Source organism: Camelina sativa, chromosome 13, assembly GCF_030686135.1.
Source record: "Camelina sativa cultivar CO46 ecotype springtype chromosome 13, ASM3068613v1".
In the NCBI taxonomy this organism is placed as follows: Eukaryota; Viridiplantae; Streptophyta; class Magnoliopsida; order Brassicales; family Brassicaceae; genus Camelina; species Camelina sativa.
In genome coordinates this window covers 10174991-10314822 of record NC_141892.1, presented here as the reverse complement: position 1 = coordinate 10314822, position 139832 = coordinate 10174991, and the positions used below count along the sequence as shown (strand labels likewise).

Below are 139832 nucleotides of genomic sequence, written 5' to 3'. Positions count from 1 at the left end.
AATAACCTCTAAAGACTCAAAAACAATCCTAGAAACAAATGAAAAGACTCAAAAAACACACTTATATCATGGTTAAAAACCGTAAAAACCATGATATATCATGTATTCTTATTTTTCTCTCTAAATTTTTCTTTCAAAGTGTATGACCCAAAAGTCATAACCATGTAAACCTTGGCATTTTAATTTGATTAGCCTTTGACAAAAAAGAAGGAAAGAATGCAATAGTAAACCCCCCCCCCCCCCCCCCCCCCCCCCCCGGTTTCCACGACCAAGACTTCCGCGTCCCCCAAATGTCATTTCATGGTCCTTTATTGAAGGTTTATCTAAGGCTATAGGAGCGCTCTTTTCTGTCAGACCTCTATTCCTCCTATTCAACCCTACTGTGAGCTACTCTTTCGATTTCAGAACTTTCAGTTCGTCACAAAGAAATCTCAGGATTGATGAGAGTCATCATATTCATCATGATAGACTCCAATTCTGAATCAGTGGAGGATGCATCCATTCTCATGCATTTGAATGCAACAATACAACGTAACTATTACCAATACCATTCCAACCAAATTTCATTAATTTACCTAACTCATGCATTTGCAAATTTGCTAGTGTCCTCATCGATACCATCAGCTACAACTTATAAGGCTTTTTGCTCAAGTTAAAAGGTTCTCTGTAAAAACACACTATTTTTTTTTTCAATGTTGACAAAAATGACAAGCGAAACGTCATCTTTGTAGAGATAAAAAAAAAAAGGAAAAGCATAGTCAGTTAATGAAAATTTGATTTGTGTCGCATTATTAATATATATATATATATATTTATTTGTAGAGATAAATATTGGTTTTTTTTTACTGGTCACCTTTAACTGGTTGAATATATTGTGTACAAGTAATATAAAATATAAGTAGATTACATCGGTTACTGATTTGGATAATGGATGTAATCTATACTTATGTTACTTTTACATCGGTTACTGATTTACTCCATTATCCAAATCAGTGGCCAGCATAGCTTAACGCCTTGACTAACTTAACTCATCATTTAACAACTAAGAGTGTTAAAAATGTTCCAGATCTGATTTGCCTTCCAGATTCACGAACCCTCCTTGAATGCTTTCGACTAATCTACCAATGGTCTTTATCTGTCCGCCGTGAGTTCCCTAACCAGTATTGGAAGTCTATCTATCACCAATCGCCAAGAGAAGCTCGGGTATATTTTCTTTTTCAGTGTCAAACCGACTATACGCTTTGTGTGAAATTTCTTAACCTCTATAGCCAATAATTTCATGTGAGGGAGGATACACCTGCTCTGTTACGGTTTTACATTCATCTTCTAGGATTCCCGGTAATAGCTTGTTCTAGAGTCTTGAGATATGTTTCTAGAAGATTGAAAAACTTTGTTCCAATGCTTTTGAACCTTCTCATGTTGGCGAAAAACCCAACCTATGTCTCCATCGTGGGACATGTACTCTTTCAAAAGCTACCATGCATTATTTGATCGAGCTATGACCACTTGTTTGGTTGAGGATATCGCCGTCTTTATGATCGTATCCGCTATGGTACCAAAAGACTTTTCAAATATTGCAAATTTGTTAAAGTGGATCATCTCTTTAGAAAACTCATGGAACTTTTATCTTTATCCCTATTGTACTATCTTAGCTTTATGTTATATGAACCTTGCTCTTTTGAGGGCTTAATGATCGAAAATCCTTGTTTGTCAAAAAAAAAAAAAAAGTGATAAAACATGTCAATAATTTGAATGGTACCTTTTCTTCTCTTGTTCTAAATAGAAACATATTCACAATCACATTAACAAGGGTGGACAATAGCTTCTGTCTGTATCTAATATAAAATATCGTGTGTTTATGATAACGAAATATGTGGACAACATAAAAAGATCAATTTATTGCTTCGTACATTACTATAAATAAATTAACATGTGGGTGATACCATACCACGTCGAAACTAACACATCTTTGCACTACATATATGTGTTCTCTTCTTTTCTCAATTTTCTCATAAATTACATCGAGAACTAAAAGATATGGATACGGCTTTTGCATACGTTTCTGTATGGACGCTACTCGCCTTCGTGCTGACATGGACAGTATTCTACTTCACAAACATGAAAAGTAAGGCGACGAAGTTGGCCGAGACGCTGGCGGAAGAACGTAAAGACGGTGCTACTGACGTTATCATCGTTGGGGCTGGAGTTGGCGGCTCGGCCCTCGCATATGCTCTTGCTAAGGTACGTAAACTGGCGTCACAGATCTGCGTCCAAGTATCAACTTGATTGTTGTTGTTTTTATAAAAATTTTGTTTTACCCCAAAAAAAGAAAGCAAAAAAAAATGTGCATTAAGGATAGGGTAACAACCGGTAGACACAAATTCATGCTCCACAAGTTATCTCCAATATGTTGTTGTTGCATAATGATATAGCAATATTTTGGGTTGTGACGAACAACCCTATGCTAACTAAATCTTGATTATATATAATAGGACGGGCGTAGAGTACATGTGATAGAGAGGGACATGAGAGCACCAGAGAGAATGATGGGTGAGTTTATGCAGCCTGGTGGACGTCTCATGCTTTCTAAGCTTGGCCTTGAAGGTCAGTCTCTATTTTTCACATTCATTTATTTAATTGATTTTTTTAAGTTATATTAATTATATTGTGTTTTAGTTTTATGATCAAATTTGTGGGTTTATATGACGAAAAAAAAAAAGACTGTTTAGAGGGAATAGATGCACAGATTGCTACGGGCATGGCAGTTTATAAGGATGGAAAAGAAGCAGACACACTTTTTCCGGTGGAGAACAACAACAACTTTCCTTATGAACCGTTTGGACGATCTTTTCACAATGGCCGATTCGTCCAACGTCTGCGCCAAAAAGCTTCTTCTCTTTCCAAGTACGTTTATCTTTATTTACTAATTTTTAATTACCACGTATATATATGTTAAGAAATTTACATCAAAGAGTGTAAAAAGATTTTATATATTGAACATATATAACATGAACCACTCTATATTCAGTGTTAACTATTAATTTGTTTGAGATGGGAGCTCGTAAATTTGATATAGGTATAGAGACTAGATTCAGATTGCTAAGGTATTATACAAAAGATAGTAACTTCTTGCTAATTAACTTCAAATGGAAGATTCAGGATAAAATCTATATCTTTAAATAAATTTTATGAAATCCAACTGAGTTATTTAGGATTTTTAAAAATATATATAGAATTTATCAAATATTTGCAAAGAAACGTTAACATTTGTGTCTAGCCCATCAATATCTTATAAAAAACAAATAAAATGGGAAATTTATTATTTAAACATATATTTACATCATAATTTATATATGAAGCAATAATAAGAAGAGTATAAATATCCTTCAATCAACACCTAATAAATTCTTGAACATTGGACAATATATACTACTCTTTCTGTTTTTTACTTGTCATTCTAAAGTTTTTCACACATATTAAAAAAAAGAGATAAATGTATTATATCCTTATTTGACTATTAGAATACTAAATGATTTAGTTTTTTTTTTTTTTAGTAAGGGATAATAAGATAATTTTCTGCAAAAAAAACATTGGGAAGGGACAACTAAACTGAAACAAAAAATTAGATCTAGAATGAAAACTATTTGAAAAGGGAGGAAGTACTTACAAAGCTTTGCAATAGCAATTAATGGGTTAATATACACCATATATTAAATGGTAGCGTGCGGCTCGAAGAAGGAACGGTGAGGTCTTTAATAGAAGAAAAAGGAGTGATCAAAGGAGTAACATACAAAAATAGCGCAGGCGAAGAAACAACAGCCCTTGCACCTCTCACTGTGGTATGCGACGGTTGCTACTCAAACCTTCGTCGGTCTCTTAGCGACAACAATGTGAGTATGCTCTTTCAGATGGAAAAGTCATCAATCTTTTCCTATACACATAGAAGTGACGTCACTCACTTGGATGTATGTCTAAATAAACACCAATGTACTAACTTGATATAGGCGGAGGTTTTATCGTACCAAGTAGGTTATATCTCGAAGAACTGTCAGCTTGAAGAACCTGAAAAGTTAAAATTGATAATGGGTAAACCCTCCTATATCATGTTGTATCAAATCAGCAGCACCGACGTTCGTTGTGTTTATGAGATTTTCCCCAACAATATTCCTTCTATTTCAAACGGGGAAATGGCAAATTTTCTGAAGAACACTATTGCTCCTCAGGTAAACATTAGGCTGATTAATCTTTGATTAATAAAAATAAAAACTCAATATATAAAATATATAACTAAGTTGTGAAAATAGATAAGCCAAACATACACCCTTTCTAACATTTGTAAGAAGTCCAAGCAGATATGCATCTAAAACCTTTTAACATTTATTTTCTAGGTACCTTTAAAACTCCGCAAAATATTTTTGAAAGGGATCGATGAAGGAGCACACATAAAAACGATGCCAGTGAAGAGCATGTCCGCTTCTTTGAGTGAGAGGAAAGGAGTGATTTTATTGGGAGATGCATTCAACATGCGTCATCCAGCAATCGCATCTGGAATGATGGTTGTACTCTCTGATATTCTCATTCTACGAGGTCTTCTCCGGCCATTAAGCAACCTCGGCGATGCTCACAGAGTCTCAGAAGTTATCAAGTCATTTTATGATATCCGCAAGGTGAGCATATGCCACATATATATATACTAGTCTAAAACATGAACATTTGATCAAAACATATATACAACCACAAACGTTTTTTAAAATACATGATTTTTTTAATGGTGAAGCCAATGTCAGCGACGGTTAACACACTAGGAAATGCATTTTCTCAAGTGCTTATTGCATCCACGGACGAAGCAAAAGAGGCAATGAGACAGGGTTGCTATGATTACCTTTGTAGTGGCGGGTTTCGCACGTCAGGAATGATGGCTCTGCTCGGCGGCATGAATCCTCGTCCGCTCTCTCTCATCTGTCATCTTTGTGGTATAACCTTATCCTCCATTGGCCATCTTCTTTCTCCATTTCCCTCTCCCGTTCGCATTTGGCATAGTCTCCGACTTTTTGGTGTAAGTCATTTGTCTACATAACTGTTTTACATGTTTGTTAATCCTGATTTTGGTTTACCACTACTATTAGATTATTATTGACATTGATATTTTTTTTTTTGTTTATGGCTTTTCATGTGAATCTCTAGTTGGCTATGAAAATGTTGGTTCCTCATTTCAAGACCGAAGGAGTTGGCCAAATGTTGTTTCCTGTTAACGCAGCCGCGTATCGCAAAAGCTATATGGCCGCAACCGCTCTCTAAAAGCACATATGTCTTAAACCGCAAAATATTAAACACATATATGTCTTTGTGCTTGTGCATTTATTGTCTTCTTACAATTATTAATATATATATATATATATATATATATACATATGACTGGGAGTCATGCTACGCCTAAAAAAAATGTAATAATATAACGCGTTTTCGTATTGCTGAATGTTTGTGTACAATTAGTGACTTTAAGATGTTTTAATAAATTTAATATAGTGTTGTATATCATCTATTACTTGCAATAAAACATATTAGGATAAATAAATATGATATAAGTTTATAAATTTATCATATTTTTAGCTTGTCTAGAAACTTTTATCTAACTTGTATATATCTCGTAATTTGAAATTCAAATTTAATATTGGCTCTAGAATTTATATTTATTTCTAAACTTTTGGCTAAGATATTATTTGTACTGTTGTACATATAAGACTTATATTTGGCTAGATCTATATGTTAAAGTACGAGACGACACAAACTTTGTTAGCAGGGTTCGGATAACCTACATCCCCAGGAGCAAGTTCAGAATTCATTAACGAGAAAAGTTGCATCATACAATTGTATCTGATGGGCGACGCCACACACCTTGTGTGAACCCTAAGGCGTGCACCTCTTCATGAAACCCTCTCTTGGTATTTATAACAATTGCTCAACCCTTAGAGTTGACAACTTTCCTATTATAAACCGGTAAACTAACATATTTAGATAAGTCTTAAATAAAATTAATCCTAATTTCATAACTCAGGAGGATTAGTATAGCTTGCACCTCAAGCTATCTTCAAGCTAATACCAACATTCTCCCTCTTAAGCTTGAACTCATTTTCTTCCAAATATCTCATGCCAATGAGATCCCTCATTTTTTAAACTCGTTTCATCCAAGCTCTTTAGTCAAGATATCTACCTTTTCCTCACTTCCGGGAACATGCTCGACTTCCACTTACCCATTCTCCCCACAATCTCTTATATCTCTGCAAAATCTCATTTTATTTCATGTTTGATTGATCCCCCTTTTGATGTCGTCAACCACTATCTTCATCACCTTCATTCTCCCATGCTTATATCAAACAACTTCTGAACCATCTTTAATACCCACAAGTATCATGTTCATTCCACAGAGGCATAAACGAGAGAGACTTCACCTTAGTCTTTCTAGTCTTTGTGCCTACAGCAGACACATCTTAGATTGATCCCAATCAGCTTCTCATAGGATTTTCTTTTCAAGTGAGCTTAATATCTCCTTGCAAATTTCCTTTGAAAACTTATGACTGAACTTATGATAATCACTAAGAAGAACCTCTTCTCCTTTTTTCATCAAAAGAAATCTTCAAATACTTCAACCATGATGATGCAGATCATATCTCCTTGTCCCTTTCTTTTTTTTTCCAAACAACTCTACTTTTCCTTTGTGATCTCTTTTAATCTCATCAACCACATAATCTTCTTTATGAACTTTGTTAATCACACATACCTGTTTAAAAGCTGACAAGATGATCATCTCTTCTGAAGTTATGCTGTCCAATCTAACCTTCAATATATTTCTTCACAACTTTTTGTTTTGAGACAACTAAAATTCTGCATTTTTTTCATCAGTTTTGATGCAGGGCACAATGGAGTAGCAAACCAACCCAGAAAATTATGAAATTTTGTGGGAATATAAACAACAGTCATATGAAGACACAGGTAAAAACAGATCACGATTTCCATTTACAGTTTGAAAGTTATGGCCACTTTCCTAGAACAGATCCGGAATGATGCAACCTGCAAGCAGTCCAACTTTGAAAGCAAGTTCCCACTAAACCACAAGGAATCAGATGATAATATTTATATCATTGGAAAGATATCGCTCTCAAGTATTCAGAACACCTTTCGTAGCTTAAATCCGAGGTCTGTAGCAACAGTTACCGCAGAAGAAAGTACCGACCCTAGAAAGAAAACTGTTCTTGAATCCCCAGAAACTTCTTCTTTTCATCATTCTTATGATTCCTCTTCTTCTTCTTGCATTTGTTCACTCTTCTTTTTTTGTTTCTCTTTTGTATGATTAAGCAATGAATCAACTTCCAACACTCCCTCTTGATTCATTAGCTGAATCCCCAAAGTCCAAAAAATTAGGAGAAATGATCCCACACGCTACTTCTTCTCGGTTGGTTCGTGAATCTCTTTTACGACATTGGCAGAAGTCATTGGTGAGTTCCCTTACTCCCTCATTGCTTCAATCTTCACAAGATTTTAATTTGCTTTATCACTCTCTCTCTCTCTCTCAGATCTCCCTCTTTCTCTTATTCTTCATTAATATTTTTTGTTTCCTCTTTCTTCTTCTGCAGGTGCTTAGAGTGGAATAACTCTTTTCCTCTTCAATGGAGCTGATGCTTCATGTCAGTCTCTTCCGGTTAATCAAACCCTCACCATCTCGATTGTTCTTCATGGAGACTATGCTCTCCACAGTCCACACACAGGTAATTCACTTCTCCCTCTTATTGATTATGTGTCTCAATAAGGCAAACATCCGAGCCACGAGACACATACAACAAATCAAACAAAACATTAGCTGACTTCACCTGAGGAAACGAACAATCAACAATAATCCCAAAAGTCACATATGAAACCTCTAAACCTCCAAATCATGCCCCACACAAGCTTGTAACACATTGATCGGCTTCTTCCTTGAGAATTCACAAAACTGATTAACCAGCAATTCACAAACTGATCAACCACCAATTCACAAAAAACTTTTTTTTCTTTCCCGACATTGAAAACACCAAAGAGAAAAAAGAAAAACTTCTTTGCGATGTGATTCCGATCAATACCATTGCACTGTCCAGTGACCCTTTCGACACCGTTGAACTAACCACTTCGTCTTCTTCTTTGAACTCTCTAATGCCTTTCATCCTTACTACTAAATATCTTACTCCCAAACCTTCTCAACCACAGTTGTAAGATTTTTCAGCTGAAGATTCCATGAACACTATCATCGGTTATGCAACTTAGCTGTTACCGCTAATATCCGGTCGCCTTGTTTCATTCCAAAATCAGAAAATTTAATCGAATTCCAGAACAGAGCTTCTTTCCCGATTCAAATTTAATTAACGATTCCAAAGAGATATTTTGCTAGCAATATCTTAGTCTTCGTCTCTCTCTAATGATTTCATGACCCTGTGCCAATCTTGTTATAAACCTTAATTCCTCTTTTCTTAGTCAAAGACAACTACATCCTTATCTTTCAAACCTTTAAACCTCTGATGTCTTCTCAGGTAGCCACAAGATCTTTCGTCGAGCCAATCACGAACTCTAAATCCTGTCAAAATGAAAAGAAGAAGACCCTTGACAACTCTGTCTATGTTCTCAAGCAAATCCACAACGTATCCATCATCTCCAAAAGCTCATTTGAAACACTCTATATCTCTTAGAAGCTGCAATACATTTTTCAATCACCTTCTCACAATAGGCCTTTCGTGGGCTCAATTAAACATTGGCCCAATGAAATACTCTTCTAACCAAACCTAAGTCGATAATATAACACGATTCTCCTATTTTCCGGTAACAATTTCGACGATGACTCTATAAACTCCGGACGAGTTCAACACAATTTCATCTTTTTCTCCATCTTTTGAAACATTCATGCCCACGGTTGCACCTTTTGGCAAGTCTCCATAATTTGAGTGTCTCGACTTGATCTTCACAACCCCGCGAAGTCAAGCCTTCAATTCCCATCCTCAATCAGCCACAGTAAACAAAATCTTTCCTCCAATTCTTCTACTCATAATCTCACATGAAGCCTTTAAACCTTCAAACCAAATATATCTCCAAAAACCATCGGCTTCTTTTTTTTTTTCCTTCACAAACTCTCTTCTATGTTGTGTTAATTCAGTTCTCCATCATCTTATTCATCATTGATCATCCAAGCATTATATGTCTTTGTTCTTCTCTTCACCCTCAACGGACAAAGAACCGGATGCGATGCAATATGTTTCTTCATTAATTTGTAAGTTTTTTTGTTTTTAGACAACGAAGCTTTATATGAACCTTGCTTTGTCTTTACTTGGATTCTGAAATTTCACACAAATCAGAATTCTCGATCTCTTCCTTACATCATCATGAGCACTTTTCTTCTCTTTCGCTTCAGTTGTCTCCTCCTAGCCACAAATCCAGGACCATACCCGAAACAAGAACATAGCTCTGATACCAAATATAAAACTTATATGTGGCTAGATCTATATATATATAACCAACAAAAAAAAATGCAAACAGTTAGATATATATATATATATAGCTAACCAACAAAAAAAAATGCAACAGTTAGATATATATATATATATATATATCATTGACCTTTAAATCATCTTTAGGGTTATGCAAAGATAGAGCATTCTAACCTTCACCATTTAGGCATTGTTCACTAAGCTACAAATCTACAAAAATAAAAATAATAAATAACATATAACAAATTTGGTTAAGAAAATGGGAAACAAAAATTATTTTACAAAATGTACCTTGTCAATGCATCTATGTAACTATTCTACCAAAAATAAAATGCGTCTACGTAACTCTAAAAGTTGGAAAATACTTGGCCATGTTTTTCACTCTTCTTCTCATCTATGAAACACAGAACACATGAAATATATCTTGATTATGGAGAAAAAGGGTATATATATTTTGGTTAATTATAAGGACCCCTTGCTCGACATCAAACCTCTGTTTTGATCATCAAAGATTGGAGAAGGGTACCATCATAATCAAGAAACATGAAGATCTTTTTTCCTCTTGCAGCGTTGATGATATATGTTAATTATAACAGATCTAGAATTTGAGAGTAAATTTGAGTCTAATTATTTAAGTAAATGTCTACCTAATATATATATACGCTATTTGAATGTTAGATAGATGTTACTCTTAGGTTCTTAATATTTTATTAACAGTTACAAATTTGGGAATTATGGAATTTGGTGTCATAACTTTTGTAACATAAATATTTGCAAACGAAAATCTTCTCATTAGACTAAATACATTTCAATGCATGGTTATTGAAATTATAATTCTCTTTAATGCATGGTAAAAGCAATTTGTAACCCACTACATGATATTAAATATAAAATTTTAATATATTTTCCATATAAGAAATAATCAAACGTAATGATTTAATTAATACTATTTTAAATATGTCACTTACAATTTTCTAATGAAATAAATAGATAGAAAATCAAGAAATTTAACATATATGAAAATCTTCTTATATATAAATATATATGATTTGAACATGACAACAAGTCTTAAATTCTCTTGACAATATCGATTTTATGTTGATATGTGTATTGATATAAAAGGAAAAGTTATTATTGTGTAATTTATCATAATTTAATAGGATTTTAGTGGAAGTGTGGATCTGACTAACTTTATTGCCTACTCCATTAATGAAAGAAAATATTATATGATTCTAAAACGTGTAAAATTAAGGTTATAAAATTAATGGTTTTTACTTTTTATTAGGATATTTTCTTTTATTATAAATAATGTGTGTTTTTCACTTTAAAGGATGAAAGAAAAATTAAATAAAATGTAAGAAAAATATGTAAAGTAGATGCATCAAATATCAGTTATTTATTAGTAAATGATAGAATATTATATTTTGTATCATATATATAATATGATATTTTGCTATAAAATAATCTGATTTTGTTTGACAAAAGAACTTAAGATATAAAAGTGGATTTAAAAATATATGTCAATTATACCAACATTAAGAAGAGAAATATGATTATTTGGAATTAGAAATGATATAAATTTGTTTTAAGAGAATAAAATAAAAATAAAGGATGACATGTGTCACTAAATGAAAATGCCAAATGTCGCAATGAGAATAAAAGTTAGAAGAAATCTTTTCATATTATATAAAATATTATATAAGATATAATCAGTCAGATTGTCAATTAGGAAGAAGATTCTTTATGAAAACTAGTATTAACCCGAAAGCACCAAAATATGAAAATTAATGGACTTAAAGATAGGTATCCATGGTGAATGAGGTCAAAAAAAAAAAAAAAAAAGTATGCATGGTGAAAAGAAAAAAGATATATATACGGATGCAGAAATGTTATTTTGCAATTTCCATCGTAATTGTTAATTAATAATTTATTAATTTATGTTATTTGGTATTTTGTCCCTAGTTATTAGCTACTCAGTATGTGTATTTAATTATTTGAATGCGAACTCGGGATGGACGAAGAGTACATGTGATAGAGAGGGACTTGAAAGAGCCACAAAGATTCATGGGAGAGCTGATGCAAGCGGGAGGCGGCCTCATGTTAGCCCAGCTTGGCCTGGAAGGTCTCTCTATCTCTTCACTTCATCCTTACATTCATTGCTGCACATCGCTTGATCTAGTTGCCAAAAACGCATTATATGCATATAAACATATGTTATGTGTGACATATGTTATGTGTGTCGTTTAATATGTGATTTTGGGGTTTTATATGTATTAGATTGTTGGAGGAGATAGACGCTCAAGAAGCCAAGTCTTTGGCAATTTACAAGGATGGAGACCACGCGACATTGCCTTTCCCGAATGACAAGACGTTTCCTCTTGAACCAGTCGGTAGACTTTTACGTAATGGTCGTTTCGTGCAACGTCTACGCCAAAAAGCAGCTTCTCTTACCAAGTACGTACTTCCATATTTTGTATCTAGGAGATTTCAAACCGAATCAAGACTACTTTTTGTAACTTGTAGTCAATTCATCGCATGGAAATTGATCCCTAGTCTAGTGAACCACCATCATTTTCATTTATGTACTATATCATTTTCATCATACCAACGACTTCGTATAGTTTTTAATTAGTATTATTTTTTGTTTTTTAAAGGAAAAAAAAGAAACTTCTTATCAGTACGTTACGTACGTAATATTTTGTAGGTCTAGCACATGTGGCAATATATAGATATATGTTTGTTGAACTTTGTTATATATATGATTGCAGTTTATTAATTAGCCATGGATGATGCAGACCATTAGTAGGAAAATATGTATATGCAAAAAATGTATAGTAGCAAAAAAAAAAAAATTGTATATGCTGGTTGTTACCCAGATATAAAAAAAGTTTTCATGAGCTCTCATGTTATTAAACTAATCTTGCAACTCTTATATATATATATATATATATATACAAGATATCAGTGTCATCTTTTTAATGAAATGAAATTAATGAACTATGACAGTGTACAATTAGAAGAAGGAACGGTGAAGTCTTTGATAGAAGAAAAAGGAGTAGTAAAAGGAGTGAGATACAAGAATAGCGCAGGCGAGGAAACAACGGCCTACGCACCTCTCACTGTGGTATGCGATGGTTGCTACTCAAACCTTCGTCGGTCACTCGTGGATAATAGTGTGAGTACATACTTTTTTTCAAGCATTGTACACTCTTATTTCCGCAATAAACTACAATAAAAGATTGGTCTCGTCGTTAACTAGAATTTGAGGAATCACGATCATATATTTATGTATAGGAGGAAGTGCTCTCGTACATGGTGGGTTATGTCACGAAGAATAGCCGACTTGAAGATCCACAAAGTCTACATTTGATATTTTCCAAACCTTTGGTCTGTGTTATATATCAAATAACCAGTGATGAAGTTCGTTGTGTTGCCGAAGTTCCCGCTGATAGTATTCCTTCTATTGCGAATGGCGAAATGTCTACCTTCCTCAAGAAAACTATGGCTCCTCAGGTATGAAACAAATTGAAGTATTGATAATAAAAGTAAAAATTTTAGAATATATAGCTAGGGATGTTTTAGTATTTGCAAGGTGTTCGTAAGGAATGTATTTGATTTCAAGTATTGTAATTGAGTTTGTGTAATTTATCACTTTCCTGTTGTAGATACCAGAACGTCGAAATCTCCAGGATATATTTTTGAAAGGGATAGAGGAGGGACTACCAGAGATTAAAACAACAGCGACTAAGAGTATGTCATCAAAATTGTGTGATAAGAGAGGAGTGATTGTGTTGGGAGATGCATTCAATATGCGTCATCCTATCATTGCGTCAGGGATGATGGTTGCACTCTCGGACATTTGCATTCTACGCAATCTTCTTAGACCATTGCCTAACCTCGGCAATACTAAGAAGGTCTCAGATCTTGTCAAGTCCTTCTACATCATCCGTAAGGTGAGTTATGACCGACATACTTTGTGTTTTTACTAGGGAAGTTCGTATAAGTACATAACTTTAATTTTGGTTTAATTAGTGAAAAGGTCAAAGATTTGTCTTTAAAAACAAATTGACTCGAATACTTGTGTTAAGACTATGATCGTATGTTACTTTTTATTTGTGTTGATTTTTGATGGCAAAAGCCAATGTCAGCGACCGTGAACACGCTAGCGAGTATCTTTTCACAAGTGCTTGTTGCTACAACGGACGAAGCAAGAGAGGGAATGCGACAAGGCTGCTACAATTACCTATCTCGTGGTGATTTTAAAACAACTGGACTGATGACTATTCTCGGAGGCATGAACCCTCATCCTCTTACTCTAGTAATTCATCTTGTGGCCATCACCCTCACCTCCATGGGCCACTTGCTCTATCATATCCCTTTCCTTCGCCTCGTCGCTTTTGGCATAGCCTCAGAATTTTGGCCGTATGACTCTATGTTTTTGTTTATTTTAACACACATCACACATGTATATGTGTCTAAACTTTTACTGGATAAAAACTTTTTCTTATAACTAATGACTTTTTAATGCGAGTCAACAGTGGGCGTTGCAAATGTTGGGTGCTCATTTGGTGGATGAAGGCTTCAAGGAGATGTTGATTCCAACAAACGCAGCTGCATATCGAAGAACCTATATCGCCACAGCCACTGTTTGACCGTTGATTGATCGATCCATAACAAAAAGACTATTTACTCCAAGAAAAAAAAAACTTTAAAATTTTTTATTATTAAATAAGGGATTTGGTTTATATCAAGTTGAGCCTTTAATTCTATTAAATTATCTTGTAACCAAACATTGAAATGGTACATGCTGATTTGTTATATTCTATATATCTGTTAATTCTTGGATTATGCTATGAATTGTCTAATGCCTGAACTTGCTTCTCTGCTGATTTTTAGGCATTGCATGCTTTAAGTAGGGCCTTTTGTTAAACTAGTTTCAAACATGCATTTAAGGTTTCTCTGTTCCAGTTCAACGCATGGTATGTGCCTGTGTATCTCAACCTCTAGATTTAAAAGGCTTTATGTATTGTTAACCCATTCCAATATTCATAAAGGCGGGACCAAAAAAGGAAACTAATCGTAGCATTCGTTAAACGGTAAAATCTGTGGTCTCCGCAGATAAAAACGAATATGGAGTACAAAAACAACATTTAAAACATGACTAATATTCCTCAGCTGTGTCGGACGAGAACATCCTTGTATGGTGTCGGAGAAGATGTCACTACGGTCTCAGCAGCTCCAGTTCCCTCTCCGGCCTTGGAAATTAAATGGGTCCGTGGTTTAGCTCTACTAGCTTCGTCAGCTTCCATTTTCCTTATTCTTTCTTCTTCAGCAACAAGAGGGAGATATCCTTCTCTCTCTTCGAGAAGCCGGTCTTGTGCTCCGCCTCGTAGTTTCTCGAGGCGAAGGCCAGTGATCTGAACGAAGTTAAAAACCTTAACAACGTTCATCAATCCTCCCACAAAAAAACATATTGCCCCGGAAATCCCAAGCCAGATCCATCTTTCCCCCTGAGAATTTATTATTTACGGTAAGAAGCGGTTTTTCTAAATCCCATTTTAATGCGGTAAATTTTTTTTTTTATGTGCTTACAAGAAGCTTCAAGCCACTATGTGATGAGCCGGATAGGTCGAGGCTATTCAGAACTGCGGAAACCAAGAATAGAAGGGATCCAACCAAGAAAGGGATGTGAACACATTGCTGAAGAATTTGGACATGACTGTCTGCTCTCTCGTAGATCTGGCATGAGTTGTGAAGCGATCCTATCACCCAAAGTAGCGGACCCGCAATAAGCAAGTTTAATGTGTGCTTCTCTTTTCCACTGTATCCAAGTTTTTTCTCAGCCTAAATACTCCAGAGAAAAGAAAAAAATCACAGGGGAACGTGACAATACATGCAATGAGCCAGACACATACCAAAGTTCACAACTATATATTTTACTCTATTACTTGTGTTTACGGAAATGAACCACACAATAAACATAACGGACAATGTCAGATTAATAAGCTTGTTCATGCCTTAATTTTTATTATGACAATGAAAGCGTTACCTGATGGAAAACGAAAAAGATTCCCAAGAAGAAGACTATCGAACCCGTTATCTGAACCAGAGGGACTGCAAATTCCACTAGACCCAGTTGCAAATCATACTCCATTAAGTTTAATCTGTTACGAAAAAAAAAATTCACTCATAACTAAATGCTGTTCTTAATTCCATTTCCTTACCATTGTGAATACAAAAGGTTGTATGAATCATAGATACACATTGAGGTTACAAATTCTGGTAGTGGTAAATATAAACTTCTAGGCGAGTTCATACAAATAATGACAGTACGTATTTACCGGAAGCTATAATAGTCAAAAATAACTAAATAAAGCAAGCTTCTTTCTCAAAAAAAAAAAAAAAAAAAACTAAATAATGCAAGCTTCCTGCATTCAAATGGCAAAAACATACGTACCGGTAATCAATTCCAGCTAGATGAGCCACAAGATCATGAACATTAACGGCGGCTATAAGAACGAGAGCCAAGAGAATAAGGACGAGGCCAGATCTTGGTTCCCACGAGAATCCTGTCGCCGTGAAACCACCAATGAGAACCACGGTGGCGAACAAGTATAGACCTGCGTTGATGTACTCGGCTCTGCTCCTCCCGAGCCGAGGGCCGTACGTTCTAATCTCACGCGCCGTCGCGAGTTTCACCATCTGGTTGGGGAATTTTCGTCTAGAGAGACTTGAGAGATAGAGAGATCTGTGAGGGATGGAGAGAGAGAGAGCTTTACGTGGCTTTGTGCATGGAGTTCTATTCAGTGAAACGTGGCATATTATGGACAATCGTTGACTTTCGTAGATTTTATTCTACATTTGGGCTTATTATTGGGCCAAACTTGGGCTATCTTACAGCTAACAAATAGGGGTTATTCAATGTTTAAGATATTGTATTGGTTTTGATCCAAAGGAAAAAAAAAGGATATTATTCGGTAAAAACTAAAATATCTTGTGTTTATTAAGTTGATATATCTATAAACTATGTTTTAAAATATTTCAACTTTATTTACTATTCAATTAAAATTGTAAATATATTAAAACCAAAGAAAGCAATAATAATGAAAATTGTATTAATTTTAGTGGTATTTTGAAAAAAAAATAGAAATAATGTTTAAAAGAAAAATTATTAATGGAATTTATAGAATTGTCCTTAATTTGTTGATGTCATCCTACTATATTAATTGGAAAGTACAAATATTAAAATCACCTTAAAATGTGTAAAAAATACATCAATTGCCATTATAAAAACTTAATTAAGATTAGTTAATTAATTAAATAAATATAATTAATTAAAATATAAAAAAACGCTCACAAATCAAATATAAAAAAATCTTGAAAAATAAAAACAAAATATATTTTCTCTTTCAAATAAATTATGGACGAAAATTACTAAATATTCCTTTTTTAAATATAAACCAATCAGAATTTTGAAAACTAAGATTTTATATCCAAGTACACAATATAATTATTTTTAATAACTAAATTTCGAATATTTTGTTAAGATTTCAAATTATGATTCTCCTATCATCTTTATTTTCTTTTATTTACAAAATGTTTGGAATTTTCATATAATATTTATGATTAATAAAATGCAGAATTTTTTCTGCATATGTTGTGATTTGAATTTTTTAAAACGAAGATATATTACTCAATCTATAAAAATGTGTGTTTTAATTTCCACATTGGGGCTGGTAAAATTGAATTTATATAGATGATAAATTAATAATTTTTATTTGTTCACAATTAAATATTAAAATTATTACTTCGTATTTCACAAAATAATGATGCAAATACAACAAACAAACAATATAAAACTGTAATATACGACAAAAATAAAATACTATAATATTCTAAAATAATTAGTATTCAAAAAAACTAATAGATTTACAGAACAATTAAAAATAAATATTATCTCAAATAAAATAACTTTAAAAAGATATAACAATAATTTTTATTATTATATTAGAAATTTTTTTAAAATTTTGACATGCACGAGATATCTAGCAGAATTGTTGTCTAGAATACCAATGCCATTAACATTTTTTTTTCAACAATACACAATTCCCGTAATTCCGACTCTTGCGTTAACCAAAAGCCCCAAAAACATTATTATAAGCACAACAACAAAATGTAGAAAGGGAAATGGTATGAAACTAGAACAAAAAAAGTCTTAAGTTGGAAAAAAACTAAATAATTGTCTAAACAATTGGAGCTTTTGGCGTAATATTTAGAATTAATATATTTGACTTATAAAAAACTCAAAAAAAAAAATACTACATATATTGTAATCGGTTTATAATAAGCTACGTAAATGCTTCTCGAGCCACCACTTTTTAGTATGGGTCATACTGTTGCTGAGAAGACCATCCACGTGTGTATAACTATAAATCTGATCCACAACCACAAGTCTTAACCCTTTCGGAAATATCTTCTCCTCCACTATAAATTAGCCACGTCGTCTCTCTCTCGCCATCTCCGCTTGTGCATTCTCGTAACCGTTGGTTTTTTTCTAAAGCCTTGGTGGCCGTTGGATCTTCCTGAGATGCCAAACTTGTAGTTTATTGGCATCTTGTACTTATATCTTCGAGTTATTTGCACATATTGCTATATAGTTCCACATTTACCTTTACGCAAACTATTTTAAAAACGAATTAAACCGCAGCTTCAATGGAAACTAACAAAGAGGCCAAATATTACAAAGATCAAACAGGAAAATGTGAAACAAACTAAAATTAAATGGTTACGAAGTATCTTTCTTTTTATCAAACAAGTTATTTTATATGAAATATACAAATACTTATGAGTGGAAAAATCTAAATTTGTGAGCATAGATTGAATAAAATTATGAATTTAATTAGTTTTGTAAGCAACATTATTGTTTGATTAGGGCGTTGAATTTTTTAGGCTTGAATGATTCGTAAGTTTGCATATAATCAAATTGGCCGGATTAGTAACATTTTATTCGAAAATATAGGGTCTTAATAGTGACTGCGGTCGGGGCGGCCAAATCTGTCAGCGGTTTGGTCCGCTCCAAAAATAGAGCGTACAACAGACCGTTGTGGACCAACTTTATTTGCACACAAAAATAGTTCGCAGTTGGTCTACGACGGTTTTCTTTTTGTATCTTTTGAACCGCAGCATTGCGGACCAAATTTATGAATAGTAAAAAAGATGGTCTAATCCATTGACGGATTTTTCCGCTCTAGCCGCTGTCACCATTCAAACCCATAATCTCTACAGCATAAGGGGGTTTAAATTGAATAAATATATTATGTCGGGCTTAATGAATAGATTCTAGAAATATGACATACCATATTTGTCATTAATTTGTGGACACCATAATTTACGTAGTTCATGTAGACGACACATACATTTCCGTCTACCACTCCATTTTTTTTTTCTTTTTCTTCTCTTTATATTTAAAATTCGTGAACCAGAATCTAAAATCGAAACGAAGAATCTCTCTCTGGGAAAAAAAAAAAAAAAAAAAAAAAAACAACAACAACATTTTTCTCCGCGATACTGCAAAGGTATGATCAAAACGATTTTGCTTCGTCGATATCGAACACAATTTTTTTTTTAACAGTCGAAGAAGAGCTGCTCGATCTTTCTTAGTACAATTTTGTCGATCAGTGTTTGTGCCCACGCCAGATTTTGTCTTTGCGTTTATTGAAAAAAACTGAATTTTGGATTTCCCGATCGCTCTTAAATTTTCCAGTTTTATGTAGAATTTGAGGTTTTTCCCGATCCTTGTTCATGGTAGAACAAGTTTATTACATTTTTTTCTTTGTCAAACAAGTTTATTACATATCTGCCCCAAATTAGATCAATAGTGTGTCCTGTCGTATAACTCTACTGTAGTAACTGTCAACATTTTGAGACATTATTTATAATTTATACGAGACATGTTTCTTCTAATGCAGAACAATTCAGCTTATCAGAAAATTTGAAAAGAAGTTTCAGCCTTTAGATAGTGATGGGAGTTGTGTTTATTTCAAGTTCAGCAGCAAGATCACCACTCGGTTTAAGCACCGATCTTTTGACAATACATCGGTCTTCCCTTAAAAAACCATCCATTGTCGCATTCAAAGCCGATGATTCAAGCAATTCAGCTTTGATCATTCCTCCTCGAGAACAAGTTTTGATCCCCTCGGAAAAGCTTAATGAGAAGAAGAGAGTAGTCACGAAGAGGAAGCCGTGTAAAAAAACCCCAAAAAAAACAAGTTCTTTGGATGATCACAATGCAGCTCCTTCGTGTTCCTTAGGTGTTGACTATTACAACGAAGCTGCTGCTAGACTTGAGAACATATACAAGCTTAGTCCTGCAGCAGTCGAGGATGATGTTGTTGATGGCGGATCCAAAGCTAAAGTTTCAAGGAGGAGAAAACGGAAACAGAGTGGTGAGGTCGAGAAGAAAGTAGTAGTGAGGAACAATGTGAAGAAAGATAAGCGTTTGAGTCTTGATAGACGGATAGCTTTGAAAAGGAACTGTGAAGAGAAACCATTTGTTGTTGCTTCTGCTGAGAATAAAGTAACTAAGAGGCAGCAAGAAGAGGAGAAGATCGAGAGGCTTGTGCGGGACTATTCAGCTTCTAATGATATATTGAGCTTGGACTGGAAAAAAATGAAGATACCTCCTGTTCTTTCTTCCACTGAACATGCTTGGTTGTTTAAGTTGATGCAGCCTATGAAGGTATTCTTCTATTTTCTTGAATATAGCATTGAACATGTGCTTGGTTATATATTACAACCTATGCTCAATAGTTTTGGGGGCTTATAACATTTCCAGGCTCTACTTGAAGTGAAAGATGAACTGCAAAAGAAATTGGGAAGAGAGCCGAGGGAAGCTGAAATAGCTAAAGAGATCAACATGACCACTGGTGAAGTTAAAAAGAAAATTGAAATGGGTAGAGCTGCAAGAAACAAACTTATTAAGGTGAGTGTATTGATACCGTTACCTTTCTTAGTAAGGCTATTGTTATTTATGGTTATTGAGTTTTGTTTCCACATTGCAGCACAATCTCCGCCTTGTCTTGTTTGTTATGAACAAATATTTTCAAGATTTCACCAATGGACCGAAATTTCAAGACCTTTGTCAAGCTGGTATGAAAGGGCTTATCACAGCAATTGACCGTTTTGAGCCGAAAAGGAAGTTTCGTCTATCGACTTATGGTTTGTTTTGGATAAGACATGCCATCATACGGTCTATGACAACCTCAAACTTTACTCGTGTTCCATTTGGACTTGAATCGGTATATATGTTACCCTCTTAAGCTCTTTCTCAGATACAGATTGTTCTGCAGGGACGACGTTACTTATATTTTTCTTTGTTGAAACCAATTCAGGTTAGAGTTGAGATCTATAAAGCGAAGATGGAGCTATTTTTTGAGCTGGGGAGACTCCCTACAGAGAACGAGGTAGTTGAGAAACTCAAGATAACACCTGAGAGATACCGTGAAGTATTGAGGGCTGCAAAACCTGTTTTCTCACTAAATTCAAAACATGCGGTTACTCAAGAAGAATTCATCAATGGAATCACAGATGTTGATGGTGTTGGAGCTGATAACAGGAGACAACCTGCTCTTCTTAGGCTTGCTCTCGATGATGTGGTAAGTTTCACTCTTTCATCTACTTACATAATCATCCGGGGACTTATGTTAGTTATTTGGCTCATGATTACATTTTCATATTCAGCTCGATTCATTGAAGCCGAAAGAGAGTCTGGTTATTCGACAGAGGTACGGTCTTGATGGGAAAGGAGACAGGACTCTAGGAGAGATAGCTGGAAATCTCAACATCTCTAGAGAAATGGTGAGGAAACATGAAGTCAAGGCCTTGATGAAGCTCAAACATCAGGCCCGAGTTGATTACCTTCGCCAATACATTCTCTGAAACCAAGCTGAACCACCCCGCTCAACCATTTGTGTATACTTGGTATGACTTCCCGAGCTACTTTAAATCAAACCATCTTATCACCGTTGTATAGTTGTGTATGTAATATCAGAGTTACTTATAGCTGCGTTAAGTGAATCACAGTCGTTGTATTATATCATTAGTATACATACCCATACTGAAAAGTTATACATGTAAAGTTTCAAGTTTGAGACATGGTATGCATTATTTTCACAAAACTTAACCGGTTGTTTCCTAAGAAAGCTGAATCAATGGAACCGGTTTTGTATAGTAATTTTACTCAAAAACGTATTGCAGGAACACTGAACCGGTGTGAAATAAAGATACAATTCTACTAGTTTTGACCCCGGTTTGATTGAACTTCGAATAGCTTAAACTTAAAGCCAGTTTAGAACGGTGCTAAAGAGTCTTACAAGAGTTGACAATAGTGTTACACCGTTGATTCTCGCCTTCTTGAAGTCTATTACACGGCAACGAACGAACCTTTTGGTCTTTAATTGCTCTTGTCTAGTCATAATATTCCTGCCGTATACGTATATAGACAATTCGAATTACAAAGTTAATTTTCCGAGTTATGGTGAATGTGAAGTGAAGCTTATATTAAATGTGAAATGTACCTAAAAAATAAATTATATGTCGGTTTGGATTTACAATGAGATGTTAGGGTTTAGATTTTACAATTAGAACAAAATTATATGTCGGTTTGGGTTTACAAATGAGATGGTTAGTGTTTAGATTTTACAATTAGAATGAAATTATACGTCGGTTTGGATTTATAAATAAGATGATTAGGGTTTCATTTTTATAATTAAAATGAAATTATATATCGGTTTCGATTTATAAAAGAATGGTTTAAATTTTTAATTTTTTAATAATGTATACAAATTTATTTTCTTATTTTAGAAGGGGGTGAATGAAGTATTGCTCATTTTTTAAACCCAAGGATTGCTCATTTTTTTTTTAGCATAAGAGGGAAGACAATTTGCCTCCCACTAATTTATTAAGAATTTTCAGTAGGTGACACCAGAGAATGGTCAAGCCATTATCATCACAAAATCTTAGTCACACTTCCAATTAGCATTCTAATAATGGTGATGTCATTGAATGGCTGTCATAACATGTAAATGTGACATATATCTTTTTTAAGGTTAGCGTTTGTATTTTGATGAACGGTTGTGTTTGTGTTTGAAGATTACTTTTTAAGTTAGTTTTTAGCGGTTGTGTCTAATGTTTTTTTGCTTAAAGTTAGCATTTTCATTTAGAGTAGAAACAGTTCAAAGAATAAGGTGTGTTCGGACCCAAGGCAAGGCCATATCTAAAATTATTTTCATACTCAAAACTTGTATACCTAATTCTTTTTTTTAAACTAAGATTTATGTGCTTTTGGGTCCGGTTTATAGTTTGTGTTTGTATCTAGCATTATTTTAAATTAACTCTCTCGGTTTTAAATTAATTGTCGTTTTAATGTTTCGTCAAACATATTAATAGAATATTTAATTTTCTGTTTATCTGTAATTAATGTATTGTTTTAGTTAATATCATCAATTAATAAACTAAGAAAAGAAAGATAAAATTGGAAAATTATATTATATTATACATAGAACGACAACTAATTTGGAAAACAAATTTTTTTCTAAAACGACAATTAATTGGAAATGGAGGGAGTAGAAAGAAATGATTTTTCTTATTTATAAATTATTATATTTCATATGTAAGACTATATTTCATATTATAAATTCTTAAACCATTCAAAGTTATCTAATTTTTTATTATGTGTTCTAGACACTAAGCTATGGATTATCATTCATATATAGTCTAGTGTTTTATTCTTCGGAAAATTGGATATAATGTTGCATCTGTCCCTTTTTATTAGATTTTCTAGATAAAAACACAATGTTTAAGAAATCATAAAATATATTACTAAACATTTATTCAAAAAAAATAACCAATAGAAAAAAATATTGTAGAATACAAATGGTCATAACATACTAAATAAATATAACTGATGTAAAGAAATCAGAAAAAAAAAAGATCTTGTAAAATGAAACAAGAAAAAAAAAGCTAAAAATCCTATAATTTAGAACAGAGGATTAAATTTAATTATATCATTGTCATATTATTAATTCGGAAGTACATTTGGTAAGATAACAAGATTTACATAATTATCTCTTGCCATTTGAATAAATTATCAAAAATTGAAGTTATTATTTGTAATATTTAAAAATCATACTTTAGATAATTCTAAAAGAAATTAGTATCAATAATTTAAATATTCTAGATACTTTTAACTAGCTAAAAAAAAATATGAAAGATAAATTATCGTACTTGTGAGTAATCAAAACAAGAGTTTACAAATCCTCTTTGGAGAAAGGCATTATACAAATCTCTAAACTTTCTGACAGAAGCTGATATAAGTGTAAAACAGAACAAAAATCTCCCTTGTAAAACAAAATTTCAACATCTCCGGCATTAACATAAGAGACATGTATAGAAAACAATACATGATTTAGTTTACCTTTGAAATACATCTTTGATAAACTGCTTCTTTGCTCCTATCTTTCACCCTGAGAATTCATATAGTAGATAGATTCAACAAAAAATGGAGCTCGTAGTCATAAGACTACAACAACAACACAACACATATAAAGACAAAAGTGTTATGCTTGGGCTAATAGTACTGGGTTTGGTTACCTTAAGAAAGCTTTCTCATGCTAAGAAATGTTTATGAGTCTCAATCTTATTTCCCTAAAAACCAAATCCCAATAGAGAGATTTAAGTGACACAAGCTTAAGATATGTAGCAACAACATTTCCAATTTCTTACACATAGTTAGAATAATTCCAATTCCAATTTCAATGATAACCTAATTTATTTAATCAATCAAAGATTCATAAACCCTAAATCGAAGCAAGTGTGAACGAATCAAGATTTATAAAAAATCCTAAATTGATAAAAACCTTTGAATAGGCAAGCGACTTTATCAACAAGAGAGTCTTCTTCCTCTTCCTCATCCTCATCTTCTTCTTCATAGTCGACAACAGAATCCAAAATTGGAATCAGTAGAATCATCTTCGCTCAATTCGCTATCATCTCCACTGAATCACAAATCAAATCTGAGAAATTAGATCACGACCAAAAGAAGCAAATACCTCAAACTTCGACCATCTTCTTCTTCTTCATCGTCGTCTTCTTTGCTGCTACTCTCGCCATCGATATCATCATCATCATCATCATCATCTTTGTCTTCCTCATCTGAGCTATAGTCATCAATGATCTCCTTCTCATCTGTCATTGAACTTTCAGAAAAAGCAAACGGGCTTTCAAAAATTGTCTACATGTTTAGCGATTTGGGTTTCGCAGAAAGAGAGGCGAGGATCTCTTGTGAACAACAAATCTCATTATCTGGCGAGAGCGTCAAGCGGGACTTCGTGGTGCCAGATTTGGGAGTGAGAATCGAGAAATTTGATTCCAGATTGTTTTTAGATTTTATTCTCTAGATTTTTAAAATAATTGGAACATTGACAAATAAGCAAAATTAGAGCTGATTTGATTCATGTTTTAATTTTATAACTGATGTGTCAACACCAGCTTCAATGTTGAGGCTGATGTGTCAACACAAGGTGAGAAACGTTCTACTTTTATTGTTTTGATGTCCTCACATGTCTTGCGCTTCTTCTTCTTTTCACTCTTTGTAGGAGTTGTGTTGCTCAGGAGTAGCTATGGAAAAAACGGTTCACCTCATTGTCCTCCAGCTACACCTAATGGTCAATATTGGGGTGAGCTATTCTATATAGTACTGTTTTCCTTTTTATTCTTTTCTTTCTTCATTCCTATAACTCTTCTAACTTTTTTCAACATTTGTGGGATGTCCTATAGGTGCTGAACTGGCTCTGGCCATCGAGAAAGAAAGGACTTTGGCCATCGAGAAAGAAAGGGGTCAAGGACGGGCAATGGCGAGGAGTGTTTGTGATATGTTTATATTTTACATTCTTTCATCATGCATTTCTCATTCATTTTGTTCTCTTAACTTATTGTTTTGCATTGTTTTTAGTCTCTTTTTCAAAATATGCATATTTAGGTAGTCTTTGCATTGGTCTTACATATTGGAATATTTCACGTGTTTAGAAGATGTTCAGACTGTTGGAACCAAATGGACTCGAGCGACGCAACCCCAGGATTCAAGTCATGCGACTCCAGACATACGACTCCAAGACTCACATCATGCGACTCCAGACATGCGACTCGATCGACGCTCCCGAGAGAGAAGCAATGCGACTCGACCGACATGCGACTGAAACGCGTTCCCAGGAAGAAGCACCAGCATCCCTCTCGATCCACCACGCATGAAAGAGATGTCATTCTTCTACAAAGTTGTTCATCTCATTTTTATCTATCTCATGATGCTTGATTCTGGATCCGAGTAGTGTTAGGGTTCTTGAGGATACAATAGATTAGGTGGAAGATCTTAGTATGTAGGATGTTTAAGTTTAGATTCGTATGATTCCTTTCTGGACTAGAGTTAGAAATACTAGTTTCTCTCTGATCAATTGGAACTAGGTCTTAGACACTTCCACACCCAAAATGTGTTTGATGAAATGTCTAACCAACTAGTGATAGATACCTACATTTTCTAGCCTAAGAGATTAGTTGTCTAGGGTATTTGTTGACGTGAATGAATTGGTTCGTCATGCCTGTTTGACCATGTTTCTCTAGCGAGAGCTAGGCTTGGAAGTGTTTGAGTTTGAGTAACTTCTGCCAAAAGATTAGATTAGCTAAGTTATGATGTTCATTGTCTAGGGATAATTTGCTTGTGGCATGTTAAACACTATGTAAATTACTCATATTCATAGCTAAATATGTTTCTATAATTTTTATGGGTTGGTCTATTAAAATAAATAAAATATATTAGTCGATATCAGATAAATTAATGAAAATTATTACGCTAATCCTAACCGGTACCAAAAAAAAAATACTATCCATCTAAAATTATAAAATCTAAATATTACTGGAAACATATGTTTTTTTTAATTAAAAAATTATCTCGCCATTTACAGCAAATCAAAATCTAATAGATCTATATTACTAATCCCAATCTAATTAAATTTAATAATCCAAGAAAATTAACCAACATATTCTCATTCTGATTATTTAAATTTCTAAACTCAATACTAATTTATAGCAAAACGTAAATCTACAATAGAAAACAATAGTATTTCCTAATTATAATGACAGCTATTAACAAAATAATTTTACAAATATTGAATAAATGATTATGACTCTAATCTTAAAAAAAAAAACAAAAATCAGATCGTGTAAGTAAAACAGATTCCAAAAATATGAAATTTAAAAACAGAGGATCGAGAAGCAGGAAGCCAGGAACTGGTCAACATGTTGGACTTTCCAAATTCATTGACTAAAGACCGGCCGTCTCACTTCCTCCACATCAGCTTTCTTCGTTTTTCAGTCAAAAAGTCAAACTCTCGCTCTCACACATCCTCTTTATATTCTCTTTCTTTCGCAGTTTCCAGAAGCCATGCAAAAAAAAAAAAACATAGTAACAACCAACAATACCTTAAAATACTTTAATAATCCATATTATTTTTTTCAGTCTTTTTAGATCGTAATGGAGAAGAAGAGTAGTAATGGAGATTGGGAGAAGATGAAGAGAGAGATCAACGAGCTAATGACAGAAGGAAGAGACTATGCACACCAGTTCAGATCGGCTTCATCTCAAGAAACACGTGAACATTTAGCCAAGAAGATTCTTGAATCTTACCACAAGTCTCTCACCATTATGAACTACTCCGGCGAGCAAGATTCGTCGCATGCTCACGATGGTGGAGGAAGCCCCAAGAGTGATGATTCGGATCAAGAACCACTTGTCATTACCAAGAGGTACACACAACACACTGTTCCGTATCTATAAACTGTAACGTTATAAAGTTTTTGTTTTGCATATAGACTCATATAATATTTAAAAATGTAAAATATAGTTCGAAGAAGTCAATGCCAAAGTGGACTCGGAAAGTCATAATTACCCCTGGAGCTGGTATTGACAGAACACTTGAGGATGGTTTCAGTTGGAGAAAGTATGGCCAGAAGGATATCCTCGGAGCCAAATTTCCAAGGTTATTATCGTAATGTAAATTAATTAGGAAAATTAAATTACAATGTTCTCATTTCAGCCCTTCATTATGTATTTTTACTAAAATATGTGACAGGGACATAGTCCCTGTTTTATTACTCATTTTTTATTTTATTTTGTCTATTATATATATACATATTACATTTACCAATTTTATTTGCTTAACAAAACGAAAAAATTATATGGAGATGTAATACAGATCTTCTATGTAGCTTTATATATATATATATATATATATATGTGTGTGTGTGTGTGTGTGTGTATGTATGACAAATCATAAAATATACAAGAAAAGAAAGTTTAACTAATGTTTTTTTTTTTTTTTGTGTGGTATAGAGGATACTTTAGATGCACGTATAGAAAATCTCAAGGATGTGAAGCTACAAAACATGTCCAAAGATCTGATGAAAATCAGATGCTCTTTGAGATCAGTTACCGAGGAAAACATTCTTGCTCTCAAGCTGCAAATGTCGGTTCAACCATCCCGGCACAAAACCTCGAACCGAACCAGACCCAAGAACACGAAAATCTTGACATTGTGAAGGAAAGTCTAGACAACTATAATCATGAGGCACATTTGCATCACAATCTTCACTATCCTATGTCCTCTACCCCAAATCTTGAGAGTAATAACCCGTATATGCTTCAAATGAGAGATCACAACATGGACTTTTTCGGATCTACTAGTTTCTCTAGTGATCTAGGAACTAATATCAACTACAATTTTCCTGCGTCTGGCTCGGCTTCTCACTCTACATCAAACTCTCCATCCACCATCCCTTTGGAATCCCCGTTTGATAGCTATGATCCTAATCATCCATATGGAGGAGGGTTTGGAGGATTCTATTAATTCTTAGTCATCCACTTAAAGGAGTGACTGGAGTTTTCATAATAGCTAATCAATTTCCAATTCAAGTATCCTAATTACTTGTCTATTCACGTTTTTTTGGTTTTGCTTATTCAAGCCTTCTTTTCAGGGTCTATGTTGAAATAAATGGATTTATACTCCATATGATCCTTGTTATTTAGCTTATAATCCATGGTTTTTTTTACCATATGTTGTTGTACCACATTTTAATATTTTTATAGCAAATTTGAGTCTTCTTTTGGCTATTATATTTACCAGCCTATATTTGAGATTGAATTTCACCAAGTGGTGTTTTCACAGGCGTTGCAAAATTTACAATGGCATTGATAATACTTGGAGATATTATAGTTAAAAAAATTAAACGTGGAAGAATATCATTTGATTATTAGTAGCATAGTGGTTTGTACTTTGTACTATTGTTATTGATATATCACAATCTGAATTTAAACTTGTATAATACATATGCTATTGATAAAAAAAAAATTATTTACGATGTTGAATCTGTGAATAAGAAAGATGTAAATCGATGAAATTTATTTCCAACAATTGAACGCACATCGACTTTATACAAAAGAACTTCTTAACTGTATCCTCAAAAAATTAGAAAACCTCTTTGATGATCTCTACCACACATAAAAACTTTTCTGGTCTCTCTATTTAGTTATAATCAAAATGCAAAAATAAATAAATAATTAAACTAAATAGAGACCAAGATTAAATTGAAAAAGGATCATTAATGGATGAGATATGTGAGGACCAAAGCCACCAACATAAGGACATATGCTATGCCTTGGTCTATCGCTGTTCCTGCAATATTTTGTTCGAAATTAAAATTAATCATCCGAAAGAAATATTATAGTCACACATCTAACAAATTTTCAGAAACCTTATTTAAATGTTAGTTTCACATTAGTCATTGGTTTGCATTTAACAATTGATTACGAAAGAATATGTATAAACTACTCACCGTCGCTTGTTGGAGCCGGAGCAGGAGCCGCGGATTGAGCATGTGTCATTGGCAACAAAATGGTGAAAACTATCCATACGATTGTCGAAACGACGAAGAAAAGCCTCGAGAAGGACATTTCAGTTTTTTTTTTGTTTCCTCCCTCAATATATATCTTCAGTTCTTAACTTCTTTTGTTAAGGTTCTTCCCTCTCATTAACTCCCTAATTTGTGGGAGAAGGATTTTAGAGAGGGCAGAACAAGGGAGAGAGGAAAATGCAAGAAAAAAAATACTAGGCAGAGCGATAGAAGAGGTAATGAGAATTATGAGAGTTTCTTTTGGGATTTTATTGAACAATTATTCTTTCCTTTGTCGACGACCCGCATCTCTAGGAACAACTCATTTTTGCCTCACAATTATTGATGCTTTTAGAAACGGGAAATGCAACTAGTGAATGTGATTGAATTCATCTCGTACTCACAAATTGTGGTTGGTCCACAAGAAAAGATTAAGCTGTTTTCCAGCTTCTTATGTCCAGCTTGGTCACATGCAATAATTTTCTCGCTATTATTGCCGTTAATCTATAATTTGTCGTTTCATATTTGTTTTTGTGGTAGTGTATACTGATTATATCATTTATTACTGCCATTTAAAGCGGTAATTCTGAAGTATGACTATTAACTATTCACTATGTCCCTAATAGATTGATGTTCTAGGATTTATTTTTGTCTCTAAAAGATTGATGTTGTATATTAAAAAATTAAAATAGTTTTTCTACTTTATGCTTTTTCATATGTGTCATTTATCTAATGGTTTATTTTTTCTCTCTCATTCAAAAAAATAATTAGAAATTAATATGACTAAACATCAATCTATCAGGAACAACAGAGTGAGTATTATATTTGGTTGTTTTGATAAATGAATCATCTCAAAGTATTTCTTTTGTCAACATTAATAAATAAGGATAAAAATCCAAATTATAACAAAAAGCATTTTAAAATCCAAACATAACTTCATTTCTATATGTTGAAGTTTAAATCATCAAGATTATTATGGAACTAAATATTTGATGGAGCAAGTCCTCCTAATTTCCATCTAAATGTTAAACACCGATAAAATTTAAAATTATCTAAATGTAGAGAAGTGGAGCTAAAATTTTATATATCTGCCAGTTATGATATATTATTATAAATCATAAATGCCAAAACCCCGTAAAATAAAAAATTCTACAATTTCCTCTCAATTTCCTCCAAAGTCTCAACCACTTTCACCATCTCCGGTCTCTTTGCTGGAACCCTAGCGGTACAACTTGTCCCTAACTGCAACATCTGAAGCAACTTTTCTTCAACGTTAGGAGTCTTCACAAGCTCTAAATCAAACACTTCACCTGTCCATTGTTTTGCAATAACTTCATTAACCCATACCACCAGGTCTATCCCTTCCTTTGCATCATCCATACTTGATCTTCCGGTTAGTGTTTCCAGCATCAAGATTCCAAAACCGTAAACGTCTGATTCAGGCGTCGACCTCCTCGTGTTGGTTGCTTCTGGGGCACGGTACCGTCTGGCTGATGCATTAGCCCTCGTAACCGGATTGGTTAACACAGCTAAACCGGTTTCTGATATACATCCATAATCTTCCGAATTCATGAAGACGTTAGAAGATTTGATGTTGCCATGTGCGAGCTTGTATGTGTGTATGTGAGCTAGGCCTTTTGCTACTCCAATCATGAATCTTAATCGTGTTTCCCAGTTCAAGGGAACATGTCCCTCCTCGCCGTTCTTGCCTGCCGGACAAGAAAAAGAAAAATAACTTTCTTCAGATGCAAGAAACTAACATTGTCAAATAAGTTTTAAATTTGTTTGCGTTTATATTTACAAAACTACTTTGTATACTATTTGCGGTTGAGTATTTCATAACAAACTGAAAAAGTTAGAACTTACCATGAAGAAGATGAGAGAGACTGCCTTTAGAGTAATAATCATAGACCATAAGCTTCTCTTCCTTGGAACACACGTAAGCTCTCAAAGGAGCAACGTTCTCATGCCTAATGTTTCCAACGATCTCCATTTGATGTTTGAAATCTTTCCGCGACACCACTACGTCCTTCAATCGCTTAACCGCGATGACCTTAGAATCTTCTAAAACCGCTTTATACGTCATACCAAAAGTGCCTTTCCCTAGAAACTCTGCCGACGCTATCAACAAGTCTTCCAAGTTAAAAGCTAGATTGCTTCCTTCAAAGAACATAACTCTGTTGATTTCGCTCTTATCCTCCATGTCTTCAATATTCTTTTCCTTTCCTAATTTAGAAACTTCCTTCTCACTTGGCATCTTCTGCGCTGGTTTCAACTTCTCTGGTGTTGTTTCTGTCACTTGCCTCCTCTGCCTTTTCACATAGCAAACGATTATCACAACCGCGATTAGGAAGAATATGACGAAGCAAAGGCTTATCGCTATCGCGAGAATCGCAGGTTTCGAGATATAGATCCCCTTTTTCTCTTTCTCTTTTTCTATAGGAGGGATCACCGGAGGAGGAGAGGCAATTTCGTAAACCAAGTTGTTGCCGGAAAAAGCCGAATTCCCAAATCTTCTCATAGACTTTGGTATTGATCCGGTGAGATTGTTGTTGGAAAAGTTGAGTCTGCGTAGACCGGAGAGATTAAGATCCGGAATCTCACCGGAAAACGAGTTTTCAGCAAGGTCAAGCGAGTCGAGTCCGGTCAGGTTAGCAAATCCCGCGGGAATACTACCGTTAAACCGGTTACCGTACAGATCAAGAACGGTGAGATTGGTCCACGTGGCGTAATCCGACGGTAATGGGCCGGAGAATCTGTTGTTGCTGAGACTAATTGCTTTGAGTTTCGTAAGCTGCAAGAAATCAACTGGGAACGGACCTCGTAGGCCGTTGGATCGGAGACTGAGGATCTGAAGCTCCGATAGACGGCTGATAGTTCCCGGAGGGATCACTCCTAGAAGACTCGCTCCGGGCAAGTGAAGGGCAGTGACACGTGTGCCGTCTCTGTCGCACGTGACGCCTGGCCATGTGGCACATACAGGGGTGCTTGCGTTCCACGTTAGAGACCGTGGGTGAGTGATGTTGTTGAGGAAGTAGAGAAGGGCTTGTCTGTCGTCGGCAAGGTCACCGGCGACCGGAGAAAACAGAGCCGATGATGCAAAGAAGAGCAATAAAATAAAGTAAAAGATGGATAATCTTGTACTCATCTTCTTAATAATTTTCCTTAGTTATTGATTTCAACCCTTGTGAAGAAAATTTTCTCTGGATATATCTGCATTAAATAACTTATAGAAGTTAAAGATGAATTTTTTTTTAATCAATGATAATATTTGATGATAAATGGAGATTTTAAAGATTTTGCAAAAGAAACAAATAAAGAAAAACATTCCTTTAGTTTTCCCAATATTTTGTTTTCCCATCATTATGCTTATAACTACTTTCATGGCTACAATGACATTTGAATAGAAACATTCTAAAAGTTTAACTTATCAAATATATGACCCAAGCAGACTTCAGACGTACGTAAAAAAAAAAGCTTACCGTTCAAATGTGGAATCTCATTGACTAACTGAAATTTCCGGTTGTATATAGTCTGAATTGAGAAAAGAGAATGTAAAAGATATATATGACTTATGAAAATTTAGAAAGCAGAGAAGAGAGTAGAGAAGAAAAAGGAAGTTTGTTCTGCAAAACTATAGGCAATGGAAGCTATTGATTATTGAAGAAAGCCATAAAAGAGAACTATGGTTTAGGAAAGTCAAACCGGTTATCGAGACACAATAATTGGTTAATAGACGTTTGCTTTGAGAACATTTCTGGTTCAAGGAGCTTCGGTGTTTCAGATTAAAAGATTCGGAAGTTGGTTTATTGAAAACACAATTAGTTGGGGCGTGATGGTGACAAAATATTGGTAATGATAGAGGATTGTTACAACTTATAAATCATTAAAGGCAATATGAGCTGTTAATTCAGTTTCTTTAATTCACATAAAACCCCTCATATTTTGAAGTTTCTCAACCTTTTCCCCAAATCTAATATGAAGCCTAAACAATATTGTACATACTTGCGTAGTTTGAGTTTTGCATGCATATTGCAATGCTTCACATTATATAAATTTATAAAGGTTTTAGAAGATAGAATTTTCGATTTGCATATATCAAATTTTCTAAAATTGCAAAAAAAAAAAAAAAGATAAAAAAATCACCGTAACAACATATATTTAGTGAGTTTGAAATTCATTGTTCATCTTTTCAACTCAATATCAATTTTTTAATAAACCACTACGCTATGTCTTATTTAGTTTTAACCCTAGAACTGCAATGTTTTCCAAATTTAAATTAAGGGGAAACCAAAGTAGAAAACTTTCTAAGGTAAAGGACCTTTTCGCTATATGAGCCTATATAGATGAGTGTATTTAAAAAGTCTATACATGTACCGTACGCACATGCACCTGCATGAAACATTTGTATATCTAGTGATTAATATAACATATTGATAAATTAAACCATATCTTTCGCAATGTAACTTCACATGATCTGCGAGCATCTTATAATCATTGACGTAAAGTTTTTGCTTGATTAATAGTTGTTTATTAAGATATGTTGTTTGTTTGTGCTTGTTTGTTGTGCATATATTATTATTAGTTACATGTGCGGCCAAGTAACGATGACGAACAATGATAAACGGAGAATTGTTTTTGCAGCTTATTATTTGTCTTTATAGTTTTTTTTTCGGTCCCCAGTTGCTTAATACAGTCGTCGCACTATTTAAATAAGCAAAAACTTATCTCAAAATACAACATTAAAATTTCAAACGTCGATGAGAAAGTGACAAGAGTACTAATGTACGCGATTGTGAAGGTGGCGATTGTAATAATCTTAGAGAAACTTCAACAACATTATTCATACAGGTAAAGTATATATATTTAGTAAGTTGTTTTACTCAATACAGTAAATTCACAACACAACACTTGGGTATTTACGGATGCATTACATAATCTTGATTCCCGACTTGGAGTAAAATTTCGATGCAAACAAAATGTTTTTATTTTATTTTATTTTTGCTGAGTAAAAATTAAGTATAAATCCTTGTTTAGCAACTAATTAATTATAACAACATTCGTAACTGATCAGAAACGCTCAGATATATTTCTAATGCGAAAAATTATAAGTATTAAAATTTTAATTAATCAGTTCTTTTTTGCAATTTGTCACCAATGTATTGCTAAAAACAAAAAAAAAGAAATTGATGGAAAAATGATTAACATGTTCAAACATCAAAGTTACTTAGCAAAAAGAAAACATCAAAGCTGATTAATTAAAAATTTAAAACTTATAATTTTCGAAAGAGCATCTTCGAGGCTTACTCGGGGATACTACAAGGGCTTAAAGATGCAAAGGTCGAGCTCATGATGCCATACGCTCAACTTCTCATACAATTCATTGAGCACGTATCAAAAGATGCCCAAAGGGCCTAGAGCGTGGTGAAAGCGGCGGTGGAAGACGCATGGGACAAAATACAAAGCAATTGTTCAAGAACTTCACATTATGTGGCGAATGGCTTAATGTATGTTTTCAATCAGAAGACGAACACCTCAAGGAAATTGCAGTTTGGACTCATGGAATGATCGGACAGCTCGTGATGTGAGCTCTTCATCCTCAAAATGTCTTGAATTTGGTTTCTTGAGTCTATGAGTGTGATGTGGATAGCGGTTATATATACATTTTTGTTAGCTCATTAATTAAAAAGGATACATGAGTGCGATTTTTATTTAATAGTGCATCTTTCTGTTTCTCCTTTTTTTCTTGTTCATAATCATAACCAAACTATCGTTTTTTCTTTCTCATCTCATATATATATAGCTTCTTTGTTAATTGTTATCATCTCTGGAAATATAATATCCAGAATGATCCAGAGATTGATGATAAAAAAAATTACATATCCTGCAGACTACAATGCTGTGATTTGTTAGTGCAAGTGAAACAGAGCTGCAAGCAATCGAATATAGCAAAGTCTTTTTGTTTGAATCAAAAGTCAAAGCAGAGAATAAAACAAGAAATCATAAAGTTTGAATTGTTCTTTCAGTTGAAAAAAAAAAAAGAACCACAAGCAACTTGCAACAAACACAAAACCTCTCTCTCTCTCTCTCTCTCTTTTAAATAAACAGAACACTCTCTACGTTATGCAAGAAAGTAAACACTTGATTAAAATCTCTAAACTTATGCTTGGGGTTTCCTTCAAGGACAACTCTTCTAATCCGGTTGGTTTTGTGATCCAGAAAATAAACAACCAACTCTTCAAACCTGATGGGTGCAAATACAATCTCTCCCATATCAGAAACGCCCAAGATTTCAAGGCGGCGATGGAGATTCCCAGTAACACCTGTATGAAAAGATAGGTGCTCTTTGGACCACTCTTGTTTCTTGGCGTCCTGTAAAACCCACAAATAGAAACGGTAGACGTCTCCATTAGATTGAGTGACAAGAGCTACTTTCCCACGGTAGTTTATCAAATTTGTTTCGTTCAATGATGATCCAAGGCCCTCAGGAATAAGGGAAGCAACTTCCAAAATTTCAGACCTCAAATCAAACCCCACCAAGAATGGCTCCTTCATGGTATAACTAGGGGAAGCACTGTAATATAAGATGCCATCTATGCACACAGAATCATATCCAGGATAGTGAGGAGGAATGCAACAGTACTTGACCATTCTCCAGTTTTGAGCTCCTCCCAATGTTAGGACTTGATGTTCACAATACCGAGTAACATTGGTCAAGCACAACACTTTGTATTGGGCATCGATTGGATCATAACCTAAAAAAGATCTGACGATCATTTCAGTGGATTTGACAGCGGGTAAGGTTATGGACTTGCCTGTGACGGGGTTAATTACGAATTGTTCTTCACCATATAAAAAACAGATCAACCCATGGACATTACTAGGCTTGTTAGTTGTACCGTAGTTTCTTCAAGTGACACACCGTACTTGATAGAAACTCAGGTGGTTCCTCCACAACAACAACAACAACTTTGTTTAGTAGGTCAGCAACACCAGGCCCTTGTCTAAACCGGCCATTCCAGGCAGCCCTACGCAAAACCGGGCTCACAGGCTCACGCTCAAACGAGCAAAGTGAAGTAGAAACATGAGTTGATTTGGAGAAGAAGTACCAGTTTTCTTGATAACCCTTTATTTCGTTATTGAACGCGAAGAGGAGGCGAGGAGGCTGTTGGGAAGTCTGAAGCGAGTAGGATCTGATGAATTCTCGACCACCGATGATTGTTGCCCAAAACTTTGATACGCAAAGGAACCTAGCTACATCTTTCGCAGGCAACCTCAAGAGGATCTCGAACAACACGTCCACGGGAATTGGATCCAGAGATTGCTCATTCTTCTCCGACATGCCAGCCAACTCCGCTTTGTTTTTTTTTCCATTAACGAATTTTGAAGTAAAAAAAACTATTTAATCATATCTTATTACAGTAAAACCTCTATAAATTAATAATGTTGGGATCAAGATATTTTATTAATTTATAGTGATATTAATTTATTTATAAATTAATAATTATTATTTTATAGTGTAAATTAATAATTATTAATTTTTAGGTATATTTTTAATTGTTTAGTTTAATAAAAATAATGAATTGAGACAATTTTTGCAAAATAAGATAAGAATTTTGGATGTTGTAAATTTTATGGTATTGGAATTGAATGTGAAATAATTAAAAAATATTATTGACAATGAATTACAAATATTATAGACAAATTCACTTATACATATGACATAAATATTCAAATTTATGAATAAGAATATCTATTCTCGTATTTTAATAGTCTATCAAACTATGAAAATGTAAATGATGCATATTTAGAAATTGAAAATTTTTAAAAATTTTAGCTGTTTTATGAAATGTTATAGAATATTTTATATCATTATAGTTTGAAGATACAACATAACAATTGTTTTATATATATGAGGTTTAAGAGAAACATACTTTACTATATCAGCATCTAAATATATATATATATATATATATATATGTAAATTTACATGATTATTAATTTATGATATTATCGGAACCTTATTTTACATGGGGATTTCAAAAAAAATATTATCTTATTATCTTATCGAAATTTGTTAATTTTTACACTGTCCCGACTTGGGACTAGCAAAATTTATTAATTTATAGTGTTTATTAATTTATAGAGTATTAATTTATAGAGGTTTTACTGTATAAAGTATAGTTTCAAAAGTTATTAACTCACCGGATCGTGACACGTGTCAATTTTAAAAATTACTAACTTATAAGATTGTGATAAGTGTCAATTTTACACAAATTTCTATTAAAAAAATCTTTAAAAAAATTAAGAAATAAAAAATTAGCTATTAACATGATCATGACATTTGTCACGTATACTGATGAGATGATGACACGCGTCAAAAAATAACATTAAATCTAAATCTACATAAAATTTACATGTTTATATCTTTAAAAATTCCTAAATCAAAAAGGAAAATTAACAAAACTAATCTATTTTCTACTGTACGCTAATTATATTATACATTTTTTCAATTAGATTTTGATATGTATAAACAAAAAAAATAATTCATTAGGCATTAAACATGTATATTATTATTAATCAACAAAAGTGAATAACAAATTTAAAAAGAATAGCATAAGTTATGTCAAAAGAATTCTTATTTTTGAAACGTAATAGGACAGCTAATTAAGAAAATAACATTATATCTACATAAAAATTATGTTTGTGAAGTAATCTTAGTGCAGTGGTCATTGGTAACTCCAATTGTATAAGGCACCATAACACGAGGGATCGAGTCCCGCTATATATGAATGTAGGGATTTGATTAATGAACCGGCATGTTGTGGCTCAAATGTTGACCAAAAAACATATTATTTGTTTATATCAAAAGCTTTGATCTTTGATTTTTATTTCCGATACAATTTTGCCGATCTATTTTGTGGTCTTTGATTTGTGAGGGTTTTTCAATGGAAGCTATCAGATGCAATGAAATGGAATCGAAGTATATAAATCCCGCTAATTTAATCGAAGATAGAGACACTGATGGAGGTTCCAAAAGTGATTTTACAGTTAGTAGCATTATAAGTTTGGAAGATTAGTCGGTGATTGTTCTGGTCAAAATCTAGAGTTTTCTCTTCTGAATAATGTTGATGATTCTGGTACTGAAACAAGAGCTGTTTGATCGAATAAATGAGAAGCGATTTTCAAATTTGGGAAGTTGGAATGGTAAACTGTTTTAAAATTGGTTTCAAACCGGATTTATGTGGTTTTCTATCGGATTTGGTTCGTAAACCGTTTAAACCCAAGTATATGGAGAAATATATGAGAACTTTTGATTCAGGTAGAAATAAGTTTAAAATTTACGATTCGAGAATATTCGAGACGAGGTCATAGTTTTAAGTAGTTTTGGTATAATGTAATACATTTCTGAGGAGTAAATAGGTCGCTGATCCTTAACTTGATTATGACATATGTCATGTTTTGGATTGTTTATAAAGTGTCTATTTTTTTTTTATTTGAATTATCTAAGACTTATATATACTATCGTGATTATAATTTTCAAATTTTTATTTTTATTATGTTATATTAACTTTTTTCTCAGTTTCTCAACTTTTATTAGGTTGGTCATAAATTCATTATAGTAAAGTAGATAACTTTCAGCAGTTGTTCATACAAAATATCTTTAGAGTAAAAAAAATTCATGGTTAAAAAAATTATGTCACAAAACAAGTTTAGTAATTCAAAAAACTATAATTATGCCAAAATGAAAGTAAAGAAATATAAATTTGTTTAATTTGATCATAATATATTGTATAGGTGGTGATAAAGAGCATACTTTAACAATAAATAATTTTGTAAGATCATAATTTTAATGATAAAAGATAAAGTAAGATTGTACATGATTAGTAATTAGATGTTGCATTGATGAACTATTTTCATGTAACATATTTTGTGAATAAGTTGTGTAACGTTTTAAAAATTTGACAATAATAATACTCACAATGATGAGTATTTGGCAAAAGTTTTGGTGGGATATAATTTAGCTTTAAATTATTGTAATAATTGTTATAATATATTAAAAATATATAAATATAAGTGTATGAAGGTAAATACAAATATGATTTTTTTCTAACTAAAATTATTTATATATTTAATTCAGGAAATCATTTTTTCTATATTTTTAAAAAGTTGTTTAATGTTTAGGATTTATTTTTTCAATAAATTTTAAACCCGCACATCGTGCGGGCCTTATCTAGTATATATAAAAGTAAGGTTTTGGTTGGTTGTTTTTTATTTAATGCTGTCTAATTTTTTCAATTTTTAATTTGTTTTCTATTTATTTAATTGGTTTAAACAATATTTAAGACTCATTTAACACAATACATTTCATTCACACATTAAAATAAAATTATAACTGAAAATAAAATAAATTATGCATCACTTATATTCCACCACACAATTTTATTCAAACACAATAAATTATAATTGTAACTCTCATAATTCTAAATGTAACTTACATCAATTCTTATCATATAAATAAGCATTATCCCATTCTCTCATTTTAGCATTCTTTTACTTTCTCATTTTCACATTCTCTCATTCTCTCATTTTCTTCCACAATACTTTAAATCATTTTTTTCTTTTCGATTTCTTATTTTTGTTGTATGGGTTACAAAAAAAACAAATGAAATATCATCATTTAAATTTTAATTTTAGAGACTACATGATATATATTTTACATTTTTCTTATCTATGTTTTACATTGTTATTTTTGTTTTATTTTTAAAGATTCATCTCCATTATCTAATTTGGCTTATCCTCTTATAAGTAATCATTCTCTACTCCTCCCCCACCAATATCAAATGTTGTTATATCTTATATGTGTTGTAAGAGTTTGATTCTATATTTTAATTTAGAAAGTATTATATATATTTAACATTGTTTTCAATTTTTAAAATTAAATTAATCTTTGGGATATTTTTATTGCATTTCATATGATTTTATAAGGTTTCGCTCTCTCCTTACTGGTCCATTTAGCATTTAATTTCTAAAAAATAATATTTATTTTTAATTTAATAAAAATGTAGTAATGTACATTAATATATACTTTAAATCCACATTTTACTACTAAATTATAACTGAAATTACATAAATTATGAATTGACTTTTTCCATTCATTTTCACTCAAACACACTATAAATTATATTTGAAACTCCTCTAATTAAATTATTTTAGAAATGTAACTTCCATCCTTGAAATCCTATAAATAACCATTCTCACATCATCATCCACCATATCACAAATTCTAAATATTTCCTTTGTTTTGTTTATGTTCTTCCATGAATTCAAAACTCATGGTAAGAGTGTGATTATACATTTTTCTGGATTTATCTTATATTTTGTTCAATTTTTTTTAATGTATTTCTCTCCTTATTATTTTCAATTTTCAGTTACATATGTATAATAAAAATTTGGTGGCTGTAAAAAACAATTATCGATGCAGATTCAACAACACTAATTTCAATCAAAGACCAATGAGGGAATCAAACTAAAAAAATTATCTGCATACATGTATATATATTTTATTTTTAAAAGTATGCAATGTTTTAACAAAATTAACTATTATAATAGAATTATTAAATCAAAATTTTTAACTCTCTCTTACCTCCAATTTTTTCTTGAGAATTTGTATACTCATCATTATAATTTGTGATCCAAAATATAATTATATAGTGATCATTATAATGTTTCTTTAATTCAAATTTTTGTAATTTAATGATTTTCTATATAAAAAACAATTTGATATTCCATTTCCAAAATTTTACTACAAAGAGGAAATCATTAGAATTTAACCTAGTAATATAGCTTAAAGTAAGGTGAATATAAAAGAGATAAAAATTAGATTAATATTTGAGATTTTTAATTGCATTTCATATGATTTTATAGGAAATATATGTAATTGATACTTCAAAAATAATTTTGCAATTTAATTATTAAATATTTTAGGTAAATATTGAATATAATAGTAAAATTTTATTTTTATCATTAACAATATTTTTTTACATAACTGGTATATTTTTATAATTTGAATAAATAAAATGTATAATTGATATTTAGAAAATTTGTTTGTTATACATGTAATTTTAAGGAGAATTTCAAAAATACATCTTTTTCAATACCACTTTCAGAAATACCATTTTAAAAAACTTTATTTTCTTTTCAGAAAGTTCTCATAATTTAGTTTTTACATAAACTAAAATAAATTAACATAACTAATACAACAACTCGCGCATATGTGCAGGATATTACCTAGTATTTATTAGAAAACAACGTTTTTCCTATAAAAAAAAGGGTAAATTATGGGCAGTAGCCAAAGGTAATGTTTTTTAATTACTTTAGGACATAGTAGTGTTTAGGTTTCATCTTTTAGCCACAATCAAAATTTTGGACAATTATGCCCTGCAACTGAAGTCATGCAAAGTAAAGGGGAGTTACAGTTACTTCGTTCGGTTGAGTAACCATGCCACAAAAAATATAAATAAAAAATGAAATATTAAATATTATAAATTTATTATTATTTCTTCACTCTCTTTTATTTTCACATTTTTGTTCTGTTTCTAGTGTTATAACTATTTTTTATTTTTATACTTTTAATTACAATTTGTTTTTTTCTATCTTTTAAAACCCATTTTCTTAACTTTTTTTTTAAATTTAAATCGTACCGTTAAAAATGATTTGAGATTAACATTAACATATGCATATGTGTTATGTGTACCTACATGGTAATAAATTATATACTTTTATTTATGTAAATATTAAAATGATTTGTATATTTATGTGTACGTATATGGTAATAATTGTTACGTACATGGTAATAATTTGTATATATATATATATGAAAATACAAGGATGAAGTGTTTCTATCAAAAAAAGAAAAACATATATCAGGAGGAAGTGTATATAATAGTACACAAGGTTGTACATAGAGGTGTCAAACGGGCCGGCCCGCATCCATTTGGGCTGTCCGCGGGCAATTTCTATCTTCTGGACCACGACGGGCCAGTCCGCTAAGCCCGCAGACATAAAAATTATGTCCAAGCCCGCCCGCTAACCCGTTGGACTTAGGTTTATAAATTATAGAAATATCATATATATTCAAGCCAAGAGGAATGCCTTCTTCTTGTAGAAGATAATGGTCTAAAGAAGAATCCAACCGACAACCTTTAGATTGTACAACAACATTATCCTCTGATATTAGGTTTATATTTACCAATTTTGTAAGGTATATTACAACAACATTATCCACTGGTATCATGTTTATATTTACAAATTTTGTAAAGTATATTTTTGAAATTTTAGTCTAATCAACCAAATGTTTCTAATGTACAACTAAATATTGTGTACACCACTTCTACAATAGTACATAATCTAATAGACATATATATAATCAATATTACATACACCATAAATTGCATACACCTACATAGAATAAATTTAATGAAGGATGTTTTTGTAATTTTGCAATCATCTTCAACCTGAGTCTCCTTTTCTGCAATCCTAAAATTTTGCGGTCACCATTCACAGTTTTCTTATAATCTTTTGTGTTTGTACATTTATAATATTATATATATATATATATATAAATCTTGTAAATCTAACATATGTAAATATATTTTAAATTCAAAAAACTTAATATCATAAGTTTTTTTTAAAGATTGATTTAAGTTGATTACATTGAAAATTGTTGAACATGCATGAATTATAACCTTACTCGTCAGAAATAAGATGTGGTTATATTTTCTCGAAAAAAAAATAATAGTTTTCTCACCACAAATCATCTCTACTTCTTCTTTGTTTTTTCTCTTTTCAATTTTTTTTATTTTTCTTTATTTATATATTAAAATTAATTAGTTTAAATAAAAATCTGTTATATTTGGTGGAAAAGAAACCAAACTAAAAGAGAAGTTTGGTTACAGGGCATTATTGTGTAAAACACCATTTGGCTATTCTGGGAAAGGTGAATACGACTTTGTCAAACATGAAAGAAAAACAAAAATTGAAGTGGTCAATGAAAATTTCTTAAAAAACAAAACAGGAAAAAGGAAGATATTGGGCCATAGTTGGATTCAAAATATTAGAATGGGCTTTTTAGCATTAGGCTGAATATAAAAATGTAAACAGTTTCCAAGAAGCCACAGCTAAGAAAGATAGTCACATTGAAGCCATAAAAGATAACTATGGTTTAGGAAAGTTAAACCGGTTCTCCATACACATTGATTGGTTAACTACAAACCGGAAATACATGCACAAACGCTAATACTCGTTTGATTTGAGCACATTTCTGGTTCAAGGACAAGGAGATTCATTATTTCAGATGAAAGATTCGGAAGTTGGTTTATTATTGAAAACACAATTAGTTGGGGCGTGATGGTGACAAAATATTGGTAATGATAGAGCTAAACGTTTACCCTAAGTTTACCTAAGTTTAACCGACATTGGTAAAAAAAAAAAAAAAAAAAAAAAAGCTAAACGTTTTGTTTGTGTGCCATTTAAATTATAAGTAGTGGGTTTATGGGAAGACACTTACTTGTTTAATCATGATAGAACGACCATCTAAATTCTTATTTGAATTATTTTATTTTCTTTTCCAACTTAAGAACTTAAATTTGTTAATTTTTTTTTAAGAAAATAATTGATGTCTATAGTTACATACCATTCTTTCTTATAAATTATAAATCATACGAAAAACATACTCATAATTAAACTTTCATAAATAATACAAAACAATTAATACACAATGGGTACCTCAGATCACATTGACAATCATCTAGTTTCAATTGTACAATATTTGTATCCTAAGAATAATCATATAATACATATATTGGGAAGAAAAATCGATAGTTGAATATACACAATATCTAGACAGCATAATATATTCTTTATATAGTTTGTTCTGCTACTTTATATTTTTTTATATAAATAATAAATTATTTACAGAAGGATAAAAAAAATAGAAAACTCTCAAAATTTATTCAAATTTAAAAATATTATAATTTTGCATTATTTTCAAAATTGAGAGTATAATGAAATTTCTAAAATAATAAACTATATGTCATCGCCGTCATAGAAAGCATAAATGAACAAATCAATATATATTTACATATTTCTTTTCATTGTCATGCGTTTGTTCTAATTAAATAGTTGGGTTCAACATTACAAGTGTTTGAATCTAGATTTTGCCAACTTTTTTTATTTTTTTTTATTTTTATTTTGCTTATAACCCCGAAAACTTCGGACCAGACCAGTTGTACAAGAGGAGTCTATCTATATCCCTAGGTTATAGAGAAGTTTACATCTAACCCAAGATCAAAGAGAATGATAGGACCATGACTAACGGAGGTTACTTAACCACAGTTGCTACAAATAAAAAAAATATATATATAAATTGAAAAGCTAAGAGAGAAAATACAAAGGTGCTCAAGTTCTTCCTCCATAATCGTTTCTTTCTCTGTTGCAAATACATCAGCTTTGTTATAGGTACATCTTTATTAAAAAAATAAAAATCTGTTGACTAGTCATTTAAAACACCAAATATCGTTGACCAAGTCACAATAGACATATCGTTAAATAAGATAACTGAGCAATTAACAACCGTTATTTTGCCATTTAACAGCATATTGTTTTTGGTTTAATTAACTATATTTGATGTTTTAAACAGCTACGCAACAAAACTTGATGTATTAAATGGCTTTTCACAAAGTTCATGGTTTTTTTACTTAAATTTGAAAGTTCATGTATTAAATGACATTTTTCCTTAATATTAAATAATATAAGTAGATAAGATATATAAAAGAGAAAGTAAAAGCAAACAAAAGTCAAAAGCAATAACAAACAAACACATAACCATAAAGAAGACAAAACATCGTTAACGAAAAAAACATGACTAACATAAATCTTGTCAAGCATGTTATATATTTTCTCTTATTGCTAAGCTGCTTTTTCACCAAACCTTCCGATGCATCCAGAGGTGGCATAGCCATCTATTGGGGCCAAAACGGCAACGAAGGTAATCTCTCAGCCACGTGTGCGACCGGCCGGTATGCTTACGTCAACGTCGCCTTTCTTGTGAAATTCGGAAATGGCCAAACACCGGAGCTCAACCTCGCCGGCCACTGCAACCCTGCGGCCAACACTTGTACTCGTATTGGTTCTCAGGTCAAAGATTGTCAGTCTCGTGGCATCAAGGTTGGTTTAGATGACTTTTTCTGAAATAGAAAATAAATTGTTTATATTTACTTCCCCAAAATTTGATCCTACTATTAAGTTAATGAAATCACATTTATTTTTTCAATTGTTTTGTAAGGTTATGTTGTCTCTCGGCGGCGGAATCGGAAACTACTCCATTGGGTCTAGAGAGGACGCAAAAGTCGTCGCGAATTACCTGTGGAACAACTTCTTGGGAGGGAAATCATCGTCACGTCCGTTAGGTGATGCTGTTCTTGACGGTATCGATTTCAATATTGAACTTGGCTCTCCTCAACACTGGGATGATCTCGCCAGGTATAGTAATTACGGAAACATTATGAATAAATATTTTATGACAAGTAATAACGTGACTGGAAAAAAACTATTTATGAAAAGAAGATTATGGATATCTTCGAACTTCTTGGTTACAATATAAAAAAAGTTTGATAAAGATATAATATATAGGTGTTTAAATTCCTCATCTGTCTTGACTATTTTTTTTTTGTGTGAAAATAACAAATTAACTAGATTTTAATTATTATTGTTGTTTTTGTTTGGATAGGTCTCTCTCAAAGTTTAACCACAGAGGAAGAAAAGTATATCTAACAGGAGCTCCTCAATGTCCATTTCCAGACAGATTAATGGGAACTGCTCTCAACACTAAACTTTTTGACTATGTTTGGATCCAATTCTACAACAATCCACCATGTTCATACACTTCTGGTAATACTCAAAACCTCTTTGATTCGTGGAACAAGTGGACCACTTCAATTACAGCCCAAAAAATCTTCTTGGGTCTTCCGGCAGCTCCTGAAGCCGCGGGAAGTGGGTATATCCCACCAGATGTACTTACTTCGCAGATTCTTCCGTTGTTAAAGAAGTCTACAAAGTATGGAGGTGTAATGCTTTGGTCTAAATTCTGGGATGATAAAAATGGATACAGTTCATCTATATTGGCTAGTGTGTGAAAGGAATCATGGTGACTATTGTATATTGATTTCTCTCATGTTTACCTTATGAAGAATTGTTGTGTGTGTGTGGTGTTAGTATTCTAATATGGAATGATTGTATAATTAATATACTTCATCAACATTCAAATTAATGAAACTAAGGATTTGCTTTTAATATGCAAAGACATGTGTTACACATGTAGCTGCATCAAGGTTGGTTCACATGCTTTTTTTTCTTCTGCTGAGATAGAAAATAAATGGTTTTTTTATCTTTTCCTCCAAATTTGATCCTATTATTTTAGTTAATAAAATCATATTTATTTTGATGCTTTTGTCAAATTTGTATCAAGGTTGTGTTGTCTCTTGGCGACGGAATTGGAAACTGTATTCGATTGGGTCTAGGAAGGACGCAAAAGTGGTCACGGATTGCCTGTGGAACAGCTTCTTGGGAGGAAAATCATCCTCACGACTCTTAGGTGATGTTGTTCATTATGTATTGATTTCAGTATCGAGCTTGGTTTTCCTCAACACTAGAGGATGATTTCGCCATGTAGTAATTATTAAGAAAGAATTTTGTTTTATAACAAGTATTATCGTTATTGAAAAAGACTATTTATCAATGAAGAAGTCCAACAACATCAGCGAAGGAGGCTAATTTAACTTTTTGTCCAAAAAGATTATGGGATTCAAATTTCTTAAGTTTTAAAGAAGTCTAGAAAATATGGAGGTGTGATTTGGTTTAGATTCTGGGATAATAAAAATAGATACAGTTCAGCTATATTGGATAGTGTGTGAAAAGAATCGTAATGAATATCTTATTATATAAAGTATGGTTTCAAAAGTTACTAACTCACCAGATCGTGACACGTGTCAATTTCAAAAATTACTAACTCATAAGATCGTGACAAATGTCAATTTTACACAAATTTCTATTTTTTTTAAAAAAGGAATCTTTAAAAAAATCAAGAAATTTTAAAAATTACTAATCCTAAAATATATGATAAAAATAATCTTAAGATAAAGATACATGAAGTTCCTAAAGAAAATCCTTCTACAATAACTCTATTTATACAAAACAATCCTATGTTATATTGAATTCTTGGCCTAATCCTAAGAGAAAAAGAATCTTATTATATAAAAATATGTATTCTCTCATATCTTTGTCATATATCGAAGAGGTCATTCGAATGTATCGAACTCAATTAGAATTTTCAAACATGAGCACTAGAGATGGAAAACGAAACACTGAAAAGAATGAAAAGTCAGCCAACAAAAGAAACAGAACTGTTGGCTGACTTTTCATTCTTTTCAGTAACCTTGTTCAATGCATCATATGAACCTTGTTCGCTTGTGTGGTTACTGCTCGGAAGACTCACACCGGTAAGCTAAAAACATTAACCTTTTAACATTACAAATAAAATTTACACTGTTTCTTATGCAAAAAGATTTGAGAATCTGTTTTGGGGGACTCTACAGGCTTCTGGTTTATGAGTTCATGATAAATGGTTCGTTAGACAAATGGATATTCTCTTCAGAACAAACAGCAAGGCTACTTGATTGGCGTACACGTTTTGCGATAGCGGTTGCAACTGCGCAAGGGATCGCGTATTTTCATGAGCAATGTCGGAACAGGATTATCCATTGCGACATTAAACCTGAAAACATCTTGTTGGATGAGAATTTTTGTCCTAAGGTATCAGATTTTGGACTGGCCAAGATGATGGGGAGAGAGCATTCACATGTGGTTACGATGATTAGAGGGACGAGAGGGTATCTAGCACCCGAATGGGTGAGTAACCGCCCGATCACGGTGAAGGCAGATGTGTATAGCTACGGAATGCTTCTTCTTGAGATCGTAGGAGGTAGAAGAAATCTTGATATGTCCTTCGACGCTGAGGATTTCTTTTACCCCAGATGGGCCTACAAGGTAATTAATTACACAAAACACAATTTATAAAATAGAAAAATAGTTAGAAAAGGTCAAATAGTCTAGGCGCTAGGAGCACCTTTGATTAGAACCTAACGATCTTTTGAAAATATATGTATAGGAACTAACAAACGGGACAGCTTTGAAAGCCGTGGATAGAAGGCTACAAGGAGTAGCAGAGGAAGAAGAAGTAGTTAAAGCTCTTAACGTGGCTTTCTGGTACATACAAGACGACGTATCAGTGAGGCCATCGATGGGGGAGGTAGTGAAGCTTCTAGAAGGTACGTCGGACGATATTAATTTGCCTCCGATGCCGCAGACAGTTCTAGAACTTATAGAGGAAGGATTGGAGGATGTGTATAGAGCGATGAGGAGAGAGTTTAATAATCAGCTTAGTTCTTTGACTATCAACACCATCACAACTCAGAGTTATCGTTCCTCCTCTCGGTCTCATGCTACTTGTAGTTCATCACAAATTCTTCAATGTCTCCTAGGTAGATTTTTTTCTTCAACATTTTATAGTTTGAGATCATTTGCACAAAAAAAGAGATCATTTCTCTTTTCAAGGGTTAATAAAAATGTGATTTATGTTGGGAGATAACTTAAAAAGCAAGATATCCGATTGGAAGATTATTCGGTAGCTCCTTAATATTTGTCTTTTTAACTTTGTTTGTTAGATCGTTAGATTATAATTTTACATTATGTGTTAACACTTCAACTTAACATTATCTTAGTGGACTACTATTTTATTATATAAATCTTAGTTTTCAAAATTAGTAATTCGTATATTCGCGATGTGTGTCAAGTATATCAATTATATAATTTGGTTTTCAAAGTTAGTAACTTCGCAACGTGTCAAATTTAAAAATTAATGATTTGTCATGTGTTATACCAAAAATTTGTTTTAACATATTTGTAAATTATAAGAAATTAAAATTTAACCAATTTAACAAATATAAAAAAATAGTTCATATATGTATATATATACAAAAAAGTTCTAATGTTAAATTACTAATTCTATACGAAAAAGAATTAAGAAAATTATACAATTAATTACTATAATATCATAATTAATGTTGTAAACTAGAGAATTTAGGAAGTGAAATCTCTTAGTCTTATTGATTAATGTTGAGCATACATGTATATATAATAGGAGTACAAAGGCTAAAGCCCATAAAGCAATAGAGTACATAAGATAGGCCATGGGCCGTACAGCAATGGCCATGGGCCGTAAAGCTATGGCCGATGGGCCGTACATGTGCGGACAGTAAATGGCCGAATGGCCATGTCCTAACGGACTGTGAGCGGGCCGGTCTATGGAGTCCACAAGTGTTTTACAACACTCCCCCTTGGACGAGATGACCGTACCATGTTGGATGGGATCGCTGCAATGTGCTTAGGGGATGCTGCCTCATTAAAACCTTACCAGGAAAACCCAATGGGACAAAACCTTGGTGAAGGAAAAAGAGTACAGCACACATTGCTCCCCCTGATCCAAACATCACTCCAAGTCCTGAAGCCTCCGCATCCCAATCTTGTGCGTGAGCTTCCTGAACGTCGATGTCGGCAATGCTTTGGTGAAGAGATCGGCTGAGTTGTCGCAGGACTGTACTTGCACCACTTGAACTTCTCCGGCCTTTTGTAGTTCATGTGTGAAGAAGAACTTCGGCAGTATGTGCTTCGTCCGATCTCCCTTGATGTATCCTTCCTTGAGCTGGGCGATGCAAGCCGTATTGTCCTCGTAGATGACGGTTGCTCCCTTGCTGTCTTCTAAGCCGCTATCCGTCCGTATATGCTGAGTCATTGACCGCAACCAAACACACTCACGGCTGGCTTCATGGATGGCTAGGATCTCCGCGTGATTTGACGATGTGGCCACAAGAGTCTGCTTCATTGAACGCCAAGAGATCGCCGTACCGCCGTGCGTAAACACATAACCTGTTTGTGACTTACCGTTGTGTGGGTCGGATAGGTAACCTGCATCAGCAAAACCAACTAGACAGTCTCGGTTATGGTTAGTATAAAATAGACCAAAATCAACCGTCCCTCGCAGGTACCGTAGTACGTGTTTAATACCATTCCAGTGCCGTATAGTTGGACAAGAACTATATCTTGCTAGGAGGTTCACGGCAAAGCATATGTCCGGCCTAGTATGACTAGCCAGGAACATTAACGCTCCTATAGCACTGAGGTAAGGCACTTCAGGTCCAAGAATTTCTTCATTGGCCTTCTTAGGAGCAAATGGATCTTTATCCAAGTCTAAGCTTCTAACAACCATTGGGCTAGTCAATGGGTGAGCTTGCTCCATATTAAATCTCTTGAGTACTTTTTCTGTATATGCCTTTTGATGCACAAGGATCCCATTATTTACGTACTCAAGCTGCAATCCCAAACAGAATTTTGTTTTGCCTAGGTCTTTCATCTCAAATTCTTTCTTGAGGTATTCTACAGTTTGGGCGATTTCCCCAGAGGTACCGAGGATGTTTAAATCATCCACGTAAACTGCTATTATCACAAATCCTTTGTTTGCAAACTTCTTTATGAATATACATGGACTGATTGGGTCGTTCTTATAGCCTTTCTTGGCTAAATAATCACTTAGTCGGTTATACCACATTCGACCACTTTGTTTCAGTCCATAAAGCGATTTGTCTAGCCTTATGCAGTATTGGTCTCGAGTACCATTTGAACATTTATGTTCTATACCCTCTGGTAATCTCATATAAATCTCATTATCCAGTGGACCATATAAATAGGCGGTTACAACATCCATTAACCGTAAATCCAAATTTTCTCTTATGGCCAGACTTATTAGATATCTAAAAGTCGTTGCATCCATCACAGGGGAGTATGTCTCCTCATAATCTATGCCGGGTCTTTGAGAGAATCCTTGTGCTACAAGCCGTGCTTTGTATCTCACTATCTCATTTTTCTCATTTCTCTTTCTTACAAAGACCCATTTGTGTCCAACTGGTTTAATGGTAGGTGTCGTCCTTAAGATCGGACCAAACACACTTCTCTTCTTTAAAGAGTTTAACTCCACATCAATGGCTTCTTTCCATTTAGGCCAATCTTTACTTTGAGTGCACTCTAATATGGATGTGGGTTATAGATCCTCATTTATCTCAAGTGCTACCTTGTTTATAAATATTTCATCAATGTCGACATTTTTCCGGTTCCATTTTATTCCAGACATTATATAATTGATTGATACTTCATTGTTATCAATTCCTTCAGGTTCTTGAAGTTCAGCGTCCTGAACTTCACCTGGTACATTAATTATTTCCGCGGTCATGTCTGGTTTGTCTATAATTCCCTGAACCTCGGTCTGTTTTGCACCTTTAGACTTTCGAGGATTTTTATCTTTGGAACCTAACGGTCTACCTCGTTTCAAACGTGGTTTAGACTCTGTAGCAACTTGTTTATTGTGTTCCTTTTGAACATCAATACGTACTGGTGCATTGCAAGCTGGTATGTACGATTTTGTTACTCTTTTTGGGTCAGCAAAGGAATCTGGCAATTGATTAGCTAGCTATTGTAAATGTATAATCTTTTGAACCTCTGCATCACATGCTAGAGTTCGAGGATCTTGCCAATTTAAGGATGTTTGATTCCATTTTAATTCTTTGACCAGCTTGCCGGTCTCACCACCTATAGTAGGGAATTCGGACTCAACGAATTGACAGTCCGCGTATCTGGCCTTAAATAGATCTCCTGTCAATGGCTCAAGATACTTTATAATGGTGGGAGACTCATATCCCACATATATTCCCATCCTCCTTTGAGGTCCCATCTTAGTTCTCTGTGGTGGAGCAACGGGTGTATAAACGGCACAACCGAATGTTTTGAGATGGGATAAGTCTGGCTCTTGACCCGATAATAATTGGGATGGTGAATATATGTGTTCACTAGATGGCCTGATGCGTATGAGTTCTGCTGCATGTAAGACCGCGTGTCCCCAAGCCGACACAGGAAGCTTCGATCTCATTAACAATGGTCGAGCTATTAATTGTATACGTTTAATGAAGGATTCAGCTAATCCGTTTTGTGTATGGACATGTGCCACAGGATGTTCCACACTCACCCCCATGGACATACAATAATCATTAAACGCTTGGGATGTAAATTCACCAGCATTATCTAGACGTATAGTCTTTAGTGGAAAGTCTGGAAAGTGTGCTCTTAATCTTATGATTTGAGCCAACAGCCTAGCAAATGCTAGGTTCCTTGTGGATAACAAGCAAACGTGAGACCATCTGGTTGATGCATCGATCATAACCATAAAATATCTAAACGACCCACATGGTGGGTGTATTGGTCCACATATATCACCTTGTATCCTTTCCAGAAAATGCAAAGTCTCTTTTGTGACTTTTACTGGTGATGGTCTTGTAATGAGTTTCCCTTGTGCACATGCTACACAAGTGAGATTTTTAGGGAAAACTCTTTTCTCTTTAAGGTTGTGCCCTTTTGAACTCTTAATTACTTTACGCATCATGTTCGAACCCGGGTGGCCTAACCGGTCATGCCATAGAGTGAATTGTTCAGTGAACATTTTGTGCTTAGCCATGTTAGCTTCTATCATGTTTATTCTAGCATGGTATAAACCAGTGGCTAGTGCGGGTATAGTCTCTCGGACCTTCTTTTGGCCGTTTACATTTTCAGTAATGTATAGGAATTCTTTAGTTCCTTCACCCTTGGTTTCAACATGATAGCCATTTAATCTTATATCTTTAAAGCTCAATAAGTTTCTCTTAGAGCTGGGTGAGTATAGGGCATCACTTAGTTCAATGTGTCTGCCGTTAGGCAACAAAATGTGAGCCTGGCCGTAGCCTTCTATCATGTTGGCTATACCCGCAATTGTACTAACATTTGCACTTTTCATTTTGAGATCTATGAAATATCTTTTATCTCTTAGTATAGTGTGGCTGGATCCACTGTCCACCACTAGTTCACTCATGTCCTTGGCCATTTCTATAAATAGGACATAATTTTGTATTTTAATAGGACAATTATAAAATAAAAGAACCATTGCAATTAAATTAAATAATCATCCAATACAATAAAGGAAAATAAAGCATAGAAGCATTGAAATTAAACCGCTTTAAAACGAAAATCAATCATCATCTTGAAGGCAATCGGAAGTCTCTAGCAAGTCGTCATTCTCATGATCGAAGTCTCCTTCATCATCGATGTACGCATAGTTGGCTTCCGGATTTTTCTTTAGAACTTCTTGGTATGCATCAATGAGGTGTTTGGGAGTTCTACAAGTCTTGGACCAGTGGTTTGACATACCACATCTATCGCAGACCGATTTAACCTTGGTACGTGGTTTAAAGGACGTACGACCCTTACCACCACGTCCGCGGCCTCCTCGGCCGGCCTGTCCGCCACGGCCGCCACGGCCACTACGTCCTCTGCCACCACGGCCTTGGCCGTAGTGTCTTTCTCTGTGGACATAGTTGGTCTCATGGGGCGCTTTTGGCTCCTTAGACTCCATTGTAGTTTTCTTTCCCAAATCAACCTTATTTGCTTCCGGTAATGGGGCTGTACCGGGAGGTCTCATAGCAGAGTTCATCAGCAGCAACTCATCATTCTGCTCAGCTAGCAGTAAACATTCAATGAGTGCCCCATAATCGGCAAAGCCTTGGTGCCGATACTGTTGCTGAAGAACTCTATTGTTAGGGCTGAAAGTAGACAAAGTCTTTTCTATCAGCTCCCTTTCAGTCACCTCTTTTCCACATAGCCTAAGGAGTGAGACAATCCTAAAAAGCTCAGAGTTATACTCCTCCACGGATTTGTAATCCTGGATCCTTAGGTTCTTCCAATCAAACTCGGCCTTTGGAAAGAGCACCATCTTTTGGTGCCCGTAACGGCGTTTAAGCTGTGTCCAAAGGGCGAGTGGATTGTCTATAAAGAGGTACTGACTCTTGAGACTCTCTGCAATGTGATGGTGCATATGTTGGAGACACTTATTCTTTTTCTTATCAGTGCTCTCAACTTCCTCATCAATGCAACCAGCTAGGCCATTTGACCTTAGGTGGATTTCGGTGTCTTTGACCCATTCCAAGTAGTTCTTTCCAGAAGCTTGCAAGATGGGATAGTCTAGGCTTTTGAGATTCGCCATCTGCATATAATGTAGACAACCGATAGTTAGCATGCGGTATTTGAGACCGAATCATGCAACAAACATTTATTCAGGTCATGCGGTATTTGAGACCGAAACATGCCTTGGACCATGCGGTATTTGAGACCGAAACATGTCCTTGGGCCATGCGGTATTTGAGACCGAAACATGCCCTTGGGCCATGCGGTATTTGAGACCGAAAACATGCCCTTGCCTATAATGGATTTCGTATGGTTTAAAATCATGCATGCAAAGACAACAAAATCAAATATGTATGCATGCAACAATTTCCTTATTTTTTCTAGATAGGATTTCCTTTTTCTTAAATTTCCTTTTTTTTCTAGGATTTAGCAAATATTGTTTTAATGGGTTTTAGATAATTACTATAACCGATTAGGAACTTATCCTAATCATAGTTTTAATTTCCGATTTTATGTTTTAAAGTTTATAGGAACTTAACAAAAGTTTTAGTTCAATCGGAATTTTCAACCCTTAACTCAAGTTTATCAAATTCGGTTTTGAGTCTTAACAATCCTAGAACATGATTCATGCAGCCGAAATTTACATGAACAATTATGCTTGAATAGATCCTATCTTTATATATGATCCGTTTTTCAGTATGATGCATGGATGGTCCGGTTTTGATATCCTAGAACATGTTTAAACAACAAAATATTTCTAGGTTCTTATGCATCACAACAAGCAGCAAACAACCAAATTCCATTCATCATATAATTGGTTTTAATTCTCAAGGAATCCAACAACCTAAACGCCAACAGGTTTTAAGTTTTAGGTTTTAGAGATCTTAAACTTTGTTGGTTGTGTACTTGTTTGTCTTAGGGTTCTGTATGTTTAAGTCCAAATTCGGATCATAGGGTTTTAAGAGGGTTCGGCCATATTTTACCTTTCACCGATTTGGATCTGACTGGATATGAACCGGGAGCTAACAGACCTCGGTTTTAACTCTCTCTCGCTCACGGACCACGAACAGAATCACGGACCAAACCACGAACCGGATCACGGACAGAACCACGAACTGGATCACGAACAGAACCACGAACTGGATCACGAATAGCTTCCGCGGACAGAACGACGAACTGCTTCCGCGGATCACGAACAGCTTCCCACGTCCGCTTTGTACTTCTCTCGTCCGGAATCACGAACCGCGAACAGACGAACTCACCCCCGAACACGGACCACAAATCTCGATCAAGCTGCCGATAGAAGCTTGATCACGAGCTTAAGGTATGCTCGTGAACAAGGAGATCTTCGGACAGAAAGGGTTTGATCTCGGATGGGAGCAAGAACGAAGATGGTTTTAGGGTTCGTGGAAGAGAGAAGAAGATCGGCGGCTGCTTTAGGGTTTGGGAAGCGGCGGCTGTTTTTAGGTTTTAGGGTTAGAGGCTATCGTGCTGATAACGTGTTGTAAACTAGAGAATTTAGGAAGTGAAATCTCTTAGTCTTATTGATTAATGTTGAGCATACATGTATATATAATAGGAGTACAAAGGCTAAAGCCCATAAAGCAATAGAGTACATAAGATAGGCCATGGGCCGTACAGCAATGGCCATGGGCCGTAAAGCTATGGCCGATGGGCCGTACATGTGCGGACAGTAAATGGCCGAATGGCCATGTCCTAACGGACTGTGAGCGGGCCGGTCTATGGAGTCCACAAGTGTTTTACAACAATTAAATAAATTACTGTCAATTATTAATCATAAAAGAAAAAAGGATTGTTCTAATGCTCACAACCTGAAACCACTCTCCACTTGTTCTTTCACTGTCAATCGGCTCGTGACGTATGGACTTTAGCACCGTTCAAAGCCACCATCAACCCAGATCACATCAACAGTATACGTATTGGGATCGAGGCATCCAAATCGTGGACTACTCTTCCGCCTTCAGGGATTGGTAATGCACCTCTTCTACCTTGGATACTCTAGGCTATTTGGACAAGTCGTAACAAACGAATATTTGAAAAGAGACAACTCACAGCACCAGATATCCTGTCTCAAGCTATTTCTTAAGCACGGGAATGGCTTGCAGCTCAAACCACTAAGCCTTCTTATCACGAATCTCGCTCTTACCACCAATCAATACCTTTGCCTGAGTCACACCCTGGTACCATGAATTGCTTCTCAGACGCTGCGTGGAAGAAGGAATCAGGATTGGCGGTCTTTGGTTGGATCTTTATAGATCCAATCACAAAATCAGAAATCCATGGCAGATCTTCAGCATCCAATGTGAGCTCAGCTCTCCTGGCAGAGGCGATGGCTCTCCATCTAGCACAACACGCCATAGACCTTGGATTCAAAAACGTCTTTTTTGCTTCAGATTCGCATATGCTAATCAAAGCACTCAACTTGGAGCCCTCTTCAAAGGAGCTCTATGGAATTCAACACGACATCCTAAATCTATCTCTCACTTTTGATGAAATCGTTTTCTCTCATGTTTCACGGATCTTCAACCGTCGGGCAGATGAGATTGCTAAATCATCTTTATTATCTGTATTAATGAACCTATCTACCGAACCGATTGGACCGGTTTAAAGTTTAATGAAATCAGCTTTTCGACAAAGAAAAAAAAAAGATTGTAGATAATCACCTTTACATAAACAAATAATTTTGTCATGATAACGTCTTTGAATTTTTGATTAATTTATGATAATGTTAGTATAGTTTTATTTAAAATTAGTTGGACAAGTATTAAAAAAACTATTACATATGAGATTACAAATTATTAAACAAATATATTTAAGATATTGTTACTTTTTCAAATATGAGATAAAATTAGTTTTCAGTTTTTTTTTTTTTTTAAATGAATTTTTCTGTTACTTTAATTTACTATTAAATCCCCTATATTAATTGGAGAAGTGCAACTAACTCATTACTATTTACCGAAATAGTTGAAATCAGAGTCATTTTGCTACATTCTTTTTGACCCTTAGTTCATCGATCTTCAGCTATAAATAAATGTATGTTTTAGGGAGAAAAACCATCAATCAAAAATTTCTCTCTATAGTAGTGTCTTATTCCCAAATCAACACGAAAAGATGTTCAGATTCACCGAGACGAAGTTTCAAAAAAAACACAACTCTGATGGCTCAAGATCCACCGAAGGATCTTCTCTAACGCCTCTCGTCGCCAACAACGGGAACAAATAGTAATAGTGACTTGTAACTGGTTATAAAAATTCAAAAGTCCCATGCTTAGTTTTCAAAGTTAGTAATTCATATAATCGCGACACATGTCAAGTATATCAATAATATTTTGATAAGTGTGAAAAAATTATTTAATAATTATAAGAAAATTAAAAAATGCTAAAAATAAAAGTATCACAATTAATATTTTTGAAAAGTATATAAAACCAAAAGTGATATATTACATCACTAATTATAATAGGAAAGTTATCTATTAAATTACTAATTTCAATAGGAAAATATGTGAAATTAATCAGGAAAATATTTGCAATTAATAAGGAAAATATATATAATTAAATTGCAATTATTATTTATTATGATCATATAGTAAAAAGAAATTTATATAGAAAAGTGATTAAAGTATAAAAAAATTTAATGTGTTAAAATTAGTGATTAACATAATATAAGAAAAATAAGAAATTAATAAAATTTTTCTTAAGAATATAATGTAATTTTCTTAAGAAATTAATGTAACTTTCTTAAATTAATGTAATGTTCTTGGTTCTTAAAGTTAGTAACTTCTTGACACGTGTCAATTTTTAAAATGAATGATTTGTCATGTGTTATACCAAAAATTTGTTTTAAAATATTTGTAAATTATAAGAAATTAAAAATTTAAACAATTTAAGAAATATAAAAAGATAGTTCATATATGTATATATATATATATAAAAAGGTTCTAATGTTAAATTTCTAATTCTATAAGAAAAAGAATTAAGAAAATTATACAATTAACTACTATAATATCATAATTAAATAAATTATACTGTCAATTATTAATCATAAAATAAAAAGGATTGTAGATAATCACCTTTACATAAACAAATAATTTTCTCATGATAACGTCTTTGAATTTTTGATTAATTTATGATAATGTTAGTATAGTTTTATTTAAAATTAGTTGGACAATTAGTAAAACTATTACATATGAGATTACAAATTATGAAACAAATATATTTAAAATATTGTTACTTTTTCAAATATGAGATAAAATTAGTTTTCAGTTTTTTTTTTTTTTTGAAAATGACATTTTATGTTGCTTATTTACTATGAAATCTCCTATATTAATTGCAGAAGGGCAACTAACTCTTTACTATTTACCGAAATAGTTGAAATCAGAGTCATTTTGTTACATTCTTTTTGACCCTTAGTTCATCGATCTTCAACTATAAATAGATGTATGTTTTAGGGAGAAAAACAATCAATCATAATTTTCTCTCTATAGTAGCGTCTTATTCTCAAATCAACACGAAAAGATGTTCAGATTCATCAAGACGAAGTTTCAAAGAAAACACAACTCTAACGGCTCAAGATTCACCGGAGGATCTTCTCTAACGCCTCTCGCCAACAACGAGAACAAATAGTAATAGTGACTAACTGGTTATAAAAATTCAGAAGTCCCATGCTTAGCGAAGGCAAAAGATACCATTATCTTACTTAATAAACGGATCTTGCTCTAGCAAGTATCTAACCCGGTCAAAACGGACTTGGGACGGTCAAATCCTATTTCATTTTTAATTCAACGAGAACGTTTCTAACGTTGGACGTCTCGAAAGTCGAAAGATAGTACAATAGTCTATACACAAAATCAATTTACTATCCTGCTATGAGCTATCTATCTACTTTGAGTTTTACTATTAATTTACAAACACTAAATAATATGTTTGATATAAATAAATTAACCAATTTGATAAGTTTATAAAGTTATTATACTTTTAATTTATAATATTGATAGAACCATATTTTTTTTTTACATTCTAAGAAAAAAAATATATAATTATCATATTGAATTGTGTTAAATATATTACACACACGATGGGTACATTTTGATAGAGGTTTTATTATTATAAAAAAAAATTGATAGAGGTTTTATTACTATGGGTACATTTTGTTATCCTTTTCTCACACGATGGACAAATGTAATTTTTTTCTAAAAAAATGTCTATGGCCAAATTTCTTACATAATTTTAAATACGATTTTATACGATATATTCTAATAATGAGTTACTACGAGTGAATTTTAAAACATTTTCTTTAATAATTAACTTTGTTATAATTTCTCTTCTACTTTTTTATTAGACGTGTTTTTATATCAAGTGGGTGTAATTAACTAGCTAATACGGTAATACGGTATGCAAAAAAAAAAAAAAAAGGCAGCCTAGAACATAACTTGTTGTAAACAAAGTTGAGAAACATTTGAAAGGAAGAAAGAACAATTGTTATTTAAAAAGAAAGGTTCAAGAGGTGGATGTATTTTAGCGCACAAGTTAATGTTCGAATAATTTAAACCATGTTGTTATGAAAGTTGTAATAAATAGACCATGTTGATATAGTAAAATACCAAAAAAAACATAACGTACATGCATGGATTACATTGTAAAATTATCATTTACACATATCATTAGAAATCAAATATCAAAATTTTCGGTTATTTGACGCTTAATTAAGAAAGGACAAGTTTTCAGCAATGCGTTGGCGTATGCTGTTATTCAGTCCTTACTCTTACAGCTAGATTTTGGTATCAGGTTTGTGTTTTCTCGCATATATGTACACGTATAATCATGTAGATAGCTAATATATTGAAGCTTACTTATGCATGTATCCTTAAGTACAAAAGCAAGCGAAATGTTTTATTAAGAATATTCATCGCCGACCAATTTGGCTGACGAGACGATATTTGCAAGCTTTGAAACATAGGATAACCAATAGCTTAATCATTAAAGTAATTTATGCAAGACTTATGAATATTTTCGAAATACCTTTTGTTTTATAAGGTTGGTAATAGGTATGAGTATGACCTACGGACTATGATATGTATTGTCAATTAAAAGTTAATATTAGGTCTTACAGAAAAAGTGATTCCACTCGGACTTAGAAACGATTTGAGGTTCAAGAACTTGTTTCCCTTTGTATTGAGATAACGCAATGTATGAATGATGTATTTTTAGTTGTTTATATGATCATATTTGATTTGATTGTTTGATATGTATTTATGTAACATTTTATATATATTTTTAACAAAGAAATAAGTAAACTAACAAGACAATAAGCAAACCATATGTGAAATATAAACAAAACATAAATAAAATATTTTTACATATATGTTTTTATAACAAATAAAATAAATTCTCAGTTGTCATACCATCTCTTTTTTATTGTCACATTAGCATTTTGTTAGTTAATTAAAGATATATTTTGTATAAAATTTAATACAAATTCTCAAGTTTCATGTGTTATGCTTTAATTTAATCATTTGAACATCTTTACATATAAAAATATGAAATATTTGCAAACTAATTTTAATACGAATTCTCAAGTTACATATGCTATATCTTATTTGAATCATTTGAACCTCTCATTTTAATATGTATTTGTTTAGTTAAATTACATATTAGTATATTTAAATTTGAGGAAGAAGACACATGTATTAGTTTATTACTATATGGTTTTAATTAATGTTAGACAGCTGTCAAGTTCTCATGCCACATATGTGAATCTCTAGTTGAAAGTTTTTGGAAAACTCTCCACCTTATTATATAAGAAAGAACCAACTAGCTCGGGGTATACAAAATTTCCCAAAGGTGAAAAAATATTATTTAGTTTTACAATTTTACTACCAATGTTTTAGGGGTGGCAGCTAAACCTCCCTAGTCTACCTAATTAAGTCCTTCACTGACTGCAATACTTCTCTTTTTTTTTACAGCGGCTGCAATACTCCTTTAATATATCAAAACTACACGAAGTTTAGCTAATGAAATTTTTATCTTTAATTAATTAAATTTTGGTTTAAAATTTTGATTTACACACTATTTATTAAGTATATACGTTATAAATTATTGAAAATAGTAATATTATCATATACGTAACTAATTAAGACAAAAACAATATTAGTGGAAATTTTTAAATGCATACATTTATAAAGTGTGGTAACTTTGAAAACCTCCCTTAGTATTATTCAAATGATAAGAGAGGTATATGCGATTACAATATTTTAGATTTTTAAGTGTGAACACAAAGTTTTTGGTTAACCAATTAGGAAGCAACCCACATAATTAGCCGGAAAAGAAAACTAATCAATCATAATATCGAACGTGGAATGACATCATTTCATGTGAATCCGCCTTTGTCATACACGCGCTTCCTTGTTCTGTACACCAAACCGATCAAAGTCAGAATGTAATAATAGTTTTGTATATCGACATTACCGCTTCACTCACGTGGACTTGCCACCCTAGTCAAACCTTATTTATAACCCACCTGATCAAGTACTAATCCATATCTCTTAATTCATTACATTCATTTTTTCCTCTTTTCTATTTTCTTTCTACTTATACACGAGCAATAAGAATCTAGCTACTTTGATCTTTTAATCAAGAAACGAGAAAAAAAGAAAACTAGGGTTTTTTGTGGTGGAAGATTTTTTCGTTTTTTATATTAAAAATGATGCAGTTTGTGAAATTTTTCCCACTATTGGCCCTCGTAGTCATAAACTTAGCCGGAGCGGCGACAGTAGAGGCTGCGACGGGAATGAACCCTCCGGTGAAGCTGGTTTGGCATTATTACAAAGTTACTAACTCTTGTGATGATGCGGAGACTTATATTAGATACCAAGTGGAAAAGTTTTATAAGAGTGATAATACCATTGCCCCCAAGCTACTTCGTCTGCTCTACTCCGATTGTATGGTTAATGTAAGTAAACAACAACAACAACATCATCAACATTACTTTCATTTTCTTATTTCTTATAGCCTATATATGTTGTTAATCTATTTGAAAATGTGTGTGTAGGGATGTGATGCTTCGGTTCTTTTGCAAGGACCAAACTCAGAAAGGACAGCTCCGCAAAATCGAGGGCTTGGAGGTTTTGTAATAATCGATAAAATAAAACAAGTTCTGGAATCACGTTGTCCTGGTGTTGTTTCTTGCGCTGATATCCTCAACCTTGCCACTAGAGATGCTGTTCACATGGTACATATATAGGCATACGCGCATCTTCTTATTAAAGGAGAAGTACTATGGATTGATTATTGTTGGAATTTTTCTGATTGGTGTTTTTTTTTGGTTGATGATGGTTAGGCTGGAGCACCGTCTTACCCTGTGTTTACCGGGAGAAGGGACGGTGGGAGACTAAATGCAGACGCCGTGGATCTGCCGTCACCGTCCATCTCAGTCGACGAGTCATTGGCATACTTCAAATCTAAAGGTCTTGACGTTTTGGATATGACTACCCTTCTAGGTATTTCATCGTCTTCTTTTTCTATCTTTCCCTTAAAACACAAGCATCTTTTATCGTTTATTCTAGTTAGGAAAACGTACTCGCAAAGCACTACAAATTCACGTTTATATTTACATATAGTGTTTACTTTTTCCAAATGATTCCCCACAAGCATAAGCATTTTAATCAAAATCATTTTAATCACAAACGTATCAAATGAACTTGTTTTGGGTTTGACATTTTTCCCATTTGTAATTTGCAAAAAAACAATATCTGGAAAATTATTTGATAATTTAAAAATATGACATTTGAAACAATATAATGATTGTATTAACGTTGAAAAAACTAAGATTGTAATTCAATGCTCTAGCTATGTTTGGCAGAGAGGAAGATCTTAATTACCACTACTAGCTATAAAGATAACAAATATTTGAACTAATTCTCATTGTATACAACACTTAACTACTACAAAACAAAATTTACAAGACGGTTTCACATTCTGGAATTTTTAAGAATATCCAAATAGTAATCTAGCTAGTAATCAAGAAATAATTAAGATATAATATACAACCAAAGTGGATTTAACTAGCTTTCTCGTAGATGATTTGTATCAACCTCTAATATATTGTGTAATGGAACAGGAGCACACTCAATGGGGAAGACACACTGCAGTCACATAGTGAACAGACTATATAACTTCAAGAGCACAGGGAAACCAGATCCGAGCATGAACACTACATTGGTATCACAACTTCGATATCTTTGTCCTCCAAGAACACAAAAAGGCCAAACCGATCCACTCGTTTACCTAAATCCAGACTCAGGCTCAAGCAACAGTTTCAGCAACTCCTACTACTCCCGTGTTTTGTCTCATAACGCTGTTTTGGGAGTAGACCAAGAGCTGCTCAACAACGATGACTCGAAGGAGATCACGCAAGAGTTCGCTTCAGGTTTCGAAGATTTCAGAAAGTCATTTGCTTTGGCAATGTCGAGGATGGGATCTATCAATGTGTTGACCGGAACAGCTGGAGAGATTCGCCGAGACTGCAAAGTTACCAACGCTAACTACGGAGCTTAATTAAACTATATAATTATATCTTATTTAATTTATTATTATTATGTGTGTGTTTGTTATAAAATATAAATATAAATTATTCTAATAAATTTATCATCAATAAGGATGGAAGATAAATTGTTGAATCTTGCAAAAATGTAACAATGTTTTAATCAAACTGATTTGGAAGAGACATTAACAACTTGAAAACGCATGTTTCTTTTTTTCATTTGATATTAGCAACCTTCAAAGTTCTCTTTTAAGCTAGCTTTGCATTGGTGTATTTGTTCACATTTTGAAGAGGAAAAAAAAAAGAAAAGAAAAAATTGTTTTAAGGCAACATAACAAATGTGCAACGATATAAAAAACCAAAAACGCTGCGTTTCAAAGATAAACATTTTTAAATACGTCATCATCACATAGATAGGGATTTAATTCTCTGGTATCCCTATCCGAAGAATTCTTTTCTACACATCGACTTTAATTTTAAGTACCTCTCTTGATATCCTACATAGTGAAATTCGAACCGTGAGCGCGCGCATGTACGCATAGAACTTACAACAACTAAACAACTGCGTTTTTTGTCGAACACTTACTATTTTAATTATATTTAATCTTTAACAATCTTGTTTTAATTATATTTAATCTTTAACAAATAATATTGTCTTAATATTGTCTTTAACAACCTTTCAGGTATATTTAATTATGTTTTAATATTGTCTTTATACCATTGTTTTTGAGAAATGGTTTTGATGGATAGGGCGATATCAGATTTTGGTCGTGAGAGATAGTATTTGATAGCAGCAGTCTTCGTAGGCTTCGCTTCGGCCTTGGAGGCGCTCTCTCCTCAGCTTTTTCGACTCTCTCTCTCTCTGTCGCTCATGGCCGTACCAGGATTCTTCTCTTCCACGGCGCTACTCCGTAATCACTCTCTTACTGAAATTCACCATTTTTTTTCTTTAATTTTTACTAGCAATTATATCTATCTATGCATTTTTCGCGTTGTTATTGCTAATTGATATTCTCATGTACTTATTTTGATTTGGGAGCTTTCTTCTTTGCATTCCATTTTTACTTTTTCAGCAAAATTCTTTGATTCTCTCCTCAAAAAATTTCATGAATTGGGTTGAAAAAATACTACTTGGCAGGGCATTGTCCTGTATCGAAAACAGAGGAGGGAGGAGGAAGCTGCTTCCATGTCTCGCCTCGCCGAGTTTTTCATCCTCACCGCCTCAACACTTGTTCTGGGTACTATGAATTGCCCTTTCTTCTCCATTACCCATCAATTCTGTTAAGTAAAGTTGAGATTTTTTTTTGTTTTTTTGCTTTTTAAGTAAATACGTTAGAGTAAGTTTTGTTGCTTTTGTGTGAGTTTGATATAACTAAAAAAGATGTTAGATTCTAGTTTCTTTCTTGTTTTTGGAAAGCTTTATCTGTGTAACTCCTGCATGATTTAGTTCAGTTTTGGTTATATGTTTCTAGTCAGTGGTTTTCATGAACCTTGAGATACAGTAAAAGCTGAACAATCTTGTATTCACTATTTATTGTTCTCAATCTTGTATACAGTATTTATTGTTCTCATATGGGAGCTCCTGAACTATATAAAAGCTGTGTATTTGGTCCGAAGTTGTTCTCCTTTTTTTTTTTTTTAGTTTGTTAGTGTATTAGAAACTAGTAGTCGAGGTCATACTTTTCATTTGTTGCTTGAGCTAGGGAAGATAACTAAATGTGTTTCGATAGTACTTGATGCATTAGGTTATCTTAATCTGTAGTAAAAGGCTAAAAAGATGTCTGAGCATATGTGCCAATATTTTTGTGAGAGAGTACTCTTATTTGATGTGCCAGAACATATGTGCCATGAGTTTATCAGAACATATGTGCCATGAGTTTCAACTATCAGGGTTATCTTATTAGATGCCAAATATTTTGTGAGAGAGACATTGCATTTTTATTTTTTTCTTTTATGTTTGAATCCTCACTTATAATATACCAAACTTTTAATGCACATTACCAGGAGTGGATATCTCAAGTGTAACAGTGACTATTTTACAAGAAATTATTTGCGGAAGAATAGGACTCAGGCCATAGCAGAGTATTTGGGTTCAACTTCAGATCCTAAGAAGCCAACTGGGCAGCCAAGTTATCATCCTTCAGAAGATATCAGAGCATATGTGCCAGAGAATCCTGCAGATTCTAGGCTTTCACCTCCTGAAACTGCTAGAACCATCATTGAGGTATTATTATATGGCATCTTTCACTCAACATTTTATTTGATTAAGTTTTCTGGTAAATCAATCCTAGGACTGATGTCTTAACCTAAACTACAGTTATATGTTAGTGTGAAGAGTTCTGGTTGCTACCTTATTGTGGTTTCTTCAGTGTAACTTTGCCTGCTTGTTTGATTTTGCAAACCTAGTTTTGCGGATCTGACATTTCCCATAGTGTGTCTTGTTTAGGTGAACAAAAAAGGAACCCTGATGCTTTCAGGTTTACTTGGTATAGGAGTTCATGAGAATATTCTCTGGCCTGATATACCTTATGTAACAGATCAGCATGGAAGTAAGAAAAAAATAGTCTTGGTCTTTACTTCATATTTATTCGTTTGGCTTATAACTGTCAACCATTGAATTGAATCACCCTTATTTTTTGCAGATATATACTTTCAAGTAAAAGAAAATGAGGATATAATGCAGTCTGTTGTTTCTTCTGATAACAATTATGTGGTATGTTGTTTCTTCCAAGCATATTATTCATATCCCGTTATAGTCATCTAGGTTTGTGCCGCTGTTTTATATTCCTTTTAGGCATGTCAATGTGTTTTACTGTATTTAAATTTTTAAATGACTCTGCTGAATGGTGTAGTCTTTGCAGCTTGCACTATTGTTTTCTCTCTATTAATAGTTTACTTATGCGATGCAGCAAGTAATAGTAGGTTTTGATACGATGGAGATGATCAAGGATATGGAGCTGAGCAGTCCATCTGGTATTGGTTTCGAGATTGAAGAAATCGGTGATGGTGAAAGTGAATTAGAGGATGAAAACAAGGGGGATGAGGATGAAAGAGAAGACAAAGATGATGAGGTTTGAAAATTTTATTTCAACCTTTCGTGCTTAATTATTGAAGAACTTCATATGGAAAAAAAAACATGTGGGATGCGTAGCATACTTCAGTAGTCATAGTGTGATCTTTTACTTCAGGAATGGGTTGCTGTTCTAGAAGATGGAGATGAAGACGATGATTATGTTTCGGATTCTGATGAATCACTTGGAGACTGGGCAAACTTGGAAACAATGCGGTATTGTCATCCTACGTATTTTGCCAGGAGGATGGCCGAGGTTGCTTCAAATGATCCAGTAAATTGGATGGAGCAGCCGTCAGCTGGCCTTGCTATCCAGGGACTATTGAGTCGTGTTGTTGTGGAAGATCACTCGAATATCCAAAAACATATCTCTGATTGCAAGGCTACATGTACTGACAAAAACAAGGGTGTAGAAAACTCAGGAGAGAAATTTGAAGGCATTGGTAGGCCAAGTGGGGATGAGTCTGAGATATTGCAGGTTGAAAATTCGAAAAATGCCATATCGTACTACAAGCTGGAGATAATAAGAATCCAGCTCATTACGGCACAGGGGCATCAGGTTTACAATAAAGCTTCTCCCTCTTTCCCTTTGTTTTATTTTGGTAACTATGAGATCAAACAAAAGTAAACACCAAAGTTAGTCCATGTTCTCAAGCTAGTACTAATTGGTTCGTAAGTTGTAAACCTCGTGGCAATTATTATCTATGCTCAAGCTTTTGCTTAGTTATGCATTTTTGCTTTTGAACAGACTGAAGTGAAAGTGGAAGACGTCAGGAAAGCACAACCTGATGCTATTGCTCGTGCATCAGATGGTATCGTGACTCAGTTAGAAGAAAAAGGCGATAAACTAACTGAAGCTCTCAGATCTCTGTGTTGGAGGCATAAAGGGCTTCAAGCAGAGGTAAGGAAACAAGAACTTTAAATTACATACTGGAATTTCGAAAAGAATCTGTGTAGCTTGCACGACTAAAATGCTACGATCATATATAAATCCTTAAGATATCACAATGCAGGAAGTGAAGCTCACTGGGATAGATTCACTTGGTTTCGACCTCAGGATTTGCTTAGGAATGCAAATTGAGACATTACGGTTTGCATTCTCGGTAAGGGTATGTCGAATTTTTCCTTTTGTATCTTCTTAGACTCTGTTTAGTGATCAATGTTACATACGATTATCACAACAAACCTGTTTAACTGACATAACAATAGCAGTTAGATTAATGTGGCCTGAGAAGTGAGAACTCTCTATATTGCAGGCAACATCAGTACACAACGCTGAGGGACAGTTGAGAGATTTATTATTCGCGTCGACACCTTCCAAACCGCAGAAACCAAAACAAACGATGATGTAGCTACAAGAAACATATTCAACTGCAAGGTTCTGTGTATTAATGGGAAGTGTCCCTTCACTAGTCAGACATGAACTAAGAACTCATGTTAACGGCTTATTCTTGATGCTGTATCGTTGTGTTATGTTATGTTACATCCACTCAGTATTTATATACTATGCCGTTCACATTTTCTAACTAAACTGCATTTTCAGATTAAAAAAAAATATATACGAAGTAAAGGGAAAAGGTGGACTATCTATCATAAAGGATTTTACCGGAGAAGAACAAATTAAAAAGCCACAATTGATTAAATTCAAAATCTTTATTCACATAACTTTTGAGCAAATTGGAAGCAAAACAAAAGAAAAAAGTATGCAGACCCAAAACGCTGCGTTTCATGGATAACCTTTTTTTACGCATCATATCTAGGATTTATATATGAGAGATATTAAAATCTGTTGCGTTTCAGCTTTTCTATTGTGTGATTTTTGTATAACTAAGATGTTAGCTTTTATGTTTTCTAAATATTTGTTTGCATGGTACATCATTTTGGTAGTATGTAGTCAACGTTTTTCATGAATGTTGAGATTTAGCAACAAAATGAATAGATATTGTATTTTAAATTACTGAAAAAAATTAATCTATGTATTCAATTTAACTTAATATAGAGAAATCCCTCAAATGCAAGTTTTTGTAATAAGACAGGGACATAAGCTTTCGGAATGCAAGTACGTGCCTACGTTTATTTTTAATATAACACGAAGACAATATTTCTGGGACGCTATCGTGAAAACATGTAAAAACTGAGTTTCACACAATGAATTTGTTTGATAGAGGAAACAAATTCAATAAAGTTATTTCTTTAAGAAATCGGATCGAAGCTATCAAGCAAAAGGAAATTAAGATCTTTTAAAGAAAAAGTTAGGGTTTTTGTATTAATTGCTGGATGGATTACAAAGATGATATCTCTCTCCATTTATATATTTCTCTAGATTACAAAATATAGCTACTTTCCTAATTGGCTAAACCAAGATCAGGAAAGTTTCTCTTTTCCTATTAGGTCGGCTGCTGGGCGACCTGGAAAGTCGGCTGCTGGGCGACCTGGGAAGTCGACTTCCTGCTTTTGGACAGGGCCTTGTAAGATATTGTTGGACACTGTTTCGAAGACCGAATTCGACCCTCTTTCGAATTCCCTGGTTTAACTAACCGATTTCGATCTATAGTTTAGATCGGTATGTTGGGGGTGCTGAATCCCGCACCAACAATTAGTCCCCCCCCAGTTCGGAGTATTCTTAGAGATTAATCTGAATATTCGAACTATAGAAAGGAAATATCCGATCTAAACTATATGGAAATTAAATTAATTTACCCATATCTCTGCGCTTCTTCGAGATCTGATGCTGATACGACGCGTGTCTCATACGTCGCGTCGGTTAGGTCGGAAGCTGAAAAGTCGCATAGGTCATAATGACAACGCATAGGGTTGCCGACTCCAGTGCTCCTTTAAGTACTTCCTTTCCCTTCTTGTTTTCACTTTTCGCCAAATCGCAAAAAGGTATTTGCTCGGTTCCCTTTCACTGCTTTCTAATTTTTGTTAATTTATCTTTGTGAATTTCGTGACTCCTTCCACACTCTCCGGCGACCATCATGACCAGCATTACGACTCCCGTTTCATCATCCGATACCGAGAGTGACCAGTTAACCCGCCGCAACACTAGACGAAGATCGCCTAGATTGTCCGGAATCAACCGAAAGAGTTGTAAGATTGGAGTCCGAGCTACCTTCGAGTTCCAGATCTCATGGAGCTTTGTCCTCCCAGATCCATCCTCCGGTTAGCGGGAGGATTCGCAGTCGTCACAGTAACACTGCGAGAGAATAAGATCACCCATCAAACGATTTAACCGAAGAAGAGGCTCGCGCCGTTGACCGGGGAATCATGATCGAAGATATCCTTCCAATCTCAAAGCATAATGGCGAGGTCGGAGGCGAGAAAACACTTTCCAGTGTTAATAGCGTTCGCGAAACGCTGAATTCTTGCAGACTCCACAATTGCGGCGTGCACATCATTATACCTGGTGACCATCAACGCCCCTGGAATCCTCCGAAAGGGTTCATTTGCTTATACGAAGATTATTTCACCCAATGTTGCTTGTGGATCCCTCTTCCGAATTTGCTAACCCGATACACCCATCGTCGCAGAATTCTGATCTGCCAACTCACGCCCGGTAGCGTTTGTAACTTCGTTGCCTCTCTTACTATTGCGGTTGAGGCTGGGGTATACGTCAGCATTGAGGGCTTCGAAGAGATGAAGAATTTCAAAAGCCTAAAATACCAAGCCGGCTGGGTTGTGAACATGAAACCGGCTCAAAACTTTCTACCTGACCCAAATGTCAGCAATTTCAAGAAATGGGCAGCTCGGTATTTCTTCATCCGAGTGGATGAACGTTCCTTCGAGAGTCCTCAGTGTGGCAAATGGAGAGTGTGGAACAGTTTGCCCGGTATTAATTCACCCATCTTATTGTCAGGTCGTGAATACATGGTCTGACCTGATTTGGTTTTATCTTGATTTTACAGATCGCCCCAGCTCAGCGAAGAGACTCTCAAATGAATCCCAACTAATCAAGAATGCGCTTTTCGCCAGAGTCGACTGTCGGTGGGATTGTATCATTCGTATCCGTATTGAAAACGCAATGGGAAAGGCGAGAACTCATTTTGTCAGCTTCGCCAGCGAGCTGGGCTAGTCTTCTAACGCCCCCACAACGTTAATTACCAATGCTTGCGGGCTTTAATCCACCACTCCAAATCTTGAGCGGACGAGCATCGATCTCGACCCAAAGCGAACTGAGAATGAGCATCCGGGAGATTAATTTCTTGACATCGAGATGTTCGGAGACGACCAAGTAATTGATGACACCTGTCAGGACGATCCTCCCCTTTCTAATCAACTTCTGGGCGACGTGCCCGAGGTCGTTTCAACGGAAATTGATGCGACTGAATCGGAATCTCCAACTCAAAATGTTCCTGAAACGAGCAACGCTGGGAAAGAGAAAAAAAAGAAAGGGAATCGGAAACGCTCCGCGAAGGATGCCGAACTCGAATCGCATGACCGCTTCCGGGTCAAACGAGCAAGCAAGCAAACTGACAGGTTCACCTTTGACTATTTTGGAGATACCCCCTCTTGTTTGTAATAGAGCAGCCGCTGGTGAACTTTGCAGGAACTTGACCCTGTCTCCAGCCATGCTTTCGCCTGTAGGCGATCTCACATACCGAGAACAATTCCTAAATGCTGCTCAATCTGCACTCGAGGTAAAATCCCACTCTACCCAACAAATCCGTTCTCTTCAATTCTTGTCTGACCATGTACTCCTTGCATTGTACAGACCGTCGCTCACATCAGCTCACTTACCCTGGCTTATGACAGAAGGGTCAAATCTGCGACAGCCTCGGAGTTGGAGTTAGACAAAGTGAAGGAGTGTTTAGAACATCTTCGAGCTGCAGATAAGCTCAAGGAAGAAAAGATCCTCAGGCTGGAAAATTCACTTGCTGAGACGGGGGAGGCTTATCAAAGTCTCTAGTGGAGATTCGACGAGCTGGAATCCAAGGAGAAGACCCTCGAGGCAGAGAAGTCTGAACTGCTTCAAGAACTCGACGCTCAAAAAGGGAAACTCGTCTCGGAGACACCTTGACTTCGTCACGATCGGTGGTGCAAAGTCGAGGGAACTGCAAAGAAAGTCCTACGCCGCTTGGATAAGGTAAAATCCTACCTGACCGAGCATAACCAAATTGTTCGACCGAAGGAGAATATTCTTAACCAAGCAAACGGGGTCGCGAAAACCGTCGAATTCCTCCTGGAAAGAGGGGCAACGATTCCCAACGAACTAGTCTCCAAGATTAAGGAAAGGAGAACGAAAGCTCTTGAGGAAGTCTAAGCCCTGAATGTGTTGGAGCTGGAGGAGGGCGACCTGAACATGTCTCCAGATCAGTTTGGCTTTAGACTCCCGTACTCGGGGACTCATGCTCCTGACTCCGTTAGAGATCCTCATGGATCGAATGCGGAGACTTTCCAGGCTGACTTTTCTGATACTCTTCCAAACTGATCTGCCTTATATTGTTTTAGACATAAATATGTTATTGTTGAGGCTTACTGTTTTTGGCCTCCTTTGATTTCTACCTGTTTTAAGAATATCGCCCGTTTTGCGGCTAAATGATTTTCTTTCTTTCTGGCTTAATTTCCTTAATACTTTGAAGGAAAATTTCCTTTGTAGCAAAAAGGTAATCTCAGGGAGAAGAACGGCAAACTTCCCAAATCTAATACCTTAGATTCAATATAAATACCCCAAATTCATTCCAAGTTGTGCATAAACAGCAATTGAAACAGAATTTTGCAGAGATAATGGCAAGTTCTCCTAGCAGCATCAATTCTTGTGCTAAAGTTGGGAATGATGTCCCAACATTCTCTAACTCGGAAGCCATTAAAAGGGGAATGCCCTATTACCCAAACACTCGAATTCTGTGGATGTTAATGTTCCGTGTTAGTCTGGAGGCGAGGTCGGATCTTATACTCTCTTTCGTTGCATCGAAGAGCGCATTGCTGAATATCGCGAACGGCTGGATGTGGTGGAACAAACGCGGGATGACTTGCTGTTTAAACTAAAATTACTCGAATCTCATCCAAAATTCTGGATTGGAAACGGACTCGACAGGGTAGCAGATATGCCTCCTTGCTTAATCACGTACTATAATGATTGCTATAACTTGGGGAACTCGACCTTGAGCAATCCGAGTTTCTCCCTGGGTGGCGAGTTCACACCATCTGATGTAAAACCGTTCTATATGAACAAGAACGCCAATCACGTGGAAGCTGCTGCAGCTCATGTTTTTGTTCGCCAAGTAAACCTCTCAATTCGCTTTCCTCTTTAAACTTGATAGTCTGTTGCTGACGTTTTATTTGTCCTTACTTTGAAGATTGAAACAGCGCATCAGGAACAATGTCACAAACTTTACTATCATTGCCTGAGGAAAAATGAGATCGACGACCGCCTAGCTGTTTTGGAAAACGAGGTTGCTACTTTGAAGGCGAAGAAGAAAAGAACCATCAGTCGCCTTGACGAAGCTGAGCAGAAAATCAGGGCACTGGAATCCCGTCTTGACGAATGGGAGAAGACAGGACTCCAATCCTATGGCCCATGTCGAAACGTCTTAAAGCGGATACTCAAAAGATTGCAGCCTCGATTGCTCTAAGCTCCGAGTAACTGATGTACCTTCATTCGGCGATTTGAGCCATGTGTTTTTAGAATTTACGAAGTTGGTACGTTTTGACGAATCATATTGCAATAAAAAAATTATTTTATTCAGAAATTTACACGAGACGGGACGTCACCCGACTTACATCGAGTAATCCTTATTAGGTAATTTAACCTGAGCGTATATGCGCTTTAGCGGAGGGCGACAGACGGGACTTCGGCTTACCTCCTTTGTTCCTGTTCAGAAGTTGGATGGCGAAATTTAAAACTCTGGGTTCGACTTACATATCCGTCCGAACCGGAACTTGCGAGACAATTAAAAAAAATGAATTCTCTAGTCAGAGAGTTATCGAAACAATTCAAAAAAGAATTCTCTGGGTTCGAATTATCTTGCCACGATGTCTATCAGTTCGATTCCGAACTAGATGGACGTGGAAGTCCTCTTTTTTTTTTTTTTACTCATTCCCGAGGTATAACAGGAGCATTGAATGCGAACACGGTTTCACAATGCAATCTAATTGGTGAGGAAAACTTCGACACGCGGCGTGTATTTACCTATGATCTGATTGGTGCGAGATTTTCGGGACACAACATCTATCTCCCCCTTCCTCCTATAAATAGGTAGAAGGGAGGTATGCTGAGCGTCTCACAACCAAATTTTAGAAGAATAGATTAAAAAAATGCCTACAACGACTCCACCCGCATGGTTAAGGCGAGCTGGAGAGTTAACTGCTGTCGGGGTTAGTGGTTTCAACCCCGAAGCTTCAGATGCTGCCCTCCCCTTAGAAAGCGTGACTGCTTCTCATTCTCGCGAGCTTGCTATTGTCGGATCTGATTTAGCAGATCTAGAAGAGAGCCCGTTGCAAAGAGAAACCCGTAGGTATCAAGCTCGCTGCCAAAGTATGGGTTCGTATATCAAGGAACTCCGCCTGATATAAGATCTCATCTACTAACTCTGCCGCTTAGAGAGAACTATCGTGGTTCTCGATGAGCTCATTGCCGGCGGTTTCTATCTGGCGAACTGATGCATGACCCAATTGCTTGCTGATCGCACTCGCTGAGAAGAACATGTCACCAGGACCCTGATACCCGATCTGCCGGAAGGTGACTACGAACCGCTGGGTAAATCTGAACATCTACACATCGTGGAGATCCCTGCATACCGGAATTGCATAGAAAGACTGAGACGGTATATCCTCCATTTTGAATCCACAGATCACCACTTCTGAGAAAGCAACACCATAGAAGGTCCGTGCGCGTTCCTCGAAGAGATGGCAGCTAGAGGTGCAGAAGTGCCGACAGCTCGGCTCGAAGAACTAAGGCGAGAACGGTAGAGCTGGCGATGCTACCTCGAGGGTTTGATCGTGGAGGAGCCATAGGCGTCCGACCTCTCAAGCTTTGCGCCTGTAACTCACCGAGGAGGTTGCGATCACAGGAGGGGGATCACACTTCAGAGATCGAAGTCAATTCTTTAGGATTTTGTAATAATGCTCCTTCTTCTTCCTTTGTTTTTTACTAAAGGCATTCTGCCGTATCAGAAGATCACACTTACTAGCCGAAAATGCCAACTTTGTACCTCTCTTTTTTTTTTTTTTTTTTTGTGTTGAAAAGTGAATAAGATTTCCGTTTCGATGAAAAGAAATTTATTATTTTTCCTGCTGTGCTCACAAAATCTTAATAAATGATTAGGAGTTGCCTACGTACCCAAAGTTGTGATCAAGCTAGTCGTAGTTCTTAATACAAACAAATTTGAAAGCGACCTAGCGCTTAAGATGAGCCGCATTCCAAGGGTTTTTAACTTGTGTACCCTTCATGGTCAAAAGTTCATATACCCCGGGACAAACTACTCTTGAGATGAGGTACGGCCCCTCCCATCGAGCACCGAGTTTACTGGCGTTTATCTCATTTGTATTCTCGTAGACTTTTCGTAACACCAGGTCACCCTCGCAGAAACGCAGTTCACGAACGTTCTTATTTACTTGGCGGCTGCATTTTGGTAGTTCTGGATTCGAACCAAAGTCTGATCACGTAACTCCTCGGCAAAGTCGAGGTGATCGAGAATCATGCTATCATTAAGATCGGGGTTATCGACCAACATACTGCGGCAGAGTGTTGGCACTCCTACTACCACTGGTGCTAACGCCTCGATGCCGTAAGCCAACAAGAAATGAGATTGCCATGTAGCTCGCCTCGGAGTGGTCCGATAAGACCACAGTACGCCATCGAGTTGGTCCGCCCAACCTCCTTTTCGTCGTCCGAGACGTTTCTTCAGCCCGTCTATTATGGTCTTGTTTGTGGCCTCAGCTTCACCGTTTCCTTGAGGATAACAAGGAGTCGAGGTGTTAGGCGAATTCCCCATTTTTTCAGAAAGCGTCGGGTGATTAGCGAAGTGAACTGTGTTCCGTTGTGAGTGACGATCTCATACGGGAGTCCATGGCGACAAATGACATTTTTCTAAATGAAGTTGGTTACATCCAGCGACTGCACCTTGTAAAATGATTCAGCCTCCACTCACTTGGAGAAATAGTCGGTTAGGACTAAAAGGAAACGCTTTGATTTCGACGGACTCAATGGTCCGACAAGGTCCATTGCCCATCGCATGAATGGGTACACCGCAGTGACCGCTCTTAGCAGTAACCTTCCGTGATGTACTTTTTGATCTCGAGCTGCCAATAAAACGGGGGGTTGTGCTGCATCTGCTGAACCTGGAACTGGCTCGTCAATTTCCATAGGTTCCGCGTCGTCATGGATGGCGAAAGTCATACCTCCATTCGTTCGTTTATAGCGTCGTATTCTTCGCTGAACTGGCTGACAACAAGCTGCGAGTCGCAAAAGACCTGAATGGATGCTATCCTAAGTCCTTGTGCCAATCGTAGCCCAACCAACACGGCTTCATATTCGGTTTCGTTATTCGACGCACTAAAATTAAGTTTCAGCGCCTGCTCGATGACTTCGCCGGTCGGAGATCAGAGAATAATCCCAACGTCGGATCCTTGACTGGAAGATGATCCATCGACGAATAGCGTCCAAGGTTCTTCTTTAGGTAAGGCTTCCTCAAGTTCATGAGTTAGCTCCGTTATAAAATCTGCCAATACTTGGGATTTCAAGCTAGGGCTAGATCGATACTCGATCTCGTATTCTTTCAACTCAATTGCCCATTTCGCAAGTCGCTCGGATTGAAGAGGGCTATGGAGGACAGTTCGGAGCGGTTGATCGGTATAGACGACAATGGAATGCGATTGGAAATAAGGCCGTAGTTTCAGAGCAGCAACGATTAAAGCGAGGGAAAGCTTTTCCAGGGTTGGATGGCGCGTTTTCGCGTTGTTGAGGGCCTTGCTTATGTAGAATATTGGTCGCTGCTCGCCATGGTCGTCTCGGACTAGTACTCCACTAACCGCCGAGCTGGAAACCGAGACTTAGAGGTACAGTGTCTCTCCCTCCTCGGGCTTGACGAGCAATAGGTGGCTGGTCAAGTATTCTTTGAGTTGCCTGAAAGCGATCTCGCAGGAGTCGTCCCAGTGGAAATCCTTATTTCCTTTAAGGAGTTGGTAGGAAGAGAGACATCGATATGTGGATCAGGCGATGAACCCATTCAACGCGGCTATCCGACCAGTTAGGCGTTGAACTTCTCTTTTGTTACTTAGAGACGGGAGTCCTAGCACCGCTTCAATTTGCTTCGGATTAGCTTTGATACCTCGTTTGCTGACGATGTATCCCAAAAATTCTCCTGAAGTTACGCCGAACGTGCACTTGTTTGGGTTGAACTTCATCTGGAATCGATCCAGAATATCGAAGCATTCAGCGAGGTGTTGGATGTGTTGTTCCGCAATTAGGGACTTGACTAGCATGTATTCCATTGTCTGCCCAGCAGATCGACGAACATTGCATTCACCAGTCGTTGATAAATTGCCCCCGCGTTCTTCAGTCAAAACGACATTACTTTATAGCACTAAGTTCCCCTGTCCGTTATGAATGCCATTTTCTCACGATCTGAAGGGTACATCGCGATCTGATTGTATCCTGAGAAGGCATCCATGAACGAAGGCAATTGGTTTCCTGTGGTCGCTCCTACCAGTCGGTCGATATGCGGGAGAGGAAAACAATCTTTGGGACAAGCTTTATTGAGACAATCTTTGGGACAACCTACCAGACCCTCCACTTGCCGTTTTTCTTTTTGACGACTACTGGATTTGCTAGCTAGTCAGGATATTGTACCTCCATTATTTGATCAGCTTTGAAGAGTCGTTCGACCTCATCTTGTACTGCCTTTGCTCGATCTGGCCCTAAACGTCGGCGCTTTTGCCGGATTGGTTTGAACGTGGGATCAATGTTGAGCCTATGGCACGTGACCGAGAGATCGATATAGACCATGTATTTAGTGGACCATGCGAACGCTGAAGATCTGGATTTCAGGAAAACGACCAGCTCGGATCTGAGTCGATCTCCGAGTTTGGCTCCTATCTCGACTGTTCGCGAAGGATCCGTGTCGTCTATGTTGACCTGGATAATGTGGCATCCCGTAGATTTTAGCCAGTCCCGCTCCGGCCTGTAGGGATCAATGAAATGATCTCCGATCTGTAATTGCTATGCCTCCTCTCGCAACCTTTGTTTGCTTGCATTGAGTTGATCCAAGGCGATCCTAAAATGGGGTTGTAGATCGGTGGCGCGTCTATGACCACAAACTTCGTCTTGCGTATTACTCCGCTAGCACGGACTTGCAATTTCACGTCGCCCATTGATATCTTGGCTACTCCAGCATATCCGGTCAGCGTCTTGGGCTCCTATTTAAGCTGCTCGGGTGTCACACCTATTTTCTCGAATGTCTGCCAGAACAAAACGTTGACCGTGCTCTACGTCAAATTCACCCATTGCAACCTTGACGACCAAGGGGTCGTTATGAGGATATTGAATTCCCTTGGCGTCCTCGGTTGAAAATGTGATGGGGTCGGCACTGAGTGGTTCTTTCTCGGAGATCGCTTGAACACTACAGATCTGATATGCCCGTTTCTCTAACACACGAACGTAATCTTTGCTTTCATCGGTTTGGCCGATAATCATGGACATACGACCCCGAGGCGAGGGGTTTGTTTGCTCAGTTTTGTGTCCTTTTTGGCGCTTTGATGGTCCCAGGAGTTCTTCTCCAGGTGAAAGGTTGCTCTGTTGCGCGAAAGGAGGTGGCTGTTGCAATTCGCCATGCGCGTTGTTCGGAGGGTTATTGCCCTTTTGACCTTGCCTGACATTGGACCGTCCTGATCTGCCTCCGCGACCTCTTCCTCCACGGCCGCCGCGAAAGGCTTTGGGCTGGTAGGTAGCCTTGATCTCGCTGGACAAATATTTTTCGTACAGATAGTTGGACAAATGTCTGCATTCAGCCGTGGAATGCCTCCAAACATGTGAAATTCGCAGAAAAGCTCTTCTCCTGAGTCCGCGGGTGTGTTAGCCTGTGTTCCATCTGCGGAGATCGCACTCACTACTCCCCGCTTAGGGTCCCTTGGATCATGATGTTTTCGGGGCTCTTGGTAGCCTTCTCTGCTTTTTTCTTTTGTTGAGGTTGGGCGTGGTGGATTAGCCTTGATCGCCCGTCTCTCTTCGTCTTCTTCGACGTAAGCGAAGTGAGACCCCCAGTGGAGTGCGTCGTCCAGGTCCTTGACTTCCCGGATATTGAGATCTATTTGTAGAGGAGATAAGCCCCTTCTTGAACGCAGCGATTGCGATATTTTCAGAGACTGAAACGTTGGCATACTTCTCCTTAAACCTGGTTAAGTATTGCCGCAACGGCTCGCCGAGTTCTTTCGTCGTCTCCCATAATTCGGCGCTGGAAATTCCGCGCTCGATGAAGACTCGGTAATTCCGTAGGAAGGCCTTCGATAACTGAGTTAAGCTATCAATTGAGTTCGTCGGGAGTTGTAACGTCCGCGAACCAAAACTCTGCGTTTTGGAGGTGGGTGTCGATTGACACTCATGGTGGTGTCGGTCGACACCACTTATTTCTGGTTCGACCAGATTGATTTAATTATCGATTTGAACTGGTTTGGTTTAGGAAAAACCATTGGACCGAGATATATAAGTTAATTGTCGACCAGAAGGGTTTTGGGAGTTTTCTCTTGTCGTCGTTTATCGTTTTTGAGAGAGAAAGAGGTATGGGAATTATGAGTTTGTGGTGATGCCGTTTGGGTTGACTAACGCGCCAGCAGCGTTTATGAGATTGATGAACAGCGTGTTTCAGGAGTTTCTGGACATATTTGTCATCATTTTCGTCGACGATTTCCTCGTCTATTCTAAGAGTCTTGAAGAGCATGTCGTACATTTGAGAGCAGTGCTGGAGAAGCTGTGTTTGCAGAAGTTGTTTGCTAAATTGAGCAAGTGTAGTTTCTGGCAGCGTGAGATCGGTTTTCTGGGTCACATTGTGTCTGCAGATGGGGTGTAGGGTTTAGGGTTTAGGGTTTAGGGTTTAGGGTTCAGGCTATCAGAGATTGGCCTATACCGCAAAATGCCACAGAGATCAGGAGTTTTCTCGGGCTGGCAGGGTATTACAGGAGATTTGTGCAGGGGTTTGCGAGCAGAGCACGTCCTATGACTAAGTTGACGGGGAAGGATGTTTTTTTTGTCTGGTCACAGGAGTGTGAGGTGGGCTTTGCAAGCCTGAAGGAGATGTTGACTACTGCTCCGGTGTTGGCTTTGCCTGAGCAGGGAGAACCCTATGTGGTTTATACAGATGCATCTAAAGTGGGTTTGGGATGTGTGTTGATGCAACATGGGAAGGTGATTGCCTATGCTTCGTGGCAGTTGTGGAAGCATGAGGACAACTATCCTACTCATGATTTGGAGATGGGTGTTGTATTCTTTGCCCTGAAGATTTGGAGATCTTATCTTTATGGTGCAAAGGTATAGGTCTTTACAGATCATAAGAGCCTAAAGTATATATTCACTCAGCCCAAGCTGAATTTGAGGCAGAGGCGGTGGATAGAGCTTTGAGTCGGTAGTGAATTTGAGGCAGAGGCGGTGGCGGATTATGATTTGGAGATAGCCTACCACCTTGGTAAGGCTAACTTGGTTGTAGATGCTTTAAGTCGGAAGCGGGCGGCTTCGTCTCAGGAGCAGGAGATGAAGTCTCGGGTAGGAGAGATCAGTGCATTGAGTTTGTGTGTGGTTTATCAGGAATCGTTGGGTTTGATTGCAGCTGATAGGGCAGATCTGCTAAGAAGGGTGCGGTTATCTCAAGAGAAGGATTTGGGGCTGGTGAATGCCTCAAAGGATGTTGATTCTGAGTATCAGGTTTCGGCCAATGGTACTATTCTAGTACATGGGCGGATTTGTGTGCCTAAGGATGAGGAGTTGAGGCAGGAGATCCTGAGAGAGGCTCATGCGAGCATGTTCTCAATTCATCCAGGAGCGACTAAGATGTACCGTGACCTCCAGAGGTACTATCACTGGGTCGGGATGAAGAAGGATGTAGCTAGTTGGGTTGCGACGTGCGATTTGTGTCAGCTAGTGAAGTGGTTCGCTGAAGAGTCTTCCCATTCCAGAGTGGAAGTGGGACATGATAACTATGGACTTCGTGGTTGGGTTGCCAGTGTCCAGGACGTTTGATGCTATCTAGGTCATTATGGACCGGTTGACTAAGTCGGCACATGTTCTGGCCATTAAGAAGACGGATGGAGCAGCAGTCTTGGCTAAGAAGTATGTGAAGGAGATAGTCAGGTTGCATAGGGTGCCAGAGAGCATTGTGTCTGAAAGGGATTCCAAGTTCACTCCGGTGTTCTGGAGAGCATTTCAGGCAGAGATGGGCACTAAGGTGCATATGAGCACAGCTTATCATCCCCAGACAGATGGACAGTCAAAGAGGACGATCCAGACGTTGGAGGATTTGCTGAGGATGTGTGTGTTGGATTGGGGTGGCCATTGGATAGATCACTTGAGCTTGGTAGAGTTACCAGGCGAGTATTGGGATGGCACCTTATGAGGCTTTGTATGGGAGGCCGTATCGTACACCGTTATGCTGGACTCAGGTGGGGCAGAGGAGCATGTATGGGGCAGATTTTGTTCAGGAGACCTCAGAGAAGATTCGGGTTCTCAAGCTGAACATGAAGGAAGCTCATGATCGGCAGAGGAGTTATGCCGATAGGAGGAGGAGAGATCTTGAGTTTCAGGTTGGAGATAGAATGTACCTCAAGATGGCCATGTTGCAGGATCCGAACAGGTCATTGTCGGAGACTAAGTTGAGACTAAGGTATATGGGTCCGTTCAGAGTGATTGAGCGAGTTGGACCAGTGGCATATAGGCTGGAGTTACCTGAGGTTATGCGTGCATTTCATAAGGTTTTTCCATGTGTCTATGTTGCAGAAAGGTCTCCGTGAGGATGATCAGTTGGTTGCTAAGATCCCTGAGGACCTTCAGCAAAAAATGACTTTGGAGGTGAGACCAGTGAGGGTTCTCGAGAGGAGGATCAAGGAACTTCGGAAGAAGAAGAATCCTTTGATGAGAGTCCTGTGGGACTCTGATGGTGTTGAGGAGCAGACTTGGGAGCCAGAGGCGAGGATGAAGGCAAGGTTCAAAAAGTGGTTCGAGAAGCAGGTCGCGACTTGAACTTGTCTAGTCTGGTCCTAGTCGTAGTTCGTGGCTGGAGCGGGAATGGAGTATTCCAGCCCATCTCTCTTGTTTACTCGGTCGCTTGGGGTAGTTGGTTGTGCGACTGAGTAACAAGATGAGGTGATGTTTAGGCTACAAAATTTCGGCAAGGCAATGTTTTGGGGGAAAGTTTCCTGAATTAGAAGTTTTATAAATGAGAAGTTCCAGAAGTGGAAGGTCTAAAAATGGAAGGTTCTATGTGAGTTAGAATTCACCAATTTTTAGCGCTGGAGAGCCTTGGAGGGGCTTGTGTGGCCTTTTTGGTGGGTTGTTTAGCCATTGTGTGGCCTTCGTGGTGGGCTGTTTAGCCATTGTGTGGCCTTTGTGGCGGGCTTCTTAGCAATTGTGTGGCCTTTGTGGCGGGCTGTTTAGCCAGAGTGCTTGTTGCGGCGGTCCTTCGGGACAGATGGCCTTGGTGGCGGTTCTGTTTAGGACATTTGTTTGGCCTTGGTGGCAGTCTTGTTTAGGACATTTGTTTGGCCTTGGTGGCGGTCATGTTTAGGACATTTGCTTGGCCTTTGTGGCGGTCCTTTTTAGGACATTTGTTTGGCCTTTGTGGCGGCCCGTGGAAGGGTATGGTCATGAGGTATTCCAGTGAAAGGGTATGTGGTTGGTAGGACATTGTGTTGTCTTACGCGATCCACGAAAAGGAAACCTCGTTGTGGATAGGACTCAGACGTGTTCAGAATTATTTGCTCGCGACTCTTGGGGGACTTCGGTTCTCCTAGTACCGCCATATTCTAAGACTTTGTGGCTTGGGGGTGTGGTTGGTATATCGACTTCGGATGACGATCCGAAGGTGCGTTGCAGGGTGACGACACGAGAGACGAATATTGGATATCTCCTTATACATTATGGCATGCGGGTTTAGGCTCGATGATGAGCCAACATTATGGCATGCAAACTTAGGTCTGATGAAGAGCCAATAAAAACTCAAGGTTTTGGCCTGAGAGTAAAGAAAAGTCCAAAAGTCGAGAGCAAATAACGCCTGGAGCGTGAGTCTATCACCTAGAGGTGACCTTTCGTATATCGATCGAAGTAGTGCTGGCCGTGGAGTCGGTAGCACATGAGTCCTTGGCTGAGTGTTGTTCGAGATTCGAGGACGAATCTATTTTGGTGGGGGAGAATTATAACGCCCGCGAACCAAAACTTTGCGTTTTGGGCGTGGGTGTCGATCGACACTCATGGTGTTGTCGGTCGACACCACTTATTTCTGGTTCGACCAGATTGATTTAATTATCGATTTGAACCGGTTTGGTTTACGAAAAACCATTGGACCGAGATGTATAAAGTTAATTGTCGACCAGAAGGGCTTTGGAATTTTTCTCTTGTTGTCGTTTATCGTTTTTGAGAGAGAAAGAGGAAAAAGAGGAGCTCTTAAGATTTTTGGTGAGATTGGTGAGATTTCTTGGCTGTTCTTGAGAGGTTTGGAGCTAGGAAGGATCTAGAAGCTTGCTAGGAGGGTTGGATTTGTTCCTCTTGGTCTGAATCTTCCTGCAAAGAGGTGTGTGCATGACCATGGCTAATCTAAGCCCTTGATTTCCTTGTTCTTGCTTGTTTGTTGTTGTTTTGTGTGTTTTCTTGTTGGGGATTGGATGATACAGGTTTCTAATGATGTTTCCGGCATGGGTTTTGAGTATTGGATGATTTGGAAGAGGTTGAGAAGCGAGATCTGACTCTCGGCTTCGAGCGGATCACAGTTGCAGGTGGAGTGTCGATCGACACCAGCTAGATGGCATCGATCGACACTGTGGGGTAGTGTCGGTCGACACCAATGCCAGTGTTGGTCGACACTAGGCTGGTGTCGGTCGACACCTCCCTTCCAACGAGACAATGTTCGTTTTCCTGGTTTGTGTGTTTTGTTGGTTGATTGTTTGGAACATTGGATCATTGTTGCTTGTGTGTATAGCCCAGTAGATGGGAGGATCGCCTCACTGAGTATTTATCAAATACTCATGCATCTCAATTTGTGTTTGTGATGCAGGTAAAGGAAAAGTGTGATCGTTGAATCAAGGCAATGAAGAGGAGGATGTTCTAGTGGTTCGTTTGGTTGTCTGGCTTATGTTAGGTTGCTAGGGTTGAGTCCTAGAATGTTGTTAGGATTGCTGGTTCTCTGGTTTATGTTGTTTGGATTATTAGTTTATGTTTTGGAATTAATATTGGTTATTGGTTATTATTTATTGAAGATTTATTGGTTAATGGTATATGTTATTTCCGTTGTTGGTTATGTTTGTGGTTAGGTGGCTACTGAGTATAGGACCACTAGTCATAGTTATTTATTATTATTATTATATTATTATTATATATTGAAAAAAAAAAACGGATCAGGTCGTTTCAGGAGTTAAGAGAACCAGGTTAAAGCGTTTCCTGTTAGGCTCTCGACAAACAGATGGCAGTAACCAATATCCCTCTGTTCCTCAAAACGGAAAAGTTTATAATTTAACTTTGATGTAAAATTGTTTTGTTCTGTTTATGAGGGCAGTGGACACCTAGAGACACAGATGGAGAGATGAATCCCATGGGAACAAGAAGAATAAGTCCAACTTGTTAATAAGTTTACCCTAGATACAGCTTGGACTGCACGGCAAGCAAGAAAGTCAACAGATCCTCATCAACACAAGAAAACAATTAAGAAAATTAGAGTATAAAGATCCATCTTCATGTGCTCAGATCTAACTGAATTGCTATTTCCAAGGCAATATATTATAAGTCGAAATGGGAAACTGGTCGGAGTTGCCACCGGATATCATCCACATAATCTCTCTAAGAGTTGACAACCCCTTCGATCTGATCCATTTCCGATCGGTATGTTCATGGTGGCGTTCCTCTAGTCTTCCCACATACCGACCGATTCCATCACTTAGATGTCCTCTTCCCCCAGATGTCGGCGGCTGCGGAGATGACTGCCATATCTTGAGGAGTCGTGTTTATCTAATCAAGTCTCTTTCTCACGTGCCTCACCGGTTTTGGTAATTAAATCCTCCTTAAACAGTTTTGATTCAAAAGTTACCATAATTGTTCGTTCTTTCTCATTTTTAACATGTTTCTTGAATCCCAAGCCTTATAAATTCTAAAACTGTAGGTGTCTGTCTCTATGACCCCTAGAAATTCAATATTAGGATAGGTCAAATTTAATGAAAATAAATTGAAATGTTCCTCGCAGGTTGTTTAAGCTGCAAGAAGAAGAGAATGGAGAACTTGCTCTGCAAAGCTTGTTCAGTAGAACCACCTCCTCTGAGTGGGGATGTTCATATCCAAGTCTGTCACTTGACTTGCTCAACTCTCAAGTCATTGAGCTAGCTCAAGAACATGTCGCTCGTTACACCTATTGGTGCGACCTATTCGATGATGGTTTTCCGGCTAAATATGAAGAACGTGTCGGCTTTGTGCGATTAGATCCAGAGAACAAGGAGTTTATGATTTTGGGAAGGCTCTCATTTCAAGGCCTTGGTATGTATAGGTCATTTGAGGAGCGTTGGACCAAGATCAAGACAACACCAGATATATATCCAGAAGCGTTAGCATCGTTTAAGGGAAAATTTTATTCCATAGAACCAACCGGACTAATGAAAGTGGTAAAGCCATCTCTAGAAGTCAATTCGTTTCAGCGGTCGAGGCCTTGCGATAAGACAAGGAGACGTTGGGTAACGGCGAACACAATTATACTTTAGATATAGTTTTTCGTCTAGTTACAAGTTTCTTTCTAAATAAACGGAAGATCAAAATACTAATTCTTATTTTATTGGCATCAAATAATATTATTATTATTATTATTTTTTTTATCACATAATCGCCTTTATTTTTTTTTTGACAATAATCACATAATCGCCTTTTAAAAGTTCTCTTTTCTTAATATTGTATATATCCAGCTTGTCAAGTCGGGAGAAAAACTTCTACTAGTAGAGATCTGCACCGAGACCCGAAAAGAGTATTTCACACCAAGACTCCAAGACGAAAAGGGATGGTTCGAGATTTCGGAGTTAGACGAAGAGCGAAACGATTGGATTCAAGTGGAAGATGTGGGTGGTTGCATCTTGTTCTTGGACTACTTTTGCTCCTTCTCTTGTCTGCCCACTCAGATTCCGGGTTTCAGACCCAACTCAATCATCTTCGTGAATGTTTTTGGAGGTTATGGACATAAACATTTTCAGGTGTATGAGTTTGGTAAGCAAGGGTTTAGATCTTTTGGAGATATCTCCGACTATGTTCAACTTTTTCCATCTCCCCCATGGATCATTTCCAACGGATGATTGATCATCACAATAAAAACGAACATGTTTGCATCATCATCACATTTCAACCCCAAAAACTTTTATATCTTATAAAGCATACATAAGACTGAAATAAAGTTATACGAAATCATTTAAACATCTTTAAGAATTATGTATGTATAGATGTAATATTTTTGTCGATAAACTGATACAATTATGTAATAAGCCGAATTTTTAAAAGTTGCAAGCAATTTATGTGATACATATCGATCGATAACATTAGTATATTACCCCTTCTTTAGAAATTTATGTAGCAGACAAATCTATTATATGTGGTAGGGGTTTTATATGGACCAGCTACTAGAAGATGCCAGCTTTTATTTAAGATAAGAACTCCAAACTTTAAATTGACAATCTAAGAAACATCACTGATCAAGTGGCATGGGTCCATGGCCGATCATATTGCAATTCCATAATTAATCAAAATATGATTCACTGTAGCCTAATTAATAACAAAATTTTATTTATATGGTAACAAATATCTTTTCAAATTATATTTGTATTTATATGGTATACAAATATATTTATATGGTAACAAATATGATTCACTGTGAATACAAATCTAGTTTTGAAAGATTTAATTCATTTTCAAAGAAAACCCAATAACTATTATATATTGGTTTCTCATTTTCTTCTCTACGTGATTCGTTTTCTTTCATTTTCAATGTTTATTTTCAATGTTTATTTTCATTTTTTTTAATTTTTAATTTTACTAACAGAAACCAAAAACCAAAAACTAAAATCTAATTAAAACCAAAAGCTAAAAAGCAATTTGAAAAACCATTCCTTTCATGGCCTAAATCAAATAGAGTTTGATTCGTGTAAAGACATATGTAATGAATTTTTTTTTTTTTTTTTGTAGATGCAATATCTCAGCATAACAAAAGACGTGTTCAAACTTACACTTGCATTTATCATCAAGTGAGTGTATTCTACTAAGCGCGTTATATTGGAGTACATGTTTAGAAGCGAGCTTGGTTTATATTAATCCATGTCTCATTTTTGGCTAAATGGCAGGATGACCTCAGGAATTGTCTACTCGATACTGATGCTTTTTTTGATCATCGCTGCATATGTTTTTCTTATTTATCAGTTTTGTGGCCTTACAAGTGATCAGTTTTTTAAAGATCTGCTTAGCAATGTGTGGCATCTCACCATCTTGCCTTGCATTTGGTGTGGTACGGTTGAAGTTTGGTCTAGATGCGTGTGTGGGAATTGTGATCGGCGGTTTTATTGCTAAATTTGTGCACTTTTATCATAGCCTCTTATATATGAACTTCTACGCCACCAAGGCTTTATACTGTTTTTACGTTGGGGAATCACTTATGTGTTGGACATTTTTTGTTTTAGTTGCCGTTGTTATTCACCTTGCTTTAGAGGAAGATGAATCCTTAACACATCCACTACTATTTGTTTGAATGTACCTTCTTTATGGGTTTGTTTGTTTTAATATATAATATAAAGACACCAGAATTCTCCTCTGTTCCGCGATACAACTTGGCTTATATGTGGGGATTTTAATGAAACTTTAGAACCTGAGGACCATTCCCTTTATGTTACCTCTCCGTCAATTTCAGCAGGTATGCATGATTTCCGAGTGTTGGTTAGAGATTGTGATCTCATTGAAATGAGTTATCATGGTCCTCGCTTTACATGGGGTAATAAGCGTCATGACGGAGTCATCTGCAAAAAGCTGGACCGGGTGTTAGTAAACCCACAATTGGTTCAACAGTTTGGTCAATCATATGCGGTATTTGAACCAGGTGGTTGCTCTGATCATCTGGGTGTAGGTTCTATGTTGCAGGGGAGGAGAGGCGGCTGCGAAAACCTTTTAAGGTTGTTAACGCTGTTACCACACTTCCGGATTACTTGTCATAGCTTGTTGAACGATGGAAGGAATCCCCTCCTTTGTTCCATTCTACATCTGCAATGCATGGTTTTTCGAAATCTCTCAAGGGGCTTAAACCACACATGAGAAGTTTGGGAAAGAAACTGGTCGGCAATATCACCATCCAGACTAAAGTTGCTTATAAAGTTTTGTGTGTGGCGCAGGAGAAAACAATGGCATGTCCATCTTCATCCGCGGTTACTGTGGAGACTGCGGCTTATGAAAAATGGAGAAGTCTAGCTGATATAGAGGAGCGTTATTTGCAGCAGAAGGCAAAGTTGCATTGGCTTAACATTGGGGATCAAAATAATAAAGCTTTTTATGCATCAGCTAAGCTTCGAGAGACGAGAAATAATATCAAGGAGATTCAATGCGAAGATGGGAGAATAGCTCGTTCACAAGACTTTATTAAGCTTGAAGCCGAGAGGTATTACAAGACATTTCTCACTTCCTTGCCAGTAGACTATGTGGAATGGTCCATTGAGGAATTGGCGGACGTTTTGGAGTATAAGTGTGATGAAACTGACAAAAGCATTCTAACCAGAGAAGTTACTAAAGAGGAGATTAAGCGGGTGTTGTTTGCTATGCCTATAAACAAATCCCCAGGGCCTGATGGTTTCACTGTGGAATTTTTCCGAGATTCCTGGTCAGTTATTGGTGATGATTGTGCAGTTGCTATCCAATCCTTTTTCCAAACGAGATTCTTGCCAAAGGGGGTGAACTCTACTATTTTGGCTTTAATTCCGAAGAAGAAGGAAGCAAGAATCATGAAAGACTATAGGCCTATTTCCTGTTGCAACGTCTTGTATAAAATAATATCTAAGATTCTAGCAAATCGTCTAAAGATCATCTTGCCTAAGTTTATTGCACCAAATCAGTCAGCTTTCATAAAGAACAGACTGTTAATGGAAAACTTGCTTCTTGCTACGGATCTGGTTAAAGATTACCACAAGGACTCTGTCTCCTCACGATGTGTTATGCAGATTGACATCTCGAAAGATTTTGACTCGGTGCAGTGGGGTTTTCTCCTTATACACTGAGAGCTCTAGATTTCCCAGACACATATGTTAGCTGGGTCCAAACTTGTATTACCTCTGCTTCGTTTTCAGTACAGATAAATGGCGAACTTGCAGGCTATTTTGGTAGTCAACGAGGTCTAAGACAGGGATGTTCGCTAAGTCCTTATTTGTTTGTGGTTTGTATGAATGTCCTCTCTCGCAAACTGGATCTGGCTGCTAAGAACAAACAGTTTGGTCTTCACCCGAACTGTAAACCTCTGAATCTAACCCACCTGTGTTTCGCAGATGATTTGATGGATTTTGTTGATGGAGAAAAGAAATTGATTGAGGGTGTATTGGCGGTGTTTGATGACTTTGCTGCACACTCTGGTCTACAGATAAGCTTAGAGAAATCTACTATATATATGGCTGGTGTTTCCGCAGAACAGAGAGAGGACATTCTTGACCAGTTTCCCTTTGCCTCTGGCACTCTTCCTGTTCGTTATCTTGGTCTACCGCTACTATCCAAACGAATGTCAGCTGCTGATTATCTCCCTCTCTTAGACAAGATTCGCTTACAAATAAGCACTTGGACTGCAAGGACACTCTCTTTTGCAGGAAGACTACAGCTCATCCAATCTGTGCTATTCAGTCTTACAAACTTCTGGATGTCTGCTTTTAGACTCTCAAAGGCTTGTTTAAGAGAGATTGACAGGTTATGTTCTGCATTTCTTTGGGCTGGTCCGAATCTAAATCCAAACAAAGCGAAGGTCGCTTGGTCGGAGGTCTGTTTACCAAAGAGTGAGGGCGGTTTAGGCTTATGCTCACTTGAAGAGGCAAATAAAGTGTGTATGATCAAGCTTATTTGGCGACTTCTCTCTGCAAAAGGGTCCTTCTGGGTGAGATGGACTCAGCGGCATCTTATGTGTAGTGGGTCTTTGTGGGCAGAGCAAGAAAACACTGCGTCAGGTTCTTGGATTTGGAGGAAGCTCCTCAAATACATGGACATCGCCAAACAATTTTATCGGGTGGAGGTTCACAATGGTGTTTCTACCTCTTTTTGGTTCGACAACTGGTGCTCATTAGGTTGTCTCCATGACAAGTTTGGAGACCGAGGGATCATCTCTCTCGGGATTCCACTAACGAGCACGGTGGCAGAGGTCATGGCTATGACTAGGCGGAGGAGACATAGACAATCTCTGTTAAACCAAGTCGAAGAGGAGATCTTACAACACAAGCTTATCCGAAATGTAGATATGCTAGATGTTGCATTATGGAGAGGGAGAAATGATTGCTATCGCCAGAAATTTCTCACCAAGGATACTTTGCTTCTCACTCGAGCGGCTCACCCGATTATGGACAGCTATATGGTGATATGGTTCCCCAATGCCACCCCTAAGTTTGCCTTCCTTACCTGGCTGGTTGTCAAGGACCGACTTACAACAGGAGACAAAATGCAGAGCTGGAACGTCAATGTAAACACCAGTTGTGTGTTCTGTAGCTGTCCCATGGAGACTACTGCACACATTTTCTTTCAATGCTCTTTCTCGCAACATATTTGGGAACCGCTAGTGAAGAAGATTCTCTTGAACAAGTATACTATCGACTGGAAGGAGATCATGGCTTTGCTTGGAGGCACTGATCTGGACAAGACTACAAAGATTCTTATTAGTTATGTTTTTCAGAACACTTTACACTCGATATGGATGGAGAGGAATGGTCGGCGTCATGGAGACCAACCTACTACGGTGGAGAATTCAGTCAAGCTGATTGACAAAACGTTCGTAACCGGCTAAGCACCATGAAGGGCGAGGATACTATCATTCAAACTTGGTTTGCTGCCAGATTTTACTAGATATGCTTAATTGAATTGTTTTTCAAAAATGTTTAAGACTATCTATACACAAGCTTTGTAAACAATATCTTTTTTTTTGAATATAATTTAACGTTACATTCAAAAAAAAAAATATATATATATATAAAGACATATACACATATGTATTTTACTATTTTTACTATGATAAAACGAACATGTTTGCGTCATCAACACATTTTAACCTTTTTATATAAATCTTATAAAGCATACTTAAGATTAAACTAAAGTTATACGAAATAATTTAAACAACTTTAAGAATTATGCATGTATGGATGTAAGGTTTTTATCGGTAAACTGATACAACTATGTAATAAGCCAAATTTTTTGTATTAAAAAAATGACGGATTTTTTAAAAGTTCAAATGACAAATTTTATCTTTTTATATATAATTAATTATAGGTTATATTAGGTAGGGCTTTTATATGGGCCAGCTACTAGAAGATGCCAGCTTTTATTAACGATAAGAACTCCAAAATTTAAATTGACAATGAAAGAATCATCACCTATTAAATGGGGTTATCCGTTAGAGATTTGAATATAGTTTTAAAGATTTTAAATGTTATACAGAATCTGTTGTTAATAGATCAATATTTTGTTAAACTCTGTTAAAGTTTAGTGTTATTAGTTTGTGATATGTAAAAAGTCATTTAAAATCTTAACAAATTTGGATTCTTGGATTCAGACTTTTATAAAGTCATTAAAAGTTTTGTGTTATTCAATTAAAACAAAAGAATCTATGATTGTTAATGAGTTCAATTATTATGTTATTAGTTCATGATTTCAAACACTTTCTTTACAAAATAAAGTCATGGAAAGTATCATAAAAATACAGAGATTGTTTGGAGGACTTTACAAGATTTTAGAGAACTAATCAACAAAACTCTCTAACAATCTTTAATAATCTTTCACTTAATCACTTTTAATGATTTTGTTGAACTCTTCAAAAATCTTCATAAATCTCAAACTAATATCACTCCTAAGTCGCCAGGGTTCATCAAATCATATTGCTGCTCCAAAATTACTAAATTTTATTCACTTTTTCACTAAAATTTTGTCCTTCACAAATTGGTAGGAAAGGAAAATAAGTTTTTCTGTCTGTCTCCCTTTAAATTCATTTTTCTAGTTTTGTCTGCTTGCATCATCCATCCATCCAAAAAAAAAATTACATAAAAATGCGACATCCAAACAAAATAAATGAAATAAAATGATACAGCTAAATAATCGAGAAAAAGGATTCAGCGTAAAATAGATTAAGAAAATCACCGGAAACTAAAAAAATCAGTTGATGGTAGCTCAATCTATTATTTGAAACAAACCGTAGTAATAGTTTAATTTAAATATCTTCTAAAACTGTAGCTAATTATAATACGACAAATTGCATGCCATTATATTATTCAATGGATCTAAATTACTTGAATACTAGAAATTGATATATGTGACAAATCGATTGAAGATGATACAAATACAAGTTGAGAAAAATCCTAGGTTTCTTGTTTAGTTGTATTACTCTGGCATAAGCAAAAACAAAAAAAGCGATCTTGTCTGTATTATAAGATTACTTAGTCTAAGATAAACTCGAAATTAAAATATGGTTCAAGTCCTCTTCATCTAACTCAATGATGGAATGATTATAGTTATTTAAGCTATTAAGTTGTCCGATTATCGAGGATATTTCTTTTAGATATATATAGATTCTCTACGTGTTTAAGGAGAAACATTTACGATAATTCTAGCATATATAATCAAAGAATATAAATAATTGATAATTGTAGAATATATAATCAATGTTTTCATTAAGTTTTGATACGTTTCACAATTCACATCAACCAATTAGACCAACCTATAGATGATAAATTACTTTAATAGGAAAAACTTAAATTATACAAAACGTTTGCTCGTTAAGTTTATCTTGGACATTTATCAATCTGCTGTATAGTCAAACCTTAGTTTTGTCCGCTCTAAAAACAAAACTCATGTACAGCGCATATTGATAGGAACCAAAAAATATTATATTTTATGATTAACTAAAATATAGAACTGGACATTTATAAAAACAATTCGGTGACAGCTAAAATTCCTAATTCAAACAATCAGCCAAAAATACGTACCTAACGACAGTACGACACAATCTATGCGGAGGGTTTTGTAAGCCAACTTGGTTTCTTCCTCTTTCCTACTTCTTTGTATAATTTTCAAAAAAAAAAAAAACAAAGAACAAATGTCGGGTTAGTCATATTATCATGTACTTGATTTCTGAAAAACAATTTTGTATTCTCCCACCCATAATTTGGCTATACACACCTAATTGGCCCATAATTCTATATATTATAGATAACTTGACAATTGATTTTTAATTTATATATGCCAGCAGAAAAAAAAAAAAAAAAACCAAGACACAAAAATAGAATCCATAAACCAAAAATGCTGTTAGACAAAATTGATTGGGGCATTACAAGAATATTTTTTAATATTTTTTCTATACTAGTTAAGTTTGAGTGATGATGCCTTCTACACAAACTTCGGCACATATATATATATATATATACATATATATATATATATGCATGCTACATCCGGATCGTTGTCTTTCTTCGGAGTGACAAGATGTGTTATATAATCTCTTTTTGCACTTGGATCGTTTTGTTAGACAAATTTGACAACAGTTTTTCTAAAACTTTCATATCATCTAAAAACGGAAGTGTCGCATTGTAATTAGTGAATACTTAAATAATCGAATATACTCCCACATAACATTATATGCTTCTTTAGTTCAATTGAAAACTTGACGATGAGCTATAATAAGAAATAAAATTTTATATTTCTTATAAAAAGATTTTCAAATCTCATTCATATGATAACATAGTATGTATTTTTCAAATAACATATCAATTTCAGTTTCATGGATTAATTTGAATATCTTCCAAATAACATTTGTTTCAGTTTTTGTCCGTTTTCGTATAATGTGGTCCACCACCTAATGACCAATGCTTATAAAACATATCACGACGACTAAAAATATAATAGGAAATAAAATAACTTGAGATTGTCAATGACGTGATTTGTGACTAGTTGATCAACAAGAAGACGGCCACGTTGAAAGCTTTGAATTACAGCTATACATTTTAACAAAATATACATTCACTATATATGTTTCCTTAACTGTACTTACGTGAACACTTATTTATAGTACGAAGACGTGTTTTGTTTCTCGCCCAAACCAACTCACTTTTTTATTTTTTCTTTTCTTTTTTTCTATTTCCTCCTTCGTCTTCAAACCAAAATCCCCATTTTCCTTATCTCTACAAGATACAGAGAAAAGAGAAAGATCTATAATTGTTTTTTAAAAAACACCATTTCTACGGCTGCAAATCTTCAAATTCTCCAGGTTAGTGTTTATTTCATTTCTCCTTCTTTATTTTTCTGGGTTCATTGTTGACAGAGTCCATTACATCACTTTGTTACGAAAATGCGATTCTTCATTTGCATTAATATCGTTCTTTTACAGCTCTGATTTAGGAGTTCTTTTTCTGATGATTCTTGCTTTTCCTAAACCCAAAAATGCTTCAAACACAGAAAATTAGGCTTAAACCCCAAAATGTCAATTGATGCAAGTTTTAACGCGTGAACTGTGTAAAACCAACGTACGTGCAAGGGCGTTGTTAAATTTATCGGAGATTCATATTTTTACTAGTACATGTAGTGATTTTATATAGGATCAAATCGGTTTTCTCAATCGATGAAACAATTTATATTGGTTACCAAGTCGTACGCGTGAATAAGCATATCATTGTTTGGCCGGTTGAGCCATAACTTTGAAGTGGACCCGATGAGTTGATGGGTACATAGCAACCACACCATACATATTTGAGATCTTTTGTTATTTTGTTTTTTTCTTTCCAAAAATAAAAGTTTTTTTTAATGACAGCAAAAAGAAAGAAATATATTTTATTTTTTAATTTTTTTTTTCTGTTGTTTACAGGAGTTTTTGTTTCGTTAGGAAAAAATTAGTTAGCTCTTTCGAATATTTCCTAAGTATAGAAAAATTAAGTGTTAATATTATCTAAGAATTGTTTGAAACTTGAAAATACAGACTTTTTAAATTGGTTTAGCTTTAGATCATTGACGTGGAACATCTCAAATGAATAGGACGAATGAATTAGCACGTAAAAAAAAACGGTGTATATAAGGATATATCATTGCAGTTCTAAAATTACAGTTTTTGTTTTCTAAAATACAGTTTCTCTTAAATAAAATATTAAAGAATTTATACAACTCAAATACAGAAACCAAAAGGAAAATTAAAATTCGAAAACCAAAAAATTCTGAAACTGTATTTATTCTTTTTGCTCTTTATGATTGTTGTTTGATTTGAGGAGAGAACTCTAGGGATCCCTGATGCATGCAATGCATGTATCCTAACATTTATAGGTTTCAAGTGCATGCAATTGTTTTCGATAAACAAACAATAGTGTTCTGTTGTCAAAAAAAAAAAAAACAATAGTGTACTTATTTTCCCTTTCTAGCCGATAACATCATTTTCCAATACATATAGGGCAAGTGAAGTAAGTGAGTACGTATATACAGTCAAATTCCGTTCAGCTGAGAAACCACAGCTTAGTGGCAAACCACTAGACTTTGCATATTATTGATATGCATATTAGGTAGATATACCTAATATGCATATTAGGTAGATATTTAAAACCAAAAAAAAAAAAAAATTAGGTAGATATGTTATATGTGGAGAATTTAGGTCAGATTGATTTTTAGTGGGCTAAACCACTAGACTTTGCATATCAGTTTGTGATTTTAGTAAATGTAAAACCCAAATTCATTTTTCCAAATCATGTTATAGAGAATTGTAAAGGGAAAAAGGCAAAAATTCTAATGAATTAAGAACTCGCTAGAGCCTAGAAGTCCTTTTCCCTGGCCAATACTTTATTGTGAATATTCTCTAATATATATTTTGTTTCCCCTCGCATATGCTTTTTTCAACCATCAAAAATATATATAATGATGCCAATTGAATTGACTTTAAGGGTCTATACTTATCAATTATTTTTGTTAGTGAATGAATCAATAATACAAGTCTAAGTCAGAAGATTAATTAACTATAGATTTTTAAAATAACGAAAAACTTATATAAATAATTTGAATTTGTTACAGGGTGTGAGAATAGAAGAAAAAATGGATCAGAAAACAAACTATGCGATTCAAGTAGAAGAAGAGCTTCCAAGTCTACTGAGAAAAGCCACAACAGAAGAAATGGTTGGCTTTGACAATTACAAAGATAGTGCTCATCCTAGTCCTCACATAATCAGTCGTTTTCATCCTTCTCATAACTCCACGCCTACTTTGGTATATTATTTATTTTTATTTATCACTTTCCACATTCGCGAAAATTGAATTATAAACTTATTATATATACCTAACTCCGAGCAAATTACGTTACATAATATTTATATGGACAGGACGGTCAAGAAGCATCATCAACATCAATAGACTCAATGGAAGGTCATCATAACTACAATGAGACTCCACCATGGACTCATCAAAGAAAACCATCAATCTCAATGCCAACGTCACCAAATATTCTCATGATCTCTGATCCAGCGACAGCTTCATCTTCCGACAACAACACAAACGGTGGATCCACTGGCAAATCTGTCAAGTTTCTCTCTCAGCCGATCACCAAAGTCTCTTCTCTCTACATAGAAACTGGTAACGGTGACGATGATCGACGTCGCAGCCATGATAATCATCATCATCAACAACATCAACATCATCAGAGTGGTCGTCAACACCAAGATCATAATCCGGCCACGCACAAGCTTAAAGACAATAGGTACAACTCGTTCAAGACTTGGTCGGGGAAACTCGAGAGACAGTTCACAAGAAAACCAGCTTCTGTTGAACCGGAGACACCAAAACGGAATAACCAGAATATGAATACCAATGAAGCCATGCCTGTGGACCGCTACTATGATGCCTTGGAAGGTCCTGAATTGGAGACTCTACGGGTACGTACCAACGCTTATTTTTCGATATATATATATATATATATATATATATAATTAATATGATTTAGTTTCGATCATATGCATTACGGCTCATATAACTCTCTGAAATAACGAATACGGATACAACATACAAGAATTGCGTTAATATTTGTGATAAGCTTTTGCTTTAATGTTTTATAACACTCTTATTTTTTTTCCTACGTCGCAGCCACAAGAAGAGATCGTTCTACCAAATGATAAAAAGTGGCCATTTCTTCTCCGTTACCCAATCTCCACATTTGGTATGTGCCTAGGAGTGAGCAGCCAAGCCATAATGTGGAAGACCCTAGCGACCGCAGAGCCAACCAAGTTCCTTCACATACCTCTTTGGATCAACCAGGGTCTCTGGTTCATCTCAGTCGCTTTGATCCTCACCATCGCCACCATCTACCTCCTGAAGATCATCCTTTACTTCGAAGCCGTACGCCGCGAATACTACCATCCAATCAGAATCAACTTCTTCTTTGCTCCTTTCATTTCTTTACTCTTCTTGGCCCTCGGTGTCCCACCTTCTATAATCACAGATTTGCCGCATTATCTTTGGTACATCCTTATGTTTCCTTTCATCTGTCTTGAGCTAAAAATCTATGGTCAATGGATGTCCGGTGGTCAACGCCGGCTCTCCCGAGTTGCCAACCCAACAAACCATCTCTCGGTCGTGGGGAACTTTGTCGGGGCCTTGCTTGGTGCGTCCATGGGACTTAGAGAAGGCCCTATATTCTTCTACGCCGTTGGGATGGCTCATTACTTGGTTCTGTTCGTGACTCTATACCAAAGGCTACCGACCAACGAGACTTTGCCTAAAGATCTTCACCCTGTCTTCTTCCTCTTCGTCGCGGCTCCAAGTGTTGCCTCCATGGCTTGGGCTAAGATTACTGGCTCCTTCGATTATGGCTCCAAAGTTTGTTACTTTATAGCCATTTTCCTCTATTTCTCATTGGTAAGTTTTACATATAAGTTTAACTCATACGTATTTCCCTTCTACAGAAAAGTATTCACTAATACAAATCTTCCTCTCTTTGATTTATATATAGGCTGTTCGGATTAATTTCTTCCGTGGAATCAAGTAAGTCTTAAGCAAATTACTTCTGTTACTGTTTGGTTTTTAGTTATCCGCTAGCTGAACTTACACTCTTTGTTTTTTTCCTTACAGATTTTCGTTGTCTTGGTGGGCGTACACATTTCCGATGACCGGTGCTGCAATTGCAACCATCAGGTATGCAACAATAGTTAGGAGCACCATGACTCAAATCATGTGTGTGGTCCTCTGTGCCATTGCAACGTTAGTCGTGTTTGCACTGCTTGTGACCACCATCATCCATGCCTTTGTTCTTCGAGAACTTTTCCCCAATGACCTTGCCATAGCCATCAGCAACCGCCCAAGACCCAAACAGAATAGCCATCACCGGTGGCTCGACCAACTGAGAAACGTAAGCTCAGAGAACATCGAGAATTACTTGAAATTCACAGACTCGGACAGCAGTCACAGTAATGATCTAGAAGCTTGCAATGTCAAAATTCAAGAGAATGATTCATCGTAAATCGGAAAATCACAAACATTTTTCAACCCCTGGTATAGATTCGTATCCCAAGTTTTGGTTTTGATTTGTTGTCAGTGTCTCTGACACAAGTGAGGAACCTAGTAACCTATATGTTGCTGTGGTTCTAATGAGCATGTGTGTAAAGTAGTAGTAAACAAACGGAAGGGGGTTGTCTACAGTGGTGAACCGATGCAAACGAACAAGTATCTCTTAAACCGAAACTATTACCAGTTATCAGTTTTACAATGTGCTGAACCAAACTCTTTAAAGATCATGTAAACTTGTTTTGTTCCAATAAATAAAAGTTTTGAGGGGTATATCACTGTATCAACAGCATGAGAAATAATATGATGGACAATATTTTGGTTCTAGTCAGATCAGCTAAGCTAAGAGTTACAGTTTCACATAATCTATTTTCAGAACTTAATAGATACCGGCGTAGCTCGATATACAAGATCGAGATCCAATGGCACAAGATTAAAGCACTATACTCAAGCCTATAGTACTAAAGGGACAACAAAATCATCATCTTACCAATTGGCTAACTAGGGGAAAGTTCTACTCAGATCAGCTAAGCTATCAAAGTTCTCATAACCATATGACATACGAACTTGAGATATATTGGAAAATCTCAATCTTACATAAACAGATTACAGAAACAGAAATCAAGAACCTTCAAGAAACAAAAGGCATAAGAAATCAAAGCTTTGAACTCAGAAACAAACTAGCAGTAGAATTCCACATTGTCCTAGGAACAAATCTAAATTCTCAAAGCCAAAGAGACAAAATCTTCAAAAAATAAAAACCTAGTTCCTGTACAAGAGATTTCAATTCATACATACCCGAGGAAGAAGTCCAATTCAGTTTCGATTCATATCCAATTCAACCGCCAAAGAAAGAAAAGAATCCACGTTTCTTAGGCTCTTCCTCCACCATAACAGCCTTCATACTATCTTGCTCCACGAGTCTCCAAGCTGCTTGCTCAAATGCCAATCCCGCAAGCGTTGGTGGCTTATTCAGAACAAGCGGAAACCCTCGGTTCGTGCTTCGGATAACCTCAGAATCTTCAGGAATCGCACCTAGCAACGACAACCCTAACATCTCCTGCACATCTAACACTGACATCATATCTTCTCCTTTGATCATATCAGTTCTCACTCTGTTCACAATCATCTTTATATCTCGTATTCCATCGCATTCGAGTAAACCAGTAACCCTATCTGCGTCCCGCAACGCTGTTATATCCGGAGTTGTTACCAGAATCGCTTCATTAGCCGGAGTAATGGCCGTTATGAATCCGGCATCGATTCCTGCAGGACAATCGATGATGATAAAATCCGGTGAACCTTCCGGTCTAGTTTTCAACGCATCGACAAGCCATTCCAATGCTTTGCCACCAAATCCCATCGGAAGTTTCGATCTAGGTTTCGAGATACATAGCAATTCGAAATTTGACCAACGCTTATCGCGTACCAGAGCTTGATCTAGACGGCAATCTCCGTTTATAACCTCGACGCAGGTGTAATTGACTCGATTCTCTAAACCTAGGAGGAGATCGAGGTTACGTAGTCCAAGGTCCGCGTCAATGGCTACAACTGAGAAACCGTAACGAGCGAGAGAGAGACCGACATTCGCGGTGGTTGTCGTCTTTCCAACTCCGCCTTTTCCGGAGGTGATTACAACGATTCGCGGCGTTTCTCCGGCGAGCTCAGGTTTGCGATTAAATTGAAGAACGGATCGTATTGGACTCCGTCTGCTAGGGTTTTTGACGAATCTTGGTGATGATGATGTTAGAGGATTGTGTGAGAGCGACGATGGAAGGAGAAGAGATTGATGATTCGTGGAGAACAATCTCAGAGACGCCATTGATAGAGCTGCTGCTTCAGCTGTCTCTAGAGAGAGACAGAATTGTTTCACTGAGCGTTGTGGCTTGAGAGGGTTTACGGTTTATCAAGAACTTTTTGAGATTCCGGTTTTTAATTTCTCCACTCTAAACCGGTTCAAGATTTAACCAATCGCACAAATAATGTGTTGGTTCTACCGATTTATATTATGATTCATCCGTATTACAAACAAATGCGAATTGAACAATCAGAGACTCTACAAGTTACAAAACCAGACAAAATTATACCAAATACAAACCGAATTTGAGATACCGGTACACCGCTTTGGTTTACCGGTTAATGTATTGTGTCCCCTCTATATATAGCAATGTCTATTCTTTTATCTGCCAGCGTTGGTCATTAGCTGAGAGAACACTTGGCTGCTACTGATTATGCCTGAAGTTCCATCATCTGCACTGTCCCTCTCTGTGTTTGAGCCATTAGAAGGACCTCGTCGAGCCGGTCCTGAACTGGTATCGTCTCCATTAACATCTTCAGGCTTGTCTAATGGTCCGGATTCTTGAAGCTGAAGCACATGTTCCAAATTCCACAGAACATCACCAATCGTTGGTCTATCTACCCCGTAATCCGCACAGCATTTCTCTGCAGTTTCGGCGAACTTCTTTAACGAGCACGGTTTGATCTGATCAGCGATATTAGGATCAACGATTTGATCGAGCATCCCTTTCTTTTGCCACTCTATTGCCCATTCTGCTAAATTCACTTGCTCCCTAACGAGCAACGGATCAACAGCAGGTCTAGCGCAAAGAACTTCGAATAGAACAACACCAAATGAATAAACGTCGGATTTATCCGTGAGCTGTTGTCTTCTGAAGTATTCAGGATCAAGATACCCGAAGCTTCCTTTAACGCCGGTGCTTACATGTGTTTCATCAATACAAGGACCTGATCTTGAGAGTCCAAAGTCTGCTACTTTGGCTACATAGTTGTTATCTAGTAAGATATTGGTGGATTTTATATCCCGGTGGATGATTCCTTGCGAAGAACCAGTGTGAAGGTAATGAAGACCTCTGGCTGCACCAATGCAGACTTCAAGCCGTTGTTTCCAAGATAAAGGCGGGTTGGTAGATCCGTATAAGTGGCTTTTGAGCGGTCCTTTATCCATGTACTCGTAAACAAGAATCATCTCAGACTGTTCTTCGCAGTATCCAACAAGTGAAACCAGATGGCGATGACGGATCTTAGAGAGAATGGTTATCTCAGAGAGAAACTCTGGTAAGCCCTGTCTTGAACCAGGGGAGCCTCTCTTCACAGCTACTTTGGTGTTGTCTTTAAGAGACCCTTTAAAGACCATCCCAAATCCACCAACTCCGATTACTAAACTTTTGTCAAAGTTATTGGTTCCGGACTGTAACTCCGCGAAAGAGATTCTCAGAGTTTGATAGCCACTAGAACTAACAGTTCTCTCAGTTGTTCTACTGTTAGAGCTGCCTCTAAACCTCCTCAACGGTGTCCATCCCGTGCTCTCTGAACTCCTCGTCTTGGTGTTCTTGCGCCTGCACAAGCACAAAGCGCACAAGAAGAGTAGAGACAAGAACACAAATCCTCCCAAAACCGAGCCAACCACGATCCAAACAACACTTCTCTTTCCAGACCCCTCTTTGACACTCACAGTCACAGGGCTCACAATCCTCATGATCTCAACTCCATTCAATAGAGCATTAACTCTCGACGGATTACTAAGATCAGAAGGTCCAACACTAATCCTCAACATTCCAGAACGATCAGACTCAGCAACAAAATCAATGTACAACGGAGAAGCAAGCACATGGAAGTTAAGCGTGGAGAGATCAACATCTTTATAAGCAAGATGATCATTGATAAAGACATTGAAATAGAGCTGGTTAAGCGAAGTACTCACGACATCACAGAAATGCAAACGAACCAAATGCAGAACTTGTTTTGAATCAACAGGGAACCCCCAACTGATGTTAAACCTTGCCTGCAACTCCTGATTATCTCGATTCATCTCCTGAGCTGTCATGTAAACATTATCAGGAGCAATCTCTCTCGTGGCACCACCTTTCTGATAATTAGGAGAATGAGTAGTCCAAGCACGTTTCGCAGCAGCTCTCAAGAGAATATAATCGTCATCAACAGCCCAAGTCCTCCACAATGTATCATTAAACGGAGTCAATCTCGAACCACCAACGTTGATTCTATGAACAGTCTCAAGAACTTGAGATGACAAGTTACTAAAGATTTGAGCAGAGTTAGGGATAACAAGCTTAGTTCCATGATCCATTATAAAATCAGTAGGTGCTGAAAACACTTCAACCGCATTAACAAACCCAAATCCAGAAGCTTTAAGAGGGATAAACGAAACCTCTAAAACAGGATCATCGATTTTAAGTAAAAATTCTCTAACCACGACGGAGCTAGTACCGAAACTGTTCATCACGGAGAACCCATTAAACAAAACTCGAAATTTCGCAGACCTTAGGTCAAAGCTCGAAGCTTTAAAAGGCGCGAAATGAAGACGGATAAAGTGAGTGCCTTTACTGGTGACTTTGAATTTGTATGCTCCTCCTCCGGTGGGGAAAACACGAGCCGTGTGGTATAAAACGGGTGAATCCGGAGATGGGTTCGGGTCAGAAACCGAAACGGACCGATCGGTTGAGAGGAAACTCGAGCCGGGGTTTGAAGAGTCGCTGAGAAAAGAACGGATTGAGAAGAAAGATGTGCTCGTATTAGCGCCAGAGTTAAGAAGGTAATTATCAGTTGGAGTGAATGAAGAAGCGAGACAGAGATGAAGATGAGAGAAGAAGAAGAGAAGGGTTTGGATTAGATGTATTGGAAACGCCATTGGAGTGAAGCTTTTGGGGAGAGGTTTGAGAAGGTTTTTGTTTTGATGATTGATGTTAAAAGGAGAGAAGAGAGTGCGTGTTTGCTGTCGCTTCTCTGTATTCATTTTTTCTTTTTTCCCCCACTAACGTGTGAGTGAAAGAGGAAAGTGTTTGTGAAATCATTAGGGAAAGCGAATTTGTCAAACAACAATGGGAAACCAAAGGAAGCTTAAACCTGCCTTTTTGTTTGTTGTTTGTGATTCGGTGGCAATCATTTTCAAAAAGTTTTTGCTTTTTTATATAGTTTTGATTTTTTTACTGATTTGGTAAAGTAAATAAAAGGAAACTGTAGGTTAATCATTTTCTTAAAGCTATTAGTAAGCATGTTTAGTTCATTTTTAGATATATCTGATTATCTGTTATTGTCATGAGATGTGTTTTAGACTATAAAGACTAAAGAGAACAGAGAATCTCGTTGATTAACCTTGGTGATTAACTGATTATTGTGGTTTTGATTGCTCAACCAAACAAGGTTTGGAGTTTGGACCGACACATTAAAGAAATAGATAAATATATTGTAGAGTAGACAGGTAAATTAGATAATTTAAAAGGTAGATAAGATTATGTTATTCAATTAATCTATATATAATAACAATCCGAATAAATGCGATCAACAGTTGTGTTTTTTCAATCGTACCATTTAGATATTTTCTAAAAAGTCCTGATAGTTCATTAAAACGGTTATTTATGCAAAGTTACAAATGTTCACTGTAGAGTTGTGTTTATTGGAACATTCATATATTTTGAAACCTCTATATATTTGTTTGTTTGAACTGTTTTCAATTTTGTGCCATGACACAAAATAATATAAATTTTCAATCTCAACAGTTTTTACTGCTTTCTAAATTATTCTCTAGCATTCATTCTTTTAAAAGTAAAGAAATTCCTCCACTTTTTGATTTAACAAAAGATTTTTTGAATGATGAATATAATTTACAAATTTTAGTTAATTTTAAATATAAAATTTTAATAAAAATACCTAGAGCTTTTTTCCAACAGTTACATGGATTATATAGTGAGTTTTTGAATTTGACCTTTTTAATATAGTAATAAAGATGTCTTCTATTTAAAAGCAATTTATATGGATTATTAGGTATATTTAAGTGCAGACAATTGCGATTTTTCGTAGTACCTTTTCATAAAAATTTTGTTTTATTTGTTTTTTTAAAAAGAAATTCAAATGATTGTATCTGTTCATTGTAGAGTTGTGTCTTTTCACTATATTTTATTTATATTTTTTCATCACAAGTTTCATTCTAATAGGTGTATGACCATTGTATCTATTTAAATAGTCATGTCTTTTGAACTTTCTATATAATTGTCTCTTCATCAATAACTAATAAATCATAATACGTTGAAACAAATTTTCTGTTTTATGTTGAATTTAAATAATTTGAATATTACTATCTAATATTCAATGTTATTCTATAATCTAACTAAAATTTTAGAAATGATTATAGCAATATAGAAATTTAATAAAACTTAATATAGAATTTACAGTTGCGTCTATTTATCATAACTTTCGTTAAAAACTATTTTAATATTTAAAATTTATTTTATCATCTTTTTGAAAGTTGTGTATTTTAAGTTCAAATTTTCTTTGATATAGTTTAACTCATTATTAAATACATTTTTAATTATAATTATTTTATAAAAATTACATTTACTCATTACAACCATTAGTTCAATATTCTCAGTTAAGATCACTTTGTCATTATGTTTTTTTTATTGTAGCTCTCTACCATAATTTTTCATAAATATCTTATATATTTATAATATTTTAAATATTCTACATAATATTTTTTGTTTATAAGTTTTCATTTTGATAGTTGTGTTTTTAGTAACAGTTTATGTATTCAAACTATTATATTACATTCAAATAAATTTATAGTGTATAATTTTAAATTTTAAATTTTAAATTTATTTACTTTTTTCTAAAATGCTTTGCCGGGAGTGTGAGTCCTAATCTAAATAATAAATATTTAAATAATTAAAAACTAGTATATAAATAGAAAAATATCCAAAAAACTATATTATCGGACTTGAATTGAAACATTAATGTGTATTCCCCATCTATGGCTCTTGTACTCACAGTGGTGTCACCAAATCCACTATCACCCACACTATCATCGCACCACGTGTCCCCTTCCCGCCATGGCTTTCGTCACGGCTTATCATCATCACTAACCATCCGCCGGAACAAATCTCCGGTAAGATTCCCTTTACTAACACCACCGCGTCATTTTACATCTCGGCGCGTGAAAGTCTTCTCACAACTAAGATTCCCTCTAATCTCCCCCGACGATCACTGGTCCCAATGGGCCACTCTCTTCGCCGCCGGAGCTTTCGGTGTTTGGTAAATCACCTCAAAATCCCTCTCTGTGAGTTCGTAAGAGTTTGTATACTGAAATCTCTGAAACTACCAAGGTCGGAGAAGACGAGACTTGGAAGTATGGTGAGTGGTGCGCTGACCAGCACGTTGATTGGTCTCGCCGCGAGCAATTTAGGGCTGATTCCGTTCGAAACGCCGTCGTATGACTTCTTCATGGAGTTCCTTTTGCCGCATACGATTCCGTTGCTGTTGTTTAGAGCTGATCTCCGTCGTATTATCCGATCTACTGGGTCGTTGCTCATTGCATTCTTAATTGGATCTGGTAAAGGTTTTGTCTTTGCTTAGTTTTAGATTCAAATTTCAAGGTTAGGTCTTTGAGAATTTAGGATTGCCTTATGTTGGTTTGGTGGCAGTTGCGACGGTTGTTGGGACTGTGGTGGCTTTTATATTGGTGCCGATGAGATCGCTTGGTCCGGATAACTGGAAAATTGCAGCTGCTCTCATGGGGAGTTACATTGGTGGATGTAAGTTTGTCTGGAGCTTCTTCATTGCTTCTTTGGTTTGTTAACAGTCAAAGGTACTCAATGTTGATCGACATCGGTTTAAACGTTTTAAGCTTTTACTTTTAGATTCTAAGAATCTGATATTCTTGCCAAATTGATAAATGGGGAAAATCTTGCTAAAATTGGCTTGTGTAATGTTTCTCAGCGCTTAGGAACGGCTTCTTTGTGAGGAAAGATAGTAACTCTTTTGTTGGTTCTTTTTCTTGTTTATGCTCTGCAGCTCTTAATTTTGTTGCGATATCGGAGGCTCTACAGATTACACCATCTGTTATAGCAGCAGGTGTGGCTGTGGATAATGTCATATGCGCTCTCCACTTCATGGTTTTGTTTGCGTTGGCCTCAAAGATTCCCCCTGAGACTTCCTCAGCATCTCCCCCTGGTAAAGTTCATCTTAATCACTTGTTATATTTTCTTGTTTTTATATTACAGTACACTTGGACAGGTATTATCTTACCAGTAGCTATGGCTAACAGTGGGACCAATTAGAGAACCAAGAACCAATGACTCTAGGACTAATTGGTTAGAAGTTGTCAAATTAATTTGAGTGACTATTGGTAAACTAGTTATTATGACTATACATTATAATGTGTCTGGCAATGTATGTTCTGATAATAAATACTCAATACTTTTATATTATTACATAACCATTCTCATCTTCTAAATGCATTTTGCATCAACATTTATGTGCCTGTCAAATTATGTATTGTAAGGAACAAAAAAGTCATTACTTTAGAGTTTGACAGAATCATTTTCAACTTGTAGTCGCAGTTGCATCCAAAAATAAGCACAAACACTTCTATTTAAAGTTATATGTGTGTGACGTATGGCAGATGCCGACATGGCTAAGGATGACAAGCTTGAGGACAAGAACAGAGTGGTTTCAACTTCGATTGCACTATCAATTTCCTTCCTGATCTGCAAAGCTGCAATTTTCATGACAACGCTATTTAACATCCAAGGAGGCATGCTCCCTGCAGTAACAGCCATCACTATCGTCTTGGCAACTTCCTTCCCTGACTTCTTTGATTCTCTGGCACCTTCTGCTGAAACTATCTCTCTTATTCTCATGCAGGTATCTTTTTCTTTACACTTTATCTACTCAAACCAATTCAACCAATTAGGGATGTGTCATTGACGAATAAGAAATAGTGATGGGTTTGTCTGGCTACACCTGGTCTGTGATGAGTTTAACCATGTGGACTAAACCTGGAATGGTGGCATATTAGTAGTTCATCTAACTAACTATTTATTTCTTAAAATCTTTTTTGATCAGGTATTTTTCACAATTCTAGGAGCTACAGGGAGTGTATGGAATGTAATCAACACTGCCCCAAGTATCTTCCTATTTGCTGTTATTCAAGTAATGGCTCATCTTGCAGTGACTTTGGTTGTGGGAAAGGTATTATGTATAGACATGAAGCTACTACTTCTTGCATCAAACGCTAACATTGGAGGTCCAACCACTGCTTGTGCCATGGCAACTGCAAAAGGATGGACTTCTCTTGTCGTTCCCGGAATTCTCTCCGGCGTTTTTGGGGTCTCCATTGCAACTTTTCTGGGCATTGGATGTGGAGTTTTGGTCCTCAAACGATTATAGATTTCTAAATGATTGGATGGGAGGATTCTGAAGCCACACTCCTTGTAAAAGATGTAATTGATGTTGTCTCATTAGTTTAGTTAGATCTTTTACTTTCCAAAAGTCAAGTGTACTCGCACGTTGCAGTTTTTTTTTTTTGTTTAATTATTATTAATATATGAATTTATCTCATAAATAAACAATAACCATTTCGATTGGTTGAGCTCTACGTGAGAAAAAATAAAAATATGTCGAAAAAAAAACTAATAAAATCGTCTGGTACTGTAGATTGTACTACTGTACCGCTCTTTCAATATAAGTCAACTGTACTTCAGTTCGAAATTGAAAAACTCAACTGTACGTGCCCTTTTCAATCTGAAAAAAGTCAACTCCACCATATTAATAAGATTCTTCTGATTCCATATATTTGTATTTTGTAACCCAAAGGGCAAAGCAGTGCTAGATTTATCCTATAAATTTGTGCCTTTAATTGTAACTTTTGATTCCAACTTATATAATATGCAATATGAATATGCATGCCACGGCATGGCTTGGATTTAGATTCCTAACTGAGCCTTTACTTTGTGTTCACGCACCTGCTCGTTCCATAAAATTAATATGATGCCTATAATATTTTTGTTAGTAGTTTAGTACAAACATAATATCTTTCGAGAGCATAGATATATATATATTAGTTAGCTAAGCTAAGAAAAAGTAAAGGTGTAGTACATCAAATACCAATTTGTCCACGCATGAATCATGCCTTTTTTTGCGTCAAGATAGTAGAATGTTCTCAAATCTCAACTCTCTAAGCACGAAATCCTAACTAATAGTTTATTAGTTATGATTGGAACCATTAGTACTATACTTTGATTTGATTGGAACCATCTTGTACTTCTCATGATTATTTCTATCTGTTTATTAACTATATAGACATTTCAACGAGAATTCCCTCCTATATAAATGTACATTTGGTAATATTTCTTGTTTTTTAATTTGCCAAGATTTATTGTAGTAGACTTGAAACAGTTTTTCTAAAAATAAAATAATCGAACCATTGCTCTCAACACACAAGTTTTCTATTCGCAAATATATCTAACCCGTTTTGACCTAGGGAAAAATCTAAGAAACTATCATATATTTATCTAAAATGCGTTTATACTTTAATTCATATATACATGTACTTAGAGATTTTAAGAGTTTCTTCACACAAGTTCATTTCAAATATATATATAGTTCCCCCCGAAACAAATATTTTAGCGTCTACATGTTATTTATTTCTAAAACTATTTTTTCGTTAATTTTTCTGTCTTGGCGTCAAGATAGGATTTTGTAGTTTTGACGTCGAAACACGATAATTTGATGGTAAAATATAATTTGGTAATTTGGCACCATTCCATAATCATGTAACTAAACATACAAGTTACAAAAAAAAAAAAAAAAAACATAAACGAACGAGGGTATGTACGTACCTTTATCAAAATTCCAAATATGATTTGTCCCAAATACTATTTTGCGGAATTCATAAAGAAGTAAATGTAAAAGTAACCGAATATATACAGATTTTTGTTTTCTTCGTTTTTTGTCAAAAATGTACAATATGATCAGAAGAAGGCATTCAATTGCGTAAAGGGAGCCACAAACTGATCCATGTGTGGCTAACGTATATTTATATAAATATAAATTTTGATACAGTTTTCGGGCATTACATTTATGATATACATATGAATTATCTAGTTGCCTACAATACATATTTTATTGTAAATTGTGTGTTCTCTGCCGGCAACTAAATGCATGTTGGGATATAAGATAAATATATAAAAGCAAGGGAAGGATCTTACATATATTTATATAAATATTACTACATTGCCCTTATGATGTACTATAAATAATAAATCAAAAAAAGGTTTCCACACAAACACAACACACTTACATCAAAATATTGTATGCTAGATATTAAAAAAAAAAAAAAATGGGGAACATGAGAAGTGTGGTGAAGATGTTGATGGTGGTTCTGTTTCTTGGATGGATGTTTATTTGGATTATGATTTCAACTAATCTTTTCAAAAGCAAATGGACCCCCGAACTCGCCAAGTATCTCAATACTACTTATTTTGGTCCTCAAGGTATTTATTTATCTATTTATTCCCGCATTCACTTTAAAATTTTAAATGTTTTCAAGGATTGAGTATTCATTCAAGAACTATTATTATAGGCACGAATCTAGTGCTTCTCACGGTTCCAATGATGTTCATTGCGGTTCTGAGTTGTGTTTATTTGCATACCCAGAAGAAATCCACTCAAACTCAAAGGTTCGACTTGTTGTAATTACATTGTGACTGGCTATATATACTGTCCATGTGTATATCTGTAACAAATTTATCACAATCTTGTTTATATAAGTGCAGAGAATGCAAAGTAAAAAAAAAAATGGGGAGGGTGATGATGGTGATGAACCCATTGGGGATAGTGACAGCCACAGAGTTGGCTTTTTCTCTATTGTTTGTGGCTCTATTGGTTTGGGCTCTCTCCAATTATCTATACATTAGCTATCACGTCAGCCTTCATAACCACGACAACGCCAAAATGTAAGCTTCTTTGTTTTCAATTCTAATCTCTCTATATATATGCTCGAAATGGTTTGTTAGAATATGATTTGCTCGTTCATATAGATTAGTTCAAATTGGAAACTCATGATTGCTCATGTGAAACATAACGGATGGTACAGACCATTTTTGATACGTTTGATCCGATCCGCTCCATAGTACTATACTACCAAAATACACTAAATCGGTAGAAGAGTTTTATCAAACATTGACCGAAATGGTGCAGATGGCAGGCAAAGTTTAGGGCTTTTGGTCTGAGAATCGGATATGTTGGCCACTACTGCTGGGCCTTTCTGTTCTTTCCGGTGACAAGAACCTCTACGATACTGCCACTAGTCGGGTTAACTTCAGAGTCAAGCATCAAATATCACATTTGGCTCGGACATATCTCAAACTTTCTCTTCCTAGTCCACACGGTCGTTTTCCTTATTTACTGGGCCATGACCAATCAGTTGATGGAGGTCCGTTACATCTAACTTAAATTTCATTTTTGGTTTTAGACTAAAACTACATTCTCAATTAAAATATAATAACCCTTAGGATCGATTTTATTGTGTGCAAACAATGTGTTTAGGTCACTTGATCACAATGATTTACCCGCGATTTCTTGCAAAGAAAAAAAAAATTACCAAGGAATCTTTTCAATACTAGATCATTCAAGTTGTTTCAGAAAAAATCGAATGTTTAAAGCTCTTTGGAGACAAATTTGTATGATTGTATCTATCTTGCTCCTATTCCGAAACTGATGATTTTACGTTTTCTTATATATGTAAGACGTTTGCATGGAATCCGACATATGTGTCTAATCTAGCTGGAACAATAGCGATGGTGATTGGAATAGCGATGTGGGTGACGAGTTTACCATCCTATAGACGAAAGAAGTTCGAGCTTTTCTTCTACACTCACCAACTCTACGGTCTGTACATAATCTTCTACGTAATCCATGTGGGAGACTCGTGGTTCTGCATGATCCTGCCCAACATCTTCCTGTTTTTCATCGACCGCTACTTGAGATTCTTACAGTCCACCAAGAGAACCAGACTTGTTTCCGCTAGGATCTTACCTTCAGACAACCTCGAACTCACTTTCTCCAAAACCCCAGGTTAACAACTAATTCCTCCATTTACGTTTACATTCAAATGAATCAACAACAACAGTTTAGGGTTTTCCTTTTAACGAATATATTTTTAATTATAAATACAAATGCAAAATGCAAACGAGAAAACAAAAATTGTTTGATTTCTATTTTTTTAAATAGAAAATTTTAATGTTGAATTTAATTAAATGTGAATGTAACATTTAACATGTAAACGCTAAATAAAACACAAATATAACAACCAAAATCATATTGAACGTAACACACGCTCATTAATTTGGGCTAGAGTGCCGTGTTCAAGACAATATACAACGTATACAATGATTGTAACCATTTTGTTTCATGATCTAACTATAGGGTTACAATATACACCAACAAGTATATTGTTTCTACATGTGCCGAGCATATCCAAGCTTCAATGGCATCCATTCACAATAACTTCGAGCAGCAACTTGGAGAAAGATACGCTCAGTGTTGTAATCAGAAAACAGGGAAGTTGGACTCAAAAGCTTTACACCCATATTTCTTCTTCCATTGATTCTCTCGAAGTTTCTACTGAAGGTCCTTATGGCCCTAACTCTTTTGACGTCTCGAGGTACAAAAACTCAAAGGTCTTATTTCAGTTTCTTACCTAACTACTTTGTCTTAAGTTTAATCAATTGTCAAATTCTCATCATATATAGGCATGACTCTCTAATACTAGTGGGCGGTGGCAGCGGAGTTACACCCTTCATTTCGGTTATCAGAGAACTCATATCTCAGAGCCAAAACCAAAGCACAAAGCTACCAGATGTTCTTCTTGTTTGTGCCTTTAAACATTATCATGATCTTGCGCTTTTAGACCTAATTTTCCCATCGGATATATCAGTCTCAGACATTTCCAGGCTGAATCTCCGAATTGAGGCATATGTTACAAGAGAAGACAAGAAGCCCGAGACAACTGATGCTCACAAACTTCTACAGACAAAATGGTTCAAACCGCAGCCTCTAGACTCTCCTATCTCACCTGTTCTTGGACCAAACAACTTCCTCTGGCTCGGAGTGGTGATCTTATCATCATTCGTCATGTTTCTCTTGCTCATAGCGATTGTCACGCGTTACTATGTATACCCTATTGATCGTAACACAGGAAAGATATATAATTTCTCGTACAGAGCGCTTTGGGACATGTTCCTAGGATGTGTGTGCATTTTCATCTCTTCAAGCATAGTTTTCTTATGGCGCAAGAAACAGAACAAAGAAGGAGATAAGGAGTCCAAGAAGCAGGTACAGAGTGTAGAGTTTCAGACGCCCACGTCTTCTCCAGGTTCATGGTTCCACGGCCACGAGAGAGAGCTGGAGAGCGTTCCCTATCAATCTATAGTACAAGCCACTTCAGTCCACTTTGGCTCCAAACCTAATTTGAAAAGTAAGTAATCTATTACCTATATTAGCATCACTTCATTTACGTAACAGAAATGGTGTAAGTGAATGCATATGCATGAACCTGATACTTTTCAATCTTATCGTTCCGCAGAGATTCTGTTTGAGGCAGAAGGTTCGGAAGACGTTGGGGTGATGGTTTGCGGACCAAGAAAGATGAGGCATGAAGTTGCAAAGATATGTTCATCTGGTTTGGCTAAGAACCTTCACTTTGAGGCAATTAGTTTCAACTGGTGATCGATTCCATGTTCTAACTATGTTTGTTTGTTGTATCTGTTATGGACCTTTGATGTTTAGATTGCTTGCTGCTAGCTAAATTATTCTTGCATCTTCATATTATTCAGCCCATTATCACTTTTGTTTTTCTTGTTGTTGTTAGCTTTTGTTTGTTATAATTTATAATACTTTATTTTCTTCTTTCAAATTCATATAAAAAAAATACATAGATGAAATCTACATTTTTTGTTTCTAAAATTCTGTTGACCAACATTATAAAATTGTTAATAAGCCTCTTTGGGTGACTTACCCTTATATAGAAGAATTCTATTTCTTTCTCTATAATAGAGTTTTAAAAAATTACTAGGTTGATGACAATTGTGAAAATATTATCTTATAGAAAACTTTAAATTATTATTAAGGCAAAACTTTTATTTCAGATAAACAATTTTAAAAAATCTAAAAATCAGTTGTGTTAAAAAATTAAATCTGATCAAAAGAATGTATTTAACTCGACGTCGAGGCAAGGTGGAGCAAACATTCAAACTCGTAACGTTGCATATTCTAAACCATTTCTTTGACCATGAGACAAATATAATATTTTTAAAATCATGAATTAATCTCGTTTTCTCATATTTAATTTACCACCACCATCTATGTCTTCATGTTTTTTTCCAATTGTTTTCTTACTCTTCCAATTCTTTCTCGTCATTTTCATTGTCAAATTTTCATGATAATTTTCATCATTACTTTTACTGTCTGGTTCTTCATTATACTTTTCTTCTTCTTTTTCCTCGTCAGCTTCCTCACATTCTTTCACTTAATAATCATTGAAATTTTTTTTTAGACTACCTTATGACTTGTTAACCCATCAAACTCTAAGACCAAATTTATTGCATTTTTTCTCGTAAAATTTGTGCAACTCATGGATCAACATAGTCACCACATGCACTCAATTATTAATACTTTCACTTGTATACTTACTTGGTTTTAGATCCGCACGTATTGAAATTCTTGAACCGAAATCTTTAATATTACAACTTTGCAAGATATTAAAATATTTCTATTATTTTAAACTTTTTGTGGAGCTATTTATAATATTTTTAAACATTCTATAAAGTTTAAATATTTATAATATTTTTGAACCTTTTAAAAGTTTTATTAATTATAATATTTTAAATTTTTAAAATTTTAAAATTTGGACGCCTCATAAATCAATCTTCCTGCTCATTTGTAGTTGTAAGCATATTAGTCTTATTTATAATGGTTCTCAACCATTGTCTAAAAATTTTCTAGCCGATGTGGGACGTTGTACATACACTTATTATAAGTATTTTAATATAGAAATTTTACATAATTTCAAAAATGGTAAATATTGAGATGTCTGATTTCAATAGGTCGTTTCAAAAATCTTAATATAGAAAATTCAAAAAAATAAAAAATGTTAATCAGTGACATGCTGAATCTCGATAGGTTGTTCAAAATCCTAGGTGGACGCCTTAAGGAGCAAAATCTTTAATATTACAACTTTGCAAGATATTAAAATATTTATATTATTTTAAACTTTTTGTGGAGGTGTTTATAATATTTTTAAACATTCTATAAAGTTTAAATATTTATAATATTTTTGAACCTTTTAAAAGTTTTATTAATTATAATATTTTAAACTTTTTAAATTTTTAAATTTGGACGCCTCATAAATCAAACTTCCTGCTCATTTGTAGTTGTAAGCATATTAGTCTTATTTATAATGGTTCTCAACCATTGTCTAAAAATTTTCTAGCCGATGTGGGACGTTGTACATACATTTATTTATAAGCATTTTAATATAGAAATTTTACATAATTTTAAAAATGTTAAATATTGAGATGTCTAATTTCGATAGATCGTTTCAAAAATCTTAATATAGAAAATTCTAAAAATTAAAAAATGTTAATCAGTGACATATCGAATCTTGATAGGTTGTTTAAAATCCTAGGTGGACGCCTTAAGGAGCTTATAGTTCCTACTTTTATTTAGTATAGATTTACAAAGTAATCTTTTAGTATATATTTTACCGGTGTCTACTTATCTTTGCTAATTTAGTTACAGTCTAAAACATAAAAATTCAACTTTAATTAACTATAGCTTTAAACTACTCTTGAAAGTATTTGGTGTAATCATTCGGTCCATAATATACTACCAAAAATTTCACCGTTCCCTTGTGTTTAAAGTCAATTGGATTACTGTTCACCAAAAATTTTTTTTATTGGGTGACATCATTAGAAAGATTGTTGTGAGATAGTATGTAAGAATACAAAATTTAGAAACTATTTTACATAGTTAGATGAAAAATCAATCACTAAAATTTTAGAAACTATTTTATATTGTTAGATGTAAAATGTAAATTTGCTAAACATTAGTGAATATATTAAGTAGTAAAATCTGAAGTAAAAATAATTGGTAAATAACATACACATTGTTATGTTTAGGGAAAAACATAACAATACGAAAGGTCCAAAATATTTCTTTAATATGTTTTTGAGACACACATATTTTGGTAGGTCTCAAAAACAAGAGAAAAAATAATCACACGAAAATTAAAGAAATCAACGGTATTCAAGTACCAAAGTTCAAAATTGAACTTTATTTGCACCAATAGATGATAGATTATTCTTTGGCTGATTCTTCTCCAATGGTAGTAGGAAGGAAAAAAAAGGAGATAGAAAATGCATAGACTAGATTTACCAGATTGAGAATTGCAACAATTGTATCCGAACAAAAAAAAATTGCAACAAATGTGTTATGACCAATATCTCTAATCAGCTTAATTTCTACAAACTTAATATAACATGTAATAAATCACTTCTCTAATCCAATTTCTATGAGGTTTGGTAGTGTCATAAAAAATCGGAGTTGCACTACGAATATTGGAGCTATTGCTGCCTCAGTTATTTACTATTGCAAGATTCAATATTGCTTCATCCACTCCACTCAATGAAAGATAAAATATTATATACACAAATGCTTAAAATGTGAGGAAAACAACTTCTAATACAGAAAATAATTGTTATGTTAAGAAAATTATTACTAGATGGTAAACTCAGTTTGACATTGGAAGATCATAACTTACCATCAAGCTGATGTAAAAACTTTTTGTTGTTATGTAATAAGACATTATGCAGAAAAAAATCAAAGCCTTGCTATAAGACATCATGCAGAAAAAAATCAAAGCCTTGCCCAAGTCTATAGATATCCGTACACAATGTTTTCTCCGTGTTACCACAAGCAACTTTGGCTTCAAATCTGGTTCAAACCAACATCTCTTCTTCTTCCTACTAAGATAAACTCATGATGAGTGACATTATCACACCTTAGAATTGAGTTGATCACTCCTTAGTGACATTATCGAGCCCTCGTCATTTGCTTCAACTTGTTTAATTTGATCCAATATATCTCCTTCCTCCGGGCCATTATCATTTTCACTAGTCATCCTAAAAATATCACTAGATATGAGAAATCTAGAGATCCAAATAATAAATTCCTCAAAAATCTAGTTCAATAATAGAAAAAAAAACCTCATGCTTAAATGAAATCTAGAAAAACACAAAGCATCGAAAAAAACTCATTAAAAAAATATCGGAAAAATACAAACAAACGACAAAATTTATTTTACAGATTTCTCTTAGATGAAACGAAGTATGTAAATGACAATATTTTGTGTCAATGAATGGTACATTAGGAAAGCGACAAACATATCCTTGTTGATATCCAATGGTAGGAAGGAAAAATAAGGAGATATAAGACTTCAAAAGTTGATTTACCACATTGGAAATTGAAACAAATGTTTAATCATCAATGTCCTTTAATTTCCGCAAAGTTAATACAATGTGTAGTCGAAAAGAGTATGTTTATATATATAAATATGCCTCATAATATTTTTGAAAAATGTATGTTTTATATAAATTTGAAATTAGTTTTCCCATGCAAAAAATAAATTACAGTTTTTGTTAAAGTTGTTTTTACTTTGTTTTTTTTTGTTATAACAATAAATAAAATATTAAAATCATTAGACTGGAAGATAGATGTAATATTGTTTTCTTGTTATACTAGAATTTAACATTTGGTACAAACAGGAAATTTTTTTGTTTTATATATTTTTGATTTGAAGAATAATTGGATTATTAACACTAATTGATCAACATTGGCATGGTAGATTATTGGGTAAAATAGTTAAGAGAGTTTTCTAAATTTTATTAGGAGGTAAAAAAACAGAAACATAAACAAAGAAGATGAGGATCATGAAGGAGTTGGATGACAAAGAAGATCCTCTATCTATCAAAATGATGCTTGTCATCAAAAAGAATCCTATGAAAATTTTGGACAATACTTAGGTTCACCCGTAGTCCACCTCCTCTAAACCAATGAAACAATACCAAGTAATACTAAATATAAACAAAATATTTACTTCAAACTAAAATCAGAATAAAATAAAATAAATTAGAAAAAATAGAATCATTAAAGAAAATAAATATTTATCTAATATTATATTTAAATAAAAATTTAAAATTAAATAAATTAACATATTGAAAGAAAAATTATTTGAAAAATATTAATTTTGTTGAACCTAGACAGAAACATATTCTCGTTTAATTATAAAATCTAAATCCTAATGATCATTATACAATCAAACAACTAATTCTCCTATGTAAACCCAAACTGACATTTAAACTCGTTTAATATTATAAAATCTAAACTCTAATTCTCCTTTATAAACTCAAACCAACATTCAACTCGTTTAATACTATAAAATCTAAACAGTAATTTTCATTTATAAACTCAAACCAACAAATAAACTTGTTTAATTAAAAACCCAAGAGAATTTGTTAGAAATACCTTTTATGATATACCCCTTTTCAAAAATACCTTATTTTGGCATTTTTCATTTTAGCACTCCTTTAATTTTTAATGACCATTTTATCCCTACTTGAAAAATATTTGAGTCAACAAAATGAAAAGTAAAATTTTCTCGCTAAAATGTTTTTGGCATATTTTCCCGCCAAAAACATTTTCAAAAAAAATTCCCCTTCAAAAGGTTTATGACAAAATCCGGCAAAAAAAAATTCCCAACAAAAAGAAATTTACAAAGCTTCTATAAAGTTTTTATAAGGTTTAAAATAATTTAAAAATATTTATAGGACATTTATAAAGTTTTTATAAGTAGAAACTTTATAAAAAATTATAAAAAAACCTTATTAAAACATTATAAAAACTTTATAAAGACCTTATAAAAAAACTTATAAAAACCTTATAAAATCATATAAAAGTCTTATAAACACTTTAACAAGTTTTTGTAAGTTTTTTATAATGTATAAATTTCAAAAACTTTTGCGGGAAAATCTTATTTCATAATTTTGGCAGGAATTTTTTTTTTTAGCTGGAAATTTTTCAGTTTCTTGCAGAAATTTTATTTCTATTTTGGTGACTATACATATTTGTAGTCACTCAAAGAAAGGGTAATTTGATCATTTTGTACCTAAAAAATGGTAGTTTTGAAAATGGTCAACATGTAAGTGTAGTTTTGTACCTACAGAAGGGTAGTTTTGTACATATGGTATTGTCTTTAAACACATAAAACATAACTTTAAAATAAAATTTTAGCATTTTCATTAAAAATTTGCACATTAATTATTGTAAAACATCACAAACTGTTGATTTTAATGTCTAAATAACAAATAAAATAGTTCATTTATATTTAGCTGCAAAAATAATCGGTATACAAAAAGTTTAGCGGAAAGTAATCAAATTAGACAGGTTAATATCAAATTAGATAGGCATAATTAGATAATCGATGCTAGGCGGGGATTAGTTATTAATCGAGGATGAGAGGGTGGGCCTAGTATTTTACAGGATGTAATCGGTGTTAGACGGAGATTTTTTAAATAGGGCATATAACATAACCAACAAACTAGCAGATTCTTATCGGATGTTCCAACAACACAATAAGACATAACCATCAGACACAATCGAGACCCTTAATCATTCTCCTCCTCATCGCCATGATTTCACGTCAGATACATGCACCACAATGAACAATTGAGATGCGTAAGTATTATCATAAATATTTAGTGAGACAATCCTCTCATCTACTAGGCTATACACACAAGCAAAAAGACAAGCACAAGCAATTCACAAAGAACAACCAAACTATGCGATCAAAAAGACACATCTGCAGTCTGCTGAACCCTGGAGTCGACCAACACAGACCTCCACTGTCGACCGACACCCTCCTGGTATCGACCGACACCTTCATCAGTCCATCACGAAAACACACGACTTGGTGCAGATCGACACCATCAAATCCCGTCGAGTCTAGCGACAGATCATGGCCTCCACAAACCATAAACTCATCCATGACACTCACAATAGCCAAACCAAGCCACAGACAACCACAAAATCACACAAACGCACAAGGGAATCTGTAACAACCCGTCCCGTGGATCCCACTAGCCTCACTGCTAGCTGCCCCAACGGACCGTCCGCAGACCCTATTAGCCTCACTGCTAGCCGTCCCAACGGATCCCAAGCTGGCCCTGCAGGGCCTCGATTCTAACCTATCACTGTGGATATCCCAATCCACCAGTATGTTATTGGTGGTAACTTGTCCTGTGGGAAGGTTGATAAAGGGTGAGGACCAGGGTTCGAGGAACGCCTGGCGCACCAATAACCTACTGGTGGATTGGGATGTCCACAGTGATGGGTTAGGATCAATGCCCTGCAGAACCAGTTTGGGGTCCGTTGGAACGACTAGCAGTGAGGCTAGTGGAGTCCGCGGACGGTCCGTTGGGGCAGCTAGCAGTAAGAGTAGTGGGGTCCATGGGACAGGTTGTCACAGAATCAATCACCAATCATAGAAACACATTTAACAGGGATCTAATCGCTCATATAAGCCAGGGATCTAATCGCTCTAAACTCTATATGGTTGAAATGGTTTGTTAATATGAATTGCTTGTTCATAAATTAATTTGAATTAGAAACTCATGATTGCTTAGAACTATGTGAACAGAACGGATGGTACAGACCATTCTTGATATGTTTGATCCGATCTCTAATTATACCAAACATCCAAATCCGTAGGAGGGTTTATTAAATATTGACTGAAATGGTGCAGATGGCAGGCAAAGTTTAGGTCTTTTGGTCTGAGAATAGGATATGTTGGCCATTACTGGTGGGCCTTTCTGTTCTTCCCGGTGACAAGAACCTCTAGAATACTGCCACTTGTCGGGTTAACTTCAGAGTCAAGCATCAAATATCACATATATTGGCTCGGACATATCTCAAACTTTCTCTTCCTCGTCCACTGGGTCGTTTTCCTTATCTATTGAGCCATGACCAATCAGTTGATGGAGGTCAGTTACATCTAACTTAAATTTCATTTTTGGTTTTAGACTAAAATTAAATTAAAATATAATAACCTTAGGATCGATTTTATAGTTTGCAAACAATTTGTTTAGTTCATTTTGATCACAATGATTTACCCTCGATTTCCCGCAAAAACAAAATAAAATAAAAATGGGAGATTTACTCATGTGTCATACATTTTAGGTAATATTACCAGAATCATACAAAACTTTTTTTTATTATTATCGTATTTAGGGTCTATTTTTGATATTTAGCGTACTCTTGTTGCATGTTATTGGAAAAACGTAATTACAAAGAATGTCATTGTCACGTCAGAAAATCGCGTCGCCACGTCAAAAATTATTAACGTGTATTTAATAACTCAGCCGTAAAGCGGTACAATAGTAATGACGGCTGAGTTACGGTATGTTGCGGCTGATTTGAGGAAAATGGCTGAGTTATGAGCGGACGGCTGACTTACGAGTATAACTCAGCCTATAGTTATAGCTGACTTAATGAAATCTGTCAAAGTTATGAGAAAATGGCTGAGTGAGCATAACTCAGCCGTAATTACGGCTGAGTTTTTATCCGATGGTTGAGTTGTCAAAAATCTGGCTGAGTTAATACTTCGACATGGCTGAATTAACTTTCTCCGGCGGGCTGAGTTATTAACAACGACTTACTTATGATTAAGTAGTCATGAGCTGGATTATCGGATAACTCGGCCATTTTACGGCTGACTTAGTAGCAAAAAATTAATTACTAGAAGGGAGATTTACTCATGTGTCATAAAAATTACCAAGGAATCTATTCCATACTAGATCATTTCAATTTATTTCAAAAAAAATCAAATGTTTGGTACGAAATCTAAAAAAATAAAAAGTATCAAAGCTCTTTGGAGACAAAGTTGTATCTATTTTGCTTCTATTCACAAACTGATGAATATATGTTTTGCTATTTATGTAAAGACGTTTGCATGGAATCCGACATACATGTCTAATCTAACCGGAACAATAGCGATGGTGAATGGAAATTATGGAACAGCAATGTGGGTGACGAGTCTACCATCCTATAGACGAAAGAAGTTCGAGCTTAATTTTCTTCTACGGTCTCTATATAATCTTCTACGTAATCCATGTGGGAGACTGTCTCCAACATCTTCCTGTTTTTCATTGACCGCTACTTGAGATTCTTACAATCCACCAAGAGAACCAGACTTGTTTCCGCTAGAATCAACAAATTTATAGTTTAGGGTTTTTCTTTTAATTATGAATAAATAAATACAAATGCAAAATGCAAACTTCCTATTTTAAATACAATGTACAATGATTGTATTTAAAATAGTTTTGTTAGATTCTATTTTAAAATACAATGTACAATGATTGTAACCTTTAGTAGAGACTTCGAGAGAACCAATGGAAGAAGAGATATGGGTGTCAAGATTTTGAGTCCAACTTCCCTGTTTTCTGATTACAACACTTAATATCTTTCTCCAATTTAGTGCTCGAAGTTATTGTGAATGCATGCCATTGAAACTTGGAGATGCTTGGCACATGTAGAAACAATATACTTGTTAGTGTATATTTTAGCCCTATAGTTAGATCATGAAACAAATCTTTATGGCCCTAACTCTTTTGAGGTTTCTGATTAGAGTTAAGCAAAGTTACCTACTTGTTTTTCTCTTTTTTTTTTCTTTCCTTTTGGGCGATTAAAGTGACTGCTTTTAGGACCCATCTCCGTCATCTCTCACGGTGGTGGAACCCACGGATGGATCTCACCTGCAAAAGGCTCAATCTCTTTGGTTTTCTCAAATTCGAAATTCTCCGCGAGAAGCTCTCTTCATCACCTCCGACGACGCCGCCTCTCTCTCCAAACATTAATGCCTCAGCTAAATCACCGCCTTCAGGCTCAGCCATTGCCAAACATATGGTGGAACCTCTGTATCATCTCCAGATCTATCTTCACAAGTCTCAATAATCCTCTACTGCCAAAGTTGTTAACTCAACAGACCCATAAATTATAGAAGCCTTAACTAAACCTGCGACAGTCGAAAATGTAGATGTCGCAGATTCAAAAAACCCCATTGTTGCCGAAGACAGTTGGATGAATCTGTTCAAGGGCTCAGCCAAGCCTCTCTTAAAGAAAGGTACGCCATTCACTCTACCCTCAGGTGAAGCTTCTGTGGAGATACCAAAATCCATCATCAAAAAGCACCAAAAGTCTTAGGAATCGTTCATCATTGGTCAATTCTACTTGGACCCCCCCCCCCCCCCCCCCCCCCCTCTTAGGGTACAATTCACTCGATCTTCAACGGAATTTGGAGCCACAAGTTTCATGATATCTCGGTTTCAAATTTGGAGGGCAATGCATTCCTATTTAGGATTCCTAACTATCAAAATCGTATGCGAGTGTTGAACCAAAGGCTCTAGAGTATTGAGGGCCAAACCATGTTTGTAGCAGACTGGCAACCGAGAATAACCCCAGCAAAACCGGAACTATCTTCTGCCCTAATCTGGATGGAACTCTGAAATTTCTCCCGTTGAAATTATTCAATGATGATGGATTGGAGCGTATCGCAGGGCTGGTTAGGGATCCAAAGTTTCTCCATCCCTCAACAGCAAATAGGACAACTCTTGAAGTTGCAAAGGTTTTCACTATCATTGATCCTCAGAATCGTTGCCTGAGGCAGTAAATGTGAAATTTCAATCAGGAGAGATTGGGAGGGTTTTGGTCTCAAGTATGTGGATACCACATGTTTGCAACCACTGTAAAGAGATTGGCCATAGTGTAAAGCGCTGCAAGGCTGCTCCAGTCTCCTGCTCAGGCTGCAACTCTATTGTGCACACTTTGAAAGCATGCCCCAGGAAAGAGAAAAAAAGAGTGTCATCTATCATGTTAAGCCACCTCAGGTTTCAGCTCGAGTTACCCCATCATTTTTAACGGTAGCAGTGGAGCAGGCTAGGCCTCCGTTGACCGAAACAGGAGTTTTATCTCAACGCAACTCAACATTGCTAGGTCTAAAGATGGTTGGTGATACTAGTGGATCAAACAGTACTAGTTTATCGGTTTGTGTATCTGGTGCTAATGCAGATTCATCAGATACTTTTTCAAGTGATCTTGGTAGTAATGAGGATTATGAGGAGGATCGGGATGATTATGAGTTCACGAAAGTGATGTCGCAGCGGCAGCAAAAAAGTGTATGAGGCAAGAGCCTCACCTTAAACTAACCTTTATGTGTATAAATATTTTCTGTTGGAAGTCTGAGGCTTTAATACGTCGTCTCAACGTACCGGATTTAAAAAGTGGCTTCGATGAAATAAGCTTATTTTCAGTAGTCTTCTTGAGACTCATGTACAGCGCCACAAGAGCTCTAAATTCATCAATGAATTGTTGTCAGGCTAGTTTTATGATGATAATTATGGTTTTTTCGGATTTAGGTAAGATTTGAATCCTCTAGCACCCCAATGTAAAAGTCTCCATCATTTCAAAGTCCCTTCAAGTGGTCACTCGTGAAGTTCAGTTACCTAGTTCAGCTACTCAATTGGTGGTTTCTTTTGCCTATGTGTCTAACGAGGAAGTGGATCGACTTGTGCTTTGAAAAGAGATTGTTAGCTTGTCCTGGAGTCAGAGTATAATGGGCAAACCATGGACAGTCATTGACGATTTCAGTCAGATCTTGAACCCCTCTGAGCATTCTAATTTTGATGGTTATTCGGTTAACAGACCAACTAGATCCTTCAGAGAATGTATTTTCAGAGCTTCCCTTCTTGATCTTACGTTTACAGGGTGCTCTTTTACTTGGTGGAATAAGAGAAAAGAGATCTGATTGCAAAGAAGCTTGACAGAGCTCTAGTGAATGATGAGTGGGCTTTGCAGATACCTATGTCTTTTTCCTATTTTGGAGAGGCTGAATTTTCATATCATGTTTGTATCTCTTTAAGACTCTCCTCTACCCGCCCTACTCAAAATAAACCTTTGAAGTTGTTTTCCTTCTTGCTCTCTGACCAGAATTTTATTCACCTAATATATGAGAATTGGTTCTCATTAAACTTTGTGGGTTCCGATATGTTCAAAGTCTCAATAAAGCTGAGGTCAAGATCATCCAAGAGTTTAATAGGGAATACTATTCTAATCTTGGAAAAAGAGTTTAGGATGCACTTGAGGTAGTGGTTTAGTGTCAGAACAGTATGTTATCCTCTCTTTCTCCGTTAAATGCGGATCTGTTAATTGAAGCAGAGAGACGATGGCAAATTTTGGTCAATGCAGAGGAAAGATTTTGTTGACAAAGGTCTAGTATATCTTGGTTGCGAGATGGAGACTACAACTCTCAATTCTTTCACAGATGGGTAAACTCAAGGAAAGCAATTAATCACATTCAATAACTCGAGAATAATAATGGGGTGAAGGTGGACTCTCCCGATAGTATACATAACATTTGTGTTGACAATTTAACTAATCTCATTAGTATTGAAGTTTCACCTCTGCTATTCACACAAGAAGATATCCCAAACCTACAGGATTTAGATGCTCGGAGGATCAGAAAACCCAAATATCAAAGCCTTTCACCTTTGAGGAAATCAGAGAAGCTTTTTCTCGCTCCCTCACAATAAAACAAGTGGACATGATGATTATCCTGCTGAATTCTTTACTAGTTGTTGGAGCATTGTTGGTGGAGAGGTTACTGCAGCCGTAAAGGACTTCTTCTCCTCATGTAAATTGCTAAAGCAATATAATGATACTTCCCTCGTTTTGATGCCAAAGATTTCGAATGTTTTAAGGCTGACTGGCTTCAGGCCTATCTCTTTTCTAAACATGTTATACAAGGTCATATCCAAGCTCCTTGCAAATAGGCTGCAGTCTCTGCTTCATTCAGCCATCTCTCCATCTCAGTCGGCTTTTATGAAGGGCAGATTTCTTTCTGAGAATGTTCTCTTAGCTACTGAGATTGTGCAGGGTTAAAACATGCAAAATATTGAACCTAGTGGTATGCTCAAGTTGGACTTACGAAAAGCTTTCGACTCTGTGAGATGGGACTTTATAATATCTACGCTAAGAGGTCTTACCACTCCCAACTTTCTCTATCTCCATTAATAGGGTCTCTGGTGGTTTTTTCAAGAGCAACAAAGGCTTACAGCAAGGTGACCCCCTGTCTTCCTACCTCTTTGTGCTTCCCATGGAATTCTTTTCCAAGCTCAAGGTACTCTTATGGATACATTTTCTAGCATCCGAAAACAGCAGACTTAAAATTTACTCATTTGATGTTTGCGGATGATGTGATGATATTTTTTGATGGGGGTAGCACTTCTCTGCATGGAATTATTGAAACTTTGGATGATTTCGCTGGTTGGTCGGGCCTGAATATGAATAGAGAAAAAACGGACTATTCCTTGCAGGAGTCGATGAAACTGAAACAACAGCAATTGCACATTATGGATTTCCTCAGGCTTCTCTTCCAATCATATATTTGGGGCTTCCGTTAATGAGAAGAAAATTAAAAGTCTTAGAGTATGCTCCGCTTGTGGAGAAAGTAAAGGGCAGGTGTTAGTTAGTCTTTAAAGTCGTTATATTTTACATGAAGGCTACATTTGATTGTCTCTATCATCACTGGGACTGTGGTTTTCTGGATTTCTACTTTCAAATTGCCAAGAAGTTGCATCAGGGAAATTGAATCCCTTTTTTCAAGGTTTCTTTGGCCAGGAGGAATAGAGTGTCATCATAAAGCCTAGGTCGCTTGGTCGATAGTGTGTTTACAAAAAGCAGAAAGAGGACTAGGCTTAAGAAGATTCTCGGAGTGGAATTTAGCTCTTAGCCTTAAGTTTGTTTGGCTACTTTTTAAAAGTAGTGGGTCCCTTTGGGTTGCTTGGCATTAACTTAAATGGGAGACAGAATGGCATTATCTCTGATTTCTGGGCAATTCAAGATAAACAGAGTGATTCTTGGAATTGGAGATGTTTTTTGCGGTTGAGACTACTCGCATAATGGTTCTTAAAGTGTAAAGTTGACAATGGTTTAACTGCAAGTTTCTGGTGGGATTTGTAGTCTCCTTTTGGTCCTTTCATTAAGTTTTTTGAGGAAGAAGGTCTCAGAAATTTGAGAATTCCTAGTACTTTTGTTGTGGCGGACGCTACAGAGGGCTCCCTGTGAAGCTTGCCTTCACCATGCTCCCAACAAGCTCTCAAACTTCAGTTTTTTCTTACTACCATTTCCCTTCCTCTGCAGCTGCATAGGGATGATTCTTATGGCTGGGTAATCAATAATGTGGCTTGCAAAGGCTTTTCCTCCTCCTTAACATGGGAAGCTCTTAGGCATAAAGAAGGGGGGGGGGGGGGGGGGGGGGGAAGAATTGGGCTTCCTCTTTTTGGTTTAAACGGGCAACTCCAAGGAATTATTTTTAGATGTGGGTCGCACACCTTGACCGATTACCTACTACATCACTATTGCTTTCTTGAGGACTGCCAGTCTCCCCTCATTGCTGCTTGTGCTCTTCTGCTGTGGAGACCAGAGATCACTTGTTCCTCTTTTGTCGGTTCAGCGCTTTCATCTGGTCCTTGGTTCTTGCCAGATTAAGATCATCTCCATCTCTTTTCCATGATTGGGAAGATCTTATGTTTTAGACTCAGATCTCTACAACATTTGCTCCTTCCATCCTCAGTAAACTGGTTGCTCAAGTTATAGTCTACGCTATGTGGAAGCAAAGAACAATGTTCTCTACAATGGTCAAATAGTTCTGCCGGTGGCCATCTTCAAGACTGTTCACCGGGAAATCATCAACACAATGAGTGAAGAAAACTTATGTGCCTCTAGATATGATGAGGGTTCTAACCTATAACTAGCTTTTGCTTCCTTGTTTTTTCTTTTTTTCCAAGGAACCAACTGGTTTGGTAATCTCAAATGTAAATCCAAACTCTCTTTCATTTATATGATATTTACTCACTTAGCAAAAAAAAAAAAAAAAATCTTTTGATGTCTCCAGGTACAAAAACTCAGGTCTTTGATGTTTTTAGATGGCTTGCTGCTAAATTATTCTTGTATCATAATGAAAAAAGGGAATGTTAAGATGTATGGCATCTTCATCTTATTTAGCCCATTATCACTTTTGTTTTTCTTGTTGTTAGCTTTTGTTTGTTAATACTTTATTTTCTTCTTTCAAATTCATATTAAAAAAATTACTCAAACAACACTTATAAGTTGTTGGTTTACTCAAACAACACATATTATTTGAAAAAAGACAATAAAGCTTTAGGTTAAACTGTTATTTACAGTCATGCCATTATAATTAAAAAAATAAGAATAATAATTTTTTTAGTATTTGTGTTATTAAAAAAGCTTCTGTCGTAACTCACTCTTATCTTTGAGAGAGAGAAAGAGATTTCCGAATAACCGGAATAAGATTCCGATTTTTTTGTTTTTTTGGTTTTTCCGATCTCCCTATATATAGATCAGATCTCATTTTCCGCTTTAGGCGGATTAGTCTCTTTTCCGTCTTAGCTTTAGATCGTTTTCTAGCTAAAATTGGTTTTGTTTCTCATCTTTCTACAGGAACCTTAGTTTTAATTCCGCTTGTCATCAGTTGGTTTGTTTTTAGTAAATGTCGACTTAACTCTTTCTCAAACGATGGAGTAATATCTTCGCTATAATTTCTTCGTTATTACGAAGTAGACCTCATGGTTTAGGTCTGGAAGCGAAGCTTCTATCTTTGGGTTTTGGGTTGAGATTAAGAGAATCTGAAATTTCTTTATTATTATTGAGCTTGCGATGTTCCAACAAATCTGATGAGGCTGTTATTCTGTAGAAGGATTTATCAAGTGGCTAATCAGAGTAAATTAGCTGATTGTGTTCAGAGTTTATGGATATGCAAGGATATCAGCTTTGATGGTAAAGCGGTGATGAGATGAACAAAGCTTGGGGCGGAAGGCTATTGTCGGCAAGCATTGGGAATCTAATCAAACGCATCACACGCGTCCACACACGTGTCCTCAAGTTGGACTTTTATTGTGTAGAATATTCTAAGATATTTTGTTCTTTAATATCATAATATGTAAAAGTCCAGCTTGTTGGACTTATTCCATAAACTACTTGTATTAGCCTAAATGAGCTTTCCATTTCAATGGAATTTGGCCGATAAAAAAAAAAATTCACAACAAATATGCATGTAATCGGTGGTGGAGCTTCCTGGAGGTGATGATCTTTGGAGAAGATTTGAAAAGTTTCATTCATATATCCCAATTTACTTAATACATACTGTTTTGGAAAACACATGAATAAACATATGATTTGTTGCAACAAACCGTCAATGGATTGTTTGCAATATCTACTGTCGCTAAAAATAATATCTGTCACAAAAAATCTGTAATTGTACATATATGTACCACAATGATATATAAAGAGTGGTATTGGATTCTAATTTATGAAAATTTTTGAAGAGTTCAACAAAATCATTAAAGGTGAATAAATGAAAGATTGTTAAAGATTGCTAAAGAGTTTTGTTGATTAGTTTTCTAAAATCCTATAAAGTCTTCCAAACAATCCCTGTATTTTTATGATATTTTCCATGATTTTATTTTGTAAAAAAAGTGTCTAAAATCAGGAACCAATAAAATAATAATTAAACTCATTAACAATTCTAGATTCTTTTGTTTTGATTGAATAACACAAAACTTTTAATGACTTTATAAAAGTCTGAATTCAATAACCCAAATTTGTTCAGATTAAATGACTTTTTACAAATCACAAACTAATAATACAAAACTTTAACAAAGTTTAACAAAATCTTAATCTAATAACAACAAATTCTACATAACATTTAAAATCTTTAAAATTCTGTTCAAATCTCAAACCAATAATAATTCTTTTTTTCCTTGTACACCAACTAAAAGACTAAAAAGTCATTAAATTTCTCTCAAAAAAACATACAATCTAGTCATTTTTTTAACATTTCTAAGTTATTTGAGTAAAGCTCCCTTAAAAAATACATAGATGAAATCTACATTTTTTGTTTCTAAAAATCCAGTTGACCAATATTGTAAAATTGTTAATAAGTCTTTGGGTAACTTATCCTTATATACACATAAGTAGATATACTCATATACATCAATATTCACTAGACCTTATCTCGAGTATATATTATACGAGATTCATACTTATCTTATTAACAAATATAAACTTAAATGCAGCATGTAAAATCAAATATATATCAAATAACATGAAACATAAATTAAATCATTTAATTATAGAACATCGTATACATAGTAGTATAATATTACATGGCCATACTTTTCTAGATCACAGGTCTATAATAAGTTTGAGCCAGTCTGTTATAGTTTGGTTTGATAAAAATAGTTATTACTAGATGAGGACACTAGGACTTGGTGTAGCGAAGACGAGCAGCTCATCATCATTCTCAAACATAGCCATGTCAGTTTCAGATAGTGTGACCCATGCCTCAACCCCTCCAACGTCCTTTGCGTCCATTAACACGACCTGCGTTTTATCAATCGAATCTGGAGCAACCCAAACCGGATTACCCCATCCAAAATCCGCCTCATAAAACGACATTCTGCACCAGCTAGACACAGCATATGTCTCCGTCTCAGGACTTACCTCACACAACGAAGTCAGCATCGCACTTGCGATTCTCTCTTTGGCTTCAAATCGACTTTTTGCGTCTTCAGGATCGTTTCTGATAAGCTCATTGAGATCCTCTTTAGTTCTATGCAGCTTAGAGACCGTTTCTTGGATTTCCATCTTACTCTCTGAGCTCTCCATAAATAATGGTAAAAAGAAGAAGTTTCCAATTGCCTTGTGTGGCAAGAGAGATGTAGAAACTCTAGGTCGCAAGTCCATTGTCTGTGTTATAGCAAATTCTGTTACCTCTCCCACCTTTGACTGGTGCGCCTTTGTCATGCATCTAAACAGCAGCGCCGTGATGGACTCAACACGGGTAGCTTGTGGCACACGTTTTCCACCCGAAGCTCTGTTTTTGAGCTTTTCAATCATCAAAGCACCAAAGACAAAGCTCTTTGTCTTGGATTTTTTCTCGTGTACAAGTAACGGAGGAAACTCGATGGTGATATCAGCAGGAGGGTAGAAATCAGCCGCCGCAAATTCAGGGTTCACTGTGTCAGCATAACCTTTTGCAGCCTTTGTCCAGCTGCAAACAAATGTTGACAACGAGGCTGCATCGCATATCTTGTGAGAGACGCTAACTGCAACTGCGAATCCTCGGTCTTTGAAGAAAATGACCTTGACATGCAACAAAGGCCAGGTATCTGGATCTGCATGGTCCGGAGAGGCAATGAGCTTGTGAACCAAGTCAGCATCTGATGGGTTTCTCAGAAAATCGTAAAGAAGTATATCAGCCCGTGCCTCTGTAAACAAAGCTCCCTCGTCGTTGCAATGGACAGTGACGCCGTCTTTGATTCGTCCAGCGAACGGATAAAAAAGGGAGAGAGTCTGAGAGAGTGAGCTCTTGAGCCTCTGGACAACAATGTCTCCTTTGTTTTCTTGATCATTGTAGAAGAAAATGGCGGAAACGTAACTTGAAGGAAGGAACTGGTCGAAGAGAGAAAGAGAAAGGGTTTGGAGATGATCAGGTGAAGTGGGTCTGATTATTTCTTTGCTTAAGAGTTCTAGCTCCATTTGTTACTTCTTTCTTTTGAACAAAATATTAAAAGGCGTTTGAGAGTTGCTCATATTTGGTACTAGATCTGTATGTGTACATATATAGAGAGAGAGGTAGATACATGAATTCGACACGGTTCACAATATCAATACTGTATGTACTGTTTTGGTTAGTGGTTGGAAAGAGATATATTGGGTTAATTAGTCAATCTTTTGTTCAAAAGGCATTGACTTTTAAGAGCACAAAACAGTAAAAAGATCGGGTGTCAGTTATGTTGGTAGCTCAAAGGAAGAGTTCGGCACCGCTATTTTCAAAAAAAAAAACCCTCTTGAACGTCCGCCAGGGTATATGATTCATTGAATGTTGAAATTAAAACGTTATATTACAAAAAAATTTGGTCCGAATAATGCATGCAGCTGGCTGTATTACATTTATGAATGTGAAATGTGTATGATATTATTTTGGATCTTTTTTGAAAATATCTGAATTTTCATTACAGAAAATGGATTGTTGAAGCTACAAAAGAGTATGATATTATGGTCTCGTGGGAATTCGATGTACCAGATGTTGACGAACCAAATATATTGTATTTATCAAAACGATCGGTATAATAAAGTAGCAATATTTTTTTCTATCAAATACTATGTGTACAGATTTGTTGCATTAATTAGGCCAGTATGGCTATGCATGTAGATAATCCTAAAACAAGCAGCTACACATTACGAAAATGTCATTAGCGAAACAGAGTGGAGGTATAACAATTTTTTTTTTTTTGAAGAGCTGACGGCGAAGGCCAAGTCTTGAGGTTTTCGTATGCAAGAAACACCATTATTCTTAATTGACAGCGTCTATTGTCTACTTTAGAGGGGAAAATGACTAAATGAGTCATGTGCAGTTTATATATAACTTCCAAGATTTTTTTGCATGGGACGATTTTCCACCATATAAACTGAGCAGTGGTCTTCTTTTGTTGGCTTATAATATAACCTCGTAAACTTTATAATTCATTTTTCGTAGGAAATTGTTGTGACAAAAATATATTTTTAATCCGCATGTATAACATGTGAGTCTGTGAAATAAATTGTCCCACAATCACTTCGTCCAAAAAAATATGAACTGGGGAATAATAAGACTATCAGCCATAGATATAATATCCTCTTTTAATTTCAGTGAAAAAAAATTGTCACTATCAAAATAAAAATGATGCAAAAAAAAAAAAAATGAAATAAGTAGAATCTTGCTAAAAACTTCTTTTGTCCTCAAAACACCACCAGTTATTTGCCATGGAAACCTCATCTCATAAAAGAGTAACTAACCCAAAGATATCAAGAAAAATTAGAAACTTCAGAACCTCTCATTTATTTTTCAGAATCAAAAACAACTAGATCAGTTTCCGTGCTATTGCACTGATTAAACATTATTTTATACAGAAATTTTTTATATTCATTTTAAAATCACTTTGATATTTTATATTTGTTTTAAATCATTTCACCATATAATTTAAACACTTTACATTTAACTTGCTGTCTGTAAAAGAATCATAACTCATTCTTCCTCTAACTTATTACATTTAATCCATGGACTGCTATAAATTTTTAAATATATTTATTTTTAAAATCAAATTAGAGTATTTTTGTAATTTTAATTTTTTGATATGTTAAATAGTTATTATAATCTTTAAAATAATCGATTGAAATCATTTTAAAATACTTCAATTATTTATTTTATTATATAACATTATGCATTTCAACAAAATAATGTATGAAGCTGAATATAAATATTCAAAGAATGACCCGCTAGTCGGTCAGAATTTTTGTTTCACTACAATTTTTTTCTCATAGATTGAACAATGGAAACAAAATAGTTTTGATTATTATATGGATGATATGATGATTTATTTATTTCACACAAATAGATTCATATGAGGATAAGAGATGAAATATAATAATTAATGATAAATTAATATGGTAAGTTAGATATCAAATCTTATAAGTTTATTTTGATTGGGTATATTTTTTTTTTGAAATTAATAATGTGCTTTAGTTTTTCTAAAATACTTAAACTACCCCTAAATTTATTGAAAAATAGAAAAACAAATCACACTCGTACATCTCGTGGAAATGCATCCCCCGAGCGTCTTCTAACGAAATCCGCCTCATAAAGTCCGGTAGTGAATCTAACAAATGAAATCCTAAAAGCAAAGAGAAAACATAGTTGGTCAATCTATCCACAAGACATCTCCTGTAAATAACATTGTGATGTAATTATTTACCTTTATAATGTTAAGTTCAAAAGTATACTTCCCAGTTAATAAAAGGAGAATACTATTCTTTCCTATACACTGATTCATGAAATATATTAATTATTATTATTATTATTATTATTACTGCATTTCTTGCTCTAAAATCAGTCGTCAACCGCATATATAATTATATAACATTAATTCATACCTACTATTTGGATATAATATCAAAGCCCTCAAATTAACTCAAAATACCAAAATAATTAAAGATGGCACGTAGGTTTTGTAAGTTTTAACTAAATGATATCTTTGTAAGTTTATTTTGGATGTATTCCTTCTATTTTGTATGCATTTCAATTTACGGGGGTTATCTTTTGCATATTTCCTTTACATTGGATTCCTTTAAACAAAATTGTGTACAACGATTGAATATGATTTACCAACGATCAAAAGGAAGAAAAAATTAAAATGATATGTAATTACAAAAAGCTTGCCAAGACGATGATACTCTATACATATATGGAAACCAAAGAAATCTTTCTTTCATATGAAATTGAAGGAGTATGAGTGGATATCTGCCATAACCTAATACGTGGTCCTCTTTCTCAGACATATCTAGTGGGACGCCAATATGACAAAAATTGGGTCGATGTTCTTGTTTTGTTACTACAATTGGATTCCTTTGAAGGCTCTTTCAAAAAATTGTGTACGATTGAAAATAATATATCGTAAAATTAAAAGAGAATAATTCAGTTCTCTAACTAGACTAACGCATATCTTTTTTGTAAAAGAGCTCCAAACCATTTTTCATATATTAACAAAACTGCCATCTAACTATATTTGCGTCTTCGGAATCGGTTCTGATAAGCTGATCATTGAGCTCCTCTTTAGTTCTCTGCGGCTCATAGCCATCATTTTTGAACAGCTTACGGCGAAGGCTAAGTCTTGAGGTTTTCGAATGCAAGAAACACCATATATACAATACATAAGTTACTATCTATGACTGTAATTTATGAAATCGAGTCATGCAGAGTCTAATTGAAATCTAAATGGATTCACCAACAAAAGTAAATATACGAAGAGAAATGGATTATTTACCACCAGAAATACAAATAAACATACAACAAAGGTACAAATACAAAGAGAAATCATGGATTTATTACCAGAAATACAAATAAACGTACAACATAAATAAAAATGAAAATTCGACCATCATAGTGTAGAGAATTCATTCAATGGATTGGAATAACCACCTCCGCAACATTCTCAAATAGGTATACTTTCAACGAGCAAAGAAACGATGTGTGCCTTCAAGTACTCGGGGTGGGTGTAAGAATCTTGGTACCTATAGAATACATCAATGACACGGGAAAGGTTAAAAACTCGCATCAAAAGAGGGAAAGGAAACGCATGAGGCCTCATTAGCTCTTGGTTCAAGTCCTTCCATGCATCTGAAACAATGTTCCCAATTTCTTCCACTGCTATTTCCTTAGAAACACCAAACTGATTCATATAACAATCAATTCCAGTTGCTACATGCTCCCGTTTGTGTTCAAACTGCAATTACAAAATACCAAACGTATTCAGTTTGAGAAATACGTACATACATAGTGAAGATTCCAAACTTAAATTGTTCTCACATCGTAGCTGGAAATGTCATCTGTGAATCTACAGATCATCTCAGAAGCTACCCTAATTTTAGGATGTGAGCTTAACCATTCAAAAGCATCAAGTTTCGCGACATCTGTCATCCTCACGAATGTCACGGCTATCAAGGCATAGTAAGCTGAAGTCAAGATTGCATTCTCTTTATACTCATCAAAAGTAGCAATGTAGTCCCTTTTCAACCACTTTGCCTCTTTCATAAATCCATTCGTTGCTGTTTGCAACTGATTGTGAAGAGTTGAGTTAGTTATATTGGATATATATATATAAGCAGAATGATACTTAAAGTTGGTTTCTTTGGTCTTAACTGATTTCTTGAGATGGAAGCCACAACCTGACATTCCTTCATTCTCAAGTTCCTCTTCTAGCTTATCATAGAAATTTACCAGGGCATGGTAAATGTACTTCATGCTGTCAGGTATCCCATTAGGAGCAGCGGAAAGCCACCTGCGATAAAGCCATTAAAACCATAGAAAAAATCAAACTTTATAATACACATTAAGTTTATATATATCAACAAATGTGGTACTTTTCCATTGCATCTGTGAAAAGTTCAAGTTCCTCCACTGTTCCATATGCATCATACGTATCATCAAGTGCTGTGAATAAGATTAGTGCAATAGCTAATGTAACTCGTGCTTGAGAATACTGAGGCTCGAAGTATGCTCCAAGTGACCACAAGTACGCCTCTGTTATCCTATGCCTTGTGTATGTTATTTTAGATTCAATCTCCATTTCATGGTACCACCTTAAATATTATAAAAGAAGTTCAACAATCCATGCAAGACAATTATGTGTATATGTATTGAGTGGCCATGATAGTTACCTTGCTACCCAAGAAAGCTCTTCACAGTGTAATATTTGCAGCAAATTAAAATCTATCTTTGCAAACTCAAGTATTGTTGGGTCGCACGACTCTTCTTCCTGGTAGTATGAGATATATTGTCTTGTTTCTATCCTTGAGATGCCTTTGTGGTATGGATGTTTCAGGGCATTCTTGATGCGAACTGCGAGATGGGGGCTAGATCGAGAAGAAATTTCTTCTAAATGAGCACGTGAGAAACGGAGAGCTTCATCAATAATGTCTTCTCCGTGAGTGCTCCATTGTGCAGATTCATACAAACTTAACATCCCGTTTGCATCGGCCACCAAGTGTCCTTTGAACTTCCCATTTTTGTCCGTGAACTTCTCAAACACATCTTGACGTGCATAAATGAACATTTTGAGTTAAATTACGAAGACCATGAAAAGTGTGTAGTGTTGTTCATTCATATATTTTAAAGTATTTTTAATTACCAGCAGAAAGTTTAAAGCCGAATTGCCTGAAAACTTGAAAAAGTATTCCAACCGTGTACAAATCGCATCCGTCTTGTCTTATTGTCTTATTAAAGTCAGGACAATCAAATAACTTATCCAACTGCTCTACAATATCTCTCTCAAAATGATAAGAGACACCGAGGCGGCATAAAGCATCGATGAATTTGATGTGCTCTATTGGATTCGCTTCGGAAGACATAAACGATTCCTTCACAACCGCCTTAAGCGTAGCATGCTTCTCTTTGAACGTGTCATTACCCTATGTGGCAATGGAAAAATCGAGTATACATGAGTTAATCAAATCATAGTATATAGCCTTCAAATAATAAATACTGCATGAAAAAAATAATATGAAAAGGATATATATACGTACGTGGTCAGACTTCGAGAAAGAGGTTAACGGATCTTCCCATATGTTTGCAGAATAATCAGCTAGTGGACGGTGGCTGTCACTCCCCATGCTAAAAGTTTCAGGTAGAAATTGTTTTCTCACTAAATGATTCACTTATTCATGGTTCTGCAAATGAAATTAAGCTTTGCCTATACAACTAAGTTCCATACACATATATATAGAAATGTTCGAAAAAACCATTACGATAACGGGTTTCAAGATTTAGGCGTTGGACGATTTTCCACCATATAAACTGATCAGTGGTCTTTATTTTTTTGGATTTTTTTGGATTTTAAATATGTTACGTCTTAATGTCTTACTTAGGGACAAAAAGTCATTTTAATGTTAGATTAGTGCTTCTGGGATGTCCGCAAATTTATTGTTAATTTATTTTTAAGGCACTCATAAAAATTAGTAAGACTTACTATCAGCTCGATGTTGACTTAACCTTGGTACAATTAAATGTTTAAAACTTCTTTTTTCGTCAGAACAACACCAATTATATTCCATGAAATCCTCGTGTCGAAAGGATACTCTAGCAAAGAAGAGTACTACTAAACCATAAAATATCAAAAAAAAGTTAGAATTTTCAGAGCCTTTCAATTTTTCTTCAAAATCAAAACATTAAACCGTCCAACAGACTCATGATATATATAGATAGCACTCTCAACAACCGCATAATATTAATTCATACCTAATTTGACTGATAATCTTTCAATTGTAACTCTATATATTACTGTTAATATGTCTTGATTCGGATCAACGAGCCGGGGCATCTGTTGATCACACACTAGCAAGACGGCAGGAGTCTCGCTGTCCTAGCAATGTCGGGGTCTAATGCTACATATAAGATTTTTCTAGGGTGGCGAGAGTCCCAGATCCGGCGCCGACGGTATAAGATTTTTTCATATGACCGCAATTTTGGGTGTAAGTTCTGTCAATGAACTTTTATGTGTAGGTCCAAAGCGGTTCAACGTTAATTAGGGGAATTTATATAGTACTTTTGTTTACCCTAAGTCCTAAGAAATGTTGTAATATGAAACTACGTATTACAATCTCAAGTAATAAAGTTGGTCTCCGTCTCCTTTCCTTTCATAATTTATAATTATGATGAAGAAATGCTCGTCTTCATCAACATTCTGCAAAACCGGTTTTGGTGATTTTCTCCAATTATTATGCAAACAATCAGGAACAAGTTGGTATCCATCCATGGTTGAACTCCAATTATTATGCAAAGCATATATATGTCATATATTCCAACTTGTTGAACTCGCTCTAAACGACTAAACCGACAACTTGAGCTAACCATAAGAGACCGATTCCCACCATCGACAACTACACAAGGCTAAACCAATCCATTAGGCACAATGTTCAACAACAACAAAAAAAAAAAAAAAAAAAAAATCTCAAGTTTATTCCTTCTATTTTGTAGGTTTCTTAATTCACGTGGTTTTGTTTTGCGTATTTCCAATTTTCCATCACATTAGATTCCTTTGGAGGTTTAAACAAAATGGTGTACAACGATTGAAATATATCATAAAATTAAAATGAAGAAAAAAAAAACTTAATCTTCCAAAAGCTTGCCAAGACGATGGTACTATATATACATATATCCAAAGGAATCTTTTTTTTATATGGAAACCAAAGGAATCTTTTTTGTATATGGAAACCAAAGGAATCTTTTTGTTATATCTAAAAACTTAATCTTCCAAAAGCTTGCCAAGATGATGATACTATGTGAATTATTATTATCCGCCATAAACCTAATAAGTGGTGGTTGTTCTCTTTCTCAGACATATCTAATGGGGCGCCATGCCAAATTGCCAATATATGACGATTCGGTTTGTTGTGAGACACTGAGAGTGTTGGGTCGATGTTCTTGTTCGTTATTCTAAAAATCTGTAAATCTACGATAAATTTAGGTGAATGGGCTTAGTTGGGTTAGTCTTCGGCCTCTATTCATTAGCTGAAGGTACAATTCTTAATGGGCCGGAGTTCTAATCCGTGGTTGTGTGTGTTCTTGAGATCAATTCCACGACTAGAACATTGATATTTTCATTGTGGCTGTAGACACTCTAAGCTATCATATCTTTGGGATATCTTTTTAACAACCCCAAGAGATCGAATCATCAACCCTGCCTAGGTCTACCGAGCATTCTGGATCCTTCAGAGCCAAAAACATAAGAATTGTCGCCACATTTTTGCTAGCTACAACACTTGTGATAATGCTTCAATTGAAGTAATTAGCCCATTTTTATTTGTTTTTGTAACAAAGTACATTGAGGACTTTATTTATTATTAAAGATTACATTACGATCATATTAAAAGTCTCCGTCATCATCATCGCCGCCGTCATAATCGTCTTCTCCGGAATCCAGATCATTCTCCACCTTCTCAGCTGCTTTTTCAGCTATGTTGTCTTCCACAGCCTCCAGCCCCTCCGCTAACGCAACCCCACCCAAAACTCCGGCCACCGCACCAACCGCCAGTCCCGTCCCCATCCCACCGAACTTGCTCCCCTTCTCCGGCGCGTTTCCATATC

The 139832-nt window shown here is 35.6% G+C and overlaps 20 protein-coding genes, 2 long non-coding RNA genes and 3 pseudogenes across 27 annotated transcripts in view; 13 read left to right on the top strand and 12 right to left on the bottom strand.

Annotated features, from left to right (window-relative positions):
* The first annotated feature begins 1922 nt into the window (after positions 1–1922).
* LOC104736426 (squalene epoxidase 5) lies at positions 1923–5538 on the top strand. Its single transcript, XM_010456404.3, has 8 exons — positions 1923–2241; positions 2493–2604; positions 2721–2904; positions 3722–3890; positions 4005–4223; positions 4389–4667; positions 4778–5056; positions 5185–5538. The coding sequence occupies exons 1-8, from the start codon at positions 2038–2040 to the stop codon at positions 5296–5298; spliced, it is 1560 nt and encodes a 519-aa protein (XP_010454706.1). The 5' UTR covers positions 1923–2037; the 3' UTR covers positions 5299–5538.
* A 5966-nt stretch (positions 5539–11504) lies between these two features.
* LOC104738136 (squalene epoxidase 4-like) lies at positions 11505–14158 on the top strand (annotated as a pseudogene).
* Positions 14159–14512: 354 nt separating this feature from the next.
* On the bottom strand, positions 14513–16320 carry LOC104736425 (uncharacterized). Its single transcript, XM_010456402.3, has 4 exons — positions 15964–16320; positions 15556–15670; positions 15099–15350; positions 14513–15016 (listed from the first exon to the last, which is right to left on the bottom strand). Exons 1-4 carry the CDS (start codon positions 16206–16208, stop codon positions 14678–14680), a joined length of 951 nt encoding a protein of 316 aa, XP_010454704.1. The 5' UTR covers positions 16209–16320; the 3' UTR covers positions 14513–14677.
* A 2533-nt stretch (positions 16321–18853) lies between these two features.
* LOC104736424 (RNA polymerase sigma factor sigE, chloroplastic/mitochondrial) lies at positions 18854–21682 on the top strand. The gene is made up of 6 exons (XM_087481242.1): positions 18854–19081; positions 19475–20244; positions 20341–20487; positions 20567–20803; positions 20897–21160; positions 21246–21682. The coding sequence occupies exons 2-6, from the start codon at positions 19528–19530 to the stop codon at positions 21441–21443; spliced, it is 1563 nt and encodes a 520-aa protein (XP_087337368.1). The 5' UTR covers positions 18854–19081; positions 19475–19527; the 3' UTR covers positions 21444–21682.
* A 2101-nt stretch (positions 21683–23783) lies between these two features.
* LOC147929369 (uncharacterized) lies at positions 23784–25001 on the bottom strand. Its single transcript, XR_015577369.1, has 3 exons — positions 24422–25001; positions 24156–24209; positions 23784–24028 (listed from the first exon to the last, which is right to left on the bottom strand). It is a non-coding gene; the product is annotated as an uncharacterized LOC147929369 (long non-coding RNA).
* A 1990-nt stretch (positions 25002–26991) lies between these two features.
* Positions 26992–28737, top strand: LOC104736423 (putative WRKY transcription factor 30). The gene is made up of 3 exons (XM_010456400.2): positions 26992–27359; positions 27458–27592; positions 27946–28737. The coding sequence occupies exons 1-3, from the start codon at positions 27088–27090 to the stop codon at positions 28457–28459; spliced, it is 921 nt and encodes a 306-aa protein (XP_010454702.1). The 5' UTR covers positions 26992–27087; the 3' UTR covers positions 28460–28737.
* A 255-nt stretch (positions 28738–28992) lies between these two features.
* On the bottom strand, positions 28993–29821 carry LOC104736422 (arabinogalactan protein 41). Its single transcript, XM_019234911.2, has 2 exons — positions 29445–29821; positions 28993–29284 (listed from the first exon to the last, which is right to left on the bottom strand). The coding sequence occupies exons 1-2, from the start codon at positions 29560–29562 to the stop codon at positions 29211–29213; spliced, it is 192 nt and encodes a 63-aa protein (XP_019090456.1). The 5' UTR covers positions 29563–29821; the 3' UTR covers positions 28993–29210.
* Positions 29822–30558: 737 nt separating this feature from the next.
* Positions 30559–33320, bottom strand: LOC104736421 (inactive leucine-rich repeat receptor-like serine/threonine-protein kinase At5g24100). The gene is made up of 3 exons (XM_010456398.3): positions 32984–33320; positions 31368–32714; positions 30559–31210 (listed from the first exon to the last, which is right to left on the bottom strand). Exons 2-3 carry the CDS (start codon positions 32647–32649, stop codon positions 30651–30653), a joined length of 1842 nt encoding a protein of 613 aa, XP_010454700.2. The 5' UTR covers positions 32650–32714; positions 32984–33320; the 3' UTR covers positions 30559–30650.
* A 2137-nt stretch (positions 33321–35457) lies between these two features.
* LOC104738135 (F-box protein At1g47810 pseudogene) lies at positions 35458–36923 on the bottom strand (annotated as a pseudogene).
* An 8437-nt stretch (positions 36924–45360) lies between these two features.
* LOC104736420 (acidic endochitinase) lies at positions 45361–46853 on the top strand. Its single transcript, XM_010456397.2, has 3 exons — positions 45361–45728; positions 45847–46043; positions 46291–46853. The coding sequence occupies exons 1-3, from the start codon at positions 45423–45425 to the stop codon at positions 46694–46696; spliced, it is 909 nt and encodes a 302-aa protein (XP_010454699.1). The 5' UTR covers positions 45361–45422; the 3' UTR covers positions 46697–46853.
* A 1149-nt stretch (positions 46854–48002) lies between these two features.
* On the top strand, positions 48003–49290 carry LOC147929368 (G-type lectin S-receptor-like serine/threonine-protein kinase At5g24080). The gene is made up of 4 exons (XM_087480586.1): positions 48003–48058; positions 48155–48605; positions 48727–49099; positions 49283–49290. The coding sequence occupies exons 1-4, from the start codon at positions 48003–48005 to the stop codon at positions 49288–49290; spliced, it is 888 nt and encodes a 295-aa protein (XP_087336712.1).
* A 7034-nt stretch (positions 49291–56324) lies between these two features.
* LOC147929367 (uncharacterized) lies at positions 56325–57282 on the top strand (annotated as a pseudogene).
* Positions 57283–62206: 4924 nt separating this feature from the next.
* On the top strand, positions 62207–64430 carry LOC104736418 (putative peroxidase 61). The gene is made up of 4 exons (XM_010456395.2): positions 62207–62621; positions 62721–62900; positions 63009–63168; positions 63789–64430. Exons 1-4 carry the CDS (start codon positions 62373–62375, stop codon positions 64223–64225), a joined length of 1026 nt encoding a protein of 341 aa, XP_010454697.1. The 5' UTR covers positions 62207–62372; the 3' UTR covers positions 64226–64430.
* A 305-nt stretch (positions 64431–64735) lies between these two features.
* Positions 64736–68812, top strand: LOC104736417 (uncharacterized protein At3g49140). Of its 4 annotated transcripts, none has more exons than XM_010456392.3 (10): positions 64736–65122; positions 65350–65449; positions 66216–66435; positions 66658–66760; positions 66854–66924; positions 67121–67282; positions 67400–67840; positions 68030–68182; positions 68295–68390; positions 68538–68812. In XM_010456392.3, exons 1-10 carry the CDS (start codon positions 65083–65085, stop codon positions 68631–68633), a joined length of 1482 nt encoding a protein of 493 aa, XP_010454694.2. In that variant the 5' UTR covers positions 64736–65082; the 3' UTR covers positions 68634–68812. The 4 variants fall into 4 exon arrangements, with proteins under 4 accessions (XP_010454694.2, XP_087337643.1, XP_087337644.1 ...); XM_087481517.1 differs by having other exon boundaries at positions 64907–65122; positions 68295–68384; XM_087481518.1 differs by lacking the exons at positions 64736–65122; positions 65350–65449 and having other exon boundaries at positions 66295–66435; positions 66644–66760; positions 68295–68384.
* A 7018-nt stretch (positions 68813–75830) lies between these two features.
* LOC147929366 (uncharacterized) lies at positions 75831–76214 on the bottom strand. The gene has a single exon (XM_087480585.1). It carries the CDS (start codon positions 76212–76214, stop codon positions 75831–75833), a length of 384 nt encoding a protein of 127 aa, XP_087336711.1.
* Positions 76215–85154: 8940 nt separating this feature from the next.
* On the top strand, positions 85155–86984 carry LOC104736416 (putative F-box/kelch-repeat protein At5g24040). The gene is made up of 3 exons (XM_010456391.3): positions 85155–85452; positions 85647–86127; positions 86353–86984. The coding sequence occupies exons 1-3, from the start codon at positions 85199–85201 to the stop codon at positions 86731–86733; spliced, it is 1116 nt and encodes a 371-aa protein (XP_010454693.1). The 5' UTR covers positions 85155–85198; the 3' UTR covers positions 86734–86984.
* A 7551-nt stretch (positions 86985–94535) lies between these two features.
* LOC104736413 (S-type anion channel SLAH3) lies at positions 94536–99430 on the top strand. The gene is made up of 6 exons (XM_087481224.1): positions 94536–94901; positions 96680–96871; positions 96985–97533; positions 97742–98512; positions 98607–98638; positions 98726–99430. Exons 2-6 carry the CDS (start codon positions 96701–96703, stop codon positions 99111–99113), a joined length of 1911 nt encoding a protein of 636 aa, XP_087337350.1. The 5' UTR covers positions 94536–94901; positions 96680–96700; the 3' UTR covers positions 99114–99430.
* Positions 94727–96234, bottom strand: LOC147929365 (uncharacterized). Its single transcript, XR_015577933.1, has 2 exons — positions 96188–96234; positions 94727–96149 (listed from the first exon to the last, which is right to left on the bottom strand). It is a non-coding gene; the product is annotated as an uncharacterized LOC147929365 (long non-coding RNA).
* Positions 99431–99712: 282 nt separating the features above from the next.
* On the bottom strand, positions 99713–100979 carry LOC104736414 (septum site-determining protein minD homolog, chloroplastic). Its single transcript, XM_010456387.3, has one exon. It carries the CDS (start codon positions 100977–100979, stop codon positions 99996–99998), a length of 984 nt encoding a protein of 327 aa, XP_010454689.1. The 3' UTR covers positions 99713–99995.
* LOC104736415 (putative receptor-like protein kinase At5g24010) lies at positions 99713–104066 on the bottom strand. The gene has a single exon (XM_087481223.1). It carries the CDS (start codon positions 103926–103928, stop codon positions 101337–101339), a length of 2592 nt encoding a protein of 863 aa, XP_087337349.1. The 5' UTR covers positions 103929–104066; the 3' UTR covers positions 99713–101336.
* Positions 104067–105893: 1827 nt separating this feature from the next.
* LOC104736412 (uncharacterized) lies at positions 105894–108534 on the top strand. The gene is made up of 6 exons (XM_010456384.3): positions 105894–106219; positions 106291–106517; positions 106609–106719; positions 106979–107137; positions 107589–107830; positions 108032–108534. Exons 1-6 carry the CDS (start codon positions 105939–105941, stop codon positions 108353–108355), a joined length of 1344 nt encoding a protein of 447 aa, XP_010454686.1. The 5' UTR covers positions 105894–105938; the 3' UTR covers positions 108356–108534.
* A 1714-nt stretch (positions 108535–110248) lies between these two features.
* Positions 110249–113932, top strand: LOC104736410 (ferric reduction oxidase 4-like). 2 transcript variants are annotated; one of them, XM_010456382.2, is made up of 8 exons: positions 110249–110460; positions 110550–110646; positions 110743–110922; positions 111167–111401; positions 111715–112042; positions 112394–112631; positions 112720–113444; positions 113553–113932. In XM_010456382.2, the coding sequence occupies exons 1-8, from the start codon at positions 110307–110309 to the stop codon at positions 113693–113695; spliced, it is 2100 nt and encodes a 699-aa protein (XP_010454684.2). In that variant the 5' UTR covers positions 110249–110306; the 3' UTR covers positions 113696–113932. The 2 variants fall into 2 exon arrangements, with proteins under 2 accessions (XP_010454684.2, XP_010454685.2); XM_010456383.2 differs by having other exon boundaries at positions 110265–110428; positions 110743–110835; positions 111174–111401; positions 113553–113806.
* Positions 113933–130245: 16313 nt separating this feature from the next.
* On the bottom strand, positions 130246–131831 carry LOC104736409 (HXXXD-type acyl-transferase family protein). Its single transcript, XM_010456381.3, has one exon. It carries the CDS (start codon positions 131690–131692, stop codon positions 130400–130402), a length of 1293 nt encoding a protein of 430 aa, XP_010454683.1. The 5' UTR covers positions 131693–131831; the 3' UTR covers positions 130246–130399.
* Positions 131832–134989: 3158 nt separating this feature from the next.
* Positions 134990–137507, bottom strand: LOC104736408 (alpha-humulene/(-)-(E)-beta-caryophyllene synthase-like). Of its 2 annotated transcripts, XM_010456380.3 has the most exons (7): positions 137273–137507; positions 136879–137158; positions 136409–136781; positions 136112–136330; positions 135891–136029; positions 135558–135806; positions 134990–135474 (listed from the first exon to the last, which is right to left on the bottom strand). In XM_010456380.3, the coding sequence occupies exons 1-7, from the start codon at positions 137357–137359 to the stop codon at positions 135184–135186; spliced, it is 1638 nt and encodes a 545-aa protein (XP_010454682.1). In that variant the 5' UTR covers positions 137360–137507; the 3' UTR covers positions 134990–135183. The 2 variants fall into 2 exon arrangements, with proteins under 2 accessions (XP_010454682.1, XP_087338494.1); XM_087482368.1 differs by lacking the exon at positions 136112–136330 and having other exon boundaries at positions 137273–137445.
* A 2017-nt stretch (positions 137508–139524) lies between these two features.
* The window catches only part of LOC104736407 (uncharacterized), a 1147-nt gene continuing 839 nt past the window's right edge, over positions 139525–139832 (bottom strand). Inside the window, exon 1 of the mRNA XM_010456379.3 lies at positions 139525–139832. This exon is cut by the window's right edge and continues 839 nt beyond it. Coding sequence (XP_010454681.1) covers positions 139612–139832 — 221 coding nt within the window. The 3' untranslated portion in view covers positions 139525–139611.

Coding starts and splice junctions, on each gene's coding strand:
- LOC104736412 (XM_010456384.3), top strand. CDS start 105,939: ATGGCTCTTGTACTCACAGTGGTGTCACCAAATCCACTATCACCCACA. Junction 106,518..106,608: donor TGCATTCTTAATTGGATCTG/GTAAAGGTTTTG, acceptor GTTTGGTGGCAG/TTGCGACGGTTGTTGGGACT. Junction 106,720..106,978: donor GGGGAGTTACATTGGTGGAT/GTAAGTTTGTCT, acceptor TATGCTCTGCAG/CTCTTAATTTTGTTGCGATA.
- LOC104736421 (XM_010456398.3), bottom strand. CDS start 32,649: ATGAGTACAAGATTATCCATCTTTTACTTTATTTTATTGCTCTTCTTT. Junction 31,211..31,367: donor TCTCTCTCATCTTCTTCATG/GTAAGTTCTAAC, acceptor CTTGTCCGGCAG/GCAAGAACGGCGAGGAGGGA.
- LOC104736424 (XM_087481242.1), top strand. CDS start 19,528: ATGGGAGTTGTGTTTATTTCAAGTTCAGCAGCAAGATCACCACTCGGT. Junction 20,245..20,340: donor AGTTGATGCAGCCTATGAAG/GTATTCTTCTAT, acceptor TAACATTTCCAG/GCTCTACTTGAAGTGAAAGA. Junction 20,804..20,896: donor TTCCATTTGGACTTGAATCG/GTATATATGTTA, acceptor AAACCAATTCAG/GTTAGAGTTGAGATCTATAA.
- LOC104736418 (XM_010456395.2), top strand. CDS start 62,373: ATGATGCAGTTTGTGAAATTTTTCCCACTATTGGCCCTCGTAGTCATA. Junction 62,622..62,720: donor ACTCCGATTGTATGGTTAAT/GTAAGTAAACAA, acceptor ATGTGTGTGTAG/GGATGTGATGCTTCGGTTCT. Junction 63,169..63,788: donor GGATATGACTACCCTTCTAG/GTATTTCATCGT, acceptor GTAATGGAACAG/GAGCACACTCAATGGGGAAG.
- LOC147929368 (XM_087480586.1), top strand. CDS start 48,003: ATGCATCATATGAACCTTGTTCGCTTGTGTGGTTACTGCTCGGAAGAC. Junction 48,059..48,154: donor TGCTCGGAAGACTCACACCG/GTAAGCTAAAAA, acceptor GGGACTCTACAG/GCTTCTGGTTTATGAGTTCA. Junction 48,606..48,726: donor ACCCCAGATGGGCCTACAAG/GTAATTAATTAC, acceptor ATATATGTATAG/GAACTAACAAACGGGACAGC.
- LOC104736425 (XM_010456402.3), bottom strand. CDS start 16,208: ATGGTGAAACTCGCGACGGCGCGTGAGATTAGAACGTACGGCCCTCGG. Junction 15,671..15,963: donor CTAGCTGGAATTGATTACCG/GTACGTATGTTT, acceptor TTTTCGTAACAG/ATTAAACTTAATGGAGTATG. Junction 15,351..15,555: donor TCTTTTTCGTTTTCCATCAG/GTAACGCTTTCA, acceptor TGGAGTATTTAG/GCTGAGAAAAAACTTGGATA.
- LOC147929366 (XM_087480585.1), bottom strand. CDS start 76,214: ATGGGGAATTCGCCTAACACCTCGACTCCTTGTTATCCTCAAGGAAAC.
- LOC104736426 (XM_010456404.3), top strand. CDS start 2,038: ATGGATACGGCTTTTGCATACGTTTCTGTATGGACGCTACTCGCCTTC. Junction 4,224..4,388: donor AGAACACTATTGCTCCTCAG/GTAAACATTAGG, acceptor TTTATTTTCTAG/GTACCTTTAAAACTCCGCAA. Junction 4,668..4,777: donor CATTTTATGATATCCGCAAG/GTGAGCATATGC, acceptor TTAATGGTGAAG/CCAATGTCAGCGACGGTTAA.
- LOC104736417 (XM_010456392.3), top strand. CDS start 65,083: ATGGCCGTACCAGGATTCTTCTCTTCCACGGCGCTACTCC. Junction 65,123..65,349: donor CTCTTCCACGGCGCTACTCC/GTAATCACTCTC, acceptor ACTACTTGGCAG/GGCATTGTCCTGTATCGAAA. Junction 68,391..68,537: donor GGTTTGCATTCTCGGTAAGG/GTATGTCGAATT, acceptor TCTATATTGCAG/GCAACATCAGTACACAACGC.
- LOC104736410 (XM_010456382.2), top strand. CDS start 110,307: ATGGGGAACATGAGAAGTGTGGTGAAGATGTTGATGGTGGTTCTGTTT. Junction 110,647..110,742: donor AAATCCACTCAAACTCAAAG/GTTCGACTTGTT, acceptor ATATAAGTGCAG/AGAATGCAAAGTAAAAAAAA. Junction 111,402..111,714: donor TGACCAATCAGTTGATGGAG/GTCCGTTACATC, acceptor TATATATGTAAG/ACGTTTGCATGGAATCCGAC.
- LOC104736408 (XM_010456380.3), bottom strand. CDS start 137,359: ATGGGGAGTGACAGCCACCGTCCACTAGCTGATTATTCTGCAAACATA. Junction 137,159..137,272: donor CTTTCTCGAAGTCTGACCAC/GTACGTATATAT, acceptor ATTGCCACATAG/GGTAATGACACGTTCAAAGA. Junction 135,475..135,557: donor ATGACATTTCCAGCTACGAT/GTGAGAACAATT, acceptor TTGTAATTGCAG/TTTGAACACAAACGGGAGCA.
- LOC104736415 (XM_087481223.1), bottom strand. CDS start 103,928: ATGAATACAGAGAAGCGACAGCAAACACGCACTCTCTTCTCTCCTTTT.
- LOC104736422 (XM_019234911.2), bottom strand. CDS start 29,562: ATGTCCTTCTCGAGGCTTTTCTTCGTCGTTTCGACAATCGTATGGATA. Junction 29,285..29,444: donor TCCGGCTCCAACAAGCGACG/GTGAGTAGTTTA, acceptor AAAATATTGCAG/GAACAGCGATAGACCAAGGC.
- LOC104736423 (XM_010456400.2), top strand. CDS start 27,088: ATGGAGAAGAAGAGTAGTAATGGAGATTGGGAGAAGATGAAGAGAGAG. Junction 27,360..27,457: donor CCACTTGTCATTACCAAGAG/GTACACACAACA, acceptor TGTAAAATATAG/TTCGAAGAAGTCAATGCCAA. Junction 27,593..27,945: donor CTCGGAGCCAAATTTCCAAG/GTTATTATCGTA, acceptor TGTGTGGTATAG/AGGATACTTTAGATGCACGT.
- LOC104736420 (XM_010456397.2), top strand. CDS start 45,423: ATGACTAACATAAATCTTGTCAAGCATGTTATATATTTTCTCTTATTG. Junction 45,729..45,846: donor GTCAGTCTCGTGGCATCAAG/GTTGGTTTAGAT, acceptor TTGTTTTGTAAG/GTTATGTTGTCTCTCGGCGG. Junction 46,044..46,290: donor CACTGGGATGATCTCGCCAG/GTATAGTAATTA, acceptor TTGTTTGGATAG/GTCTCTCTCAAAGTTTAACC.
- LOC104736414 (XM_010456387.3), bottom strand. CDS start 100,979: ATGGCGTCTCTGAGATTGTTCTCCACGAATCATCAATCTCTTCTCCTT.
- LOC104736416 (XM_010456391.3), top strand. CDS start 85,199: ATGGGAAACTGGTCGGAGTTGCCACCGGATATCATCCACATAATCTCT. Junction 85,453..85,646: donor CACGTGCCTCACCGGTTTTG/GTAATTAAATCC, acceptor TGTTCCTCGCAG/GTTGTTTAAGCTGCAAGAAG. Junction 86,128..86,352: donor ATAAGACAAGGAGACGTTGG/GTAACGGCGAAC, acceptor GTATATATCCAG/CTTGTCAAGTCGGGAGAAAA.
- LOC104736409 (XM_010456381.3), bottom strand. CDS start 131,692: ATGGAGCTAGAACTCTTAAGCAAAGAAATAATCAGACCCACTTCACCT.
- LOC104736413 (XM_087481224.1), top strand. CDS start 96,701: ATGGATCAGAAAACAAACTATGCGATTCAAGTAGAAGAAGAGCTTCCA. Junction 96,872..96,984: donor ATAACTCCACGCCTACTTTG/GTATATTATTTA, acceptor TTATATGGACAG/GACGGTCAAGAAGCATCATC. Junction 98,513..98,606: donor TTTTCCTCTATTTCTCATTG/GTAAGTTTTACA, acceptor ATTTATATATAG/GCTGTTCGGATTAATTTCTT.